Here is a 144179-nt window from a genome sequence, read left to right as displayed (position 1 = left end):
ACCCTTCTGCCTTCTAGAATTGAATGCTTTAAATAATAAAATTTCTTTAATTTAGTAATAAAACAATAAAACATTTTCCATGATACTTAATACAAACAAACTTAATATATCTGGCAGTTGAAAATTAAACTACTTCAATTACTCATATTTCACAAACAATTTTTGTCATTATTACAATATTGAAGTTTTTCACATCCTGATACAGTGTGCCCTTTTAACCCTTAGCACCCTGTTTCTTTTCTGCAGCAGCCTGCCCTTTTTAAAACCTGGCTTAAACAGTAACAATACTATTAAAATAATGGTGCTTACATTTTCAAACATTTAAAAGTAGACTATAGACTGTTAAGAGCACTGTAAAAAGACACCTAAGGTATAAAATATATAAAACATTTAGGAAGTAAGTTTTCAATGGCAAACATGAAATATATGTAAATGAAAATCTTGCTGTTAACTCTTTAAAAATAAAGTACAGTTTGATGTAAGATAAACACCATTCTAGATTTCAATTGTTTTAAAAATACATGTTACTCACAGGGATGATTTCAAATATCACTGGTAAAGATTCACATTATCCTGCAAAACATTTTAACAGTCTTTATAGCTGTGTAACTTCACTAAAGGTATATTTAATCTGTAAGCTACATGTGTAATCATCACCACATTGCAATGCCTAATTGTTTAAGCTTACAGAATGTCAAAATAAAAAATATTTCCTTCTTTTTAATTAAGCAGATCCCGTATTTCATTCATGGAGTCCATGATGGCGTCGGTCATTTTGTGCGCTGACGTCTCCTCGGAGTACTTGTTTGCGCTCACATGGAAAAGGACTGAAAGTAAATAGTAGCGTAACATGTGATAGTTTTTTGTGCTTAAGGTAAAGAAACTGATGAAATACACATACGGCCAAATTTTTAGAACATTGTTTACATTAACAATGTGATTAACTAAATCGATATTAATGTTTAAACTTGATATATAGGATTATGTTAACTCAAAAATATAAAGAACAAGCTGTTTCAAATCACTTTAGAAATACTGCAGATCTCCAGTGGATCCATTAATCTTTCAGTAGCAGTAACAATTGGACAGTTAACAATTTTGTTAACAATGCTGTTAACTTAAACAAAGTTCTCAACAATCAGTCCTACATGTCATATTGGACTTATATTAAATTCTATATACTTGGACTTAAAAAGAAATAAACACTTCAAGCAGTTTCGGTAAAAGCACAAAAATAACTTTCTATGTTTTGTTTAAAATTTCGTTTACTGCGTTAAAAATAAGGAATTTTTGGAATGCTGTATTTCAAAAATAAAATAATCTACTGTACTCACTGAGATCTTCTCCAACAATGATATAGGAGACCCCATAGCCATTTGGATTCACTGCAGCAAAGCCGCCACCTAGACACGACTTCTCCTGCTTCCATATATCCGTGTACTTTGTCGGAGTCTGAGATGTGCTCAATACATCTGGCATGAACATGTACTGAAACACAAAATAACATAAATATATAACACATGAATTTATTTCAATGCCATATTTCATTTTGTATCTATTTAATTTAACGCCAAATTTATTTCTGAAATGAAGTTCAGTATGAGAGTATCAATATAAAGTTATCAATTATAGTCAAAACTCGCTTTGTTGAAGTCATTGATATCTCGGAGATAACAAACATTTGATATAACTGAAATATAAAATGTGTAACTGAAAAAAAAAAAGTTTTACATAACCGGGACATCAAGATTTGACATAGCAATTTTCGACTGTATAATCAGTCATCTGTTATAAAATTAACACCAAATTCTATAGCCGGATGTTACAAACCATAATAATACTCACTAAACGATTTCTTATAGATAAAGCATCATACTTTAGGGCCAAATTAGTATCTTGTACCTTGTTTTTGAACACACTGGGGAGCTCCATCTGAAGTTCTTTACAGCAGGCAAAGAGCCCAAACATGTGACGATCCCACCCGAGCCCTACCACGGCCTCGTTCTTCAGCTTGGTCTGTGCGTTGATGGCCCGTTTCAGTAGCAAGATCTTCTGTTCCCGAGTTGTCCCTTTCATCAGCGACATGGCCTTGCACCAGGCTACTGAAGACTCTGTCACTGGTCGTATTGTTTCAGTACGCCCATCAGCAAACATTCTGCATGAAATATTACATAGTTGATCATGGTTGTTCTCTATATCAAAGGCATATTGTAATCAAGATATACTCTGCTAAATGTTCTGTTAACTTCATGAAATCATTAGATTTTAACAAGTGCACCACGAAGGGAACACCAAATCTGGCAAACTCGCTAATCTGTCGGGGGGTTTCCGTGAAAAAAGCGGCAGAACTAGAAAATATTTACAGTCAGGGTTATGGGCCTTATCATACACGTGCATATTGTTTTTTACAACATGTATTCCACATTTTATTTGAATATCTTGAAAGTTTTTAAATTATGGCCATGGTTCTAGTTTTTGCAAAATGCTGACGACACCAAGCCTATCATATTACTTTGACCTTTTTTATTTGAATAACAGACAAGCTAATAAACAAGAGCTGCCACAGGGACAACCCACTCAATTATTCTGCCGCTTTTAAGTTAAATGATTGCAAAGTTTTGGTTTAATATGCATGGGTCACTGTAAAATTAGATTACATGAAAACCTTTACCAAAATTTCTAAGTTGAATAAAAAACAGCCATAATTTGCATAACAAGTATATGCAAAAAGAGTTATTTACTTGATGTATTAGCATGATGGATGGTTAAGAACCCTTGTATAGTATAAAGTTTCAATGCAATATATGAAGTAATTGATGATATATTGACTTCTGTGAGCTTTATACAAAACCTTAACCAGAATTTATAGGTTTAAAATATATCCAGTAATGAGTTATCTAACCTGGTCATTTAAGTAGGTTTGATGGTTAAGTACCATTGTATAAAGTCTGAATGAAATTTCAAGTAGCTACTAAGATATTAACCTATGTGTACTTACATGTAAAAGTTTAAAAGTAGAATATCTAAGTCAAATGATAAAAGGCCATAATTTGTATTATATATGAGACAGAGTTATCTAACTTCATAAATTAAGTAGGTTATGAACAAAGTTTGAATTCAATACATGATGTTTTTTGCTGAGATATTGAGTGCTAACATGCAAAACTTAACCAGTGTGTGACGCTTACTCATATGCTTGGGTGAGTAGGTATAGGTCTCCATATTTTTTTGAATAGTTGAGCTAAAATTGTGGTTATTAAGAAAACCATAAGAAATCTACCTCGTGGATGCAGACTCATATGTTTTCACACATTTTCCATTCAGCTTAAAGTATGCCAGTTGAATCGCCATCTGAAAGTTAAACAAATATATTTCATTTACCTTAACACAATCACCTTTAATTAATACATGATCATTTATGTTCTATTGTTTCCGGAGTAATGGACAACCTGGTTTCACTATGTATGGAAATAATAACAACACTTGTTTGAATTGAAATAAGGGCATTTATTCTAGAATGCCGGAAGTTTAAAGTTATTTTTCCATATCTGGACAATACATGATCATTTATTTAATACATGGAATGAATTCAAAGTTTTTGCTTTGATTTGAAAAATTAATAAAGATAATTGTAAAGACCATCCATGGAATGTGCAAATAAACTCCTCAGCCATAATAATTGGGGCATTTAAACATTCATAATGTTATATTCATGTGACTTTTTTTTTTGTACAATTGTTCAAATTTACATCTAGAGTTTAACATTTATAATTGCAAGCATTAGCTGTCAACACCAATACTTTGACAATATGCTGACTTTTTCTAAAAGAGGAGCTGAGTTCTGTCACAAACTTTGAGAGTAATACATGTATTTTCTAGATTCAAAGACACATGTCCAGGAGCTTACCTGTATGTATCCATCAGGACTGAGCCTCTTGGTTTTGATGAAGCCTTTGCCATAATCCGCGAACACACTCTTTGACACAAAACCGTTCGCCTGTGATCAAATCATAACAATGTTAAATATGATGAAACCATCTCTGTCAAATTTAACAAGGTGCATCATTGTACACATAAAGCACAATCTAGATATTGGTACTGTTTTTGCATACATATAAATAATGAAAAATAACAACAACAAAACAGAACACAAAGTAATTTGTTTACATGTATCTCTACAGTGAAACATAAACATGCAAACTATTAACAGCATGTATCACATACCAGTTTCTTGAAGTGTTCAAGAGATTCAGTGATTTCATTTTCAACATCGCATAGGTCCCATTCAAGTCTGAAAATATACATAGTCTCTTATTACAGTTCACTCCTAACACTTGGTAGATAAATTTTAATGGGTTGATATAAAACAGTAATAAATTTATGACCAAAGCAAGATTATCCCCACACTTTGGGATTCAGACAAAAAATAATGAAATGAATAGTTGACTATTTCAAACACAAATATGGGATTTTTTACCTCACCATTTTAAGTTTGGGGCCATGGCCTTTCTGAATGGGATAAATGTGTAAATTTGACTAGAATTAAGAATCTAAATTTGCCTTGCAATGAACAACAAGAGCTGTCACAGAGACAGCGCGCTCGACTATTCCGCTGCTTTTCGGTGTATGGATTGAAGATTAGATTAGATTTCAATGCAATACATGATGTGCTGAGATATTTGCATAAATTGAATTGGAAAATATTTGAGGTGGTACGCAAACTTTAACGTAAATTCTAAGTAGAAAAAGGGGCATAATTTTGTCAAAATGCTTGAAAGAGTTACCTCCTCCTGTGTACAGGTTGGGAGCATGATGGTGAACAAGCGTGCTAAGTTTCAAAGCCAGATGTCAATGGACTTTGAAAATATTTAAGGTGGTACGCAAACTTTAAAGTAAATTCTAAGTCGAAAAAGGGGCATAATTTTGTCAAAATGCTTGATAGAGTTAACCCCTCCTGTGTACAGGTTGGGGGCATGATGGTGAACAAGTGTGCAAAGTTTCAAAGCCATTTGTCAATGGACTTTGAAAATATTTGAGGTGGTACGCAAACTTTAACGTAAATTCTAAGTAGAAAAAGAGGCATAATTTTGTCAAAATGCTTGATAGAGTTACCTCCTCCTGTGTACAGGTTGGGGACATGATGGTGAGCAAGTGTGCAAAGTTTCAAAGCCATATGTCAATGGACTTTGAAAATATTTAAGGTGGTAAGCAAACTTTAACATAAGTGGTTACGCCGACGCTCGGGTGACTAGGATAGCTCTCCTTATTCTTCGAATAGTCGAGCTAAAAATGCTTTAAAAAATGGACAAAAACAAATACAATGTGATAAAGTTTGTTTCTTTGTTTCTATGCCAACTCTTCAATACATATATGGTTTGGGTTTATTATTATCATTATTATTATTTTATTTATTTATTTTTTAGAACATAAAATTGAGAACTTTTTTTTTTTACTTTTGGAAAAAAAATGAATCGGGAATAAGGCTGACTTTGGCCCAAAACTGGTTAGAAAGAACATAGTAAGTTTCTTTTGTAAGATTTGACTGTCCCTGAAACTACCATACCAATAATGAGGGGGCAAAAAAACTTTACAAATCTAGTTAAGTTTAAAGGCTATGGGGGCATCTTATTACCAATCATACTGTAAAATCAAATTTTCTAATCAATTATTAATGGGTTTAAAGAGAAATATATTGAAACAGAAAGTTCTGCTGATAATTTTACTTATGCTATGTAAAATTAACAAGTTAAATCTTGAATTCTGTTTCTGAAACTCACTCAGTATTAAGTATGAAATCATGATCTTATTATATTTTGTTGTACGCTCATTGATACAATGATCCAAATCACCCAAGGATGTCTATCTTAACCACTGATTTGTGTGATGAAATTAATAATATATTTTAAGAAGGTATAGACATCTAGTTTCTTTCAGTAATATATATTTATATTCATATCTATACTTCTTTGCTCCAATAGTTCAGATCAATGTTGAAGTTTATTTCTTTGTGCATGTAGTTGTATGTTAACAAAGGATGGTAAACTGTTAGCATGAAATTGAAGATCATTTAAGTCAGATTATTCAACAAACCGTATATAAAACTGTCTGTATCATTATATAAAACTGACGGTATCATGTTACCCAAATGTTCTTTCTTGTGATCACAAAAAAGTCATGCAACTTCCTAAATGTGATTGAAGATCTTTCGAATTTTGGAGAACGGAATGGGCGAAAATCTTGATTTATTTTGATATGAATATAGATTATCTAAATACAACTCTGAAGAATTAAACTGGAAATTACAAAAGTTTCAAAATGGAACTGACAGGTGCAAAATCTTTAACACACTCAGTGCTGAATGCCTCCGATGGTTTAATCCATGACTTTGAATGCTCCTTGTGCCTTGAGGACAATGTTAACACCGAGGCCAAGTTCTTCTGCAAAAACTGCTCTAAAGGCTACTGTGTTACATGTGTTATTCATCATAATAAACTGTTTAAGAAGCATGCAGTGCTTGGTCGCAATGATGTGGACAAGTGGGTGGGGCAAGGAAACGCTCTTGAGACGTGTGACCTTCACCCAACAAAAGTCATCGAAATGGTTTGTGAAGATCACATGGAGCTTTGCTGTAGCATCTGTGTCTCCCTTAACCACAGGTATGTGAATAAATTGAATAAAATATTTCTGTTGTGGATAAAATGTCCACTTACACAACAAAATTTTACCCTAGACAAATGGTTTTCGCATTGAATCAAAACCTTTTGACACCAAAAACAAGAAATATTATTTATACATAATATAAAAGTAAACATGTTATATCAACAATAAAGAAATACAATTTTATAGACATATATTTATATTCATTGCATTGTTTGACTGCATCCAATAGGATGTGCCACAGCATTAGCCTGGTAGAAAACCTGGCCAAGGGCATACATGAGCTGGCTGACTTCAAGCAGCTTCCTGCCAATGTTAGCAAGCTGACATCAAGCCTGAACCAGGTCATACAAGACATGAAGAAAAAACAACAATTACTGAAGACATCTGGGAAGTCCACTCTGAAGGAGATCAAAGCCTTGAGGGATACACTAAACCAGCTGCTAGAAGAGCTCGAAAGGAAGACAGTTGAACAGATGGACAGTGTCCTGGCTGACCTTGATGAGACGATTCAGAAGGACATTGACTCCTGCACAAACATTCATGGGCAACTGAAGGCCTTTCTGGATAATGTCCAGTCACAAGACAAAGGAAGTGAGCCCAGCGTCTATATTGGATACAGAAAATGTCAGGACAAGATGGCAGACGCCAAAAAGCAGCTTCATGAGATGGCCATCAAAGCAGAGATGACTGTGTCCTTCCAGCCTGACAACCATGTTGTAGAAATACTGACGGACATGCTAACACTGGGGAATATCCAGGCAGATACTGCAAAAGACGCTAGAAATCAATCTACTCTGAGTAAAGAGCACTTGGACACTCTGAAAGCTTTTACTGTGAAAACCAAGAAGACATATTCAGTTCAGCAGAAGACAGATGATAAATCCTGTGATATAACTGGTATAACTGAACTACCAGGAGGAGACATTATACTAATAGACTTAAGTAACACTAAAGTTAAGCTGCTGAACAGCCAGTTCCAGGTGATAGGCAGCTGTGAGGTTCCAAAGCCTCCACATGACATATGCCATACCACAGGGAATGAGCTTGCTGTAGCTATAAACTGTAATGAAGTCAAACGACATGCGGTCCAGTTCCTGAGAGTGTTTACAGGCAGCCTGATAATGACCGAAAGGTTTTCAGTTGACCATTGCTGTAACTCCATCAGACACCATGAGGGGCAGCTGTATGTGGGCTCTTACACAGCCCTGTACCTCTACACTGTAGCTGGCCAGCTCATCAAAGTGGTATATGAAGACAAATCAGGATACCTTACAGTGAATCATTTTGCTCTAAGTAAAGATTGCAGGAAGATTTATATTCCAGCCTCCAAACGCAATTCATTGGTCACCATTGACAACACAGGCAACATTCTGGACACTCTTAAGGACCCTGGCATTAACTGGCCACAAAGTGTACATGTGAGTGAGGGAGGTCAAGTGTTTGTGTGTTCATCTGGTTCCCACACCGTGGTGCAGGTTACCCATGACGGCGGGCAGAAACTGGCTACACTGGTCAGACAGGGAGATGGAATAAACTGTCCAAAAACAGCCTGGTACAGCACAAACACTGGCAGACTCATTGTGGGTGGAGAACAAGACAATATTCTGGTGGTAGAACTGCAGTAGTGTGATGATTGTTTTTAGTGTATATATTTTATCTTGCAGACATCTGGTTTTTTTTCTTGTTTCAAAAAATCCAACCCTCCTTGTATTATAATGTATACAGAAATACAATTCCTAACTCCTTGTATTATAACGTTACAATTTGTGTAATTGCAGTCCAAAATATAATAATATAATAGTGATTTTTAACAATGAAAACGTTTGCATATTGGTGTTGTTTGTTTAGATGTCTCTGCAGATGTAGATGGTGACTTTACTTGTTTACTTGCTTGGCTAAAATATCACATAATCTTCAAAACTGAAACTTCATCTTATAAATACATATGCATATAAAGACATTAAGTTCTTAAATTATTATTTACTGTTATTTGATCCCTGATAATGGGTGAGTTTTGAGAAAATTCCTGTTTACCATTTCTCAATTGTACAACATATTATTTTGAAGTAAATGTAAAAAAATGATAGAAATTTCTTTAAAATTGGCAAATTTCTTAAATTTCATTTACAATTTCACAAGAAGAAAGTGTTTTTCAAATTCTGTTTACCACATAGTTTTTTATGAATTTAATCTTAAACAAAAGTGTCTGAGCAAACACTTACATTAGAAGGGGCAAGTTTTTACAACTGTGTATTGTCTATCAAGATTCTCATTTGAAAATCTTACTTAAAGCTGCATTCTCACAGATTGACAGTATTGGCATTTGTTTTATTTTGGTTTCAAAAACAGCTGATTTTTATATCAATGCCTTCCAGCTAGTCATTTAAGTTAAACCACTATAAAACAGCTTGTCATTGTCCGGAAAACTGGCAAAAACTTCATTTTTCTTGAAGCCTTTGTAACGCTTTTAGCCATAAAACGTAATATTGCCTCATTTCAAGACAAACGTAAAAAAGTTGTCAAAACTGTCATCTATGACAGTGCAGCTTTTAGAGTTATGGCAAAGGTAAATATATATGCCATGGCAATGCAGACAGCTCAGACTATTTTCTTTAAAGAAACAGACGACCTGAAATTGTAAACACTGTTCGTGGCTTTTAAATGATGATATATTTTTATGCTTAAATAAAGTAAAATTGCCTGATATATTTGAACTTACTTGGTTGGTGTCTGTAGTTTCTGCACAATGGCCTCCGGGGCTTTGGGGACACTTCCATCTTCATTGTACTGCTCCTTGGCCAAAATGTATTCCCAGATGCGACCTGGCATCTACAAGAGAACACAATACCATGGGATACATTAAACGCAAATGAATCTAGGCAAACTTTGATGTAACACACCAATCGCAAAGTCATACCCAGATACGACCTGGCATCTACAAGAAAACACAATACCATGGGATGATACATTAAACTCAAGTGCAGCTAGGAAAACTTTGATGTAACACACCAATCGTAAAGTCAAAGGTTAACCTATGCAATCATTTTTTCCACCAGTTTTACAATTTCATGCAAAAAATTACCTGATGATATTGTTGTGCATAAACTACGCTCCTGATTAAAAAGTGTAAACAATATAGGTATATTTTAGATTACAAGTCTTGATGTTATTTTGCTTCTGCTTATGGCTGTTGTTACATCAATCTAGGATGAACAATTTGCACCTTAGTTGACAATTAACCTTTAATGTATTATCCGGTACATACATGAATGTGATTGACCTGAAAGCTGAAGCGCTGAAACCATTTCACCGACTGGTTTGGGGCTGCTTTAAGCCTCAGATGGGGTAAAGCATCATATCAAGAAGCAATATTAGCTTTTTCAAAGCTCTTTTTAGGGCTCTTTTGCCTCAAATTTGAGGCAAACTGGGGTGCCAATACTAACAACAAATAAAGCAACAACCAGAGCAAATGGTCAACTTTTTTAATCAGTTCAAAAAAGAAAACCCAGGGCGGAAAGTCCCTGGAGTCATAGGATCTGTGAAAATTCCCAATTATTTTGACAAATCACTTCCCTGTACTTAGCTTAGATACTAACCGTAGCATCACTGCATGCGTGTTCAGCATTCACCCCTATTTTGCCATTGGCGTAGGAAATGTACTGGAGGGCTTTGTCAAAGTATCTGTAAAGTAGAACCCCAAGCGTTTAAGCTGCACTCTCACAGATTTACAGTTTTGACATTTTTTTATTTTTTGTCTTGGGATGAGCCTAATTTTTCATAAATATCTGCAAACCAGTGATAAAAGACAGTTCGCAGTTTTTCATATTTCCGTTCGAGAATTTATGTTTCATGGCTAAAAGCATTACTATAGGTTTAAGAAAAAAGCATAAAACATCAAATTTTGAAATTAAATATGAAAATCTGCAATCTGATTTTTTGTTAGCAGTCTTATATCACTGGTTTCCATGCATTTTCCCAAAATTTGGCTCGTTCCAATAAAAAAAGTTGTCAAATGTTCATTCTGTGAGAGTGCAGCTTTAAAGCCTTATCCACAATCTATACTTATAATGTGCAAATTAATATCATGACTGAGTATTGTATTCCAATGTTCGTTCAATTACATGGCTAACATGTATATCATTTTGACACCTGCTCTCTCTTTGCAGTGTAGGCCTATATTGTAACATAACATCTTTTTTGCTAGTAAAAATCTGGAAGCATAAATTTGCATAACTTTCCATTTCTATATTTATTTTTTATTATGTTTCACAATGCCTATTGCTGTTTCTTAAGCTTTCAGTTTCTATGGATAATGTATCAAAGTATAAAAAGGGTTAGAACATATGTTATGTAACTTGGCAGATAACCATATTTCACATAAAAAGGTAAAAAATCCCACCTGTTTCTATTATGGAACGGTGTCCTTGTTTTTTAAAACAGAAACTTAATACTTAATTAAGATCTGCCAGGTTTTTTAGAAAAAAAAGAATGGTTACAGTTTTTAATGAGTTTGGCTTTTTTTGCTAAGATCTTCCCGTTCTTGAGGAAAATAAAATGCATTATGTTTCAGATTCACAAAGGATATGGGTAATAAACTGAAAACAAGTGCATTGTATGCAAGGGCAGGTATTCAGAAATTGTCTCAGCTGAGCGAAGGAAAACAAAATAACTTCTTTTCAACCACAGTGACGGAACTAGCCATGCTATGAGTACAGTCTGTCAGTATGCACGGGTAACTGTTTTAGAATTTGTCAATGCTGAGTGAAAACAAAATACAAAATAACTTCTTTTCAACCACAGTGACAGAACTAGCCATGCTATGTGTATTATCTGTCAACATTCACAGGTCTACCATGTTTATTTTGAATGTGCACATGTAATGAATTGTATATATGAGTTATGGGCAACTTTTTTGTGGCGTTGTGTGTCTTGTTGCAAGTCTGTATGACATAGGTCTTTGTGCTTTTAAACAAGTTCATAGCTAAGTTTTTGCCTGCTAGGTTGTACTTGTATTTTCTATTGTATTAGTACCTGAGGTCCATTTTAACAGTGGTTGATAATCACACCAAGTCTATGACCATACCTTGTCTATGACCTTGTGAAACAGACCAGCTTTATCTGGGCAAAGTTATATTTGTTAACATTTACAATTTACAGATAATTAATGAGGTTTTGTTTTTTCTTTTAACATTTCATTTCATACAACTAAGTGTTTTATCAAGATTTGAAAAAAATACAGATTTTTGTTTAGATCAGATTACATGCATAGAGGCTCAATATCAATGATAAAAGTGCATATTGTAAACATGATACAAAATTAAAAACTGTCTGATCAGGAAGACACAATTTAGTGCACTGAAACCCTTTAATCTAATATACAACAACAAGTCTGTATAACTTTCCACTTAATATATAGAAAAGTCATGAAAACATTTTACAAAAACATACCTCTGAGTGCAGAATGATAAACGAAGTCAGTTATCTGACAAATATGCAGATATCATATTGAACGAGATTATTTGGCACATATTTATATCATTTATCATGTGTACCTGTTTGTTCCTTGTCCGGTCATGGAGAACATGGCTTCTTCATCCACATCCTAAAACATAAAATATCAGACCCATTTAACAAGAGAACCACTGAAAGATACCCTTGTAGCTTCTGCTTGTCTAGTTTTCCCTCGTGATAAAATCAAGAACTTGGTAAATACAGTTTTTACTGCGGCTTTCATGTAGGATCCTCGGAACCTATCAATGTTTTGTCCTAAACAAAATGTGGCAGACACGCCCGTCTTGGGATTAAAACATACCCAAGAACCATTGTACAATATGGCACATTTTGAAAATTGGAGATATTGAACAGGCAACTGTAAATAAAACAGCAAACCTTGCCAGTCCTGTTTTTAAGACACCAAGTTTGGTGGTAATTGGTTGTATGTTAGCCAAATTTAGAGATCTTTATTTTAAGGAAACCGAGGGTCATATCTCTGGAGTGACTTGGACAACTTGGCTGATAAATGAATCTGACAAAGATATTCTGCCAATAAACGTATTGTCTACATTTGGCAATGATCATATAAAAGATTTTAAAGTTATTGATCTAACAAGGGCGATTTTTTCACGTGACTCGAGCAATATGGCTGGGTAATGATCTTGTCCTAGTTATTATGCCCATACACATTCTGACCAGATTTGGTGATGATTTAACAAAGGCTTCTAAAGTAATTCATCAGACAAAGCAATTTTACTAATTTCTACATCAAAGGTGATAACTCTCAGGTGACTCTTAGAAGGGATATGGCTGGTTAGCAAAGGTGTCCTTAATATTATACCCCCACAGATTCCGACCAAATTTGGTGATGATTGGACAAAGGTTTTTTAAGTTAATCATCGGACAACATATTTGACAACAAACGCTTGTACGCCGAAGGTTACTATAATAAATTCTGTTCCACAAATGCGGGTAAACAAATTTGTACAGGTTACATTGAAAGACTTTTGAAAGAATAATATTAACAGACCAAAATCCCATCCCCCCAAACTTTAACATTAATTTTCAATATGAGGGATTTAGGCCAAAAGCAAGCCTCAGGGGCTTTAATCTCTTTTGAAGCTGATATATATTCACTTCAAGGTACTTCTTACTTTTTTTTATATGCAAATGTCTAGCATAAAATAACTGAACAAATGTATGAAGGTCTAAAATTTAAAGTTCTTGATCCATCCTGAATTTTATCATCCTGCTTTTTAGCCCCAAATCTGAAGCCTTTGTTTGAAAAATATTCAATATTGCATTCAAAATAAAATTGAACTTATTTTCATGAAAAATATTCCAAATTGCTTTAGTAAAAAAAAAGTCAGATGTATGACACCACTATACAAATATAAAAGTGACCCTGACCTTTGGCCTTTCCTCATCTAGGAAGATTATAGTCAGGCTGCTGTCAATCACTTCAAGGCTTTCCCTGTTCACATCCTTAGCCACCAACTTCTCCCGAGCCTGAATAAAACATTGTAAGTCATTAGTGAGAAAACTTTCGTACATTTGATGAAATTATAGAGAAACCCTTTCACACTTCAAGAAATTATTGTGATTTTTTATTCAAATATATGAGCATGTCATAAAATATTTCACCTTTTAAAGTTAACAATGATACCGTTAACAATGTTGTTACCTTTAACAAAGTTAAATCGACCCGATGAATATAGTTTCTAACATGTTATGGGAAGACCAATTACCTTCGCCCAGTAGTCCCTGTTCTGAGCAGTAAACACACCAATTGGACAAGTGTCCTTTGAATCTGAAGAAGAAAAGAAAGTTAGAAGAACAATTTCCTAACTGAACAAGATAACTTCTTTGTTGAATCGTAAGCTGTTTTTCCATACAATATAAATACCTAGGATTGCTGTGAAGGATACTTGTTATAAAAGACTCAATTTTTAAAGTAAATTTTTAAGTGATCAATGAAATACTAGACATCCAAGTATACATTTTCACACAATTTGGACCTAAAATTATAATTATATTTATAGTAACTATTATTGTTTAACTCTTAACAACAAAATACATTTTGTGTTTCTTCCAATCGTATGCTCTTCAAATGATTTAAACCAACCCAGGAGCTTGAACATTGAAGCAACATAAAGCTGTCACATATGTAACAGCGTTACTGTTTGGAAATATAAAAGGAATATTCACAATTTGTGGCATTTTGTGGCTATTTTCAAATTCTTTGACCCTGACCCAATTCACAAAATGTTAAAAAAAAACATTAAGAGCTGGTGGTTAGCATAAAGGTATCCACTTTTTAGCCAAGAGGTTGGATTCTGGTCTTTTTTGCATGGTCACTTCTTATTGGCGTACATGCCATATTTCTTAGAGTCTTCCCAGGGGTTTTTGGTTTTCATATAACGCAGCAAAGTTGAGCGCAATATCTACATTTATGATATATAAATGGGTGAAAGTTGGAAATCTTGAGAATCCTGAAAATTTAGCTGCGGGCCGCCTGGGCCCTGTCGGGTCCAGGGCAAAGCCCTGGTAGGGGCCCAGAGGGGCGAAGCCTGGAAGCTCCTGTTAATTAGTGGTTTTGAGTGCTTGTACAGCACCAAATCCCCAATTTCTCACCATTAGTGTCACAATCGGGTCACGGACACTACGGACCATGGACATTACGGACCAGACACTACGGACCAGATTTAGGGACATTACGGACCAGATTTAGGGACATTACGGACCAGATTTAGAAATTTACGGACCATGATTTATATTGTTTTTAAACATTTGTTTTTTTTAATTATTCACTCATTGGTCTGAAATTTGTTAATAAATACTTGAATATTAGTGCTCAGTATGACAATTATCTTTAATGTAACTGAAAAATCCCATGAAATTCCAATGTTAAACATCAATATATTTTTAATAAAGTATAATGATAATTCGAATAATAATGAATAATAATGAACGTAATATGTGTTTATCTTCTAATTGTAAATGTGAATATTAATGTTTTCATATGTGATCGATGGCTTTCTGAAATAAACTTTGAATAGTCATATTTGTTTGTTTTCCGTTTCATCTGATTTAATTGAAAGTGCGCCGTTACAATGGGTTTTCACACTTTTATGATTGCCAATTTAAGGTTGTCATTGTAATGTTTGTTTCTTTTGTAATATACCGCCGATAATTACGGGTACAATTATAACTAATTAAGGCAACAGAAATTGCCAGTTTTAAAAATCAGTTTGCAAGAATTGCAACAAACACACATCGTTTATTTAATATAAAGCAAGAGTTGAGGTTTACATACTAGGAAACTAACTAGTGAGAAATCTGTCATTTAAAAAAATAAATAAAATTTCTCACTAGCTAGTTGTTATAATGCCAAGGATACGTTGTATATATAAACACTTACTATTGTAAAGAATTTTAAAATTTAGACATCTTTTTAAAAATGTAGGCTCAGCCTAAAATGTTTGTATATGATGTATTTGAAGTGTTTGATTTTAATGCGTATGTGATAGATTCTTAAGATATTATTTAAATATTGAATTTTTAACCAGAGATTTATACATACTGTGTAGGAATATTTATATATATACAGTCCAAAGCACCCACGCTACGATTAAAGACGATATGTTTTAAATGTTATTAAATCTGTAGAAATACTGTAAAACGTAGCGTGCTCGCCGAATGGGTATAACCCGATGGCGAGAGTTAATAAGCTCACCCCCCCCCCCCTTACATCCTCAAAATTTCCTCTGCCATAAAACTGAAAAGATCTATGAGTATGCCTTGCGCTCGTTGTATCCACTGGTCTAGAGGTGTTTATGCAAACCACCGCGCCGTGGAATGCGACATATGTGAACGTTGGCAACATCTACGCTGTGGTACCGGTATATCCATTGCCCAGTATGATGCTGCGAACGTGGATGGGACCGAGTTAGAGTTCACGTGCATCACGTGTAATGATGAAACTCGACCAGAAGAGTCTATGGAAGTCCAGGTATGTTACAGTTTTCTTATGAGATAGGATGATGAACTTGGTAAACATATAACTAACATAGATTTCAAATTTCGACAAATTTTAGTTTCAGAAATGGTTAAAACTGATGAACCAATAGCTTGTGTTTAAAACATTTTAACATTATAGGACGAGACGATCAACCACAGCGACGTCCGACCACCCGACCACATCATGCGACTGCCAATAACAGACAGTGTTCTTGAGGGTAGCCAGATGTCCGCAGCCGCCAGTATCACCCACGTGTTCTTATATGTGCTCGATTTATTTTGGTAAATAAACTGTTTTGGAACATATATCTTCTGTTGCTTTTAACTGATTTAACTGCCGATCTATTCGAACTTCACGCGATTTTTCACAGTTTTATGGAAGATATAACGTCATACTGAGCACTCATATTCAAGTATTTATTAACAAATTAAAAACGAATGAGTGAATAATTAAAAAAAAAATGTGTTTAAATCATGGTCCGTAAGTTTCTAAATCTGGTCCGTAAATTTCTAAATCTGGTCCGTAATGTCCCTAAATCTGGTCCGTAATGTCCCTAAATCTGGTCCGTAGTGTCTGGTCCGTAATGTCCATGGTCCGTAGTGTCCGTAATTCTCACAATCAGATAGCCATGCCCATCTCCATTTGTTAGTTTGTTTACTTTTTAAGTCCTTAGTGTTTTACACTGGGGGTAGAAACTTCATTTTCAATATTTTTTGCAACGATCTTTTATCACAAGAATATTGTTGTTGTTTTTTGAAAGAATCACCTAACCGCCAAAAGACCAGCTATTTTATTGGACTACAGCGTACAGCGAGCCAATCAGAATTGTCATATTATATCGTTATTCACCGCTACCTAGGCGTTTAAAAAGCGTCTGCAATGTCTTGATGATCGCGAACATTCCCGATTGGGAGCAATTGGCTTTCCTGTTCGGAACTTATTGGGGGAAACGGTCGAACCAAGCTAGTCTATTTACGACTGTAGCCGAACGCGCTCCGGGCTATCTTCGTAAAATCCCGTAAGCGCGCACCTTGCAATGACAAATCGTTACTAAAAATAAATCACAAAACAGATCGAGTCACTGGAATTTACTTTCGTTTTGGTTTCAACAATTTAAAAGTCGAAGTCAGGGTTGAGGTAGGCCTATACCCCCCAACCCCCTCCGAAATCTCAACGGATTTACACGATTTGGAAAAGTGATCCCTGAGGACATCGAAAATCCGGAACTTCCGGAGCAGTCCGGAAAACTTTCACCCATGTATATAAGAATAAATACAGTAACACACTCTCCTCCATGGAATTTCGCACTCATAATATCATGGATGCTTTCCACTGTCAACCTTGAGGTAGTTTAAAAAAAACGGGGGATATTGCATGTATGAATTGGATACATCTTTCAATACAAAACAGAGGCGAACATCAATTAAATCATTAAATGCATGTCAGAAGATTACTTCAACAAATGCAAACACATAGGTCTTAATTTTCTTGGTGACATTTTCTTCATCATGTTATGTATATAAGGGCGGAGTCTTAATTAAGCTAGACTTTGTAAGGTTATATACTCCGCCTCAGTTTGCTTGGGCACTTTGAGACATGCATTTTCTATGTTAATTAAATGTTTTATGTTAAATTGTAAAAAGGTAAAAACAGATTAAAGTGTCCCTGGGGATAAAAAAAAATGAAAAAAAAAGACGAAAAAAAGAGAAAACGATAAAAAAGAAAAAAAAAAGAAAAAAGAAGAAAGAAAAAAAAAAGAAAAAAAAAAATAGAAATAAAAAAAAAAATGAAAAAAAGTTTAAAAAATAATATCCCAGGGACTTTCTTTGTTCAAACATTTGCTTACACTTCATCTCTTGCATGTCTCTACATATTTTCTAGAATTGTACTGTGTGATATTATGTTACCATACTTTTAACAACCATAAAAATTATGTTCATTAATTAAGTCACAAATTTATGTATAAGAAAGAAAACCAACATATTCAACAATCAATCATAGCATTTAAAAATGTTTATCACATGTAATTAAGTGTGTCCAAGCAAAGGCACGTGGGCTGGGCTTAGGTCTGGGGGAATTTGTGAAGGGTTTCGGCTCTTGACAACCTCTCCCAGTCCAAATAATCCTCTTCAACTTGTTAAGAGAGGAAAGCCGATACAGTCCCCCGTGTTTTTCCCTCCAGCATTGTCTTCCCCTTCTCTTGGGGAGGTATAAGCTACTCGGTGATTGGTAATCTTTGTTTAATTGCCACTCAGCGGGTACATGTTTTGCCAGGAAATTGTTAGAATTTTACACTTGTGCCTGAAATGTTGTTACGTTTTTTCTTTATACTTTTTTTTAACTTTCATTTTATTAAAGTGTTACAAATCCAGTGATGACTTAAACCAAGACAAACAACTTGTGTTAAGCGTGTGCTCAGTCATTTCTCATGACACCATGTTAATTACTGTCGGGGGGTGGGTGATTGGCTGTATAGACGGGGCTATCAGTTAATACAACTGTGTAGTACAGTCATTCAGGTTGAAAAAGCGGCATTATTTCCCTTGTCATTCGATAATCTTGACATAAACCTTTATTGTGACATGAATGTTATTTTGCAGTATGACCAGTGTAATAGCTAAATCAGGCTGTGCTTGTTAGGCTTATTGGCAGTTAAAATGGTTGTGTTTGAGATTGTCTTTTCAAGTACCTGCCTCTTTGCGATGGTTTGAAGCTTATGGAAGCTTTCTTATTTTGAGTTAAACCTCTTGATATGCTTTCCCATATCACCATATTCCCTATCAAACTTCAGACTTCAGCAGTCTCTCATGCCAGCTCCGTATTTACTGTTTCTTGTCTGGTTACAAAAGACAAGTTGTTAGCTTTTAAATTGTTTTTGCTTTCCAGATATTGCCAATGTATAGGCATTTGTTTGAAGCATCCCTTCAAAATGGTCAAAGAGAACTTTTGAAATGAGTTCAGCTATTTCAGACTTGATGAAATCTTGTCTGATATTTGGTCAGCAATGACTTTTGACTTGCGCCTGCCTCATCAACTACCTACTACTTTCCATATTCAACTGTTATGTGCAGATCCCTTTAGAGAAGAGCATGCTATACCCTGAAGGGGTCCACTGCTCTTTATATACAGTAAATTCTCAATCCACACAGAGCCCGGGCTTTGCTTATTTGCATATTACCAACCAAGTAAACATACATGCTATGAACATACTTCTGTCTATAACGGAAAGTTATACTATGAACGCATATACACCTACAGCGGACAGTAACAGAACTATGAATTCTACCTTCAAGCTTATATGACTTTGTGAGAAATAAACAACTGGCACGTCGAAATGTCATTTTACAAATGAAATAAAGTAATGATTGTCAAATATCAGAAAACATACAAATAACAATAATTATTCACAACATAAACAAAAAATCCATGAAAACATACGGATATGTAATGATTAGGCCTAATAAAATAAATTGTGTGGTTCGGGTAACATGGTCCCCAAGAATAGGTAGGGTAGGTCGGGTTTTTTTTTTTTTTTTTTTGTTTGGTACAGGTTTGTTTGCTTTGTTTTTGTCCTTTTTCAGCAGAATTTCAGTTATATAAGGACATTGCTGAGCATCGCAGCAGTTAGGTGGTGAGTCATTGCTATTTTTTATGTCATTCGTCACACACCTTCCAAAAGCAAAACATATTGATATTTAAATGTGACAATACTGAACTGCTCAGCATCTCAAAAACATTTCTCTGCCATTCTCCAAGAAGTAAACTTAGGAATAATTTATAAACTGTACAAATGGCAACAGACCCAGGTTTCAGTCCCAGTTTAAAAGAAAGTCACATTTTGTCAGGCACCAGCCTATGTCAGAACTCCCAGTATTTTATATTTCCTTTCTAAATAGATACTAGTAGTATGTTTGCCCTGCTGCTATTTTATTTAAACTTTTTTTTTATGATTGCATCTGACAACATTACAAGTGAAAAGGGTCATGCCTTGTCCTGCAGTGGTGGGTGGGGTATATTAAAATTCAATCTTATGTGTGGGAAACCTTATACTCTTATCCAGAGACATTTTGTTCCATTGTATATACCTTACTCTGAAGAGCGAAAAGTCGGAGAATTTCCCGATAAATTTTACGACAGAAATATCGTACAGTTGTTCTTTATACAAATGGGTCCATGGCCCCTTGGCGGATGTTGACATGTCAATCTCGGATACAGATCCCGGCTTGAACAAAAACATTATCTCTACATCTTCGAAACTATTCTTGGGTGTTATGAGCTTAAACTCCCGACGTTCTGGAGTGTGTTTTTTTCGCAAGTTGCACCAAAAAAACAGTAGGGTCGGCGATATTTTCCAGGTAGGGTCGGGTCACCCGAACCACACAATTTATTTTTTTAGGCCTTACATACGTCTATGGGGAACAAAAACCAGCCTTCACATAATAACCAACAATAAACAGTAATTGGACAGTGTATATTCCTAATGACAAACAACAACAAATTTGTAAATAATTATCATTCAAGCTGTACAGCATCACATGTATTTTACATACAACAATATAATCTATAATCATTGTATAATTTGGTATATAATTAGAGCTACAACTAGTGGTTAGCTCTTTCTGAATGATCACTTTGAATTCCCTGACGAAAACAACTGTTTTACTAGAAAAGTGTCATTTATTCCCTGGAGTCCATTTCACAAATTATTTCATTATCATAGCCCACGGGGTGAGACATAAGACCTTGTTTCATCAATATCAATAAGTTGCATTAAGTGACAAACACTTCCTTACCTAACCCTAGAAGTTGTGCCTAGCTCAAAGTAATGCCACCACCCTGCATAAAGTGATCTTGGTATGTACTGCATTGTGTGGAAGGAGCTTTATCTGAGTTTAATTTCACTAAGCTTGATTCTTATGAAAGCTGAAAGTTTATAGAATTATGCTTTTGTGAGTTTCCTGGGGAGAAACCATTTCTGGTGTCCAGCTTAAGACGTCATAAGAAAGTACCTCTGTAGGGATCTTACCCACAACCTCTTTGGTAAAATCCAGACAGCTACCACTAAACCACTTTTAAGTGCCATTATATATTTTCTGATCCTTTGGAATTATTTAGTATGACTGTAATTCATGGAAACACCTATGATACCACTTAAACAGAAGCTAGGGTTGTTAACAATGTTTAATGTATCATTGCTGTCAGTGAGCAGTTTCAATAAATCTGAGATAGCTCTAATATTATGTGCTTTTGTAATATCTCTCTTGCTCAATCTTTGAAAAGGACAAATGAAGATATGCCTGACAGTCTTAATAGACAGACTGTACTGTGCAAAGCGTTACACAGACAGAAAAACAGATGACATCCCTGTGATCTACTCAGACTGAGAGACCGACCAACCGACAGACAGACAGACAGACATAGGGGAGCATCTGACCTTGACAGTTACACCAAAGTTCCAGATCTTGATGCAATAGATTACAATATAGATGTATTTTCATTGGCATGTGACAACAACAATGTGATCTTGGAGTTCCATGAGATTCAAAGTAATGTTATGACATGTATACAGAATTTACTTTGACTTTTATCAATGTTAACCATTGAATTTTTTGGATTTAGTAAAACAAATGAAATAAATAACAAAAACATTAATTCTTGATGTAATATTTAAGATAAAACAACTATAAAACAACTTATTATAATTCATAGTTTATTTTCAAAGCAATATATCATAAAACACAAGTTTGTGCCCCTTCCTCTGTACCAAGCGTTGACCGTTTGTGGGGGAGTGGTCACGCCCTCAATGCGCTACCACTTGGATCCAAAATGGAAAAAGCCTGTTAGACCAATATCTGATTTTGAACTTTGAAGACAGATATCTAAGTTGACGCAATATGTATAAAATACCTAAACTTTCTTATCTACTTAAACAGTATGTCTCATTGAATTGCCATACCGCAGACAAAAAGTATGTCTCATTGACTTGCCATACCGCAGACAAAAACTATGTCTCATTAACTTGCCATACCCCAGACAAAAACTATGTCTCATTAACTTGCCATACGGAGGACAAAAAGTATGTCTTATTGACTCATTAACTTGCCATACGGAGGACAAAAAGTATGTCTCATAAACTTGCCATACCAAGGACAAAAAGTATGTCTCATTAACTTGCCATACCAAGGACAAAAGTATGTCTCATTAACTTGCCATACTGCGGACAAAATGTATGTCTCATAAACTTGCCATACCAGGGACAAAACTATGTCTCTTAAACTTGCCATACAGTGGACAAAATGTATGTCTCATTAACTTGCCATACCAAGGACAAAAAGTATGTCTCATTAACTTGCCATACCAGGGACAAAACTATGTCTCTTAAACTTGCCATACTGCGGACAAAATGTATGTCTCATTAACTTGCCATACCAAGGACAAAATGTATGTCTCATTAACTTGCCATACGAAGGACAAAAAGTATGTCTCATTAACTTGCCATACCAAGGACAAAAAGTATGTCTCATTAACTTGCCATACCAAGGACAAAACTATGTCTCATTAACTTGCCATACTGAGGACAAAATGTTTGTCTCATTGACACCCCATACCAAGGACAAAATGTATGTCTCATAAACTTGCCATACCAAGGACAAAACTAAGTCTCTTAAACTTGCCATACTCGGACAAAAAGTATGTCTCATTAACTTGCCATATCAAGGACAAAAGTATGTCTCATTAACTTGCCATACCAAGGACAAAAAGTATGTCTCATTAACTTGCCATACCAAGGACAAAAGTATGTCTCATTAACTTGCCATACTGAGGACAAAAAGTATGTCTCATAAACTTGCCATACCAGGGACAAAAAGTATGTCTCATTAACTTGCCATACCAAGGACAAATGTATGTCTCATTAACTGGCCATACAGCGGACAAAAAGTATGTCTCATTAACTTGCCATACCAAGGACAAAAAGTATGTCTCATTAACTTGCCATACCAAGGACAAAAGTATGTCTCATTAACTTGCCATACCAAGGACAAAAGTATGTCTCATTAACTTGCCATACTGAGGACAAAAAAGTATGTCTCATTAACTTGCCATATCAGGGACAAAAGGTATGTCTCATTAACTTGCCGTATTGAGGACAAAAAGTTTGTCTCATTAACTTGCCATACTCGGACAAAAAGTATGTCTCATAAACATGCCATACTGGGGACAAAAAGTATATCTCGTTAACATGCCATTCTGAGAACTTTCGAACACTAAGGCTTTTTCCAAAAGCTATTGTTTTCGGACTATTGATGGTTTTTTAAGCAAATAAAAGAAAAGCAAGCCTTTTTTTACCAGTTTGACAATGTTAGATAATGACCAGTTTTCATTGATTTGTTAATACACATTCAGCAAATGTGTTTGATCACATTCAGCAAATGTGTTTGGATTGTATACCGGGATTGTAAACAAGCTGTATAAATATATAGATAGATGGATATATATTTCTTGCATACCGGATGTGTGTTTCCGGTCATGTGACCCGTGCTTGAAAAACCCATCTTACATACCCCATGTAAGATGAGTCACGCGCAACAACGCGCCACATCATATTTCATTTATTGTATGGTTTATGAACAATATAGTATGCCATTTCAATAAAGCGCAATCAAATATATATGTTTGCAAGACTTTTAATTAAAATTGAACATAAATAATCGTTAAAAAACGCTATTTTTAATTATTCCAAATAACTGCGCTCTATGACGTCGGTAAACAACGTCGCACGCGCTTTTTGGTGTAATTGTACAAAAGTTCGTTTTCAACGTCATTTTTTCTACAAATTGATAAATTTAGATATGCAAGAAAATATATCAATCATGTTTTTCCGGTCCGGATCGAAAAATCCGACCCTCGGGCACGCTGCGTGGCCGGTTACTCGGCAAGCCTCGTTACCGGCCTACGCACGTGCCCTCGGGTCGGATTTTTATGCCCCCACAAAGTGGCGGCATATAGGGTTGCCCTTGTCCGTACGTACGTCTGTCTGTATGTACGTACGTCCCGAAGATTGTTTCCGATCTAATTCTTGAAAACCGTTTGTCCAATCCTCACCAAACTTTAAACACATGTTTGTGACCATAATATCTTGATCAAGTTCGATAGTCATGGAAATCGCTTTAGTCATTTAGGAGTTACGGCCCTTTTTTGCCAAAAATACTTCAAAAATATATGTTTCCAATCTAATTCTTGAAAACTGTTTGTCCAATCCTCACCAAACTTTAAACACATGTTTGTGACCATAATATCTTGATCAAGTTCGATAGTCATGGAAATTGCTTTAGTCATTTAGGAGTTACGGCCCTTTTTTGCCAAAAATACTTCAAAAATATATGTTTCCAATCTAATTCTTGAAAAGTATGTGTCCAATGTGGATCCAACAAGTTTTTTCCTGCCTGAATGGCGCCATATAACCTATACAGTCTTGCGATGCCGTAAAACCCAACTCAACTCAACTTATCCTATATGTGCAGATTATCCTGAATAATCATTATGGCTTATTTTCTGTGACAAAAAATCGAAGTGGGAGCATCCGTGTCCTATGGACACATTTCTAGTTTATATACTGTAATCAATAATAATAATTTTTTTTATTAAAATCACAAAATACCCCCCCCCCAAAAAAAAAAAATGTGTATATAATATTGTATATATTTTTTTTTAATTTTGCCAGCAGCGGTGGTGTTACGGTGTATATTAGAAAATACCAAAAAAAAAAAAATATATCAAAAATTACCAAAAAAAGTAATGTTTATTATGTTCACTCATTTGTAATGTTTTTATTTGTTTTCTTTGTTTTATATATTTAAAAAATACCAATAAAAAATAATATAATTAATATTACCAAAAAAAGGATTGTTTATTATGGTCAATTATTTGTATTGTTTGTCTTTGTTGTTCATGTATGATTTTTTTTTTATTGTATGTCTCCAATATTTTATAATACTTAAAAATACCAAAACAATGTCAAATTTGACGATATAATGTTTGCTTCTTTGTATAATATTGTGCTCTGTGATATGTTATTCTACTGTGATATGTTGCCTTAGTGCCAAAATTCTGATATGTGATATGTTATTCTACTGTGATATGTTGCCTTAGTGCAAAAATTCTGATATGTGATATGCTATTCTACTGTGATATGTTGCCTAAGTGCAAAAATTCTGATATGTGATATGCTATTCTACTGTGATATGTTGCCTCAGTGCCAAAATTCTTATCTGTGATATGTTATTCTACTCTGTGATATGTTGCCTTAATGCCAAAATCCTGATCGTGATATGTTGCCTCAGTGTCATAATTCTTCTACATTGTATTAAATGTGTACTGTGGTTATTTGAACTGGATGAATGTATACCATGTATGTGAATAAAATGTGTAAATGTATACCATATCATGTGTGTATTAAATGTGTAGTGTGGTTATGTACATTGTATGAATGTATACCATGTGTGTGTATTAAATGTGTAGTGTGGTTATGTACACTGTGTAAATGTATACCATGTATGTGTATTAAATGTGTAGTGTGGTTATGTACACTGTGTAAATGTATACCATGTGTGTGTATTAAATGTGTAGTGTGGTTATGTACACTGTGTAAATGTATACCATGTGTGTGTATTAAATGTGTAGTGTGGTTATGTACACTGTGTAAATGTATACCATGTATGTGTATTAAATGTGTCATGTGGTTATGTACACTGTGTAAATGTATACCATATGTGTGTATTAAATGTGTCATGTGGTTATGTACATTGTATGAATGTATACCATATATGTTGATTATGTCCCCATGTATTATCTGACTTTCATGTTGTACATACGTTTGCAATAAAGAATAAAATATCTGTTGTTGTTGTTTTATTTTTAGTGTTCCATTACCAAAATAATAACCTCCGTTATTTCAAACGGTTTGATCCAGGAGTTGAATTAAAATACACGAGTATAGCTATGATTTTGCATAAAAAAACATGGGCTCTGTATTATGTAATGAAGTCTTAGTCGTTGACACAGAAGTCCAACTGAGTTGGATCATATCTATAGATTCAAATTTCAACGTTTAATTCGAAAAGTATAAATGTACAATTATTTGAATTCTCAAGAAACACATGGGTGCTTCAAAATTGTAAAAGTATAAGCCATGTCACTTTTGGTGTCGTCTTTATCATAGCCATGATTTCATTGTTGTCATAATCTTGGTGTCGTTGTTGTCATAAGCCTAGTGTCGTTGATGTCATAGACTTTGTGTCATATTTGTTAGACCTGTTCTAAACTTTTAAATGTACAGAAAGAAATTCTCAAAACGTGTTGCCAGAAATTCACATGTTCAATAATTAGGCAATGAAGCAGGGCAGATCTGCACAAACAATATAGTTTGTAGTGGTTGTCAGGTTAGCGCAGTGGTTGGCGCACTCGCTTCTCACCAAGGTGACCTGGGTTCAATACCCGGCCTGGGCGTTTGTGTGTTTGGTTGGTGGTCACCAAGCCGGACATGTGGGTTTTCTCCAGGTACTCCGGTTTTCCCCACTTCACAAGACCACACTCTTGCCAGCATCCACAACGAGAGTGACTTAGTATAAGCTATTCCTGACCTGACAACAATTATTCATTCATTTATTAATTTTTCATCAACCATCATTTACTAATTCATCATAAATCATTTAAAATACATTCATTTTGTTCAATTGACTTGATACTTCACACAGTTGTTCAGGACCATCACACAATGAGGTTACATTACTCCATATTATCTTTAATACAATTTATGGCCCCTGATTGACTTAGGTTAAAGTTTTAGGGCAGGTTAAAGTTTTAGGGCAAGTTGGGATTTTCTCTTAAAACTCCAAAACCATTCATTCAATTGACTTTATACTTCACACAGATGTTCAGAGCCATCACATAATGAGGTTAGATAACTCCATATTATCTTTTATACAAACAGGTTCAAGTTTTAGGCAAGTAAAAGTTAAGGGCAAGTTGGGATTTTAATAAAAACACTTCTATACCTTTCATTTAATGCACTTAATAAAATTCAAGTAAATGTCAAATTCAAATTATGTCCATTAATATTTTTATGCCCCCAAAGGTGGGCATATTAAAATCGCACCGTTTGTCCGTCCTAGTGTCCGGCTCAATAACTTGTGTCCGGGCCGTAACTTTCTCTTGTATGGACAGATTTCAAAATAACTTGCCACATGTGTTCGACATACCAAGACGACATTTCGCCTGCAAGACCCGTGCCCCTACCTCTTACGGTCAGCGTCGAACTTGGTGTTTATTCACAATGGAATGCTGCATATAAGGACACATAGTATAGTTTGTTGTGTCCGTGTTGTAACATTTTCTTGTATGGACATATTTTAGAATAACTTGCCACATGCGTTTGACATACCAAGACGACATGTCGCCTGCAAGACCCGTGTCCCTACCTCTTAAGGTCAAGGTTGAACTTGGTGTTTATTCACAATGGAATGCTTCATATAAGGACACATAGTATAGTTTGTTGTGTCCGGGCTGTAACATTCTCTTGTATGGACATATTTTAGAATAACTTGCCACATGTATTTGACATACCAATACGATGTCGCGTACAAGACCCATGTCCCTACCTCAAAGATGAAAGATACACTTTAGTGTTTATTCACAATGGAATGCTGCATATATTAGGGCATAACAGTGTAGGTTGGCGGGCGGTCGGGCGTAAACAATTTTGCGTTAAAGTTTTCATTTTATGTAATAAAATCAAGAGTTTTTATCCAATGGTAATCAAACTTCATACAATGGTAGAGTTTAATGAAAGGAAGTGCAGTGTACAATAACCATAACTCTATTCTTGCTTATCACTGAGTCATTGCCCCTTGTTATTTTTTTTGTCCAGAGTATAACTTGAAAAGTTCTGGATGGAATTCATTGGAACTTCATACAATGGTCAAGCACAGTGAGAGGAAGTGCAGTGTTCAAGAACCATAACTCTACCTAAACTAATTACTGAGTTATTGCCCTTTTATTTGTTTTTTTTGCTGTCAATTTTTTTTCCAGACATTCACTTGCAAACTACTAGATGGAATTTATTAAAACTTCATTCAATGGTAAAGCACAATGAGAGGAAGTGAAGTGCACAAGAACCATAACTCTATTTCAGCTTATTACATAGTTAGTGCCCTTTGTTACTTTTTCTTGTCCGGAGCATAACTTGAAAACTATACGATGGAATTTAATAAAACTTCATACAGTGATAGATCATAATGAGAGGGAGTGCAGTGTACAGGAACCGCAATTCTATTTCAGCCAATAACAGAGTTACTGCCCTTTGTTTGTTTTTTCTTGTCCGGAGCATAACTTGAAAACTATTGGATGGAATTTAATAAAACTTCATACAATGATAGCTCATAATGAGAGGAAGTGTAATGTACAGGAACCGCAATTCTTTTTCAGCCAATTACAGAGTTAGTGCCCTTTGTTACTTTTTTCTTGTATGGAGCATATTAAACTTGAAAACTATTGGATGGAATTTAATAAAACTTCATACAGTGATAGATCATAATGAGAGGGAGTGCAGTGTACAGGAATTGCAATTCTATTTCAGCTAATTACAGAGATACTGCCTTAGGAGAAAGAATTCCACCGCCATAAAAATTCATTATTTTTAGTCAAATCTTTATGAAACTTGCTCAGAATATTTGTCTACTTGTTGTCTTAAACATTTGTGAATATGGGTCACCTCAGATCAAAAACTAGGTCACTAGTTTTTAATTTCTTTTGACAGGCACATTTTAAGCTCGACTATTCGAAGAATATGGAGAGCTATACTACTCACCCAAGCGTGGGCGTTGGCGTCACACCTTGGTTAAGGTTTTGCATGCAAGCACACATAGGTTTATATCACAGCAACTACTTGAGGTATTGCATTGAGACTTTATACAATGGTACTCAACCATCCAACCTACTTAATCAACCAAGTTAGATAATTTTTTGTTGCATTTAATGCAAAAAATAGGCCTTTATTATTCGACTTAGAAATTCTGGTTAAGGTTTTGCGTGTAAGCACACATAGGTTAATATCTCAGCAACTACTTCAGGTATTGCATTGAGACTAAATACAAGGTACTCAATCATCCAACCTACTTAATTAACCAAGCTAGATAACTCTTGTTTGCATTAAATTCAAATAGCGTCCCCTTGTTTATTCGACATACAACTTGTTAAGGTTTTGCATGTAACCACTTTTAAGTCAACACCTCAGCGAATACATCATGTATGACATTGAAACTTTACACACAGGCTCCCAACCATTTAACCTTCTCTTTTAATCAAGTAAGATAACTCTCTCTTTAATATAATATAATGTTTGCCCCTTTATTATGAGACTTAGAAATTCTGGTTAAGGTCTTGAATATTAGCACACATAGGATAATATCTCAGCAAATACTTGATGTATTGCATTGAGACTTTATTCAGTGATATTCAACCACCCAGCGTAATTGAATGACCAAGTTAGATAACTGTATTTTGCTAATAATGGCCCTTTATTATTAGACTTAAAAAATCTGGTTAAAATTTTGCATGTAACCACATTTATGTTAATATCTCAGCACATCCTGTATTGAATTGAAATCTAATCTAACAGTGATCCATGCATGCTTCGCCAAAACTTTTCAATCCTTACACTGAAAAGCGTCGGAACAGTCCAGTGCACTGTCTCTGTGACAGCTCTTGTTATATTCTTAACCAGTTTTTTTACCAAGGGAAAACAAGTTATTAGAATGACTTGCGTCATTGTTTGGGTGGGCTGGTGGGAGGGCAGCATCAAAGTGACCTTATTTATCGAATAATTTTAGTTAGCTTCGACATAAAGAGACCAAACATGGTAATATAACATCTTTATTGTATTCACTTCTAAGTCAAAGTGGCGTAGTCGAGCGTGCTGTCTTACAACAGCTCTTGTTATTGATAGGGTCCCTGCAAAACATCAGCTGCCCTTTAGTTTTGCCCTGTCAGCCTGTGGGCTGGTTTGACCGGCAAAACATCAGGGTTTCATGAGCTTACTCACTTAATGAAGTTGTTATTATTAATATTATGTCAGATTATAGCCCTTTGTTAACTTTAAAACTCCAATCCAACAATTAACTTGTACGTTCATCACAACTTGAAAAGATTTAAGAAGTAATTTATTCTCATTTGAAGCATCAATATATCACATTTATGTATTATATTCAAGGGAAGGACCATAACTCAAAAAGCATATGTTGCCAAGTTGCATCCCTTGATCTGTTTTTTTCTTCAGCACTATTCAAGAATGAAGTAAATGAAATTTTAAGGATTGATTCTTCACAATCATATATTCAACACAGTTCAAGATTCATACAATGTAAACTCTGTATTAAGTGTTTAAGTAATTAAATTAACTTGTCACCGGAACTTTGAAATTGTGAAAGGAGCTTAAAGCATTAATAATTGTCAATAATGAATTTACACTATTTAAGAACAATAATTCTGTGACTGTTTGTTCTATAATTGCCCCCATTCAAAAACATGTATGTTTAAAAATTAATCAAGGTATGATTTTTTTAAAGGTTACAATGTTGAAGTTTAAAATGTTATCATTTACTTATTTCATCTATTTACACCCGTTTGAAAAACCATAATTTGATTATCAATAGATCAATATTATATCTCCCTATTAAAAATATAATGTTCTAAGCTTTTAAAGTAGTATAGTTTGTGATGTATTTTGGTCTTCTTCACAAAGCACAGCCTGTTGGCAACAGTATTACAAGGCACTTATTGTTTGGTGCATCATTATCATCGTCATCATCATCGTCATCGCCGCCGCTGCCGCCGCCCCAACCACCACCACCATCAATGGCAGCAGCAAAATCAGCAGCAGCAAAATCAGCAGCAAATTCAGCAGCAGCAGCAACAGAATCAGCAGCAAATTCAGCAGCAGCAGCATATTCGGCAGTAGCAAAAACAGCAAAAAAATCACCAGCAGCAGCGAAATCAGCAGTAAAAACCAGCTGCAAAAACAGCAGCATGATACGTAGCAAAAGCAGCAACAGCAGAAAAAAACATCAGCAGCAGCAGAACCAGCAGCACCAACGCGAGCACCACCAGAACCAGCAGCACCTGCACCTTCACTGATAACATAATTGTAAGAAACGTCATCAAGCACCGCCAACTCCAGTATTACCGCCATTTAAAGCCTACGTAACGTCACTATGCAACGCCTCACTCACTCACTCACTCACTCACCTCACCTCACCTCACTCACTTCTCACTTCGCTCGCTCGCTGTGCTCACATCTCAAAGTGAAGAGCTCTCTTGGTCACTATTGCGCAACTATGATTTCATAGCAATACTTTGCGTCGAAGCTATAACTTTTAAAACCATAAATGAAAATTCAAACAAATATGGGATTTTGTATTTAACACGTTTTTTAAATGGTTATCAATCTAACAAGGCGCAATCGGGGCCATTGGTCATATTCCTGTGGCAGCTGTATTTGCATTCCAAATGCACCTCGGGCATGTTCATGTAGTTCATGTTCATCATTTTGCGAAGACAATTCGGATGTATACGTTGCTTTAAAAAAGTTATTGTGGAGTAATATCCTAATCTAGTGTACCAAAAACACGTTTAATACTTCAGAAATGACGCAGAATGATAGTTATGCATTGACATTTTTATGGAACTGACTTAAAGTTATTCAATATCAAGTAAATGTGCAAAATTCTTTTTCTTTTTGGAATCTCAACAATCGCTTGTTTGTGTGTGACTATAACCATTTCCAATATTCTTCCTATATATTCTCTTATTCCAATATCGATCAATCAAGGGCTAAGAAACTATTGATCCACAGACTCAAGTGCGCCAAGCAAACACACCGTATTTAGCAACATTCCAATGGCGTCAATTTTATCTTGTTTGCAGAATATATATTTGAAAATCACTATGCAACTATGCCTTACAACGATATAAAGTGTGTGGTTCGTGATCTCATCTTCACAGTCCTGTTGTGTGGGACACTGTTCGTGTGTCCGTGCGATGGGAATCATGGAGTCAGTGTTATGGAGATAGTGCCCCTGGACTTTTGTTCGTTTTTCAACAACCGAGCACCAAGTCCACAGCCTAATCTCCGAAATTGCACCTGGTTTAAGAAAAACAGCTGCTGTACGCAAGAGGAAATTGACGCCACGTTTGGAACAGTAAAGCCTTTGCCGGGCAGCACGCCGGAGTGCCAGAGGTAAGCAATTGGATTCAGGGTTTTCTGGGGTACAGAACGGTAACATAACACTTAAAATGCAAAGCAGTCCATTATTCGTCTGAGCAGAAAGCGATAGCGATAGATGAATTATTAATAAACGGATAATATCAGTTGCTTCTATCTGTTAACTTGAACGCATAAAAATTAAGTAAGCATATTTCAATAATGACAAATTAATTTAAGGTTGAAATTTGGAGAGTTTAGCCAGATACACTAGTTACTTAAATGTACATAGTCTCTAACAACCTTTATGTTGGTTTATAATTGGGAATAACGAACTGAATTACTGGTTGCATTAGGCCACTTGAAAACTTTTTTTATAAACCTTCTGATTTTTTAAGAACTTTGTTCGAGAATTAGTTCAAGAAACTTTTAAAGCATAACCATAAATATTTGAATGCAGACAACTTTAACTCCAATATGGTTCCCATTTGCAGATCGAAAGGCCGTGACACGGATTCGATCCCTGAAACCGGCGTAATAAGTTGTAGTGAGTGTGCGTGCCGTGCGTTCGTTTTATTCTTATTTAAAATGCGTATGAAATAAAGTTATCTTAAAATATACAACATTGATACTTTTTTTGATGTGCTACATTTGCAGTAACACTAACTTATTGAAATGCTACATTTGCAGTAACACTAACTGATTCAAATGCTACATTTGCAGTAACACTAACTTATTGAAATGCTACATTTGCAGTAACACTAACTGATTTATATGCTACATTTACAGGTACACTAACTGCTTGATGTGCTACATTTGCAGTAACACTAACTGCTTGATTTGCTACATTTGCAGTAACACTAACTGCTTGATGTGCTACATTTACAGGTACACTAACTGCTTGATATGCTACATTTACAGGTACACTAACTGCTTGATGTGCTACATTTACAGGTACACTAACTGCTTGATGTGCTACATTTACAGGTACACTAACTGCTTGATTTGCTACATTTACAGGTACACTAACTGCTTGATGTGCTACATTTACAGGTACACTAACTGCTTGATTTGCTACATTTGCAGCAACACTAACTGCTTGATGTGCTACATTTGCAGTAACACTAACTGCTTGATGTGCTACATTTACAGGTACACTAACTGCTTGATATGCTACATTTGCAGTAACACTAACTGCTTGATATGCTACATTTACAGGTACACTAACTGCTTGATGTGCTACATTTACAGGTACACTAACTGCTTGATGTGCTACATTTACAGGTACACTAACTGCTTGATTTGCTACATTTACAGGTACACTAACTGCTTGATGTGCTACATTTACAGGTACACTAACTGCTTGATTTGCTACATTTGCAGCAACACTAACTGCTTGATGTGCTACATTTGCAGTAACACTAACTGCTTGATGTGCTACATTTACAGGTACACTAACTGCTTGATATGCTACATTTGCAGTAACACTAACTGCTTGATATGCTACATTTGCAGTAACCGTAACTGCTTGATGTGCGACATTTACAGGTACATATAATGAATGATGTTCAACATTTGTAGGTACACAAATTACTTGTTGTGCTACATTTGAAGGCACACAAACTGCTTGATGTGTTACCTTTGAAGGTACACCAATTTCTTGATGTGCTACATTTGCAGGTACACAAACTGCTTGATGTGTAAGATGTGCAGATACACAAACTCCTGAATGTGTTACATTTGAAGGTTCACCAACTCCTTGATGGGTTACATTTGCAGGTACACACAGCGATTGATATGTAAACAAACTGCTTGATGTTCTAATTACTTGATGTTTCACATTTGCAGGTACACAAACTGCTTGATGTATCACATTTGCAGGTACACAAACTGCTTGATGTTTCGCATTTGCAGATACACAAACTGCTTGATGTTCTACATTTGCAGGTACACAAACTGCTTGATGTTCTACATTTGCAGATGCACAAACTGCTTGATATTCTCCATTTGCAGGTACACAAACTGCTTGATGTATCACATTTGCAGGTACACAAACTGCTTGATGTTCTACATTTGCAGGTACTTAAACTGCTTGATGTTTCGCATTTGCGGATACACAAACTGCTTCATGTCCTACATTTGCAGGTACACAAACTACTTGATGTTTTGAATTTGCAGATACACAAACTGCTTGATGTTCTGAATTTGCAGATACACAAACTGCTTGATGTTCTACATTTGCAGGTACACAAACTGCTTGATGTTCTGAATTTGCAGATACACAAACTGCTTGATGTTCCACATTTGCAGGTACACAAACTACTTGATGTTCCACATTTGCAGATACACAAACTGCTTGATGTTCTACATTTGCAGGTACACAAACTGCTTGATGTTCCACATTTGCAGGTACACAAACTACTTGATGTTCTGAATTTGCAGATACACAAACTGCTTGATGTTCTACATTTGCAGGTACACAAACTGCTTGATGTTCTGAATTTGCAGATACACAAACTGCTTGATGTTCTACATTTGCAGGTACACAAACTACTTGATGTTCTGAATTTGCAGATACACAAACTGCTTGATGTTCTGAATTTGCAGATACACAAACTGCTTGATGTTCTACATTTGCAGGTACACAAACTGCTTGATGTTCCACATTTGCAGGTACACAAACTACTTGATGTTCCACATTTGCAGATACACAAACTGCTTGATGTTCTACATTTGCAGGTACACAAACTGCTTGATGTTCTACATTTGCAGGTACACAAACTGCTTGATGTTCCACATTTGCAGATACACAAACTGCTTGATGTTTCACATTTGCAGATACACAAACTGCTTGATGTTCTGAATTTGCAGATACACAAACTGCTTGATGTTCTACATTTGCAGGTACACAAACTACTTGATGTTCCACATTTGCAGATACACAAACTGCTTGATGTTCTACATTTGCAGGTACACAAACTGCTTGATGTTCTACATTTGCAGGTACACAAACTGCTTGATGTTCCACATTTGCAGATACACAAACTGCTTGATGTTCTACATTTGCAGATACACAAACTGCTTGATGTTCTGAATTTGCAGATACACAAACTGCTTGATGTTCTACATTTGCAGGTACACAAACTGCTTGATGTTCTACATTTGCAGGTACACAAACTACTTGATGTTCTGAATTTGCAGATACACAAACTGCTTGATGTTCTACATTTGCAGGTACACAAACTGCTTGATGTTTCACAAATGCAGGTACACAAACTGCTTGATGTTTCACAAATGCAGGTACACAAACTGTTTGCTGTTCTACATTTGCAGGTACACAAACTGCTTGATGTTTCACATTTGCAGGTACACAAACTGTTTGATGTTTTACATTTGCAGGTACTTAAACTGCTTGATGTTTCACATTTGCGGATACACAAACTGCTTGATGTTCTGAATTTGCAGATACACAAACTGCTTGATGTTCTACATTTGCAGGTACACAAACTGCTTGATGTTTCACAAATGCAGGTACACAAACTGCTTGATGTTTCACAAATGCAGGTACACAAACTGTTTGCTGTTCTACATTTGCAGGTACGCAAACTGCTTGATGTTCTGAATTTGCAGATACACAAACTGCTTGATGTTCTACATTTGCAGGTACACAAACTGCTTGATGTTTCACAAATGCAGGTACACAAACTGCTTGATGTTTCACAAATGCAGGTACACAAACTGTTTGCTGTTCTACATTTGCAGGTACGCAAACTGCTTGATGTTCTACATTTGCAGATACACAAATTGCTTGATGTTTCACATTTGCAGATGCACAAACTGCTTGATGTTTCACATTTGCAGATGCACAAACTGCTTGATGTTCTACATTTGAAGGTACACAATATGCTTGATGTTTTACATTTGCAGATAAACAAACTGCCTGATGTTCTACATTTGCAGATACACAAACTGCTTGATGTTCTACTTTTGCAGGTACACAAACTGCTTGATGTTTTACATTTGCAGATACATAAACTGCTTGATGTGCTACTTTTGTTGGAACACAAATTACATGATGTTTAATATTTGATGGTACACAAATTACTTGATGCTTAAAATTTACAGGTACACAAATTACATGATGTTTAACATTTGGTGCACAAATTACATCATGTTTAACATTTGCAGGTGCACAAATTACTTGATGCTTAAAATTTACAGGTACACAAATTACATGATGTTTAACATTTGCAGGTGCACAAATTAGATGAAGTTTAACCTTTTGCAGGTGCACAAATTGCTTGATGAGCTATATTTGCAGGTGAACAAACTTCATGACGTTCTACATTTGCAGGTACATAAAATGAATTATGTTTACATTTGCAGGTACACGAACTACTTGATGTGCTACATTTGCGCGCCGTTCCAGAACAAGTTTTACCGACAGGAGAAGCTGACGGTGTGTGAGGAGTTCTGTAATGCCTGGTATGCCGCCTGCTCCTCTGCTATTCTGAAAGGTAGTTACAAAAATTAACAACTGGCCGACAAATAGTGGCGATTTCAAGTAGTATTTATTAGGTGCCTTTAGTTTTGGTATAAACTATAAGAATTTCAAAGTGGTCTCCGTAAGTATCAATTAAATCTCGTACGTGAATCCAACCAGGGTATCTGTAATGGTATATTCCTTGTTTTAGCCACGTCGACAGTGACGCATTGGCAACTTGCATTTTAGTGCGACTTTTTCTATACTGACACGTATGTCTCATCGAGCGAGGTGCTTCTTATTTCTCTTTATCTACGTCGTTATATAATTAAATGCGCATATATCACGTTTATCATGTGTTTGGACCTTTTACAAGTAAAAATGGTTACATTTCCTTGCAGGCTCGGTTATAGGCAGATTGTACACGAATGGCCGGGAGTTTTGTGAAAAGCGGAACTACCAGTGTGAACCCATGGAGAGCCAAAACTGTTTCACCTTTGACTCCGCCCTTGACAACACGTCCGGTGCGTCTCAAAACCATGTGACTTTCGTTGTGGAGTTTTTATTGGCAGCAGCATTTTTACTGAACTTGAAGCCATGACAGTCGGTTTGATATTACTTCTGAATTATTTTTTTCAGTATTAGGTGGTGTATTTTCCGATTCATTGTTAACTCATGTACATTGTTATACCATAATATATTTGTGGTGATTGTCAAGTCGTGATAATATGATGCATTTGAAACTATGTCATCCAATTTATGTTTACAAAAAAGTGGTTGGAAGAGAAAATACATATAAATATATGTATTCGTTGTAAAAAGTAGATCGACAATTGAACTATTATGAATATTGAACCTATATTTTCGAATAGATGCACAATTAAAGATAAGTTTGAATCATAATCAATAACACTGTGTTCTTTTTATTTCTTTTTCGTTTTGTCTGTTCTACATCTTTTTCGGAATAACCCGTACGAAATGATCAGGCGTCAACCAGCTGGTTGACGGGCGTCAAAGAGGCGTCAACCAACTGGTTTATGCCTCGACGTGTGTAAAACCAACTGGACAAGAGCAGGACACGTCAAATTCTTGCCAAACCAGGCGTCATTTTTCTCAGTAAAGGAGGCGTCATTTACAAACCAAGCGTCAAAAGGAACTGTAACAATTGTTCAGCCTCTAAGTATTGAGGCGTCAATTTCAAACTAAGCGTCAAAAGGAACTTAGGAAAAATTAAAGCCTCCAAGAAACTTAAACAACTATGGAATTATCTTTAATGGTACATTAAAGTTTCATTTTTTTTATAATTTTCCACGGGAATACAGAAAGAAATTGCCACTCAAGGTGACAAAAGTCTAATAATTGTTTCCCAATGTGATAAAATTACAAGGGAATAAAAAATGAAACTGGAAAATCATTGAAAAAATACTGTTCTCTACTGTATATAAGCATTATGCATAAGAATTTCTTTTGAAAATTATTCATTTCAAAGTAACATTCACATTAAAACCACATTCTGCATTTCAAACTCTTTTTAATTTGACTTAAATTGAGAATGATTTTTAATTTCTGCTTAATTTCAGAACTTATCTTTGACAAATTACTATGATGAAGCTTGAATAAATGATCGCATACAAAAAAAAATCATTATTAATATTTATTAATAATATAATATATTTTTTGTTGTAATGTTTCTAAATTTATAGATTTATTTTGTTATGTTAAAAGTAGCAAATAATAAATTCATAGCAATAAACATTTATATTTAGAAGAACAGTAAGCATTATACTGCTTAAAAGTTTAATACTGGTAGTGCTTCCAAATTTCTCCCTCCATGAGTCCAGGTATATAACAGCCTGGGCTTATCAGTCCATTCAAAAGTCAGGCAATAAAGCTTCCTGAAGGGTTTTATCTAAGCCAATCAGCATCAAGTAAACATTCATCTGTGTAGGAAATTCAAATGTATGGAGAATAATCATGTAAACATATGGCGGTTTCTGAAGCTCATATTTTATGTGGATAAACCTTTTTCCTTATCATTTGAAAGGTAAGAACAGTTTCAACATGTATCTTTAATACTATTACACAGTAAAAAGAACATAAATACAAAATGGTTTGTTTTTAAGTATAATGTTTTTGCAATTATTTATCTGGCAGCATTTTATCATTCTGTATATTGCTCCCTGAACCTCTATTAACACAATGTCCCAATGGGATGTTTTGAAACCTGGTGATTGTTACAAATACAATGTGTTTAAGCATATGGATATATGCACGATTTCTATTACATGAAAGTATAAGCTGCATTTAACTTTATATATACTCTTCTTTATACAGTGTTAAGCCTGAGCATGATCTTCACTTATTTATTGATGACCATGTGGGTGTGTATGTGTGTGCCTAATGATCCTATTTAATTACCATAGATGACCAATATTGTGTCTGTGACAAAGATGAGGATCCTGTGACCAACAAGATTTGATGGGAAAGTTGGAAAGCTAAAAAACATGCTAAAAACGGTGGGTTGCTGACTGTTATTTCATTTAGTTTCACCTTTGAAACTTTATTCTTATTATGATTTACAAATATAAATCCATGTAGGCATGAGGTAATTTAAACTATGAATTATCTTCTAACAATTACATCCCTCTTGTAATTATAGCTATAGATCCGGAAATCATCATTTGAATAAATACATTTAAATTTATTTTAACAGATTACGTTCCCAGATAGTGCAGAAAGAATGAAGCAGAATCACCAACAGCAGCAGAACTAAATCGGGCGATAACGGAACAAGGTTCATTCTGTCAAAAACATATTAAACACAGAATATGAACTCTTAAAACAATAAGTGATAGTAAAAATGTGTAAAAAAAAACATTTTCAGCTGTGCCTTTATTAAGAAAATATATTAAACAATGTTTTATTGTCCTGTTTTCCGAACTATAAATTGTTCTTAACTCAAACTGGTTGTGTTCAAGTAATGCCAATTTTTGACGTCTGTTATTTTTTTGACGCCTGGGTTTTTTTGACGCCTGGTTTTTTGACGCTTGTTTTTTTGACGCTTGGTTTATTTGACGCCTGGTTTTTTAAAAACCAGCTGGAATTTAAAACCAGCTCATTTGCATAATGTTCGCATATAGACGCCTCTTTTCCGCTTGGTTGACGCTTGGTTTTAAATTTGACGCTTGGTTATCCATATGAGTGCTAGATTTAAAAAATTTAAAACCAACTGGTTTTAGTCTGATTTTGACGCCTGGTTTCCTGCTCACAACCAGGCGGTTAATTTCGTACAGGAAACTAAACGAACTCGTAAATCAGTTATACAAAGCACAGTCGCATTGCCATTTCGCACTGAAGAGACATCTAAAATATGGCTACGGAAAGTCAGTTCCAATTATTCAAAGAATGTCTGTCATCTCGTTGCTGTTGCGAGCGTAATTTGAAGCCACGAGTTAAATTGACGGGTTGAGTGAAATCAATGCAATCTTCACATGTATGGCTCAGTAGTTGCTTGCAAGTGGTACGTAAAAGAGTACGCCAAATCGCTGATTTCTTTGACATGTGAAGATGCCTGTTGCACTTGATGGTGTTTTGGCAAAGCAGATGCTGCGATCATCTAATGCTGCAAAACTTATAAATACTGTGTTTTGTAAACAAGAGTAATGTATGTTGTTGGTTTGTATTCTTTCTTTTGTAAATCGATAACTCATCCTCAGCTCGCATATATGTATGTATATTGAATTTTGGCAAAATAACTTGCTACCAACACACCTTACAATAATAAAAAATGTACATCTAAAATTATACATGTGACATTTTGTGTCATTTCAGAAATAAATCAAAATGAATCCGTTACAAAAAAACTTACATTTTCTAGATCATAATTCATTCATTATTCATGTGCCATTTTAATTGTAAAATCATGAAAATCACAATAAACGATAAAAGTTATACTTCCTAGATTCACTGCTTTATTGTATGAATAAATAACTCATATAAAAATATAACTGACTACGTATTTACGATTATCACCAGGTATTTACACTGCGTATACACTGCGTACGTACCAAGCGTACATACAGGCGGACTACAAGCTATGACTATTTCACTTTCAGCTGTATTGAACATTACATTTTTTTTCAAAATTCATGATTAAATTAGTTCCATCACATACATGTTTAAGCGGGATAAAAGTCGACCCCTGATTACCGAATACTCAGTTGATATATTTCGTTTGTCGTTTTTCTGTCTTTACTGCTAAATAATATTACGAATAAACTTAGAAAAACGTACGTGCTTGTCGACAGTAAACAGTGTTTGTATACCACTTGATTACTTACGTCATATATACTACGTCGGAAGGCAACATTTTGCTTAAATTGTAGACACTTTTCTTTTTCTCAGTCACTATTTTAAATGAAACAAAGGACAGTCTATGCCGCTTAAATGTTCTATTACCGGAGTTTGATTAGTTTCCTCAGACGCTTCGGCAACTCTGAGAGAGAGAGACGGACAGACCGAGAGAGGGCGAGAGCTCGGATTTCGTTCAGGGTCTGTTCCTGAACTTAAAATAGGAGCTAGTGGTGTAACTTGGGTGTGCATGTTTGGACGCGACTCCCATCCCAACTAAACAATATAATTATGAACTTGGTATTAATGAGTTCATGATCTTGCTTTATATCAACAACAAGCTTGAATGGCATGGTTGTTCTAATTGTGTTGCATCGGTGTTGGAGGGTATTCCTTTCAGGAAACGTCGAGCATGTCGGTGACACTGCTTGTTCATGTGTAGTCGTTATTTTACGAATGCTGGCAACTTGGTTAATGTGGTAATCAGAGCGATGGCACCAGACAGCAACGGTACGTCTTTATGGCATTATATTTGGCGTTTGGACGACTTTCGGTCGATTGTATAATAGTTATGCCTGATGAAGACATGGTGTAGCATGCCTCTTGGTGTTAAGATGTCAACATGTTGTGTATGTTGTTGCTCCGTGGGTGATATGAGAAGAAATAGTGACCGTGGTGAACAATCAATTAGGCATGGCTTGTAGAGTGGAGTACATTGCCTCATATTCTGCTTATGAAGCTCGGGTGTTGTGGGCAGGGTCTCACTTCTTGGAAACTAGTCACTGGGTCTGATTGAAAAATATGAAGTTCACCATTACACCAATTTAAACATCCTCGGCACCCCAGTATGATACGCTGGGATGCCGAGGATGCAGTTTGAAACTCAACTGCATAATTTGTTTGGACAACTGTTGTGCATGCTTTTCTTATGTTAAAAGTGAATAACTTCTGGTTTTGTTCGTGTTTTCCTAGAAGAAATCAAACACGATGTGTAAAGACTGGTACTCTCATTCTGTTTTCACCTGCTGATCCGGATTGGCGCATACCTCCGATGTACATGCACTGTATGAGTATATAGAGGGTGAGTTGGAACCAGCTTTCGATCTATTATTTAAAGAAATACGTGTAAATGGGTTCAGTTTAGTTAGGTAAAAGCAGTATTGAGTTTAATTAAAATAACAATGGGCAATTATAAATATATAAACTAGACAGACGATTGTTCCAGAAATATGATTGTTTCAGAATGAGACGTTATAACTGAATTAAGATATTGTACGGTTAAGTGTTATTTAACGAAAAGTGGGGATTTTCCCAAAATGAGAATAGTGATTTCGTAAATCTTCTTATTTCGATTTTCGTACTTTTCAGAAAATTTCGTCAGGAAGAAAAAGTTAACTAAATACAGTCCTGAAGAAAACGCTCGTAAGTTTTCGGTTACACTGCTGTGATTCTGTATAGTATCTATCCAAATATAAACTTGTTTACCAATTTGTTACTAAAAATAGCAGCTTGTTCAGGAAGGTAAATCCCCTAAAATAGGATTAGTAAAATTCTTAAGTTGATATTTTAAAATGATTCATTTGAACTAGATATTTTCGTTTAATGCTTAACTGTTGGAATAGATTAATAAGACTTTATATACATTAGTAAAAAAGTGTGTTTTGAATATTGAGTTTACCTGGCACTATGGTTATATCACTTTCAGTAAACTGGTAAAGACCAAATTGATTTAAGGAAGTTATATGCAACCTTAAGCTGGCAGTAAATATTTAAAGCTTTCACATTATTATTCTCAGGTTACATGAAGAAAACAATATCGGAATATTAAAGAAATCTAATTGGAAATAGACAGTAGTCCTAGGGTTCCGGCAGTCCTAGGATAATGAATGGAGGAATGGAGCTGGACTTTGAAGGTCAGAAACTCTTTATAAATAGTCTTAATTTTGATAAACTCTGTGTTTTAAATTTGACCATTTCAAGTCTTTGTAATAATGGATGATGATTATCATCTTTTGTAATAGCACCCCTCAAGGATCATTTCAAAAGATTTTATTATTAACACTAAATAACAGGAAATTAAATTACTGATTATGGACATTTTCCATCTGTACCTGTCCATTATGATTATTTGTCAATCAAATTATAATTTGTGCTCAAATCAAGCTTCAGCGTAGAAAAAACACACCTGAAAATGAGCAATTTATCAGCAATATTGAGAGTTCGACATGTCACACCAAAAAGACCACAATTATTAAAGCCGAGAATTAATGATATTTTATGTGACTAAATGGAAAAAAGAGTCAATGGTTAGTTATGTGGCAATAGAAAAAAACATAATACCTCTGACAGTCAGGAACATTATTATATCTTCTTTTTTTGTTATTTCATAGGATTTAAATGAGTTAGTTTGAAATGTGAATTTGTTCTTAAAATAAGCATGCATAATAATCTTATCATATTGATTTTTAGATCAGGGGCAGAAAACTTTTCCTCTGAAATTTCCTTAAAAAATATTCAGTATTTTAAGTTATTGAGGAAAAAACTTTCATTTCCGGATGAAAAGGGGTCCCTGTACAATTATTGGTTCAATAACATTTACTTTTTTCTTCAGAAAATGGCCAACCATACCTGGAGATAGTTGAGCAGCCTCAACAGCGTGGTTTCCGGTTCCGTTATGAATGTGAAGGTCCAAGCCATGGAGGATTGCAAGGAGCCAGCAGTGAGCGGTACAGGAAAACTGTGCCTACTGTCAGGGTATGTAGTATGGCTCTTATTCTTTTTTGTACATGATATATTAGACAAACAAGTTGAAGATTGAAGTAAATATGATGATAAAAAAACAAAACAAATGCCTTTGTGATTATTACCTTTTGTATATATCACTTTATATTTTTGTTTTTTTGAGCTAAACCCTAACATCATGCAGTGTATATACATATATATATCCTGACTTTTTTTATTAATCCTAATTTAGATCAAGAACTACACAGGAGCAGCCAAGATGACAGTTAGCCTGGTAACAGATGAGCCCTCTCCGAAACCCCATGCCCACAAGCTGGTGGGCAAGAACTGTACGAGCGGAGCCTGCACTGTGGAGGTGAAACCAGGAACGGCACAAATAGCGTAAGTGTCAAGTATTTTATCTTCATTTTTAAAGGCTTTTCTGTTTGCTGGAAAAGGTTCTTAATATGCGTTATAGGGCCTATATGTTTGCTGGTTTGATTTATCTATTAACACATGACATAATTGAAAACATTGCTTAAGATGCTGGTCTAGTAGTATATGCAATATGAATATATGTTTGTTATGTTTGCAGTTTCCCAAACCTGTGTATCCAGCATGTGACCCGGCGGAAAGCAGGGGATGTCCTGGAGGAGAGGATCATGGCTGCCATGATTCTTGCTAAGCAGATGGAGGACGGCGATTTCTCATCCACCCCACAACTCTCAGGTAGTGTAGTCAGTGACTTACCAGTCATAAGTGCTTAGTTAAAAACTATTATTTTTATTTTTTCATCATTTTAAAATAAGTTATTGCAAAATCATATTATTTAAGCTAATTTGCAAGATTTTAGGCCGGAATTTAGTCCTGTAGTTACTTTATTTGCCAAGTTGGAATAGTCAGAGAGTATCCACATATATGTGTATGATGCCTGGTCAACTTAGCTTGAATGCATCAGGGTCAGGTATACAATAAGGTCGGCTCAATGTGAAGCAGTAAGCCATTACAGTATGAGGAATTAAAACTTAAACAACAGTTCCAAACATTATTTGAAAATTTGACAAAAAATACATTTTTGGATGATAATTGATGATTTTAAACTGATGAATAAACACAGTTCTTTAGAACTAGTGGTTACCTGTTGATGTTTAAAAAGTGAATCAAATACTATCTTTGGCTTTTGCTCTTGATTTTGTTGTAGACCTTTAATAAATAAAGGTTGAAGGCCAACTGAAAAGTATTTTTTAGGTCAATTTTCAATAATAATGAAACTGTAGCAGCAACACTATATTCATCTTTACTTAATTACCATCATCCTCTGTTTCAGTGAATACCATATAAGGTACCTGTCATGATGTTTTTTTTATTTTTAGTGCAACATTAATTTACATATAATGTGGATTATGGGGTTTTACTTTAAATCCCAAAAAAATCCTCCCATATCATGTGTGAAACTGAATCTTAATGCCAAGCATTTAATTTTACCCACAATGTTACCCATTCTCATATCAAATATCAGTTACACAGGTGCAAAGTAATAACATGTTTGTGGTAAAGTTATAAGTGATGCAGCAAAATAAGACTTAAATTGTGAAATGTTATACATAACATGTATGATACATTATTTTAATCACAACTTCTTATTGCAAAATTGTCTCTCTGTCCTAGTACAGAGCACCGGAAGAGTCATTCATATTTGATGTCGTTTATTTATGTTCATTACAACAACCTTCTAATTTTTTTCCAAGAAGAAACTGAGCAATTAGAGTGTGTTTATTCTGATTCAAAACAAATAATCTTTGAATCTGCTTTGTATAACAAGCAGTTAATGGTTATTTTCCTTAATAAATTGCTCTTAATTTATATTCCTTGTTCAGCATTTGAGCCATAATTTGTGAGTGCTTTTGTTTAAATAACCTTATTAAGAAGGAAAACATTAGCTTGAATAATACGGTGAGTTATGACTCAATGTTTCCTTGTCTGTAGTGTGTATAGCGTCTGTCTCCTTTTAAACCAATTGATGACGACAATCTTAAGATTCAATAACACTTTTAAAAACAACAATAAAACCCTTGTCTTATTGCCTCAGTTTTCAGACAAGTGTGAAGAAAGACAGTAAACCCTTCTGCGCTATTTGTCTATTACAGTAACAAGAAATGTCTAATAAATAATCAGCAGAGAATTTAAGTGTTTAATTCAAATAGGCCAATTAATTTAAGTCTCATTATTTCAATCTGCATGAAGTTTTGGTACTTACATTGGCAATTAAGAAAGAGTTTTGAAGCATATAATTAAGCTATCAAATTTTTGCTTTATTATGCCCCCCTTCGAAGAAGAGGGGTATATTGTTTTGCACATGTCGGTCGGTTGATAGATCGGTCTGTCGGTAGGCCAAAGGTTGTCCGAGTGATAACTCAACCATTCCTGGATGTATGGTCATCAGACTTGACATGAAGGTTGGGCCTGACCAGTAGATGACCCTATTGATTTTAGGGCTCATCGGGTTAAAGGTCAAGGTCACAGTGACCTTTAATGGTAAAATAATTATAAAGCTTGTCCGAGTGATAACTCAACAATGCCTGCACCCATGACCCTCAAACTTCACTTGGAGGTTGGGCCTGACCAGTAGATGACCCCTATTGTTTTTGGGGGTCATCGGGCCAAAGGTCAATGTCACAGTGACCTTGAATGGTAAAAGGTTGTCCGAATGATAACTCAACAATGACTGCACCCATGGCCCCAAAACTTGACTTGGAGGTTGGGCCTGATTAGTAGATGACCCCTATTGATTTTAGTGGTCAAGGTCAAGGTTACAGTGACTTTGAAAGCAAACTTGACAATTCCTGGACCTATGGTCATCAAACTTGACATGAAGGTTGGACCTGTCCAGTAGATTACCCCTCTTGACTTTGGAAGTCTTCTGGCCAAGGTCAAGGTCAAAGTAACCTTTAATGCTAAAAAGTTAACAAATCTTCTCCCAGTGATATCTCAAAAATGCCTGAACCTATAATCATCAAAGTTGGGCCTGACCTTGAGGTGACCCTTATTATGCCCCCCTTCGAAGAAGAGGGATATATTGCTTTACACAGGCAAGTCGGTCGGTCGGTCCGTCGGTAGACCAAAGCTTGTCCGAGTGATAACTGTACAATTCCTGGACGTATGGTCATCAAACTTCACATGAAGGTTGGGCCTGACCAGTAGATGACCCCTATTGATTTTGGGGGTCATCGGGTCAAAGGTCAAGGTCACAGTGACCTTTAATGGTAAAATAATTTTAAAGCTTGTCCGAGTGATAACTCAACAATGCCTGCACCCATGGCCCTCAAACTTGACATGGAGGTTGGGCCTGACCAGTAGATGACCCCTATTGTTTTTGGGGGTCATCAGGCCAAAGGTCAAGGTCACAGTGACCTTGAATGGTAAAAGGTTGTCCGAGTGATAACGTGACAATGCCTGCACCCATGGCCCTCAAACTTGACTTGGAGGTTGGGCCTGACCAGTAGCTGACCCCTATTGTTTTTTGGGCTCAATGGGTCAAAGGTCAAGGTCACAGTGACCTTGAATGGTAAAAGGTTGTTCGAGTGATAACTCAACAATGCCTGCACCCATGGCCCTCAAACTTGACTTGGAGGTTGGGCCTGACCAGTAGATGACCCCTATTGTTTTTGGGGGTCATTGGGCCAAAGGTCAAGGTCACAGTGACCTTGAATGGTAAAAGGTTGTCCGATTGATAACTCAACAATGCCTGCACCCATGGCCCTCAAATTTGACTTGGAGAATTGGCCTGACCAGGAGATGACCCCTATGGTTTTTGGGGGTCATCTGGCCAAAGGTCAAGGTCACAGTGACCTGGAATGATAATAGGTTGTCCGAGTGATAACTTGACAATGCCTGCACCCATGGCCCTCAAACTTGACTTGGAGGTTGGGCCTGGCCAGAAGATGGTCCCTATTGATTTAAGGGGTCATTGGACCAAAGGTCAAGGTCACAGTGACCTGGAATGGTAAAAGGTTATCCGAGTGATTACTTGACAATGGCTGCACCCATGGCCCTCAAACTTGATATGGAGGTTGAGCCTGGCCAGGAGATTGTCCCTATTAATTTTAGGGGTCGTTGGGCCAAAGGTCAAGGTCACAGTGACATTGAATGATAAAAGGTTGTCCAAGTGATAACTCAACAATGCCTGCACCCATGGCCCTCAAACTTGACATGGAGGTTGGGCCTGACCAGTAGATGACCCCTATTGATTTTAGGGGTCAAAGGTCAAGGTCACAGTGACCTTGAAAGCAAACTCGACAATTCTTGGACCTATGGTCATCAAACTTGACATGGAGGTTGGGCCTGACCAGTAGATGACCCGTATTGATTTTAGGGGTCAAGGTCACAGTGACATTGAAAGCAAACTCAACAATTCTTGGACCTATGGTCATCAAACTTGACATGAAGGTTGGGCCTGCCCAGTAGATGACCCTTATCGACTTTGGGGGTCATCAGGCCAAGGTCAATGTCACAGTAACCTTTTAACGCAAAAAAGTTAACAAATCTTCCCCCACTGATATCTCAACAATGCCTGAACCTATGATCATTAAGCTTGACATGGATGTTAAGCCTGACCAGTAGATCACCCTTATTGATTTTAGAATTCATAGAGCCAAAGGTCAAGGTCACAGTGATCTTGAATGGTAAAGGTTGTCCGAGTGATAACTCAACAATGCCTGAACCCATGGCCTTCAAACTTGACTTGGAGTTACATCTGACTTGTAGATGACCCCTTATGATTTAAGGGGTCATCGGGTCAAAGGTCAAGGTCACAGTGACCTTGAACGAAAAAAACTTGTCTTGTGATAACTTGACAATGCCTGCACCCATGGCACTCAAACTTGACATTTAGGTTTCTGGTGACCAGCTGATGACTCTGGATTTTGAGTTCATAGAGTCAAAGGTCATGACGGTCATAACACACTTTATCCTCACACTTTAATAGTCATAATCTTAAAACAGCAACAAATCAGCTGTCATTTCGGTCCATGCATATTTCATTCAATTGTCCATATAATCCTGACAACATGGCGCTCAGGGGGGGCATAATGTTTGACAAACATCTCTTGTTGATTTTAGGAGTCATTGGGTCAAAGGTCAAGTTCACAGTGACCTTGAATGCGAAAATGTTTTTAGTGATAACTTGACAATGCCTGCACCCATGGCCCTCAAACCTGTTTTGGAGTTGTGTCTGACCTGTAGATGACCTCTTATGATTTTAGGGGTCATCAGGTCAAAGGTCAAGGTCACAGTGACCTTGAACGAAAAAAAGCTTGTCTGTGTTATAACTTGTTAATGCCTGCACCCATGGCCCTTAAACTTGACATTTAGATTTTTGGTGACCAGCTGATGACTCCTATGGATTTTGAGGTCATAGAGTCAAAGGTCATGGTCATAAAACACTTTGAATGCTCATAATATTAAAACTGCCTCAACGGCATCCAATGTCAGCGACAAATCAGCCGTCATTTGGTCCATGCATATTTCATTCAATTGTCCATATAATCCTGACAACATGGCGCTCAGGGGGGGCATAATGTTTGACAAACATCTCTTGTTCAAAAAGTTTTAAGCTGTCACCTAAGGTAGAACGCAACTCTGAACTTTTTATGCTATTGATTATCATAGTACTATTCTACTTCATTCTTAAAAAACTATAACAAAGGAAGTTGACAATATTGACAGGTCTTTATAAAGATATTGTTTATCAGTAATGTCACCATTATCAGCTTTGTGTTTCACAATTATTTCTAAATTACTGTCATACACCTAGCAAAGATGGTTGTTACATAAAGCAGTATCCTGAAACAAATGAATAAGGAGATACTTTCTTATTATTGGTTAATTTCTACATTCATAATCGTCTTACAAACTGCATTTTAAGGCTATTTCCAAATGTGCCAAATGTATTGTTAATGTATATGTAAAAAAGCTGTTCAGATTCTTACTTATACTGGGGTGTTCTTAGCGTAAACTTAAAGCCAATAAGGTAGTCAATTTAGCTGCTAATGTGATTTGAAAATGTTGATAAACAAATATATCCAAGTCTGTGTTGGAAATGAATGTTATGATGTGAAAGCAATAAAACAGGCTGTATACATGTCACCTCTACCTTCCTATCTTCCTCCTTTCATATCCCCAAAAACTGTCCTTAAAATGCCCTAGTTTCCTTATTCAGCTATTTTACATTCTTGTATACCAGAGTGAGGGTGCTATGCATACTTTTATTATTGTCAAACCTCTAATGAATGAGAATGTTACATTACTTAAGGGTGTAAAGTTTCATAACATGCAAGCGCTATAATCGAAGTTTCCTCCATTTGACAAAGTAGAAAGAGTAGTGTGTAAGGGTTCATCCTCCAGTGATGCTCAAGGTCTGCAATGTGCCCTTGTAGGGGTTAATAAATATGTCTTTATTTTTGATGTCACTTAGAAGTCTTCAGCCACGCATATAGCGAGTACAAATACCATCATGTATATGTGTGTTTACAGGTGAGGAGTGTACAAATACCATCATGTATATGTGTGTTTACAGGTGAGGAGCGTACAAATACCATCATGTATATGTGTGTTTACAGGTGAGGAGCGTACAAATACCATCATGTATATGTGTGTTTACAGGTGAGGAGCGTACAAATACCATCATGTATATGTGTGTTTACAGGTGAGGAGTGTACAAATACCATCATGTATATGTGTGTTTACAGGTGAGGAGCGTACAAATACCATCATGTATATGTGTGTTTACAGGTGAGGAGTGTACAAATACCATCATGTATATGTGTGTTTACAGGTGAGGAGCGTACAAATACCATCATGTATATGTGTGTTTACAGGTGAGGAGCGTACAAATACCATCATGTATATGTGTGTTTACAGGTGAGGAGCGTACAAATACCATCATGTATATGTGTGTTTACAGGTGAGGAGCGTACAAATACCATCATGTATATGTGTGTTTACAGATGAGGAGCGTACAAATACCATCATGTATATGTGTGTTTACAGGTGAGGAGGGTACAAATACCATCATGTATATGTGTGTTTACAGGTGAGGAGCGTACAAATACCATCATGCATATGTGTGTTTACAGGTGAGGAGCGTGATCAGGCTCGAGCTGAAGCTCAGAACTCGGCAAAGACAATGCAGTTGAACGTCGTGCGGCTGTGTTTCCAGGCGTTTCTGCAGGATGGCCGTGGTGGACTTACCGCCCTTCCCTCAGTTACATCAGACCCAATCTATGATAGCAGTAAGTGGCCATGCATACACAACAATATCTACTTCTCATGGTATTTATTAACCTTAAGTCTTACTATATATGGTGTGTTGTTCTGTCATTGGTTTCTTTATTTAAGTAATTGTAATCTAAGCATGTTTTAGTCTCTTTTATTGGCTTGAGAAAACCATCTTGACCATGTTTGTTACAATTTTAAACTGTTTCACATTGTTTTATCAATTTTTGTACATTTTTCCTCCACCTGTACAGAGGCTCCGGGAGCAAATGCCCTGAAGATTTGCCGGATGGACAAGTATAGTGGCTGCTGTACTGGCAACGATGAGGTCTTCCTCCTCTGTGAAAAAGTACAAAAAGGTATATACATGTATTTACATGTACTTATTATTTATATCCATGCATGTTGATTTGAAACCTTTTTATGTGGTAACTTTAGGCATATAAATTAACAAAAGTCCCGGATTATCCCTTGAAAAAGATCAAGTACCAATGAGTTCTGTGCTATACAGTATGTTATATATATTGAATTCTGTTTTTGATCTATGTTGCATACGTTTAACATTTACATAAAGGTATAAACACATTTTAGATGTGAGTCAGTTCATTGGGTGTAAGATTAGTCTCCCCTTGCTCAATAGCTATTACAGTTAAGAGTCAATCATTTTCTTTATGAGGATGGTCAAATGGCGTTCCTGTGAAGCTCAGATGCGCCATTATTGATGATAATTGGTCCTTTGCATTATCTTTTACCTGGTTTTTTGCATTATTTCTTTCAGTGATACTTAACATTAGACATCAATTTGTTGTAGAATTCTTTGAAGTAAAACGAGGGGAGGTAATTTAGAGATAATAGTGCATAAGATAAGATAGCACCTAACATTAAAAGATCTTTGAGCTCAGAATCTGGCAGTGTTTCTCATAGCCTTCTGGTACTGTAACTACCCATGAACATGTATATAAAATAGAAAGAGATGGTATATAAAAACATTTAATAGAGGTAATATATCAATTATATTTATTAATATCACAGTAATCATCAAAATCTTTCTACCTTATGTTCAAAACTTCAATATTTACACCTCAACTTCCATTCCTTAAATTTACTGCCTTTCGGCAATTGCATTTATCAATCGATGAAAGCAACATCTTTGGATATGTTCGGACCGCAATTCATCACATAACAATATACATGAAAACTATTGATCTTGTTATTGTTTGTATTGTGTCAGAAGGTCCCGTAAAATATAAATCAACATTTAAGAAACTGTTAATTTATTATATTTTAAATGTTTTGTTGACATAAGTGTTTCAATTTTACATTTAAATGTGATTTCAAGTGGTTGATCTTTTCCCACGTTATTGTGACGTCATTTAAAAAAAGTTTCCGGTTACAGTCGGGTCGTTCTTTTTACCGAATGGGTAAGAAAGGATTACTGAAACTTTTTCTTAAATGAAATGAAGTATCTTTTTAACAATTATTGAATGAAATAATGAACTAATGGTGTAAATATAAGTAATGAATTGCGTGGTTGATGTCATTTTCAGGGATATGAACACAATTGGGCTGGTCAGAGTATGCGTGGAGTCGGACTCCACACACATTGACCAGCCCAATTGTGTTCATACCCCGATAATGACATCAACCCCGCAATTCATTCCTTAAATTAGACATATTGATTTTGATTGATAAAGTTATATTTTAAAGCAGGTGAGGAACAACAAGATGGTGCACTAAATTGGGTTGTTTTTATATGTGCACTAAGATAATTATTCTGCTAAAACATTGATATGGTTATTTTCTTTATTTTAAAATAAGATTCTGACATCTGATTAATATATTTCTTAACAATATAACCATAACAAAATAACACCAATACTTCAGTTCCTTTTTAATGTTTTTTTAGCGTGTTTGCATATCAAGCGCAGCATAATGAGATTATGTTGTTAACTCATGTTGTTTTTTTTCAATTGGAATTTGAGGGTGTTGTTTTGCTGTTTTAAAAAAAGGTAGGAATTGTCTACAACAGCTTCATATGACAACTTTAAATGAATGTATAAGCTTTTTACCAGAAAATGAGATTTTTATGAGAAATTCAAAAGATTGTTGTTCTGTCCAAATTTCAACATCATCTATTTCTACCACATGTTTTGGTGATAAAAACCGGATTTTTACAAAGTTTAGTTCAGATTTGTTTGTTATTTTTACATTTTACTAAAAAAACAAAAGTGCATTCAGTCACAAAATATAAGAGCTACCACCAAAACATTTACATACAACCCGGGTCGCCTTTTTCAACCATGTGCTCCTTCTTAGCATTTTACTGTTAAAACAATCATGACACCAAAAAGGCAATGAATTTAATTGATTTCTCTTACAGTTTCTTTAAAAGAAAACCTTAGTGTACATGCTCTCAAAATAATATAACACGCCATTTAAATCAGTTATATGCAGCAGTAACGATAGCAGCATTCCCCATCACCATGGTTATTTTGTAGTCTTGGATAAAGGAGTCAGCAAATAAAAATTATCATGCAAGATTAAACTCTTCAATGTTGTGTCTCTTCTATTTGCAGATGACATAATGGTGCGTTTCGTTGAGCAAGATGTGGGTGGTGGAAATGTTCTGTGGGAGGCGTACGGCCATTTTAGCCCCCTTGACGTCCACAGACAGGTAAACACTAGACTAGTGTAATGGGATAGTAGTAGTAGGTACTAATGTCACTTATTTTTTTGAATCCATTTTTGAAATAACAAATATTTAAGGACTTGAGAATCACTTGACCTCATTCAAATTGAAGGAATATGATGCTTATTCCACAGTCAAACAATGAATTGTGATTTGTCCGCAGTTTTCCTCTGATCTCATGATTCCAGAGACCAAGAAATATATATGAAATATTTTTATATTATTGTTACTGATTAAAAAATAATTGGTTTAACTTTTATTTGTTGTTAGTATTTTGCTTTAAATATGAAGTCAGGAGAACCTTCAGAAGGGTTTCTAAAAAATTGTGTCTGTGGCAGGGTTTTTCACCCTCCTTGATCCTAATTTGGGGTCAAAATTGCACCCTCAATCCTATTGCCATAATGGTTTCAGCCCTTCAGCTGCTGGTACACTCCTAGGTAGCAATTTTGTTGACAGCATACCTGCTGTAGCCATCACCTTTAACTTTCACTAGCAGAAAACCTACTGAAACCACTACTTCAAAACTTGACCCTAGTCTTCTATCAGCAAGAACCAGCTAAAGCCAGAACTGTAAACCTCCACCCTACTGTTCTACCCCTGAAACCAGCTGAAGCCATAATTCTAAGCCTTCACCTTGTTGTTCTACCACTGGAACCTGCTTAGGGCACTATTTTAAATCTCCACCCTAATGTTCTACCTCTGGAACCTGCTAAGGCCATTACTTTAAACCTCCACCCTAATGTTCTACATCTGGAACCTGCTAAGGCCATTACTTTAAACCTCCACCCTAATGTTCTACATCTGGAACCTGCTAAGGCCACTACTTTAAACCTCCACCCTAATGTTCTACCTCTGGAACCTGCTAAGGCCATTACTTTAAACCTTTACTCTAATGTTCTACCCCTGGAACCTGCTGAAGTCATAACTTCAAACCTCCGTCCTAATGTTTTACCCCTGGAACCTGCTTAGGCCATTATTTTAAACCTTTACTCTAATGTTCTATCCCTGGAACCTGCTGGAGTCATTACTTTAAACCTCCACCCGAATGTTTTACCCCTGGAATCTGCTTAGGCCATAATTTTAAACTTTCACTCTAATGTTCTACCCCTGGTACCTGCTGAAGTCATAACTTTAAACCTCCACCCTTATGTTATACCCCTGGAACCTGCTGAAGTCATAACTTTAAACCTCCACCCTAATGTTATACCCCTGAAACCTGCTGAAGTCATAACTTTAAACTTTCACCCTAATGTTCTACCCCTGGAACCTTCTGAAACCATTACTTAGATCGTTGGCATATGCCCTTACATTAAACCTTTGGCCTAATTGTATACCCCAAGAACCATTTCTTTAAACATTTGCCCTAATGTTCCACCCCTGAAACCTGCTGGAGCCATTTCCTCTGCTGAAGTCATTACAATAAACCTTTGGCATAGTGTCCTACCCTATAACCTGCTTAAGTCATTACTTCAAACCTTTGGCCTAATGGTCTTACCCTAGAACCCACTAAGGCCATTACTTTACAGCTTTACACTAATGTTCTACCCCTGTAACCTGCTGAAGCCATTACCATAAACCTTTGGCCTTGTGTCCTATCCTATGACCTGCTCAAGCCCTTACTTTAAAGCTTTGGCCTAATGTGCTACCTCTAGGATCTGCTCAGATCATTATTTAAACATTTACCCTAATGCTCTACCCCTAGAACCTGCTGAAGTCATTATTTAAAACCTTTGGCCTAGTTCCTACCTCAATAACCTGCTGAAGCCATAACTGTAAACCTTGACCCTAATGTTCTACCCCTAGAACCTCCTTAGGCCATTATTTTTAACCTTTTCCTTATTGGTCTACCCCTAGAGCCTGCTAAGGCCATTACTTTAAACCTTTAGCAAAATGTTTCACCCCTAGAACTGGCTGGAGCCATTACTTTAAACCATTGCCCTAATGCCCTACACCTGGAACCTGTTGAAGCCATTACTTTAAACATTTGCTCTAATGCCCCATGAACCTGTTAAGTCCGTAATATTAAATCTTGCCCTAGTGCTCCAACCCAAGAACCTGCTAAGGCCATTACTTTACACCTTTGTCCTAATGTTCAACCCCTAAAACTAATTAAGGCCATGACTTTAAACCTTTTCCTCAGTGTTCTACACTAAGAACCAGCGTCTTTGCCCTAAAGTTCTACCCAAAAATCTACTTTAAACCTTTGCCATACAGACGAATACTTTTTAAGAAATAATGGACAATTGTCCAAGTCGTAAACAGTCTGAAATATAACACATGCAGGGTGTGTTTATCAGCACAATTGTGTGAAACTGTAATCAAAATATGAAAAAAATCTGTATTTTGAACAAAATGACATAAATATATTAAGAGAACCCAGTATAAATTGGTTTTTCCTAGTTACTGAACCAAGGAATTGTCAATCTGTAATTGTTCCCTGGACAAGATAATGCCCACATGTATTTTGAAACCATTGAATGCTTAAGTTGAAACATACATGTATTTTAACAAAAACTCTGTTGTAGTGACCTGTATTTGTTATGTTTAAATGTTATTGTCTAATTTATATATTTATATTATTATATTATTATGTGTATTTTATATAGACCTTGTATCTATGATTTCTGTACCAGAAATTGTCTGATTGGTAAAGATTCTTTTTTAACATGTATTACTTTTAATGGTTATGTTGGCATGTTATGGATGGTAATTAGAAAATATCCAAATGTGTAGAAAACTATATTATTAACAAATGCACTCAGGTCTGTAATACTCTGTGTAAAAGCATTGATTTGGAAAGTGGTTTCCATTTACATTCCCATGAAGGATGTTGTTATTTACATAAGGGGAATGTTCTTCTTGATAACTATTAAAGTATTCATCTTAAATTGGTTGGTATTAAACAAGAGTACTTCTATACAGTACAGTAAATAAAAGGGAATTCCCAATATGCTTCAGGCATGTGTGACTTGTGTTTCAAAGTGTAAGTTATAGTATTATTAAAAAACCAGTAAGATTATAAATCAAGTAGAACACTTGGTTTCCTGAATTGTTTTTCTACCCTCTTTATAGTTTTTTTTTTCACGCTAATTAATCTTTATTGACACAAATTCTGATCTATTCATTTTAGCCTTTGTTTTTAAGAAAATGTTTTAGGAATATATATTTCCATTGTCTGCAAAGCTTTGAAAAGGGTAATATTTTAAATCCTTGATATGGAATAAGGTCGGCCACAAACCGCTGAGTTAAAATGACTTCAGCATTTTTGGGTAGATTGCCAAGTATTGTTTGTCTTCTTGTCATATGATAATACTTGAATAAATGTAGGGTTACAATCATTAAACTGCACTAGTCAGAACCCAAACAAAGTAAAAGGGGAAGTTTAAAAAACCACCATGCGGGTAATCACCCGGCTTGGTAATGGTGGTTGGACAGCTAGATAGAGATAGGTCGTAAACAAGATCACATATTTGTTATAGAAAAAGTGACAGGATCAAAAGGTTAAAGGATTAATTGATTAAACGCTTATGTGGTAAAAAGATATACTTTGCATTAGTTATTTTTTATTTTTTGTATTTTATTTTTATTTTTATAAAGATACGCTGTATGTAACAAGCCGCATGCTTACATAATTCAGATATTTTATATTAACAACAAACTGCAACATTTCAAAAATTATGTACATACTTGTTTGATCATTAAATTGCATTTACTTAAATATCACAAAAAAATAAGATTATAATCTTTTGCAGATTTCTGAAAATTGTTTTCAATTTATGCAGATTTTTAGACAATTGCTTTCAATTTATGCAGATTTTTAGACAATCCCATTATCCTATTTATGGATTAACAAACATTAGTGATAGTCATGATTTTCCAAAATGATAAACACTTAAAATTCTAAGAATAACAAGATTTGAGTACAAGAATCAACTATGAGTACCCAGAAATACTCAGTCTGTTTTGAGTGGTTGGTCAATGTTATCTCTGCTTGGGGATTTTAGGTTATCAGAACAAGTGATAGGAAAAAAGTACCTATCCTTGAGTAAAATAAACATCATATTCTCCAGTTTTCTCCCGACTACAGAAATAGGAAAAAAATGACGGCTCTGATCTCATTTTAAATCATGAAGGCCTGATTCTGTAAATGACAGTTAATTATTTATATGTATTATTTTTTTGGTTCTTTGGGATTGACAAAACTTATTGAAGTTATGGTATAAAGGTTTGCTAACTTCTTTAGATGTTGTGTACACGTTAAGATGTAAGGGCATTGGAACAAATAAAACAATTCACTATAATAATATATATTGTTTTACAAAGCGCTCACTGGTGACACCACTGGTTGCCAAGGCGATGCTTGCATTTCAACTGCTGGCATATCGGCGTTCTTGATTTTATTGGTCGCCGTGTGAACGCACCCATAGTGTGACAGGGGTTTAAGGTTGTTCAGAAATTTTAGCAAATATTGGATTGTCTTAATTCTGTGCATGTTTTCATTATCATTCTTTAGGTGGATGTTTTTTTTCTGTCTCAATTGTTAAAATGATCAAGCATCAGTTTTGGCTGGTGTCGGAGAGAGAGTTTTGTATTAGTTTTGTTATAGTATTCAGCTTAAGTTTCCTACATTGTTTGACTTTGCCTTAGCCCTGATATTTTTAATAAAAGTTGAAAGATTACTCAATATTTTTCGGAACGCTAAACAAGAAACATGAAGGTTCCAGTGGCCATCGCCCCAGACATTTTGATTGACAATTGTTTTCATGTGGATGGTCTTACACATTACATGTATTAACATTTAATCGGTCTCTTGTAATGCAACAGTAATTGGAAATTAAACTCAGATTAAGGGGCATAGATTGCAATACAGAAATTTGTGTGCTGGAAAAGTAAATAAATAACATTGTCACATGTTGCAGAATTGATGAAAGCTTTGAGTGTTAAGAGGCACTTGGTTCTGCAGTGGGTGTGTACAATCATAATTGGCCTAGCTACGCCCCTAGACTATTTTACTTATCTATAATGAACTTTTCTTCTTCAGTTCGCAATTGTGTTCAAGACTCCTGAATACCGGGATTTAAACATCACCAAGGCTGTGAATGTCCTTGTTCAGCTACAGAGGAAATCGGACGGAGAAACTAGTGATCCTAAATCTTTCACTTACTACCCTCGGTCTTATGGTAAGTAGGGGCTCTGGTCAGTGTGTCCTGTTAGGACAGGCTCTGGTCAGTGTGTCCTGTTAGTACAGGCTCTGGTCAAAATGTCATGTGAGTACAAGCTCTGGTCAGAATGTCTTGTAGGTACGGGCTCTGGTCAGAATGTCCCGTTAGTACTGGCTCTTGTCAGTGTGTCCTGTTAGTACGGGCTATGGTCAGAATGTCCTCTTAGTACGGGCTCTGGTCAGAATGTCCTGTTAGTACGGGCTCAGGTTAAAATGTCCTGTCAGTATGGGCTCTGGTCAGAATGTCCTGTTAGTATGGGCTCTGGTCAGTGTGTCCTGTTAGTATGGGCTCTGGTCAGAATGTCCTGTCAGTATGGGCTCTGGTCAGAATGTCCTGTCAGTATGGGCTCTGGTCAGAATGTCCTGTTAGTATGGGCTCTGGTCAGAATGTCCTGTCAGTATGGGCTCTGGTCAGAATGTCCTGTTAGTACGGGCTCTGGTCAGAATGTCCTGTCAGTATGGGCTCTGGTCAGAATGTCCTGTTAGTACGGGCTCTGGTCAGAATGTCCTGTTAGTACGGGCTCTGGTCAGAATGTCCTGTCAGTATGGGCTCTGGTCAGAATGTCCTGTTAGTACGGGCTCTGGTCAGAATGTCCTGTCAGTATGGGCTCTGGTCAGTGTGTCCTGTTAGTATGGGCTCTGGTCAGAATGTCCTGTTAGTATGGGCTCTGGTCAGAATGTCCTGTCAGTATGGGCTCTGGTCAGTGTGTCCTGTTAGTATGGGCTCTGGTCAGAATGTCCTGTCAGTATGGGCTCTGGTCAGTGTGTCCTGTTAGTATGGGCTCTGGTCAGAATGTCCTGTTAGTATGGGCTCTGGTCAGAATGTCCTGTCAGTATGGGCTCTGGTCAGAATGTCCTGTTAGTATGGGCTCTGGTCAGAATGTCCTGTTAGTATGGGCTCTGGTCAGAATGTCCTGTCAGTATGGGCTCTGGTCAGAATGTCCTGTTAGTATGGGCTTTGGTCAGAATGTTCTGTAGGAACAGACCTGGTCAGAATGTCTTGTAAGTACTGACTTTGGTCAGTGTGTCCTGTTAATACGGGCTCTGGTCAGAATGTCCTGTTAGTACGAGCTTTGGTCAGTGTGTTCTGTTAATACGGGCTCTGGTCAGAATGTCCTGTTAGTACGAGCTTTGGTCAGTGTGTTCTGTTAATACGGGCTCTGGTCAGAATGTCCTGCTAGTACAGGCTCTGGTCAGTGTGTCCTGTGAGAACAACATGGCCCAACTCATCTATTTGCACATAGAAAAAAGTGTACAAGCTTATAATTTTATTATCAATGCACTTTTTTGGCTTTCCCCACATGCATATTAAAGGCAACGAAAGTTGGTCTTTTATGTCTTGGTTTCTCATTCTTAAATTGTGCGGCAATGTAATCTATATTTGAAACATTTTTTTATAAAACAATTATTACCATGAATTATCAATAATTGCATTTTAATCATAGACGTTGTTTATTGGGCTCACCTTGGTGTCATTGTAATGAGGCCGTCTTTACCCCAAGTGTTCAATGATGCTTGCAGTCTAAGGAGGAAGTGAAATTGATACTGAAATGGAGAATTATTCTGAATTCATTTAAAATACCCAAATATGTGGTTAAGCAAATGTAAACTTGCAGCCCATTGTAACTTGCTGCAATTGGTGAATAGGTTATTTAAGGTACTTTTTTGCATTATATTTATGAACAAGGTAAGTCGGGAAATAAAAGTTCCCAAAATTTACATATGTAATTATTAGGTATGAAATGTTGACATAAACCAATACTATAGGGTTATAAAAACTCAAGATATAATTTAGAAGAGCAGGCATATTCTTACTGTGATTTTTTTTAATCTGCTGATATCATTAAAATGTTTTTCTAAATTCAGATCCAGAGTTTATAGACCGTAAGCGCCAAAAGATTTTACCCAGATACCCTGGCAGCCCTGGTCGTCGCAGCCCTTATGATTACAACCCTCCGTCAGCTGGCGGAGGCAGCGACAGCAACAGCAGCAATAGCAATGGTGTCAACGGCGTTCAGAATGGGGGATGTAAGTTTGGAGTTTGGTTTCTTGATGGGGTTGAAGCCATTGTGTAGTCTTGTTTACTTTCACTCATAGAAATACATTGAATATAAAAAATGCTACTGTTGTTTGCTAAAAATAGCTTGGTCAATAGAGAAAGGTTTATTTTATGTTTTCTAGCTACATGTATAATGATTTCCTTAATTTTTATATAGTCAGTATTCACCATGTTTAACCATTGTCATTGATTTTAATGTACCATACTATATTCTTTACAGCTATACCCAACTTCAATGATTTGAAGTTTAAAACAGCAGAGTTCAAAAACTTTAATATACCTAGTAAGTATCTACATTAAATTAGTTATAAATACATATAGGAAAATGACCTGCTAAGCCTTTGTCTTACATTCTGTTAATCACTTATGCCATTTCATATGATTATAGACACACTTATATTTTTTTTGGCTCACCAGATAAATTCCTTAGTCTTGAGAGATACACTTTCCATATGCACTGAAAGTTCCTGTCATTCTCTAATTAGGATGATTACTCACTTAGCATTTTAAGAACTTCCTGATGAGCCTCCTTTCCTTTACAGCTGATCGGCGATTTGCTCGAGCCCAACGCAGTCTTGCCCAGTATACACAGCAGTCAAACGTTGCAATGTTCACAAGTCAGACCCCAGACATCCTTACAAACTCCACAGAGTTTGTGTACGAGGAGGTATCCAATATGAGCCCACCCAGCCAGCAAGTGGGGCCAACCACACCCCCTCTTCTATACAGCATGGGACCCCAGACATCTGCCCCAGGATCAGTGTTTTCAGCAGCTACGCCTTCCCCATACAACCAAATGATGTCTGGCTCCCCCCAGTCAATTATGAGTGGGGGTCTCTCCCCCCAACACACAGTGATGCAGGCTTCACCACAGAGTATGCAGGCAATGTCCCCACAGGGAAACCTTGGCTCACCTCTTGGCATGGGTGACACTTCACAAGGTGGAATCCAGTTTGGTGGTCAGATGTTGCAAGCCACTTCAGAATCAATTTTACAGGCATCACAATTTCAATCTGGTATGCATATGACAGCAGTGACAAGCATGCATGGTCAGCCCCAAAACCAACCCTTACAGGTGCCCTCTGACATTGAGACTGACTTGTTAGCTGATCCAGATATGTTATACCAGTTGCAGCAGCAGGCACAAGGCTACAGTGGGAGCCAGTCAGCCAAGCAAATGCAGTATGAGCTCCAACAGCAGTATGGGACTTGTGCCTTCCAGGCCCGGGGAACACAGTATCCTGCTGACACAGACCTCCAGGATGTCATGTCAATCATTGAAGGCTTTGATGAAGTGGACGCTGCTCTTGTCAAGCAGCCAGGAGCATATGTTAGAGCTGAGGAAGTGAAAAGGTGCCAGATTAATTCAAAGGAGGAAATGCTTGTTGGACGAGGGTCTAGGCCAGGAATTGTTGTGAATCCTGCAAAAAAAGCGGAACCAATGATTGGCAACACGGCTAAAGTGTCTCCTGTAGCTAAGGAAGTTCTGGTATCCAAGCCCAAGGAAACCATTGTAACCAAGGTGACAGAGACTGAATCTAAGCCCGAGGTCAAGATATCTGCAGAAAGTAGGCCTGCTGTGAAGGAAATTAAAACATGTGAAGGTAAGATTATCAATATATTCATCAATATGAGAAAGTTTATTTCACATGATTATCAGGTTACATAGTGTGTTTGTGCAGATAACAGCTGGCTAATATATCATTCCATACATGGGGTTGACTTTAAATCCTATCTCACATGCTAATCACGCCTTGAGTTTAAGCCAAAGCCGTTGAAAGGGGAAGTAAGGGGGAATGTAGAGAACTATCACTTCTAGATTGTTTACCAGTAACAATTTACAGTTTGAAGTGTTAAAAGAAGGTAGATAAATTTAATACTTTGGGCAGGATATTTCCTCTTTCTTATGATGCTCCTATCACAGCAACTGTTAATAAACTAGTAGGAATATTAATACTTCCAGGGAACTTCTTTGAACATGAAATTCAAATAGAATAGTGTGGGGAGTTTAGCCTTACAAATTAAACACGATAACAGTAAAATTAAAGAGGAACAACATTCTAGGGGTTTAGCTAGTGGATTAAGGGAGGCTGCTGCAACCTGTCCTTTTTGGACGCACCCTTTTGCCCTCATGGAGAAAAGAATGTGCCCCCTCCTGCCTCAAAAGAATTAAATGCTTAAGATCTTCCAACATTTATTTTATTTTGATTCAAACTGGTGGTATGGTTATGAATTCAAACAAACTTTACATATTTAGTAGTTGAAACCTAATATTATTTCAAATAAACACAATTTCTCAAATTTTCTATGAGATTCATATTGCCTAAATTATTTACTGCCTGATGCAATTTGTCCTTTTGTCTATCAGCACCCAGTCCTTTTTGTGCAGCACCCAGTCTTTTTGTCTATCAGCACCCAGTCCTTTTGTCTATCAGCACCCAGTCATTTTGTCTATCAGCACCCAGTCCTTTTGTCTATCAGCACCCAGTCCTTTTGTCTATCAGCACCCAGTCCTTTTGTCTATCAGCACCCAGTCCTTTTGTCTAACAGCATCCAGTCCTTTTGTCTATCAGCACCCAGTCCTTTTGTCTATCAGCACCCAGTCCTTTTGTCTATCAGCACCCAGTCCTTTTGTCTATCAGCACCCAGTCCTTTTGTCTAACAGCACCCAGTCCTTTTGTCTATCAGCACCCAGTCCTTTTGTCTATCAGCACCCAGTCCTTTTGTCTATCAGCACCCAGTCCTTTTGTCTATCAGCAGACAGCACCCAGTCCTTCTTGTGCAGCACCCAGACCTTTTTCAAACCTGATTTCAACCCTAGAAGTGCAATCCCAAAAAGTGCAATCCCTATACATGTACACAAGTTTGTACATACACATGTTTGTGAAAATGATTAAGTGATTTAGTATATAATTAAAAGAAGTAGATAGACAATAGTATATTGTATTTATCACTGGTTATAAGCCCTTCCTGCCAACAGACTGGTTTATGTTTGTCATCTTTCATTCATGATAAAGCTATTTAAAATCATTACATTCATTTGTAAACAATACCTTTCTTTGAGATAAGTTTTTGTGGTTAAAGTTATTCACGAATGTTAGCACTGCTAGGATAGTTACATGTTAATCACCAGACCACAGGGGAATTTTGTGTGGACAAATTATTGCTTTTGGAACTTGGCCTATATTTTCTCTACAAATATAAAAATGAGGCTTTTGTATTTTTTATCTTACTAATTTCAAATCATTCTGATTTGTAATCGGCTCAACTCTGTTAATTACACAAGACATATACCGGTAGACCTGCTTACAGCAAATACCACGTATGCAAAGGCATACATTTACTCACTATCAAACTGTTTTGTACTTAACACAAAAAAGTTTTACTATGAATAAAAGAAAACATAACTATTAGCTTCATAAGATGTTTGCATAAAAGATAAACTCTGACAAGTTATTAGCTTATCAGCTATATCCATACTGATTTATTTTTTCAACTTGTGAGTTTTATACTAAGGAAGTAAGTAAGATTGGGTGAACATGTGTAAGCTCTGATAATTTGTCAATTCTTATGAACATATCTTGAAATCTGCATGAATTTTTTCATCAAGATATTTTTAGTTTAATATTGAAGGGAAAGGTTTTGTGGGAGACCAAATATTTATGTTTAAGGAAGTAACTTTTGTTTTCTGATTGGCATATGACCAGCAGGGGATATTTGAATTACTAAAGGACATAAATATCTGATTTGATTCAAGGTTGAGGTAATCATTTGATATAATATCTAAAAGTTGAATTCAGTTTGTTCATTTGATATTAGTGGTGATCTTTAAGTCAGGATTTATATATATGAGGCACTTTTTAACTGGTATGTAATATGATATTTCTATTAACACTAAAAAGGTATAGATTTTGTATCAAATACTTCAAAAGTTATTTGAAAGTATCATTTTGAAATTAATAATGAAATTTAATGTCAAGTAAACAAAGTTGCTACTGATTAATGAGTCCTTAGTGTAATAAAAGTTATATTCTATGTAATTATTATATCATGATTAGCATTTTGATAATGAGAATTTTTAGTTCCATTGCTGTGCGATGATTACTTTTCTATGATGATTTTGTGTAAATGTTACAGTGCAAACTGACATGGACCCAATGCTTAAGTTAGCCATGAAGACATCAGAAGCGCTGCAGTACTACGCCGGCTCTGGCGACATCCGTTCCCTTCTCATGGTCCAGCGCTTTCTCATGGCGGTCCAGGACCAGGATGGCGACCTGTAAGTGAATGCGCTCTTCTAGCTAGATTTTGTCCGTCATAAATGTTTAAGATAACAAAATTAAATGAACAAGAATATTACAATCAGCTGGTTATGACACCTCTTTCTGTTGGATGCATTGGTATTTGTTAGGACGATCTGAATCTTCATGTAAGACTGTAAAAATAAAAAGTAGTCATTGAATTTTGAAAAAGTGACCGCATCTGAAATCTTTAAACCTTGGCCATTACTCATAAACCATGCAATGAATTTAAATTAACTTGGTACACATGTTGCTGGCAACAATATCCACTTCTAAAGCAAGGCCCATACCTTGGGCTATAATCAGAAATGATTTATGCCCCTTTTTAACTGTGAGATCACGAAAGAGAAAAGATGAGTGTTGCTGTTAGCTCCACAGTAACGTTTTTAAAAAAAAAATAAAAATGGCCTTTCAGCATTTCATTTCTAATTGTTGAGCTTAAGAATAATACTGCGCTTTGATATGGAGTGAACTATAGCTTTATACATCTACTAGATAATTCTGATAGGGTCTGTATTCACTTGAGTCTGAGTTTTAGACTCGGGCATAGAAAACTAAATACTGTTTCATAATATCTATAATGTAACTACTTTTGACAATAGAGGTGTACTTGTCTGTTAAAGCATACATCAATTTTATTACCATCTTTGCCCTTATAGTTGCCTTTTTACAAATACTGCAATACAAACTTTATGTTTTATATCAATATTATAAGTTTCAATAAAAACATAAGAATTATTTGACAGTATTTCAACTCTATGAAGGCAGAAGGGTGCCCATGCTTTGCTCCAGGAGGGCAGAAGTATGCCACCAAAAATGGGCAGGTAGCAGCAGCTTTTGAATAATCTTCATCTAAAACTCAACATCATTCATGTATTTTGTTTTTCATATTTGTAGTCCGCTGCACACAGCCCTCATCAACGGCAAGTATGAGGTGTTCCAGAACATTCTTGATGTCATGGTTACCCTTCCTGATGCCTATACCCGTATCAATGCCTACAACTTCCACCATCAGGTACACAGGTGTTATCAACTGCATGTTAACTTAAAGCAGGCATCCTCTTTCAATTAAATTTAAGGGAAAAATGACTTCTGCCTGGTCAGAGAGAAAGGAGAAGTGACCTCTGTGTAGGGTGAAGTCAGTGATAATCGATATAAATTATGCCAAAGACACGCATATTTTCATTGGTAAAAGAAGAAAAACAAGGATAAACTGTCGTGTTTAGGCATGGTGATACTGACTTGTATAATCTTATTAATACTGTATGATGATCACCAATAAACGGAAATAATCTGTGGAAAAAAGTTTTTTCATCTCCTTGTTATTCTTACCGTAATGTGTAAATAAAATTTACGCATTTCTGCTATTATTATCTACCTTTCAAGTATAATTACAATTAATAAATATTTTTAACGAAAGTTGAGAAAATTATCATTACATGAATATTCATGTCCACTTTCACATTTGTCCTGATACTGCATTTTACAAGATAACCAAGTCCTGATTCTTTTAATGTAAGCTGGAAAGTATCAAACCTTTCATTTTTAACAACATATTTCTGCATATGCCATCTTTTTTTCCTGCACATTGTCCTGACCATAGTTTTCTGTCTCCACCAGACTCCCTTGCACCTGGCAGTGATAACTGACCAGCCGGCCGCAGTGGACTTGCTGATCCGTGCGGGTGCAGACCCAACCCTTATTGACCGGTCTGGCTACACCCCCGCCCACCTGGCTGTCCTGTACACGCGTACCGACTGCCTCAAGAATCTCCTCAAGTACCTGCGACGGGGCGTCACCAAGGAAGTGCCCTTCCCCGAACTCAACATCAGATGCTTCAATGGTAAGGCATACTAAGTTATCAAAACAAAATTCAAATTTGTTTCAATCATCAGTTGTTTTGCTAACTGATGGCTGTAATTAGTGACGCTTTAGAGAATACTTGCTACCAGCAATACTGGTTTGTAGGAAAGATGGAATAATTCATGAATCAAAATATTGTAGACTTGAAAAACTGTGAAACTAGCACTCGTATGAAATGATTTTACATTTTTGTTTGACATAGAAAGCATATAATTGGAAGTAGGAATAGACAGATTCTGTATAAGATGGAAATCATTTTGAGCATTGAAATGGTTGACTATAACTATAATTTAGTAACTTGAATAAGTTCTATAGAGAAAGCTTGTGAATAGGGTTTTTATATAGACAGACCTTATATAGAAATACTGTATCATAAGGTTTTTATACCCCCACAAACGAAGTTTGAGGGGGTATATAGGAGTGAGCTTGTCGGTCGGTCGGTCTGTCGGTCGGTCTGTCAGTTTTCATGGTTTCCGGACGATAACTCATGAAAGGCTAGACAGATTTGAATTTTTTTTGGTACACAGGTGTAACATCAGAAGATACAGGTCAAGTTCGATATTGGGGCTGGTGGGGCCAAGGTCAAGGTCACTATTACTAAAAATAGAAAAACGGTTTCCGGACGATAACTCATGAAAGGTTTGACAGATTTGAACAGTTTTTGGTACACAGGTGTAACATCAGAAGATACAGGTCAAGTTCGATATTGGGGCTGGTTGGGCCAAGGTCAAGGTCACTGTTACTAAAAATAGAAAAACGGTTTCCGGACGATAACTCTTGAAAGGCTTGACAGATTTGAACAATTTTTGGTACACAGGTGTAACATTAGAAGATACAGGTCAAGTTCGATATTGGGGCTGGTGGGGTCAAGGTCATTGTTACTAAAAATAGAAAAACGGTTTCCGGACGATAACTCTTGAAAGGCTTGACAGATTTGAACAATTTTTGGTACACAGGTGTAACATCAGAAGATACAGGTTAAGTTCGATATTGGGGCTGGTGGGGCCAAGGTCAAGGTCACTGTTACTAAAAATAGAAAAACGGTTTCCGGACGATAACTCATGAAAGGCTAGTTTTTCTTGTCAGCAGTGTAACTTCTAAATTACTCAACAGATTTAAATAAAACAATACATGCATGATAAAAGAAGATGCAGTGTGCAGTAACCTTGGAGTTATGGCCTCTTTTCAAGGGAATGGTTTGCCATTCCTGTGTCCAGGCGGCATTTGGGGGTATTCGTCACTCCTGTGACAGCTCTAGTTTTAAATTTCATTAAATTCATGGTATGGACAGTTGTGCTAAATATAAGCTAAAAGGATTTGCTTAGTAAAAAAAAATATGAATGAACTGATAAATTAACACAAACCACCCTGGTGACAGAGAGAACTGTAGGAATTCATAGGTATTCCCATGAGCATTGTTGGAAGTCAACAATCATTGTAAATACCACATGCATTGGAAACCAACGAATTGTCATGAAATCTGGGGCCTTTTGGTGTAATAGGAGCACTGCTAATTAATCGGTTAACAACTGAACAATGGATGGATTGCAAACTTTACAGCCTTCCCACAGGCAAATTTAAAAGATCAGTTTCACATATATTAATGCATAGCTATTATGACATGGCATGTGCCTGGAATAGGCATGTCAGGAATCCAGCTCTACCTGTGAATGCATGTCGGTACTAACACCAATAAGGCCCTTGGGGAATTAATGGAATAAATAAGAAACATTTTTTAATGTAACATATGACATGTGAATCATGATATATTCATTATGTAGAAAATCAGTTAAATAGTATGTATATGATTGGTTTCAGGCTACACGCCGGCCCACCTGGCAGCACAGTCCGAGAACCTGGAAGCCATGAAACTACTGGTGTACGGACGGGCGGACATCGACCTGCCTGATGGCAAGAGTGGACAAACACCGCTTCATCATGCTGTAGAAAATGACGAGCTCTCCCTGGCAGCATACCTTATTCTGCAGGTGATTGGTGTACATTGTCAGTAGATAAAAATATTATGCAGTTGGTATGTTTCAAAGATTTCTGTTTAATTGGACAATAAGTGATATAGAGAAATTTTATTCAGTGAAACAGTCTGCAAAACTAATAGTTTCATGGTGAAAGACTATCTTTGTTTAATTACCAGGTCATAACACTTAATAAATTCATTTGTCATTTAAGTTAACAATAAATTATATCATAATATTGATATTTTTTATTGAAGGCTGGTGCAAAGGTGAACACGAAGCGTTTCGATGGCAACACAGCCCTTCACATTGCCTGTGGGCGTGGCAATGTTGGAATGGTGGCTCTCCTCATGGCAGGAGGAGCAGATCCAGACATTGAGAATGATGAAGTCATAGAGGTAGTGGAGGGAGTGGAGATGAGGGGTGGGGACAGTGTAGACAGTAGACGGGAAAAGAGGCAGAGAAAAAAGACCAAAGAGGCGAGACGAATCAGTGAAGAAAAGGATGAGGACACTGCAGCTGGAGATGCTACTGTCAGTGTGACAGAGGAACAACAGAAGGTTCCTGAAGAAGGCTTAGATGAGGTGGACGCTATCCGGGTGCCAGTTGATCCTGCAGAGGAAAGGCCACAGGAAGTGGTAGTGTCAGAGGAGTCTGGAGAGAGCTCTGGGGATGATTATGCCACAATGAGGGGACTCGTGCCTGCAGACTTTGCAGACAACAATGAAAAGGTAGGTTTTTAAAAGTTCCTGTGAAAATAATTAATATTGAAATGAATAAGCAATATCTTGAATGTAAAAAGAATTCTTACTGCTACCATAAATCATATTTTGATGATTGGCTGACAGTACTTTGAAGCCATTATTATTATTCAGTTGATATGAAGGCTTGTATGATGTGTTAACCTTGTAATCTTGAGCGTATACAAGGTTGATATAAATTCTTCCTTTCTTGAGCGGCAATCATTCAACCCAATATCCTTTAAAATAATCCCCCATAACAAATATTATTGAAACTAAACAAGGAAAAACTGGCTTCTATTGAATCTGATATTAATCAGGTTACTTGTTGAAATAAAATTGTCATCACAGGGTGTACTTTAGATAGCAAAGGCATTGATTTGCAAACAAAAGTATAACCTTTGTATGGAGCAATGTTTCAAACTTTAATCAATTTAAATTCCCTTAGATAAGAAGGCTTTTGTTTTGGTGGTTTATTAAGGAAGAAGAATTCCTATATAGGGCGTTGTTGAACTGACACCAGCAGTGTTGGCGAGTTTATGAAAACAGGAGTGAGTTTATGGAAACAGGAAGAATGCCTCTTATGATAACATATATTGAAATATGATCACTTGATCGGACATAACACAATAACACCTGAGCTCTTTACTTCAAGTTTTAATATTTATTGCTAGGTTTCACAGAAAATGATAAGGATAATATTATTTTGTGTGAAATAGTAGATATTTTTAAGATATTGTCCAAATAGGAACTATAAAATATTGAAGCAAAATGGCCTGAAAATGAGGCAAAAAAACAACAACATTACAAAACTTATTAAAATTTATCCTTTTTTAACTTTCACATTCAAGATAAATTATGAAAACTGATAGATATATGTTCATTTATATATTAAAACATCAATGGTACCTTTTAAAGTGTCTGATTCTTTTGAGTGTTTGAACATTTCCCTAGAATTGATGTTTACCAGAGACTTGTGCTGTGAAATATTGACTTGATGAAATGGGATTGCTGATTGTTCAGCAAATATTCCGTATTTGATAATTGTGCCATTTATTTTCATCAGTCAATTATTGCTGACAGTCTACTTAGCCTTGGGGATAACAGAATTGTTAATGGATGATAAATAGAGTCTTTAAGTATTTCAAGTATATAAAAGTATTGCATCATTCTTGTACTGGTAACTTTGTATGTTCTGTAATGCTTAACTTTTATTAATGTTTGTACTGGTTAAAAAAATTAAAGCAATATTACAATATTTCTATGTATCTTTATAACAGATCCTGCGCGTTCTGAATGGTGAGCCATATTCAAGTTTGGAGTCGGATGAGGATGGGGAAGGGTTGTTGTCGGGGACGACTGACCGACTGGCATCACTCAGCCTCTCCTCCAGGCACAGCAGTGGCATTGGATCCCTCCACTCTGGAGGTAAGGGGGAATAGTTAATTCATATCTGAAATATTTTTTTGTTGATTTAAACCCTGTCCTATCACACAGCTGTATGTCAACTACCGTATTATCGGGATGGGAGTTGTTCCAGGTATCAGAAATCATTTCATGTAAAACTTGGCTGAGACTATTTCCCCAGAGGTTATCTCAATGAGTCTGTCCATGTTGCACCTGTCACCAATCCCCCACTGTCTAAAGTCCCTTATGGGCCTGCTGCCTGCACCCCTATACAAACCTGATAAGCCTGTGAGTCACAGCACTCATCTAGAAGAGGTTAAAAAAGGTGTATATATTCCTGTTATTTACTTGTGAACACACCTTGTATTCCAGGCTTTTATGTGCACCATATGGCATAGATAACAAGGTTTCTTTATGGCTTGTTCTCATAGACACATAAAAGTGATTTATATCATTGAAAAAGAGAATAACTACAGTTTAATGTGTAAATTATCTTTTATTATGACCACAGCTGATATAATATTGTATTGCAATATATGTAGATGTGTGTTTCTTAAAGCAATGATTAGGAAAGAAATGTCTTACTCCATGAAAAACACACACAAAATAACAGTTTTACGTCAGGTTGATGCATTATTTCAGGAGACCTGTACAGACTTAATTACCCTGATCGTGTGCACCTGTCACAGATACTGGACATCAATCAGGGCTGGGTCCCCCTAGCTGAGAGACTGGGGCTCACCCGCCTCTTCCATGGGCAGATAGGGAGTAGCAGCCCCACTAGACTCCTCTTTGACTCGTATGAGGTGAGTAATAGACATTATAAAAGTAATTCATTCACAGATATTGAATGTTTACTTGAAGGACAAAAAATGTCTGGCATTATTGAAGAGAAATTTTTATCTGATCTATTTTATAAAAAAGTCAAATTAATTTCCTAGTCTTCGTGTCAGCATTCAAAGCTATAACTTGCAAAAAAATAAAATATATATTGACAATAATCTTGGTGAACATGTTTACTTAGACAATATATGCACATGTAAAGAAAGTGCCATAACTCACAGGTGATTGTGGAGTTACACCCCTTTGGCAATTGAGGAAAATGGACCAGCATTGGCGTCTTCTTGCTGTGCTCTGGTTATGATTATCAGAGATGTATTGAAAAACTTGAGATCTTTGTATGGAAGTACATGCATTCGAAGATGGGATTCTCAATTTCTTACATTATTGTAATACATTTGTCCAGGTTCCTATGGAGGACATAATGTATTGTGCAAGAATCATCAGATCTTTTTGCCTTTGTCTTGGTAATTTATGATGATGACTTCTCAGACAGAAATATTTCCTGTTTCCTTTCCATATTTCATAATTCCTGAAAATTTAGGAGAAAGACATAACATTTCGAAGGTATTTGGAATTATCACTCTGACACATATCAGACTGAATGTATTTATCATGATATATTAATGAAGTGTTTCTTCAATTTCAGGCCGGTGGAGGCACAATAGCTCGACTGGTTCAGGCATTGCAGGAAATCAAGCGACCAGACTGTGTCAACATTCTGAAGAAGGCAGTCACAGTTCAACCTGAACAAGGTAACATATGCGGGCTTGTTTCAAGTCAGATGACCGTCATTATAGTGATATGTAGTTGTTCGGCTTTTGTTAAGTAAAGGGTAGTGATAAGTTAAACACAGTGCTTCGTTTCTGCCTCAGTAACACCTCTGTTGGAGAAGTCATCTTTCTGTGGTCTAAAGAATTGTGATAGTTTCATGAAAATAAAAGAAGTAAAAGTAAAGGGACTATTGCAGGATTTTTTTAAAAAATTGTCAAACGATTACAAAATTGATATTGTGTATAATGCATTGAATATTACTTACTGATGCATCACATACCTTGGACACAAGTATCTTTCTCAGTTATTGCATATTTTTCAATGCCAAATTTACTGGGTTTGTCTACCATGGAAATCCTGGTAGATTTAAAAATAGCATTGGTATATGTATCTGTAGTACTATTAAATCATGGAACCTTCACTTGCGCTATTTTTAAATGGATAAAGTCAGCAGAGACAGCGATAAAATATTATTTTAATCGTGTTAAATGATGTATTTATGGCCCTTTACTATCTCGAATTGATAATTCTAGGCTTATTTTGAGGAAATACTTTAAATTGCCGATTTTGGGACCATCTGTTTTCTAGTCCCTTAAAGAATCCCTTAATTTTCTTGTATCAGTTTTGTCCAACATGCACAAAAGTTGAAAAGGGCTACGAGTCTAATATCAGAATTTTGTATATAGATATTACTCTGTGACATTTGGTATAAAAGAACAAAATGAAACTGTGTTATTTCTATTTCAGCGCCTGAGAAGATAGCCGGTAAAGACCCAGTGTATGATTCAGGGGTAGAGGAGAGTCTGAGCAAAGCATCCTCACCTGAACATAGAGGACAGATTGCGTGATAGTGATCAACAGGAACATAGAGTACTGATTGTGTGATAGTGATCAACCAGAACATGAGTACAGACTGCATCATAGTGATCATTCAATTTGTATAATTACACTGTGACTTAAATGGTGGCCTCCAACAAATTAGTGAGCACTTTGATACAGTTGTAAAATGTGCACTTCAGTGGGCCTCGGACATTCACTGTGAGCCTTTATTACATGGTGTGTAGAAATGCTTATAATAGTCTGATCTGTGTTCAGCTATTAGTACTGATTAAGTGATGCTTAGACTTGGGAAAGCTCAACATGATGCTTAGACCTAGGAGAACTCCACATGTTTGAGACGGACTGACTGATGTGAACAATATTGATACATGTTGCATTTTGCAGGTCTGTTTGCATTTGTTACGGTAAAGTATTTGTACACAGAGAGGACTATTCAATGATCTTTCCTGACTTCTGGCAAGTTCTTCAATATTTCATAGAGCTGAAGTGTTGTTTTTTGTGTCATGTATTTGTCATTCAAATTTAATTGTAATCTTTTGATATTATTTGTTTTTGGAACTTTTATAAGATGAGGCATTTGACCTCTAAAACTCCCAAGGTCAAGGCAGAAATTGTGTTGTTGTTGTTGTTGTACAGACAAATTATATTACTTTTACCAACACATAATTCACCATTGATGTGGCTTAAAAATGGGCCAAATAGATTGGATTGAAACTTCATGATTGATGTCCAGGTCATTATGAAAATATCAGCCTCCAAGTTGCTGACGTAGACAATGATCGGGGTAATGATGGCATCTAGAGATTTTTTTGTGATGAGATTTAAATTTCATTGACACATGAGTATGAGGCTTTGTTTAATGGTTCAAAATACATTTATGCCAAGATAGACAAAGGTGAGGAAGGACCCTTCACTTACCTCTGATCCAAAGTAAATCTAGATATACTGTTTGTTATGTTGTGTTTTTAATTAATGTATTATAGTTTTTTCTTATTTTGTACATGCAAATTTCTATTTTTGATTACATTTTTAGAGTTGAATGTTTATCTTTATATATTTATGTTCTTTTGTTAATGAATGAAGTTGTAGCAGTAAACAGTTTCTTTGCAGATTTGTAAATCTCGCTAATATTGTTTTAATCTGAATAAACTTACTTTTAGGCAGCTGAAAATCAAAATGACTGTTTTCCTTTTGATTCAAGAAGTTGTTACGATAATTGAATTTAATGGGATTGAAGATCAAATAGGAAAATTACTCTCATGAAATATTGACTCGTGAATATTATATAAAATAATAGTTTCTGGTACTTAAAACAAGAATGAAGCATTTCATTTTTACTATATGTTTCATGAAGCATCTTTTCTGTTGTATCCTTCATGACTTATGTCATTTTGAATGAAACATTATCTAAGGGTTATGATCTCATTATTTGTAAAATCAGGCATTCTTGCAAGTTATATGTCATAACTAAAATATCTAGAGAGCTATGCGAAACAGTACTTGTATGGTAACATGTATGTGTGGTCTTCCTTTTTTAACACTCTGTCATCCAGGATGGGTACACATAATAGCAGGAGGGACGGGATTTATGCTGGTATCAGGCTCAGTCCAATTTTGATTTTTTTTTAAATAAACCCAGCTACAATGTAGACGTTATGTGTATATAAATGCACATACATATTTTGTTTGTTAAACTCACTTATAATTACCAAAGGTTACTATGGTTTTAAGTTGACTTCCATTGCTTTACTTGCATCCTTGTATTGTATTGATAGATGGCTAGACTCATACAGGTATGTTGATGATAACCAGAAGTTGCCAATTGTCCAGTGTCCGCTCATGTTAAAGATTGTGTCCGCCCATGTTAAAGATTGGTCATTTTCGAGGACAGTTCACATATATATATGTAGTGCCTGGTTTGTGTTGTTGATTACTGTACTCTTTGCACTAACATTGCTTACAATAAATGTTAAATAAGAACTTGTTAACTGAATTACATTACAATGTATGTTCCAAAGAAACTGACACTACACTACCTAACAGTCGATAATTACCAAAAACCAGGAAAGCATTTCAACTTGTTATCTTGTGGGTGTCTTAACAGGTAGACATGTACACAGCAATGTTTCGTGGTACTTTATTTGTCAAGTATAAAATGAATATTAATGTGCTGAACATTTTATTTGTAGCAAATTCACCTCACTTGCGACATTATGGACTTTAAATAAATATTTTGTCGAAGAAGTGATATTTTTATAGCCCGTGTCACGAATTCCCATGGTAACGAATAGAAGTTTTATGTCACGACAGTAAATTCTGACTGGCTTGTTTAGGAATCTGAATGAGTGGTTATGACGGCAAAGAGAACAGAAATGCAAAAAAATAAATTACGGCGTCGTGGAGATGGAAATTGATTTTGGCCTGGTCGTTTTCTTACAAATGAAGGTAATATTTGAGTACATTAGGCATATTTAGTTTCTTTTATTCTTACATATGCTAAAAACGCCAATTGTAAACTGATACTTTTGTGTTTATTACTCCAAATAAGAACGTATAACTTTATGGATATGGACGTGGAATATAAGTATAAACACGGCTTTCGAGCACAAACCCCTGTACAGATTTCCTTGTCTTAAACTAAACTCGACATATGAAGAGATCAGGCATGCACCCCCTTCTTTCAGACCAATCCCATGGTGGGGTAAGCCGGGGTGGGAGGTATGGCGGGGCGGTGTTGAAAACTAAAAGGAGAACCGAAGGGATAAATTACATCCGAAATAGTGGTTGTACAACGATGAATTACATCTAAAACGTTTCCCAACCCAGAAGTGGGAAGACAAAGGGACCAGGCCATGTCAAATAGAACACGGCCAGGCTCTGTACATGTCTCATAAGTTCTGTAGCATTGCTGCAACTAATCATTTCCAAAGACGGCTTGAAGCCTACATGTATGACAAAGAATCTCCGTCGAGACGATCCTACCAATGCAATCTGGGGCCACCGCACATTCGGCGAACCGCTAACATTACTCGTATGCTTGCAAAACCGGCTTTGTGTTTCTCCAATAAATTCAATGCGTAAATAATATGTTTTCTGCTCAGCGCTGTTTCAGCGATTTGTTATTGGAAGACAACAGGAGTCGCTCATTATCATTTCATTTGCGACAATTTTCAGAGTGTCGTCAATGATGTTCCGTGCTTGGGAAAACTGAAGCTGGATTAGCGAGCGAAGCTTCATAAAATCGTCTCAGTTATTTTCTCATTTTGCATTTGAACTGAAATGTGAATTTCTGGTAACCTATGCGATTAAAGAAATTAGCAAACGTAGAGGTGTGACTTATATTTGTTTTTAAAAATATATAATTTAGTAATTTTGAAAAAAAATGTCACTCTTGGACAAAGGTGATAATGCTCCGCCGGAGAACTGCAAGCGTCTTGTAATCCTCGGATCTTCGTAAGTAATGTTTCGATCTTTTATGATCAAGATGTTATAAATTAACAATCTACTACATTTATTTGCTTCTGAATATAATTTGGGGATTAAGCTTTGATCAAATGATTAAAATCTTTCTGTTTCGACACAATTTCATCTGTCATTCTCTTGCCCTTGTTGACGAATTACCAAGTCGTGCCTTCAAGAAAGCTGACGCAATGCCTTCAACACGCTGGACGTCCTACCTTTATTGACTTTAAGAAGGTAGACGTAGTGCCTTTAAGAAGGTAGACGTCGTGTCTTCAAGAAGGTGGACGTCGTGTCTTCATGAAGGTGGACATCGTGTCTTCAAAAAGGTAGACGTCGTGTCTTCAAAAAGGTGGATGTCGTGTCTTTAAGAAGGTGGACGTCGTGTCTTCAAGAAGGTGGATGTCGTGTCTTCAAGAAGGTGGACGTCGTGCCTTCAAGAAGGTGGACGTCGTGTCTTCAAGAAGGTAGACGTCGTGTCTTCGTGAAGGTGGACATCGTGTCTTCAAGAAGGTAGACGTCGTGTCTTCAAGAAGGTGGATGTCGTGTCTTTAAGAAGGTGGACGTCGTGTCTTCAAGAAGGTGGATGTCGTGTCTGCAAGAAGGTGGACGTCGTGCCTTCAAGAAGGTGGACGTCGTGTCTTCAAGAAGGTGGACTTCGTGTCTTTAAGAAGGTGGAAGTCGTGCTTTCAAGAAGGTGGACGTCGTGTCTTCAAGAAGGTTGACGTCGTGCCTTCAAGAAGGTGGACGTCGTGTCTTCAAGAAGAAGGTGGATGTCGTGTCTTCAAGAAGGTTGATGTCGTGTCTTCAAGAAGGTGGACGTGCTTTCAAGAAGATGGAAGTCGTGCCTTAAAAAAGCTGGAAGTCGTGCTTTCAAGAAGATGGAAATCGTGCCTTGAAGAAGGTGGACGCCGTGTCTTCAAGAAGGTGGACGCAATGCATTTAATACGTTGGATGTCATATATTTAAAAAGGCGAACGTATTGCTTTCAAGAAGGTGGACGCCATGCATTCAACATGTTGGACGTCGTGCCTTCAAGAAGGTGAATGTCGTGACTTCAAAAAGGTGGACGTCAGACTTTAAAGAAGCTGGACGCATTGCCTTCAAGAATGTTGACGCCGTGCCTTCAAGAAGCTTGACGTTTTGCCTTCTGGAGACTTGACGTATTGCCTTCAAGAAGGTGGAAGCCGTGCCATCAAGAAGGTGGACGCCATGCTTTCAACACGGTGGATGTAGTGCATTCAGGAAGTTGGTTGTCGTGCCTTCAAGGTGAACATCGTGGCGTCAAAAAGGTGGATGGCTTGCCTTCAAGAATGTGGACGTATTGCCATCAAGAAGGTGGATGTCGTGCCTTCCAGAAGGTGGATATATTACCATCACGAAGGTGGATGTCGTGTCTTCAAGAAGAGGGACATCGTGACATCAAGAAGGTGGATGGCGTGCCTTCAAGAAGGTGGATGGCGTGCCTTCAAGAAAGTGGATGTCGTTTCGTCAAGAAGGCCGATGCTGTTTCTTCAATGAGGCGGATGTCGTGTCCTCAAGGAGGTGGATGTCGTGTCTTCAAGGAAGATGTTGTGCCTTCAAAGATGTGGACGTCGTGCCTCCAAGAAAATGACAGTCGTGTCTTTAAGAAGGTGAATGTCGTGCCTTCAACACGGTGGATGTCGTGCCATCAAGAATATGGACATCATGGCATCAAGAAGGTGGATGTGGAGCGTTTAAGAATGTGGACGTATTGCTATCAAGAAAATAAACATCGTGACATCAAGCAGGTGGATGTCGTGCCTTCAAGAATGTGGACGTCGTGACATCAAGAAGGTCGATGTCGTCCCTTCAAGACGGTGGATGTTGTGTTTTCAAGAAGGTGGAAGTCGTGCCTTCAATAATGTGGACGTCGTGTCTTTAAGAAGGTGAATCTCGTGTCATCAGGAGGGTGGATGTCGTGAATTCAAGCAGGTGGAAGTCGTGCCTTCAAGAAAGTGGACGTATTGCCATCAGGATGGTGGACGTATTGCCATCAAGAAGGTGGACATCGTGGCATAAACAGGGTGGATGTTGTGCCTTCAAGAATTTGCGCGTAATGCTATCCAGAAAGTGGATGTCGTGCCTTCAAAAAGGTAGAAATCTTGCTTTTAAGAACCTTAGGGTATTGCCTTCAAGAAAGTGGAGATCTTACCTTCAAGAATACTGGGGCAATGCCTAGAAAATGTGGACCTCGTGCCATCAAGAGGGTGTACAGATAAGACTTATTACAACTCCCGGACTCGTCTCAAGATAAAAGTGGTCTGTTCAATTACTCGGAGACAATGCAATTCATTGTTGACAAATGTCTGTGTGAGGTTATATTGGGAGTCATTCCCGGTCAACAACATGTTCATGGAAAGATATATCTGATATACAAAGGCATTGTTAATGGGAAATTAATCGACTTTCACCTGAGTACAAAGACAAAGATCCAGGCCGTTGGAGCAGAATTTGACTCCGTCGCCGAGGTCTGAATGATCCTTGTGTATGCAACAACATTTTTGTCCAAACGATCAGCAAACCATTGCGTCAACATGATTTTGTGATTAGTGAATGAATGTATAAATAAAGTTAACTGCCAGAAATGTGTGATAGTATGTCAATTTAACATTTTTACTTGAAATTAAAAATCAAATGTATGGACAGCCAGACCACCTTTCTTTGCGAGCATACAATTGAGCATTCTCATACGATTCTCTAACGGCGTCGTCCAAGACATAAACAAAAGTAAATATTGTGCCCGCGAAAGCCTACACCTCCGGGTAAAGGTAATGTCTTCGAAGAGTAGAGTGTACAAATATATTCGTTCTGTGTTAAACCCAGATAAACAGTTTACGCGTCGCCTTAACCGAAAAATATATCAAAATATTGCTGACCGTTTTCTTAAGTCTGTCCGATTTATATATGTAACATTACAAACCTCAGACGGTAATCTTGCTCTAAGGAAACAAGTAAATGACACAAAGAAGTGGAACAACATTTGTTAAAATGTATACAGTCGGTCATAACCAGGAGCGTGATTCTAGTATTGAAAAGAGTGAAGAATCAGCGAGATTTCACACAGTATTTGCTGAAATATGTTCCTCGGCTTAGTGATGATCTGAGCATATATGACCTACGTTGGCGCCGCACACATGATCCTCGACTTCGTGAAGATCTGAACACATATGACCTATGTTGACGCCACACATACGGTCCTCGACTTAATGAAGATCTGAACACATATGACCTATGTTGACGCCACACATACGGTCCTCGACTTAGTGAAGATCTGAACACATATGACCTATGTTGACGCCACACATACGGTCCTCGACTTAGTGAAGATCTGAACACATATGACCTATGTTGACGCCACACATACGGTCCTCGACTTAATGAAGATCTGAACACATATGACCTACGTTGGCGCCACACATACGGTCCTCGACTTAGTGAAGATCTGAACACATATGACCTATGTTGACGCCACACATACGGTCCTCGACTTAATGAAGATCTGAACACATATGACCTACGTTGGCGCCACACATACGGTCCTCGACTTAGTGAAGATCTGAACACATATGACCTATGTTGACGCCACACATACGGTCCTCGACTTAATGAAGATCTGAGCATATATGACCTACGTTGGCGCCACACATATGATCCTCGACTTAGATTTTCAAGATAATTGTCATTATCACTTTGCTTGTACACGTCTTCAAGTGTGTTTGTTGTTGTTTGAACTTTCAAATAACCGCAAACGGTTAATGGAACATCAGCGACGTACGATCTGGTTTCCTGTTTTTAGGATCGCCGTTCTAGAAACATGACTTTATTGTCTATACCTCTCCTACCGTTTCCGTTTATTAAGCTGGTGGCGTGCTCCTCTCTAATCACATTCTCAATTGCAACTCATTAATGGATTGAAAACGGCTGTTGCAACTGATGGAACGCCAATAGATGAAAAAATGCAACATCATTTGGCTGGCCATTATTAGGACTGGCGATAGAGCCAGATATATGATATGTTCCGTAGTCACGAGGGATATATAAACTGAGAAAACGATGAGCTATTAATGCAGGTATAGCTTTTTCAAACTGAATTTCAAATATGTCTTGTGAAATAACCATCACCAATATGTATGTATGGCGGTAAAGCTGGGAGGTACTTGGTAGTTGGAAGTTGGGGATTCAGATATCCAACTACCTTCCAGTTGGTACATGTAGTTGGTTATTCGAGTACTCAACTAACGGCTAGTTGCAATTTAAGGATTCAAATAATCTACTACATGTACATAGTATACTTAGTAAGCTGTTGATGTTTAGTTTGTCGACCACTTCCAGTTGGTTATTTGCGAATATCTAACTATTTAAGTATGTACAAACCAGTTAGTAGTTGGGGATTCAGACTTGGTCTTGATTTATGGTTGTGATAAACCACACGCCGAATGTGTTTATGCATTCACGAACAAGCCTCTGGACGTTGTTCATTTGATATTCTGGAACATTTTGACACAGAAACATATTATTTTTTGAAGAAGTTTTCTGTAAAATGCAAACGAAATGCCAACACATGTATATACCGAGAGTTCCTTCGTTAAATGTGCTCAACCCTAGTTATTGCACCAACATTTTTTGTAAAAGGTTGTATGTTTCTCTTGAAAAAAAGTGCCTCAACTCTTCCGATGATACAAGCGAAATTTTGAAATCCTTTCTTTTCGCCCTCCCCACCCACTTTGTACGTTGGTAAGCCCTGAACACGATAGGCGGTAGAAGAAACACAATGCTAGGACACGTATAAATCGTGAACATACAAACTGATTATGTTTATGTGTATTAAATGTTTATTTTTTCTAGGATCGGTCGATTGAAAATAAATAGTAATCATTACCAAGCGCCACAGTGCCAGACAATGCTAAAAGCAAGAAGTGCTTTTATGTGACAGAATGATGTCATTAATTTAAGACTTTATGTCGAATTAGGACTTATTGGTACGGAATAAGGTCATTACAAGCCTAATGATGCAAGTATTGCCTGAAGCTTTTCATAAATTTCTTTTGAGGCTTTAAACTGGAGAATCAGGATGAAGCGAATATTGTCATATTCTACTTGACCGCCCGATGATAACTGATTTATATAGTTTAAAAAAAAATAAAAAAAATAAAGAAACACTGTACAGGAATAATTTCTATAAATGTCATTACAGGGCCATCAACTGCGATGTTGTATTTGCACCAAGACAAGTCAATGGCCATGTATTGCTAAAAGAAAATGTATTATTGTAACCATAATTTCAGGAATGTTGGTAAAACGTCGATCGTGTCTCGGTTCTTACACAACAAATTCGAGGAGGCGCACACGCCCACCATTGAAAACTTCCACCGGAAGGTGTACAAAATCCGGAGACAGGCGTATCGCCTAGATATACTCGACACTGCCGGTATCCTGCCCTGCCCAGCCACGAGGCGGCTCTCGTATGCAACAGGTAAGGCCACAGAGATGCTATGACGTCTTAATTGCTGACCAATCGATATGCAACGAACTCATGTGCAAAGTAATGTTCATTTAAGGGAAAATATATTGTATTACAAAAGGATCTTTGCTTTTAACGGACTCCCCTGACTTATGGATACATGTACGTCAATCATTAAATATATTACGATCTTACACTGAAACAAACAATTACCATCTATATAAGAAACACACTGAAAACGTATGTTCACGAATGGTGGCTCTATTTAAGTCCTATATGAACTAACATAGTTAAAATGAGACAGAATGCTATTTTTGGTGCCGTTTTGGTTAAGAATGCGATGTAATGGATTACGATTGCATCTTGAAGAACTGGTCATAAAACTACCGTTATTAAATCATAAAATAAGCAAACTGAACACTGCTGAGTACGTTTACGATTTACACGCTGCTAAGGAATCGATAGATCGAGCGGATACATTGGGTGATACATGGTGATGTTCACGAAGTAACAACATTGTCAAAACTATTTCCAAAGCAGACTTTCAAATGTTGACACAGCATCAACTTGTTTTAAGTGTATCAGTTGTTTGGAAAGAACACGAAATGACAATCTTTCCGTAACGAAATGACAATCTTTCCGTAACGAAATGACAATCTTTCTGTATTATAAAGTAAAGTTTATATTATACATTATGCATAATATTATATCGGTTCTTACTTTGCATGCTCTATGTTTGGAAACAGTAGAATTAAGGAACTTGTACTCGTACACTACTACTTTTTATACCGTTCTTTAAGCGATTTGTCTTTAAGATGTGAGTAGACGATATTTGGAGCTTATAAATAAATTCTAGAAATAAAACACACAGTAGGATATCATTTGTTATTTAAAAATCGCTTAAGATTGTACTTAAAGAGTAATCATTCATTTGATGTATTAATTAATAATTCGACGGGAGGTACGCTCAAAATAGACAAATGTCATGACCAAACGATTGATTTAGTTTCGAAGCAGGAGACATTTCCTACTCCTAGTCTGTTCAAATCACGTTCCTGGAAAGATGGTATACCGGAAATCTGCTGTTCACTGTTGTTTCTTCTTTGACGCCCTAAATATGTATATAAATAGTATGTGATGATTGTGCATAATTGACGGCAATTTTCCGTTCATTTTCAGGGGACCTTTTTATTCTAGTGTACGACATCACGAGCCGCGAATCCTTCCTCGAGTGTCATCAAATATTAGAACAACTGTATGAGAGCAAGCGGCAACAGTTAGGGTCAAATCAAACCCACCTTCCCATTCCCGTGATGCTTGTCGGAAACAAACTTGACGCTGACCACGCGCGGACCGTCCACTCTTCAGAGGGGCGAAGTCTTGCTTCCAGTGACAACCGTTATTTTGACGTTCTAGAAGTGTCCGCCAAACTGAACATTAATATTGTCGATATTTTTGTTCGTCTGTTTCAAATAGCGGAGTTGCCGACGGAAATGTGTCCGCAAGCGCACCGGAAGGTTACCCCCTCATATCCGGAGAAGAGCAGCCGGAAGGGCTGGAACATTCGGCGAAAGGTTAGCGAGGCGTGCGGTGTGGTACAGCCCAACCCCCGCCGTCCCTCTGTCGGCACTGACCTAAAGGCGGAAATGGCCATGCGCAAGGTAAACAGAGGCGACTCTCGGGATACCAAATGTGCCGTACAGTGATGCGGTATTTAGTAGTCAACTAACAATTTGACTGACTATCTTATACATGTATATTGTATACTGTTGTTTCAGTTTTAGAGGTTTCGAAACACTACTTGGACGGTATTTTCACGTGCACAATAATAACTATTCGCCACCTCTCTATCTGGCGTATAGATCCCTATAGCTGGTTGCTTTCAGTAAAACGCAAGTCAAGTTATACATATATGAATATTATTTCTATGGACTACACGGCATATGCTGTAAATCTTACTTTTTCACATATAATTTATCCTATTTTGTTATTGCCATGTACAATAAAAATTCCATGATATTATCACATCTGTTATAACGGCATAAAATACTGCTTCTTTAAATAAAATTGCATGTACACTTTGCACTGCTTACTGTCGCTATATATCTGGAAGTTTAATGGATGAACAATTTTTTATTGATGTCATTACACTGTCTGTATTTTGGGATGGCTGCTTTCGTAAATCTTGAATATAAAGAGAAAGCCATTATTAAAACTCACATTTAAATAAATCTGCAGGCATATTGAATGCGAATCAAAATTGGATGCCAAAGATGTGAGCTTGCCAAAATGAGTATGATTCACTTTGCGCAGAATACGTTAGCGTAGAGAGGGACTTTTGTGATGGTATAACTGTTGAATAAGTTTGACTAGTTGGCAACAACACCTTTTCAGGTCTTTGTCTTTGGGTTGTGAAAATGAAGGGTTTTGTGTATCGAGGATAAATTCAGTCTAAATATGGTAAATTACCAATTGGTTAAGCAAGCAGTAACCATAGCATCATAATTTGGCCAAACATGGGGGAGAAAGAGGTATAAATTTTAGCCCCCAGCTCTCTCCTCAATCCTTACTTTTGATATATGTAATGTATGTCTATTGTTAAACCAAACATGGTCCAAGACCTGTATACACTACTATTATCGTACATAGGTTAAAGATGCACTCTTACTCCCAAATAAGAGTTAACACCATAAATACAATTGTTTTAATGTACCAAAATGGATGAATAAATGTCAAAAACAATGGTTCTTATGAATGATACCGAGTTTACTTTGAAAGAAGGTGCAGAAAACAGGGTATTTCTACCTTATGAGACGATAGAAGATAATATTAATTCGTTTAACATTCATCAAGGCATTCGTTTATTATTTTGCGTTTTTAGCTTTTAAATACACGGTTACAATCTTGTTATCAGTAATTAATATTTTCCATAAATGCATTATTTAGTAGGAAGTTAAAGGTTTATCACTTAAAATTTATGTACGTTTTACATGTGTGTGAATAGATTTTGGATAAGAGTGTCACTTTAAATTACTTATAAGCAGATTGCGTGAATCATTCCCTTGTACACAAACACATTCCTAGAGCTGTTCGAATGAGCTATTGCCAGTATGATCCTTTGGGAAACTGATAGGTGTTTTTGTCTGATTCGTAAGCCAAATAATATATATTTACATAAACTTTCATATTACTTCTTAATATCTGTGACATTAAATTAACATGGAATTGAAGGAAATCGTGGTCAATACATCCGTGACTTGGCACCTGTTTGAAAGTATAAGTGCTTTGGGAAAAACGCGGAATAACGAAACATTATTTAGGAAAATGAAGGCATACATCCGGTTACTGAGATAAGAGGCTGCTAGCGGGTTGCACACGAAATTAACCAAATTCTTTAACTTCGTCTGATACTGAGATAAGAGGCTGCTAGCGGCTTGCACACGAAATTAACCAAATTCTTAAACTTCGTCTGTTACTGAGATAAGAGGCTGCTAGCGGCTTGCACACGAAATTAACCAAATTCTTTAACTTCGTCTGTTACTGAGATAAGAGACTGCTAGGTCCTTGCATGCGAAATTAACCAAATTCTTTAACTTCGTCTGTTACTGAAATAAGAGGCTGCTAGCGGCTTGCACACGAAATTAACCAAATTCTTTAACTTCGTCTGTTACTGAGATAAGAGACTGCTAGGTCCTTGCACACGAAATTAACCAAATTCTTTAACTTCGTCTGTTACTGAAATAAGAGGCTGCTAGCGGCTTGCACACGAAATTAACCAAATTCTTTAACTTCGTATGTTACTGAGATAAGAGGCTGCTAGGTCCTTGCATGCGAAATTAACCAAATTCTTTAACTTCGTCTGTTACTGAGATAAGAGGCTGCTAGCGGCTTGCACACGAAATTAACCAAATTCTTTAACTTCGTCTGTTACTGAAATAAGAGGCTGCTAGCGGCTTGCACACGAAATTAACCAAATTCTTTAACTTCGTCTGTTACTGAGATAAGAGACTGCTAGGTCCTTGCACACGAAATTAACCAAATTCTTTAACTTCGTCTGTTACTGAGATAAGAGGCTGCTAGGTCCTTGCATGCGAAATTAACCAAATTCTTTAACTTCGTCTGTTACTGAAATAAGAGGCTGCTAGCGGCTTGCACACGAAATTAACCAAATTCTTTAACTTCCTCTGTTACTGAGATAAGAGGCTGCTAGCGGCTTGCACACGAAATTAACCAAATTCTTTAACTTCGTCTGTTACTGAGATAAGAGGCTGCTAGGTCCTTGCATGCGAAATTGACCAAATTCTTTAACTTCGTCTGTTACTGAGATAAGAGGCTGCTAGCGGCTTGCACACGAAATTAACCAAATTCTTTAACTTCGTCTGTTACTGAAAAAAGAGGCTGCTAGCGGCTTGCACACGAAATTAACCAAATTCTTTAACTTCGTCTGTTACTGAGATAAGAGACTGCTAGGTCCTTGCACACGAAATTAACCAAATTCTTTAACTTCGTCTGTTACTGAGATAAGAGGCTGCTAGCGGCTTGCACACGAAATTAACCAAATTCTTTAACTTCGTCTGTTACTGAGATAAGAGGCTGCTAGGTCCTTGCATGCGAAATTAACCAAATTCTTAAACTTCCTCTGTTACTGAGATAAGAGGCTGCTAGCGGCTTGCACACGAAATTGACCAAATTTTTTAACTTCGTCTGTTACTGAGATAAGAGGCTGCTAGGTCCTTGCATGCGAAATTAACCAAATTCTTTAACTTCGTCTGTTACTGAGATAAGAGGCTGCTAGCGGCTTGCACACGAAATTAACCAAATTCTTTAACTTCGTCTGTTACTGAGATAAGAGGCTGCTAGCGGCTTGCACACGAAATTAACCAAATTCTTTAACTTCGTCTGTTACTGAGATAAGAGACTGCTAGGTCCTTGCACACGAAATTAACCAAATTCTTTAACTTCGTCTGTTACTGAGATAAGAGGCTGCTAGCGGCTTGCACACGAAATTAACCAAATTCTTTAACTTCGTCTGTTACTGAGATAAGAGGCTGCTAGCGGCTTGCACACGAAATTAACCAAATTCTTTAACTGCGTCTGTTACTGAAATAAGAGGCTGCTAGCGTCTTGCACACGAAATTAACCAAATTCCCTAACTTCGTCTGTTACTTAGATGAGTGCCTGCTAGGTCCTTGCATGCGAAATGAACCAAATTCTTTAACTTCAGCTGTTACTGGGATAAGAGGCTGCTAGTTCCTTGCACGCGAAATTAACCAAATCCTCTAATTTAATCTGTTACTGAGATAAAAGGCTGCTAGTGGCTTGCACGCAAATTCAACCAAATTTGAAGTTTATTTTTTGCCAAAACTTTTATCAAGAGTCATATATACTGCTCAAACAAAATTAGACCTACACTGATGGCAGCGGCAACACAAGGGCGACAGTTCTACCCAAAACCTAATCTGCGATAAGCTTAAATAAGGCAAGAAGCAGGGGGCATACCTATTTCAAGTGGTTTTTTTTTATGCCTTTAAAATATACTCATGGACCAGAAAATGGAAAACAGCAAATCAGAATACAGGCATTTCTTTCTTTATTCAGTATCTGAATTTATAAAAAAGTAAATACAAGCACAACTGATAAACAAATACAAATTATATAATCTACTATTTTGTCTACTAGCAGTAATAAATAATTTTATACTATAAAATTTTCTTTCAAAGATTGTGTTTGTTTTATTTAATAAATGTTTATTGTCAGTATCGTCAGGTCTTTCATTAATAATTTCCAACTAGCTAAATATAGTCTTTCTACTAAGGTACATAATTATTATACATCTAGTAAAAGCGAACATAAAGTACTTTTTACAATCAACTTTTTACAACAATTCATGTTTAAAAAACCTAGGGTACATTTGTACAGGCTTCATTTAAAGATTTAAGGTCATATTCTTAGTAATTTTACAACCTCGGTTGCAAATATGGCATACATGTATTATGCTGAGTTTCCTGAACACACACAGTCCTCTGAATAATATGGAACTTTCATTTACCATCCATCATGTATTGCATTTCAATCACATATATATGTCTGTTTTCCAGACTAAGTAAATGCACACATTCGTTGGCTTGTATCACAGAAATGGGAAATTCCACCCACTCAAACACTTAATAAAATATCCATAAACATTAGCCATGATAAATCAGAAAACAGAATCTATATAACAATCATCTAGTCCTCTTGTCAAAACATCCAAAAACAGTATCATTTTTTTAAAATCATTTTCATATTTATTGAAAAATAAACCACCTTATAACTCTCATCTGGCACTGATAACATTCTGAATAAGAATGTAAAATGCACCAGAAATTATACTGACTCAGAGCTGTGTCTATTTCACCGGGGGGCTAATAAAACATAAAATAGTTAAAAATAAAGCACTTTTATCAGATGTGAACAAAATAAATACTTATTCAATTCTTATTGCCACACAAAACAAAATTCGTATCGAAAGCTTTGTCCCTATGCTCTAAGTTAATCCAGATGAAGACTCGATATCTTCATCTAAGTTATTCAGTAGTATTTTAGTTATATCTCTATGCAGGCATGTACAAACTGGGGCCGCACAGGTCCTTGTCGAAATATTTCCTACAACATCTGTTTATCAGTGCTATTTTGTATTTGTAAACTTGCTTAGCATTCAATGCCCTTTAGCGATTTCATTGAATACACATTGCAAAAAGCCATTATCAGACAGGGGGATTATAATTACATTTACAAGCAATAAAGTTTCAACAAAATTGCATGCATATAAAAAGGTGAAATATTTGTCTACGTCTTCACCAGGTTATGAAAATAAGAGCATTAAGTGCACGAAAAGGGACAATAATATGTGCATTTTATCTGATTAAAGTCTCCATTATCAGATTATATTCTTTACTTATTCCATATATGTTCAGGCTTCTTTTACTGTTAATGGAAGTGTTACCAAAATAGGCAAAATGCTAATTAAACTTTGATATTATTTTAAAATTGATATTTAAAAGTACAGGAAATGGCGTCTTTCACAGATGATTATGCCAACTTTTCAAAGCACAAGGGGACACTCATTCCCAACCCATCCAATCAAAAAATGACAGCAAATTAAATTCACAAGAAAGGAATGCATGTCTGGAGTTGACTGTTATGGTTCTGTCAATAAACGAGAACCTCTGAATCAGTAATAATATCATGATAATGGCATATAAACATGTGGGCTGTATCCAGAAGTCTTTTTGATTTGTAGACTTGACACCAACAGTATATTCTCAATATACTGAATGCTCACATGCATTTCATAATTATATAAAGACTTATGTTGGTCTGACAAATGTGGCATTATTACATACAGACAGAAGGTGTTGGTCTGACGCATGTGGCATTATTACATAAAGACAGAAGGTGTTTGTCTGACACATGTGGCATTATTACATACAGACAGAAGGTGTTGGTCTGACACATGTGGCATTATAACATACAGACAGAAGGTGTTGGTCTGACACATGTGGCATTATAACATTAGACAGAAGGTGTTGGTCTGACACACGTGGCATTATAACATAAAGGCAGAAGATGTTGGTCTGACACACGTGACATTATTACATAAAGACAGGAGATGTTGGTCTGACACACGTGACATTATTACATACAGACAGAAGATGTTGGTCTGACACACGTGACATTATAACATAAAGGCAGAAGATGTTGGTCTGACACACGTGACATTATTACATAAAGACAGAAGATGTTGGTCTGACACACGTGACATTATTACATAAAGACAGAAGATGTTGGTCTGACACACGTGACATTATTACATAAAGACAGAAGATGTTGGTCTGACACATGTGACATTATTACATAAAGACAGGAGATGTTGGTCTGACACACGTGACATTATTATATACAGACAGAAGGTGTTGGTCTGGAAGTCTGTAGATATGTATACTGCGGAAAGAATTTTGGTAACTGATTGGTCCCACATAGAAAATACACACAACCAATATAAGTCTGGTTATAATTGGGATTCTGGTATACAACTCAAATATCATGAAAGCCTCTAAATAATTGTCTTTGGCAGTGGTTGGTCCTCACAAATGTACATGTAAGTTACACTCTTGGCAATCTTACAGTATGTTTGTCTGGTAGACATATGTGCATGGGATATTTGTAATGTTGAAGTAAGTTAGCCTTGCAAACTGACATTTGCCTTATCAACGGGACATTGGCAATACAATACTCTCAGATGGAGCACTCAAACTCCTGGCAATGTTCATGTAAAGGAAGTCAGTTATACATGTACAGGTGAACTATGTAGCAGACATTGTCAGTGTTCCACCATCAGACGGAGCACTCACACTTGTTATGGCACTCTGCATTGTTCATATCTTTACGTATGGTGATGGCCACACAGCTGAGCCAGCTCCGACTGGTCAGCATTTCTCCTACAATCTCCCACGTGTCCCGCACAGGATCGTAACATTCTATTGTGTCATGATACCTGGAATTGATAGCAAATATTGTCAATTAATAGCAATTTATTATTATGGTTTCGAAACCTGGGTTTTAAAAAACTTTTCATTTTTTAACATACTTCAAAGTACTTTGATGTAAGTTGTATTCAATACAATAAATATCTTTGCTTGTTTACCATTGAATTTGCAGTATTCAGATGTTAACACAAATAATTGTTAAGTTCAATGACAGATTTTGTTAAGTTCAATGACAGATTTTGAATGATAAGGTTCAAAACAGGAACAAACTAGAGCTGTCACAGGAGTGACGAATACCCCCAAATGCCGCCTGGACACAGGAATGGCAAACCATTCCTTTGAAAAGAGGCCATAACTCCAAGGTTACTGCACACTGCATCTTCTCTTATCATGCATGTATTGTTTTATTTAAATCTGTTGAGTAATTTAGAAGTTACACTGCTGACAAGAAAAACTAGCTGATGCTCTAGCTGATCTTTTCTGGAATAAGACATTTTACAAGTACATATTTGGGCTTGAATGCATCCTTATCCACCTGGGAATAAATTTTTAAATCTGTCTAGCCTTTCATGAGTTATCGTCCGGAAACCATGAAAACCGACTGACTGACCGACCGACTGACAAGCTCACATTCACGAGTTTTTCAGGAAACCGTTTTTCTTTTTTATTAACAGTGACCTTGACCTTGGCCCAACCAGCCCCAATATCGAACTTGACCTGTATCTTCTGATGTTACACCTGTGTACCAAAAAAATTTCAAATCTGTCAAGCCTTTCATGAGTTATCGTCCGGAAACTGTTTTTCTATTTTTAGTAACAGTGACCTTGACCTTGGCCCCACCAGCCCCAATATCAAACTTGACCTGTATCTTCTGATGTTACACCTGTGTACCAAAATTTTTTCAAATCTGTCTTGCCTTTCATGAGTTATCGTCCGGAAACCATGAAAACCGACAGACCGACCGACCGACCGACCGACAGACAGACCGACCGACAAACCGACCGACCGACCGACAAGCTCACTCCTATATACCCCCTCAAACTTCGTTTGTGGGGGTATAACAAGTTTCACCACCATACAAATAGCAGCAGAGAAGTTTCACGAGCAGACAAATAGCAGCAGATAAGTTTCACAAACAAACAAATTGGTGGAGGTTAGTCTCAAAAACAGACAAAAAAAAGCTGACAATTTTCATCACCAGGCAAATAGCAGCAGACAGGATTAACATCCAGGCAAATCTCAGCAGACAAGTTTCATCATAAGACAAATACAGCAGACAAGTTTCAACACCAGGCAAATAGCAGCAGACAGGTTTAACATCCAGGCAAATCTCAGCAGACAAGTTTCATCATAAGACAAATAACAGCTGACAAGTTTCACTACCAGAAAAATAGCAGCAGACAGGTTTAACATCCAGGCAAATCTCAACAGACAAGTTTCCAGACAAATAGAAGCAGACAGGTTTCATCATCAGACAAATAGAAGAAGAGCAGTTTCACCACCAGACAAATAACAGCAGACTAGTTTCACCACTAGAAAAATAGCAGCAGACAAGTTTCCAGACAAATAGCAGCAGAAAAGTTTCCAGACAAATAGCAGCAGACAAGTTTCCAGACAAATAGCAGTTTCACAAACAGACAAAAGGCAGCTTACAATTTTCATCATCAGGCAAACAGCAGCAGACAGGTTTAACATCCAGGCAAATATCAGCAGACAAGTGTCATCATAAGACAAATAACAGAAGACAAGTTTCACCACTGGACAAATAGCAGCAGACAAGTTTCACTAACAGACAAAAGCAGCAGACAAGTTTCACCACCAGAAAATAGCAACAGACAGGTTTCACCCACAAACAAATAACAGTAGACAAGTTCACTACCAGAAAAAATAGCAGCAGACAAGTTTCACCATCAGAGAAATACATGTAGCAGCAGACAACTTGCACAACCAAACAAATAGCAGCAGATTAGTCTCAGAATCAAACAAATAGCAGCAGACAAATCTCACTACCAGACAAATAGATGCAGACAAGTTTTGCCATCAGAGAAACAGCAGCAGAAAAAATCACAACCAAACAAATAGCAGCAGATATGTTTCACCACCAGAGAAATAACAGCAGACAAGTTTCACAACCAAACAAATAGCAGCAGACAAGTCTCATCACCAGACCAATAGCAGCAGACAAGTTTCATCACCAGAAATATAGTAGTAAACAAGTCTCACCACCAGACAAATAGCAGCAGACAAGTTTCATCACCAGAAAAATAGTAGCAAACAAGTCTCACCACCAGACAAATAGCAGTAGACAAGTTTCACCACAAGACAAAAAGCAGCAGTTAATTTCACTGACAGACAAATAGGGGCAGACAAGTTTCACCAACAGAAATATAGCAGCAGACATGATTCACAAACAGAAATATAGCAGCAGTCAAGTTTCTGCACCAGAAATATTGTAGCAGACAAGTTTAACCACAAGACAAGTTTCAGGAACAGACAAATAGCGGCAGACAAGTTTGACCAACAGACAAATAGCAGCAGACAATTTCACTGACAAACAAATAGCTGCAGACAAGTTCAAAAACAGAAATATAGCAGCAGACAAGTTTCACTAATAGAAATATAGTGGCAGACAAGTTACACCAATAGAAATATAGCAGCAGACTAGTTTCACCAACAAAAATATAGCAGCTGAATTTCATCACCAGACAAATGGCAGCAAACAAGTTCCAAGTTCCATCAGTTTCATCACCGGGTAAATAGCAGTAGACAAGTTTAACCAACAGACAAATAGACAGATCTTTTTGTAATCAAAAACTGATGTCTCCCCCTCTACACATTGTCCTTTTATGGTTAACATTTGCAGCAAGTTTAATTACAATCCTTCAAGCGATTAAGAGATTTAGAGCGGACTTAAAATGTAGTTAAATTTTTTCAAATGACATTTGACTACTATTAAAGTGTGACCTTGACTTTTAAACGAGCTAGTTGTAACATGCATTGTGAACATAGTCTCAATATGATGAAAAAAAATTTGAAGTTATTTTTAAATTCTTCATGCAATTAAGAGATATGGAGCGGACATAGGATGAAGTCATTAGTGATGGTCAATTGGCTGGATTTTATTATCAATTGATTGGACAGACAGACTTACCAATTAATTATTTAGTTTATAATTGTCAGAAAATTAAAAATAATACATTTTGTGTCATTTTATATCTAGTTAGTGGTACAGGTAAATAAAATCACACTTATAACATGGCTTTAATATCCAATAAAATAAAGAAGTGAAATATTATATATTGTATAATATATGTAACTTTGTATCTGCCATGTTCATATATGTCAATTTGTCAATGAAACAATCAAAAACAAAACATTAGGTAAACCTTGTATGATCTGTAAAAAAATTAGCAGCAATCATGGAGAGCATGCTCAGTTCACACGACTTACTGTCAGTCCCTGCACTGAAAACATTCTTTCCATTCTCAGCAATAATGATTAGTACAACTAGTCTTAACTAGAAGTTAAACTACATATTATGATGGAAATCAGAAGGAAATAATACTATCACAAGACACTGTCAAATATTAAATCACTAGATAATAGATATTACAACTATAGCTGAATTATCATTCTTCCTCAATTTCCATGGTAATCGTAAATGACATCATTGATTTGGTCATTATCTACTTGTAAAATTGCTATCTCGGTGTTTATGCTTTTTTCTAGTCAATTAGGGTGATTTCCCTTGTTTATCTACTTATATATTTATCCTCTAAGTCTGACCTTGATCTTAAACTGGGCTGGCTGTATGATGTGCTCTGCACATTCAACGCTTGTGGCAAGTTATTTTAAAATCCTTCAAGTGGTTTAAGAGATATGAAGTGTACAAGATTTTTGATGGACAGACACACAGACAAGTCAAGCTATACAATCGAAAACAATATGTCCCTCTATTATTGGAGGACATAAAAAGCAGCAGACAAGTTTTACCAACAGATATATAGCAGCAGACAATGTTTGTAGCACATTTAATCAGGAATCTTGGATTGCAAAATAACAGTTGTAGAATTTTAAAAACATAAACATTAAGTTAATGTTGGACCAGTCAGAAAACTAGAAGACTGTCCCACCTGTCCCATCCCTCCTCTCCGCCGCACACATAGATTTTCTTATTGACAATGGCGACCCCCGGCCGGTACCGCCTCTCAATCATCGGGGCTCGTTGGCCCCACTCGTTTCTCTCCGGATCGTAACACTCAACCTTGTTTGTGTTCTCTGTGGACGCGTGCCAGCCCCCTGTAACAGTTGTGACGGTATAATCAGTAAAGGACATGTAACACAACCCAAGAACACCAAGATCCTTGCAAAATGAAGTCACAGAGTTTTCATATGGTATATTAATATATTGCTAGCTTCTACTGAAAATGTTTACATCATTTTTTGTTGATATTGTTTTGGTTTATACATGACTATTAATTGGAACAAGAGCTGTCACAGAGACAGCGCGCCCGACTATTTCGCCGCTTTTCAGTGTACTAAGGATTGAAAAGTTTTGGTGAAACATGGATCACTGTAATATTAGATTATATTTCAATGCAACACATGATGTATTTGCTAAGATATTAACATAAATGTGGTTACATGCAAAATTTTAACCAGAAATAAAGGGCCATTATTTGCAAATTACAGTTATCTAACTTAGTTATTCAAGTAGGTTGGGTGGTTGAGTACCATTGTATAAAGTCTCATTGCAATACATGAAGTAGTTGCTGAGATATTAACCGATGTGTGCTTACATGCAAAACATTAACCAGAACTTCAAAGTCAAATAATAAAGGCCCATAATTTGCATTATATTCACAAAGGGTTATCTACCTTCATTAATTTAGTAGGATAGATAGTTGGGAATACATATGTAAAGTTACAATGTAATACATGATGTATTTGCTGAGATATTGACTAAAATGTGGTTACATGCAAAACCTTAACCAGAATTTCTATGTCGAATAATATAGAAAAATTATTTGCATTAAATGCAAACTAGAGTTATCTAACTTGGTTAATTAAGTAAATTGGATGGTTGAGTACCATTGTATAAAGTCTTAATGCAATACAAGTAGGTAGCTGAGATATTAACCTATGTGTGCTTACATGCAAAACCTTAACCAGAATTTCTAAGTCAAATAATAAAGGCCCATTATTTGCATTAAATGCAAACAAGAGTTATCTATCTTGGTTAATTCAGTAGGTTGGATGGTTGAGTATGATTGTATAAAGTCTTAATGCAATATATCGAGTAGCTGCTGAGATATTAACCTATGTGTGCTTACATGCAAAACCTTAACCAGAATTTCTAAGTCTAATAATAAAGGCCCATTATTTGCATTTAATTCAAATAAGTGTTATCTAACTTCATTAATTTAGTAGGTTAAGTAGTTGGGAATACATATGTAAAGTTTCATTGCAATACATGATGTATTTAATGAGATTATGACTTAAAGGTTCTTACATGCAAAACCTTAACCAAGGTGTCACACCGAGGCCGACGCTTGGGTGAGTAGTATATCTCTCCTTATTCTTCGAATAGTCGAGCTAAAAATTTGGCAATGCTTTACAAAGATGAAACGATAAAAAGAGAGTTTTATCCCACAGTGTAAACTTAATTATGTGGATTGGATTTACAAATTATCTAAAATAGTCTTACCTATAACATAGATGAGTCCATCAAGGACACAAGAAGCACTGCCAGAGCGAGGTATCTGCATGTTGGGTCGGTCTATCCACATATCTGTACGGGGGTTATAGCACTGTACCAGGTCTATACCATCACCATCTTCCAACACTGCTCCTCCTGTTATCAAATATGAATATACGTTTGAATAATATTGGAAGCACAAGATGGTCCATCACTTTTAACAAGAAAGTTTTGAGAACCTTGTATATCTTTCATAAAACAGTGAAAGCAGCTAAATTCATTAAGTATTACAACTAAAATGAAGATTTTTATTTTCACATTTTCTTTTCGTTTTCATATTAACATATGAGTACAACACAACGGAGTTCTTTTCTATAATGCTGTTTGTGTAATAGAGTTTATAGCTGCATATAATGCCTTGGAGACCTCAACTGCAATATCAGAACCCTGGAAAATAATTTATTTCTGATATTATTTTTATCCATAATTAATTTCTCTGTAGTTGAAAACCAACCAGTGACATAGAGCATCCCCTTCATGGAGACCACTGCCGGGCTGGTGAGTGCAATCTTCATGGGTGGTATGAACACCCACATGTTTTGTTCCGGGTTGTACTTCTCTACAGAGTCCAGCCGGCTAGACCCATCCCAACCTCCAATAGCATACACGTGACCATCCAGCATCGCAAGACCTTTAGTACATACATTAAACTGTGTGGTCTTTTTGATGTACTCGTATTGCATAACATATATTAAAGTTAATACTAGAGTAACATTAAACAACAATACATTCTTATTTATATTCTATTAATTGTCTATTTGCATTTAAATTACTAACTTCAGTGTTATGTTACCAAAAATCAATGTTCAAAACGATAAATCAACAATTTAACCACCACAGTCTATTTATAATTTTTTTTTTACACTCTGACATTATTGCTATAAACCATCATCATGAATAATTAAAATCAGAGTTTAATTGATTGGATTGCCCTGCAATAACATCCTTTGATATTCTGTTTCCAATTTGTTATCAGATAAATCACTCACACAAGTATGAACAAGTAACAATTTCAAATCATACTTTAATAATTAAATAGCCACCACTGCAGGTATTTCAGCTGGGAGTTACATTGTATTTTAGCCCTGGGGCAGGGTGCACTTGGTTGCAGGAGGGAGGGGTGACCATTTGAGTTCATGATGTTCCAATCATGCTTCATGGTTAACTAGAAGGTTATTTCACAAGCTTATTTAAGTAACATACCAAGTTCGGACCTGGCCATGTTCATGGGGACCATTTCCAGCCAGGAGTCGAGGTTTTGATCAAACCGCCACATGCTGCGACTTGCTGAACCGTCTGGGAATTCCCCACCCGCTAGGTAAATATAGTCTCCTGAAGTGGAAAAGTAAAGAATATCATTTCATTACTTTCAAGATTAAGATGTATGAAGTAAGTCAAAAAGAGAAAGTTATAGAAGAAACTTATAATATGCAAGTTGAGGAGTAAATTATTATCAGAAAAGTAAAAGATAAAAAACAAACCAAGTTACCTAGCTAAAATCTAGGGCATGATTTTAATAAAAAGTCAGGTAATCCTAAAGTCTTGCCATACCTGAAGCAACCATGCCATGTTTACTGATGGCGAATGGCAGACAAGCGAGGGGCGTCCAGCGACACAGACCAGTATCAAACATCTCCACGCTCCGGAGTACAACCTTGTCATCCTCTCCACCAACACAGATTATTACCTCCTTGTAACCTGCACAAGTGCACACAAAATGACAACATTAAACTGTAGTTCATCCACTTGACTTGTTTTATTTCTGATTTGGACTTATACATATCTTACTTAAAACCCAACATGAATAAACAAATATATTGGTCACAATTTGGTGTACACACATACATATAGTAATAAATACAGACACAATAAAATCAAGATAAAAAAGTGCAGCTAGTGTAATGATTATTTTCTATTCATTATATACATAACAAGAGCTGTCACTGAGACAGCACACTCGACTATTCCGCCGCTTTTCATTGTAAGGATTGAAAAGTTTTGGCAAAACATGCATGGATCACTGTTAGATTAGATTTCAATGCAATACATAATGTGCTGAGATATTAACATAAATGTGGTTACATGGTGAATTTTAACCAGAACTTTTAAGTCTAATAAATAATAAAGGGCCATTATTTGCAAAATACAGTTATCTAACTTGGTTATTCAATTACGTTGGGTGGTTGAATACCATTGTATAAAGTCTCAACGCAATACATCAAGTAGCAAGTAACATGCAAGACCTTCACCAGAATTTCTAAGTCTCATAATAAAGGGGAAAAAAATATATAACATGAAAGATAGAGTTCTCTTACTTGATTAAAGAAGAAGGTTAAATGGTTGGGAGCCTGTGTGTAAAGTTTCAACGCAAAACATGATGTATTCGCTGAGGTATTGACTTAAAAGTGGTTACATGCAAAACTTTAACCAGAATTTCGATGTCAAAAAAGGGGCCATTATTTGAATGTAATGCAAACTAGAATTATCTAACTTGATTGGATGTAGGTTGGATGGTTGAGTACCATTGTATCAAGTCTCAATGCAATACCTCAAGTAGTTGCTGAAATATTAACCTATGCGTGCTTGCATGCAAAACTTTAACCAGAATTTCTAAGTCGAATAATAAAGGGCAATTATTTGCATTTAATGCAAACTAGAGTTATCTAACTTGGTTGGATGTAGGTTTGATGGTTGAGTACCATTGTATCAACTCTCAATGCAATACCTCAAGTAGTTGCTGAGATATTAACCTATGTGTGCTTGCACGCAAAACCTTAACCAGAATTTCTAAGTCGAATAAGAAAGGCCTATTTTTTGCATTAAATGCAAACTAGAGTTATCTAACTTGGTTGATTAAGTAGGTTGTATGGTTGAGTACCATTGTATAAAGTCTCAATGCAATACCTCAAGTAGTTGCTGAGATATTAACCTATGTGTGCTTACACGCAAAACCTTAACCAGAATTTCAAAGCGAATAATAAAGGCCTATTTTTGGCATTAAATGCAAACTAGAGTTATTTAACTTTGTTAATCAAGTAGGCTGGATGGTTGAGTTCCATTATATATATTAAGTCTCAATGCAATACCTCAGGTAGTTGCTGAAATATAAACCAATGTGTGCTTGAATGCAAAACCTTAACCAAGGTGTGACGCCAACGCCGACGCTTGGGCGAGTAGTTTAGCTCTCCATATTCTTTGAATAGTCGAGCTAAAAAGGATATAAAATGACAGTTAATTGTAGCTATTCAAAAAAGCATTCATAAAATTGTATGTGAATGACCCTAGTGTTCCAGTCCTGTGCACGGTGATGTTTGATCTTGGAAGTGGGAGTCAGTGAGAAATATCAGATTGAGAATGTCACTGCTTCAAACAATGTAACATCAGTTTCATTTCACTGATAATACTCTATAAATCACTACAAAGTGTTTAACAAAAGCTGGCTTCTGTCAGACGGGAAGTAAATTAAACAAAATCTGACCTTGTACTGAAATAAATATGATTTCAGAATGCCTAGTAAATTGGACTTCGATAATAAAACAAGCTATAAATTAAAACCAGTGGAAACTTCACAATAATTAGTGTACCACTGCAATGTAACTGTGATTAAAACATAATAATTGTACCAATACTTTTTAATTGAGATATATTTATTTCAAAACAACTTAATAATTCCTCTGCCCTACCAAAAGACCGCCTGAGCTGTGTTCGTGGAGACTGGAGCTCAGCATGTCTGTCCCGTAGTAGCTGGAATGTCTTTGCCTCATCCACAAGATACTTACACCTAAATTAACACCAACAGATATTTAAATCAATTTATGCTATTACCCAGGAGAACTCCCTTAAGAAACATAAAAAAGTTACTGGTATGATTCATTCATTCAATACAACCTGAACCTAATATTTTAGTACAAAGATGCCAAAGGTAAAGTTTGACATTGGTTCAACTTACCTGTCTGAAGTGTTGACAATCTCCTGCTTCTCCACCACATCAAATAGGAAGTATGGGCTCATCAGTGGCAATCGAACATTCTCTAACACTTTATCAAAGTCTCCCTTCCTACCCTCACTGTCGTAATCTAACCAACGCACTGCTGACTGAAACACACTCTCTTCATTGTCAACATTTAGATTCTCATCTTTTAAAAATTCAATAAGCTTTTCTTTGTTAAGCTGGAGATACTCCTCTTGTAGACTTACTGACGTAAAATGTTCTAGAATGTAGTCTTTAGATTTTTGCTGTAATTCACAGCATGCATGAGCTTCAGCAAAACAGTGTATACCAATGCAGTTAGTTTCATCCATATTCTGTTCAAGGTATTGACCACAAGCCTCCTTTACTGGTAAAATTTCTAAGAGATTAGATGCTGACAAAAGTGCTTGAACATTTTGTCTGTTTATTAGTATTTCTGATGTGTAACCATAATTTACTAATAACTCCATTACAGATGCCTCTAAGTCATTAATGGTTACTCTATCCTGAGTGCTCTCTGCAAGATTTCCAGTAAACATGGCATGGAAATAAGGACTAAATGAAGCAAGCACTATTTTGTGGCAGTTGAACTCCTGACCTCCAGCAAGCAGCACTATATCACAGAACTGTTGCGAGTTGCGCAGATGGTTGAGGCCTGTCAGGACTTGGGCAGGGTGGGACACTTCTGTAAACTTGTACTCCTCCTCCATCATGGAAGAACCTGGCATACTATTAGTCGAGTCTACGCTGTCCTTCCGCTGCATGAAGTTGGCTAAGTAACTGGCATCAAAATTTGCCGGCAACGCCACATTGTCAGGAGGCCGAGCAGCATCACCAGAGGCCATCTTTCTGTGAACAAATGAAAATAATGAACTTCATATTCACTAAAATGCTTCATAATAGTGATCTTTTGATTTTTGAAAACCCATAAAGCTTTGTTTCATTTGTTTACAGTGGGATCCTTTGGTTTTTGCTAAGGAGAGAGAGCACAGCAAATAAAACAGTACCATCATATAACAATGTATGAATTAAAAAGGGAATGGGCCTTGTTGTATTACACTAAAAAAATAATCATAATAGACTCCTTCATTCTTTCACTTGCCTGATCTATTAATGCATCAATACACAGCAGACAAATTTCCTGGGTTAACCAGTTCTGAGTAAGTTTTTCAGTATTACCCTCTAAATTCAATAGACAGGTCACAAGGTGAGAGAGTTATTGGTAGCATTTTTTTATATCATAAGTCAATGGTAAAACGCAACCACAGTTTGAACCTGCTATCTCAAGCGCATATATGAGACTTTCTGGTCATTCCCAACAGGTTGGATTTGACAGGCCAAGAAAAGTGAACGAAATACACTGGGACATATTTTTTCAAACCTTAGTGGAGCATCTTTGACCCGAAGTATTGACATATTTCACAACTCCAGGTATGGGTTTAAACATTTTGTATGCAGTTAGTCTAAATCACCCGGATACATCCGATCCATCTCAAAACATTGAGAGCATCTAAGTATGAATATAATTGCACAGACACAGAGACAGATCAAATAAACAAGAAATTTAGCTGCCATTCAACTGTTCAAATATTTGTCTGCAGTCTAAGCTGTCGAAATTAGCACAAGTTGCAAGCCCTGCACTGGTAAAATGTCTTCCGGGCTTCCTCAAATTCTGAATTTTATATTTCAGGGCTTGCTAACAAATTTGATGCCAAGCAATAGTATAAGAATTCATGCTTGTTCATCCAGGAGTCTAATTTCAATGACTGCGGTCTTCCTTTCAAAGAAGTACAGTACTGTATTGTACATTTGTTGGTTTCCTACCTACAATAATCAGGGTTCCTTTTTTATTATTTTGACATTTTTTATGTATCCCTGTCTCGATTCTGCCATTGTCAAAAAATCGCCAAATGACTCGTTGACGGCCATTTGGGTGGACTAGTTGGTTTCCAAACAAATTGTTGACTGTAATTATATCAGGTAGCCTGTTGAGTTCTGCGCTTGTCATTGATTTCTACAAAAGTAATGGTTCAAATATTTATCAAGTAAGTATGTAAACCGAAAATATCTTACACCTTATTATTGTCGCTATCAACTGCTCATAACGTAAGTAATTTTAGTTTATTTTCTTGTATTGTTGACATATAATTTTCTTTTATCGAATAGATAAAACGAAACCGGAATTATGCAATTGACAAAACGGCCGAAAAACAATCGGCCAGCACAGTGTGACTGACATTAAACTGTCCGCCTACAAAATAATCAGATCTAGGGAAGTCCACGTTAAAATTGTTTTGGGGTGTCCGGTTAGAGCAGTGGTAAGTGCACTCACCAAGGCGTCCTGCCGATTCGATTCCCGACCTAGGCGCGAGTGTGCTTGTCGGTTTCCTCCAGGTAGTCCAGTTTCCCCTGCCGCATGATGGCAAAACCACACTCTCGCCTTCTCCCCCCCCCCTGCCTCCTTAAATCGTCCAAGTTCACTTTCTATTTCAGTAAAGGATACAAAAAGTAATAAAATACGCCCAAAATGCACGGTTTCGGACAAGAAATTCTTTAAATATTATTGGGGGAGTACCCCATACCCCCCGTCAACACTTTAAATAAATTTCGGTTCTGGGAGAGGGGCGCAAGTCTAAATGTAACGCCACTATATTAAGCCCCCTTTAACATCGAATCATGGATCCGTCCCTGATAATTTGTTTAACAACTGTTGTAAAATAGATAAGTTTAAACTAAAAAGAAAATCAAGCTAATATAGTGGAGGTTTTCGCTTTTATATAAATGTAGGCTAGCCTTTGATATGCCCATTTACCTAGTGATTATTAAACATGTATCCATATTTTCTTTGAAACTTTTACCGTTGTTGAGACCACTTAAACGGCTGTAACGTTTCCAAAATCTTACTGACAGAATACAGCCTCATTTTGACTCGTATTAAGATTAAAATTAGGAAATAGTTCGGAAAAGGGCACCTTTGTTTCGTTTCTTTCATTATAAAATATAATATGATATATATAATAGGTTGCAGTCAAGATATTAGAAGAGAAAATGGTTATTGGTTGCCATCTGCAATTAAACCATCCAGTTAGTGCAGGCGTTACCATGGCGACCGAGGTTCGATTCCCGGCTTGGGCGCATGGTCACCCAGCCGGACAAGTGGGATTTCTCGAGGTTCTCCAGTTTCACCAACAGCACCAGACCGCACGCTCGCGTAAACTTCGTATTCGCACATAGCGTCAGTTAATATATATTACTTTCTTAAAAGGCTTTAACACGCACTTTCTTCCTTCCTTAAAGTCCCATTAAGTTTAATTAATATCAACTTATTGTTTTGTATGTCAATCCAAATGACTTTTCTTAACCCTTTTTTACATGTTTAACCCCCAAAATATGTATTTATCGCCATAACAAAATGCTGCAAAACCGAAAACTTCTTTAAGTATTTTCTCTTTCTATTTAGCGCACAGAACGTCATTACAAAATTTGCATTTCACGTGCATTTCTGTATACCTAAAATTCTATGTTGCTTTATAATGATTTGCAATTATTAACTAAGCCCGGTTATGCGTCTGAAAACACTTATTTTATCATTATTTTACTCTATGATTTCGAAGTTGCAGAAAAAATATAGCAAAAGTATACAATTGTTTTTTTTTAGGGGTATGAACCTACGCCGGTAAAGTCAAGAAAAAATACACTAGTTTAACAACACCTAAAGCACTAGACCACCAGGTCTTTCATAATGCATTAGATATTTTGACAAATTAAACATACATTGATAACATCGCGTGATAATGTCAATCAACCAATTACGCAACAGCAAAGCTTTTTACGCTTACATGAAATTGTCGTCTTCAAAGAAATATTTGAGCAAATATCAGCATTTGCAAATTCGAACATTCTCGTACACCAGAGTGATGGTGCTATGCGTTAGATTTATCATTATCAAACCTCTGGTGAATGAGATTTTTGCCGAAGGATTCCAGCTTTTAGTATCTTAGTTTTAACACTCCTAATGATTTGCTACACTTTATTTCGTCATACATAAAAAAAGTAGATTTTACAAAAAACATGAGCGAGTACCCATCTGCGATTTTTCACTAAACAACATTGATAATTTTTCATTCGCAAAAATATTTTACATCACATTTATTTCACAAAGAGGAACTTTATTTCTTTACGTGAAATTTTATTTGAAAATGTATTTTTCTACTTATTTTTCATTTCGGCAACAGCTCAGGTACCGTTTACAAAGCGCAAAGCTCCGCCCACTTATCTACCTCATTAGCAAAGAGTGAGTCAGTGATCCGACGGTGTTGCGTTGTTAATACGACCACAGAGATCTCACTACGATTCTTCCACACTGCTTGTACGATAATAACGTTCCAACTACGTTCTTAATAAGGCGCTGGCCCTCTTTTTTGGCCAGTAACCGGATACGCTTATATTTTGTGCACGTTCGAAATAAGCATGAGGAGAATGTGCAGCTGCCAGACCTAGGAGATGGAAATCAACGAAGGTTTGGACTACGGCTGACTGCGCCGGATTGGCCACGCTCTCGGCCGTAGAAGCGGCGTCAATGCGTGCTAGCTTCTCACCTGGGCGTCCCGGATTTGATTCCCGATCTTGTTTCACGTGAGATTAGATGTAGATCCGGACAAGTGTGTTTTCTCAAGGTCCTCCGGTCCCCACATCACCAGACCACATTCCAGCGCAACATCGTTCCAACGAGATTGACTTTACATTAGTTAATATAACTTTCTTCACAATCCTTGTTAAATAAATGATAATTAAGATAATGCGATGCATTTCGCAAGAAACCTGAATCAGTTTACCTGTGAAAGTTTTCAAGTAAAATGGTGTAAGTCAGTCTAGAAACGATGTTTTTTTCACTATGCTCTGAAAATATTTGGTGTTTGCATGTTTGTGTGGACCAACGACAATCGAGGATTTTTCAATTTTTCTGTTTAAGTTTTAAGTAGATCGATTCTGAAAAATGCACCAAAAATAGTTTCATGAGGTATATTTTCAGTCAGTTTATTTTTTTACGAAGACATTTGCGTAAAAATAATATGTTTATTTCTGGTTTCGTGCCCGGTGTTATCAAGGGTAGGTAGTTCGGATTTTTTTTTATTATTCTATTAGGTCAATTGTTTTCTTTGTTGAGATTTTTCTGTAACCAAAAATAATAAATTATAAGCTTAAGAACATCATTCGTATTGTTGAAAGACAGAATACTTCATTGTTACCTTTTATTGAAATAAATCAAACAAATAATAAAAATATTTCTCAAAGGCATTGCAAAAGCTTATTGTTGGGACAAAAGAAGGGTAGGTCGAGAGACCGAAAACAAACTTTGTTTGTACGCTTTGTTTGTTAAACTAGTGTCGGTAGTAATATACATGGAGTAAAATAACAAAGGGACATACTTCTGATACCATTTTGATCTGCACATGATGTGAGTTGTCTGCCTCCAACGTGTGCACGCGTAGTTCGCCACACAATGTTTTGGTACCTACGGGCACACAGACGCACGTGCATACGTTCAAGGCCAACACTATATGCCTCCCGCATTGTGTTGGGGAAAAAAAGTTTCGCTGTTCAGAATTTTTTTCGTTTAGGCTCACACTAAGTTGGAAACATAATAAAACTATGATATGAATGAAACTTACAGCCATCAGAGGAGAACAATTTTATAAAAAATTGATATTATAATGAAGCAAAGGATCTATCAAAGAACAATCAATTGATGTGCATCAAATGCTCAAATTTTATGTTAGCGCTCTCTCATATCCGTAGTTTATTTATGAGACTCGGCCTCTAACGCCAGCTCCAGCATTTTACGGTGGTGCAAAGAAAAAGAGCTGTCGACACTTCCGTGGTGGAGCTGTGCCCTATGTTTACATGAACAAACGTGAGTATGATTTATATTTTATTTGATAATTTCATTTAACGGACATATTTCGAAAATCGGAGAATGTGGTACCGTGTAAGAACACTTCTACTGTAGGCTGGTTACTATTTCGTTTCAATATTGTGCAAACTGTGGTGCCAAGAGCTTTTTTCCCGAATCGGACTTGTGCATATTTTGAGATCTGATTGCATATCAAGTACACTTCGGTGCTTACACACCCCGTAGGAACATTCTCACGCATGCAAACAAAACTGTTATGTATAGAACCTATGCCGGAACACAACAAAACTAATAAGAACTTCTTAAATAGGAAAAATGCACATATTTTTCTAGCACACCGGATAAGCATTTCCGGTAAATTCAGCCGTGCTGGAAAACTCCATATGACATCCCCCATGCCAGATGAGTCACGCGCTGTGACGTAATACTTTCAATTTCTTTTATTAAACACTTAATGTAACCATAGTAATGAGATTTCAATAGATGAGTTCCATTAACATTAAATTTACAAAATTATTCCTTTAAGAACAAAACAAAATAACCCTTAAAAGACGTGATAGCGAAGGAACTTATTGACGTATGCAGTGAATACAAATTACTGCGCGTCATGACGTCAGTAAACATCATCGCACGCGCTTTTTGGTGAAATGTACAAAAACGCGCTTTCTTATGTATTTTCTTCACAAAAAATGTAATTAAAGGTATGCTAGAAAAAATATCTATCATGTGTGTCCGTTCCGGATAGAAAAATCCGACCCTCGGCAAGCCTCGTTACCTGGCAACGCAGGTGCCCTCGGGTCGGATTTTTCTATCCGGAACGTGAACACATGACAGATCTTATTAATCATTCATTGAACATTATGCTGGTTATGCATACTACTTGCGGAAACAAAACTCTACGCGCACTACCTTAACACATGATACTTATAGTTCTATGGTAAAACTTAACAGCACCTAGTCGTTTGTTGTCGAAATAGTTTTCAGTGAGGTTAAGGTAGTTCGTGTAGAGTTTTGTTTCCGCAAGTAGTATGCATAACCATATCATATCATATCATACCCATCAGAACAACAAATACAGTATATATAGGCGCCATTTAATACGCACCAGTATAAGGGCGTCATTTCATACCCGCCAGTACCACAAAAATAGTATTAGAGCGCCATTTCATACGCGCCAGATCCACAAATACAGCATTAGAGCGCCATTTTATAAGCGCCAAATCCACAAATACAGCATAACGGCGCCATTTTATACCTGTCAGAACCACAAAAATAGTATTACAGCGCCATTTCATACCCGCCAGAACCACAAAAATAGTATAAGACCGCCATTTCATACGCGCCAGAACTACTTATACAGTATTAGGGCACCATTTCAGCCGCGCCAAAACTACAAGTACAGCATAAGGGCGCCATTTCATACGCGCCAAAACCACAAAAACAGCATAAGGGCAACATTTCATACGCGCCAGAACCACAAATACAGCATTAGGACGCCATATCATACCCATCAGAACAACAAATACAGTATATATGGGCGCAATTTAATACGCACCAGTATATTTCATACCCGCCAGTACCACAAAAATAGTATTAGAGCGCCATTTCATACGCGCAAGATCCACATATACAGCATTAGAGCGCCATTTCATACGCGCCAGATCCACAAATACAGCATTAGAGCGCCATTTTATAAGCGCCAAATCCACAAATACAGCATAACGGCGCCATTTTATACCTGTCAGAACCACAAAAATAGTATTACAGCGCCATTTCATACCCGCCAGAACCACAAAAATAGTATAAGACCGCCATTTCATACGCGCCAGAACTACTTATACAGTATTAGGGCACCATTTCAGCCGCGCCAAAACTACAAGTACAGCATAAGGGCGCCATTTCATACGCGCAAAAACCACAAAAACAGCATAAGGGCAACATTTCATACGCGCCAGAACCACAAATACAGCATTAGGACGCCATATCATACCCATCAGAACAACAAATACAGTATATATGGGCGCAATTTAATACGCACCAGTATATTTCATACCCGCCAGTACCACAAAAATAGTATTAGAGCGCCATTTCATACGCGCAAGATCCACATATACAGCATTAGAGCGCCATTTTATACGCGCCAGATTCACAAATACAGCATAACGGCGCCATTTTATACCTGCCAGAACCACAAAAATAGTATTACAGCGCCATTTCATACCCGCCAGAACCACAAAAATAGTATTACAGCGCCATTTCAAACGCGCCAGAACTACTTATACAGTATTAGGGCGCCATTTCAAACGCACGACAACAACAAAAAACAGGATAGTGCGCCATTTCATACGCACCAAAACCACAAATACAGTAGAAGGGCGCGATTTCATACGCGCCAGAACCACCAAAACCTTATTAGAACGCCATTTCATACGCGCCAGAACCACCAAAAACAAAGAGCGCAATCGAACGGACGCCAAAACCATAAATACAGTTTTGGATGCCATATCATACGCACCAATATAAGGGCGAAATTTCAAATGCGCCAAACCCATAAAAACAGAATCAGCGCGCCATTTCATTCGTGCCAGAACTACATAAACAGCATTAGGACGCCATTTCATACTCGTTAGAGCCACAAATAGAGTATAAGCGCGCCATTTTATATGCGACAGAACCACAAATACAGTATAATTGCGCCTTTCATACGCGCCAGAACCACAAATACAGTATTAGGGCGACATTTCACACGCAACAGAACTACAAATACAGTATTAGGGCGACATTTCACACGCAACAGAACTACAAATACAGTATTAGGGCACCATTTCATACGCACCAGAACTACAAATACAGCATTAGGGCGTCATTTCATACGTGCCAGAACCACAAATACATTATAAGCGCGCCATTTCATAAGCGCCAGAACCACCAATACAGCATTAGGGCGCCATTTTCTACGCACGAGAACCACAAATACAGAATAAAGGCGCCATTTAAAACGCACCAGAACCACAAATACAGTATTAGGGCTCCATTTAATACGCGCCAGAACCACAAATACAACATTAGGGCGCCAATTCATACGCATGAGAACAACAAATACAGTTTAAGGGCGCAATTTCATACGCACCAGAACAACAAAAACAGAATAGGGCGTCATTTCATACACACCAGAAACACAAATATAGTATAAGTACGCCATTTCATACGCACCAGAACAACAAAAACAGTATAGGTCGCCATTTCATACGCACCAAAACCACAAATACAGTATAAGGGCGCGATTTCATACGCGCCAGTACCACAACAACCTTATTAGAGCGCCCTTTCATACGCGCCAGAACCCCCCAAACAGTATAAGGGCCCAATCGAACGGACGCCAAAACCATAAATACAGTTTTGGATGCCATTTCATACGCGCCAGAACTACAAATACAGAATAAGGGCGGCATTTCATACGCACCAGAACTACAAATACAGCATTAGGGCGCCATTCCATACGCGTCAGAACCACAAATACATTATAAGCGCGCCATTTCATAAGCGCCAGAACCACCAATACAGCATTAGGGCGCCATTTTCTACGCACGAGAACCACAAATACAGAATAAAGGCGCCATTTAAAACGCACCAGAACCAGAAATACAGTATTAGGGCACCATTTCATACGCGCCAGAACCACAAATACAACATTAGGGCGCCAATTCATACGCATGAGAACAACAAATACAGTTTAGGGGCGCAATTTCATACGCACCAGAACAACAAAAACAGTATAGGGTGTCATTTCATACACACCAGAAACACAAATATAGTATAAGTGCGCCATTTCATACGCACCAGAACAACAAAAACAGTATAGGTCGCCATTTCATACGCACCAAAACCACAAATACAGTATAAGGGCGCGATTTCATACGCGCCAGTACCACAAAAACCTTATTAGAGCGCCATTTCATACGCGCCAGAACCCCCCAAACAGTATAAGGGCCCAATCGAACGGACGCCAAAACCATAAATACAGTTTTGGATGCCATTTCATACGCGCCAGAACTACAAATACATCATTAGGACGCCATTTCATACGAGCCAGAACTACAAATACAGCATTAGGGCGCCATTTCATACGCATCAGAACTACAAATACAGCTATAGGGCGCCATTTCATACGCGCCAGAACTACAAATACAGCGTTAAAGCGCCATTTCATACGCGCCAGACCTACAAATACAGCGTTAGGGCGCCATTTCATAATAATAACAACTTTATTTAACGAAAGGTTACATACTAAGTGTACAATCATTACAGACATACTACTTATTTCCAGCATGGCCTTCACACAAAAAGTATTACAAAAACACATATACTAAGTTACATATTAAACAAAACATACAATCACACAATCACTATCATACTTTTCTCATGTATTTCAACATAATTATACATGTATTCAACATTTCTTCGACAAACACAACTCAACAAATATGATGATTATAAATTACAATAATTTCATACTGTAAATAATATAGATATATTCAGTAAAACCACATTCAATCAATATATTTTCAATATTTACATATTTGGTTGTATCCATTACAAGTTGCTGCAAGAATGTCATAAACTTACATTATCACAATTCATGTAAACAATGAACTATTTATTATAGTGTGAACTAAATAAAGTGTCAAGATTTTTTCATAAAATTATTCTGCCAATAAGTAGCATTTTAATGCATGTTTTAAAGGCTGGTAGCTTATCTTGACATTTAATGTATGTAGGAAGAGAATTCCAAATTTTCATTGCTTTATAGGCAAAGGTATTTTTGATATAGTTTGTTCTAGGTTTTACAACAAAACGATCCTTGTTTTCTGAAGAACGCAAGCTATAGTGCTCATTTTTGCCAAATGTTAACAATTCTGTGAAGTACGAAGGAGTCAAACATTTCATGCGTTTGGAAACAAGTAATGAAAGATGATAATAGCACCTGTCTTCAAAAGATAGAAACCCTGACTGTTTGAATATGTTTCCACAGTGGCTAGTTCCCGACTTCATCATTAGCTTAATCGCTCTTTTCTGAATATTAGTGATTTTTGTGGTATCTGAGGAATGTGTAAGTCCCCAGACACTACAACAGCATTCCATGTTTGACATGATATATGCATTATAATACAATAATTTCATCTCGTCTGTTAGATATTATGCTATTCTTCTTAGAAGTGCCAATTTTGAATTTAGCTTATTCACTACAGTATTAACATGTGTATGCCATGACAATGTCTGATCAACATGCACCCCGAGGACCTTTTGACATTTCACGTTTTCTACTGACAATCCATCTATTGATAGTTCAAGTTCCAATGCATGTTTTGCCTTATAATTAGTACATAGAATCATACATTTGGTTTTTGATGGATGGATTGACATATTATTTGTCTTACACCAACTGTTCACACTATTAAGACTTTTTTGTAGATCTGATTGAATGCTCAATATACTTGGACCTATTTTGTATAACTTTAAATCATTTGCGTATAAGTCAATACATGAATTAGAAGAAATAAAAGGCATATCATTGATGTATATTAGAAAAAGTAAGGGACCGAGTATTGATCCTTGAGGGACACCCGACATAGTTTTCATTTTCTCAGAATTAATGTTGTTCCCTTTCACAAATTGCATCCTGTTAGTCAGATAGGACCTTAATAATTTCCTAGACCTTTCTGTGAAGTGATAAAGTTTAAGTTTGTGTAAAAGTATTTCATGGTCAACTAAATCAAATGCTTTTCGGAGATCGAGATAAATGGCCCCTACATAATCACCACTGTCTATACCCTTCAACCATGTATCTATAAGATGGGTTAATGCAGTCATGAGTGATTTGGACGGAAACCCGACTGATTTTTGTGTATAATATCAGTTCTTTTAAAAAAACATTTGCAACTGAGACGCAATATGTCGTTCAAATATCTTTGATAAAGTATTGAGAATGGATATAGGGCGATAGTTTCCCGGTTCGTACTTATTTCCTGTTTTGTATATCGGGACAACAGAAGCTTCTTTTAATTTGTCAGGAAATATACCGCTTACTATACTGTTATTAATGATAGAAGCTATTGAAGATGTTATGTAATCGCCACAATAGCGTAAAATGTTTGGTCCTATTCCATCAGGACCAGTGAACTTTGAAATGTCAAGTTTGTCAATGATGTGCTTTACATCGAGGGCTGTAATATTTTCTTAATTAAATTGATGATGTCGCATTTTTTCATCCAGATATTTCTGCAGAGTAGAAAAATGTTCCTTAGCAAATGGTTTTCTCTTAATTATATTAGATATATTGGTGAAGTGAGCATTTAAGGCTTCCAATATTTCCACTGTCCCCTCAATATCTTTTTCATTAATTATAAGTTTATTTGGAATACTTAATTTGTGTGATTTGTTGTTATTTGTAATATCATTCAGGTTTTGCCAAAGAAACTTTGAAGATTAATTATTTTTGATAGCATCGTTATAGAAGGATTTCTTGCTTTTGCGTATCATAGATGAAATTTTGTTTCGTGTTTTTTTGTAATTCTCAAAATCTTTGCGCAAAAAATAATAATCCCGCAAAAAAAATGTTTGTTTTATTTGATCCGAGAACCAAAACGGTTGACTCACATGTTTAATTCTCTTTTGTTTGATTGTCGTATGGTTAGAAAGAGCAGTATGAATTGTATCATATAAAATGTCCAAAGCAAAGTTTGGATCTGCTATTGAATCGATAAGGATCAGATTCGAGTTAACTAAATCTGCTTTAAAAAGATCTCCATCGAAGCTTTTATAACATCGATATGTTATTGAATCGTGACTGTTTTTCACTTGTTTCTTTTTATACGCCCGAAGGGTCGTATTATGTTATGGCCTCCATCGTCTGTCCGTCTGTCTGTCCGTCTGTCCGTCCGTTAGCAATTCCGTGTCCTGGTCATAACTTGGTAACTAATAAAGCGATTTTCAAATAACTTTATACAAATCATCACTACATTAAAAGGATGTGTCGCGCGCAATTTCCAGGTCCATACCTCAAAGACTAGAATCACCATGGGGGTGCGTTAGCAAATCCGTGTCCGGGCCACAACTTGGTCACTAATAAAGTCATTTTCAAATAACTTTATACAAAGCATCATTACATTAAAAGGATGTGTCGCGCGCAATTTCCAGGTCCATACCTCAAACACTAGAATCACCATGGGGGGGACGTTAGCAATTACATGTCCAGGCCATAACTGGGTTACTACTAAAGAAATTTTCAAATAACTTTATACAAATCATCTCTACATTAAAATGATTTGTCAAGCATGCTTTCCAGGTCCGTACCCCAAAGGCTAATTTCACTGGGGGCGTTAGCAATTCCGTTAGCAATTCCGTGTCCAGGCCACAACTTTGTGTTACTACTAATAAAGGAATTTTTAGAAAACGTGTCCTAGCCACAACTTTGTAACCAATAAAGCAATTTTTAGATAACTTTATACAAATTATTGCTACATTAAAAGGATGTGTTGTGAGCACTTTCCAAGTCCTGCTACTTTTAAACTTGTATTCTCAGATTTTCTAAGGAAGTTTCAGATATTCTATTTCGAAATGCGAAGCTTTGGTTACAGTGATCAAGGATTGAAGGTAAAAATTCAAAACATATCCATATAATCTGCTTGCATGTTTGGTGTTGTGTGGTAAAGCTTATGGTAACTCATGCATATATGTAAGGTGCCAATTATATTAATACAACTGGTTTAAAAAAGTATGTACCTTAAGGCATAATTTCATATGATTATGATAAAATCAATCATGATTATTTTTCACAAAATTTCATATGATTACTTTAACATTGAAATGTAGAAAAAAACCCAGTTGTAATTGATATAATGAAGTGACGCCTCCACGTGGTGGCACCGTCAACAGGCATGCTTGGGGTTTGTGTGCATTAATTATTAACCATGTAACCATAGGTTAGCATTTGTGTACCCTCTTTCATCTCTTCCAATCACTGTTATCCATATCTTTCACACCTATATCTCCTTTTGGACTTACAGATGAAAATTACACCCCCAGCATTCCTGGCTAAAGTCACTTCACCATAAAAATGCATAACATATACTAATACTGGTGCTTTCTCTACTTTCAGGTAGTGTGCACATGAAATCATCTGATAGTTATTAACATTTACTTATCTACTCCATATAAAACCCATGACTCACAAAATAACACATTTAATTCAGAAAAGTGTAAATCTAAACACAATGGATTCACAGGAACCAGAATCTCACGTCAAAGCAAGTGATGGAAATGGATCGCAGCCAGACAGAGTTTTTACCACTCCTAGAAAAACACCCAAACCTCTCAAGAATGCTGGTGTGTCTCCAGAGGCTGGGTCCTCAAAAAAGCCAGATAGAGTATTATCTACTCCAAGTATATCACCCAAGAATGCTTCTGGGTCTCTGGAGCCTGAATCACCCAATCAGATGACTCCCATTAAATCAAGAACAACCAATCTTGGTCCAGCGAACTTCTCTAGCCCAGCAAAGTTCTGCTCACCGAAAGAGGATATCGATGCCCTCAGATCTACCATTTGTGAGTTTACTGACCAAATAGACATTCAGCTACGTGCATCTCTGTACTCATTGGCTTCAAATGATGTAGGTGACATGAAAAAGACATTAGAAGGTATGAGAAAAAACCTTAAAACTTTCCTACATCAAACTACGACTCATCTCACTGGTGCTGCACAGAAATCAAATGCTCTGGGTCAGAAGGTTCACTTTCAACAGCAAAAGGCCAATGGTATAGAGCTGGAAAAACAGTATCTTCAGCAGAAGATTGTAAAGCTTGAAAAAATCATCTTCGACCAGTCAACACAAACAGATGATGATGAGTTAATGGATGAACATTTTGATGTGACTCCTGCTAAGAAACAGAAAAACTAATATAGAACCTTTGTTTAAATATGGAATACATGTGTGCATTTATCTAAGACAATTTCAAGTAATTACATGTTTTGTGCTAGTTCCACAAAGACATTTGCATAATGATTGACTGCAAATTTAGTTTATAGTTGTTCATCTCATTTCACTTACATACTTAGATTTTATATCTGAGCCAATATTCATTTTCTTCAATATGTCAGATGTTTATCTTAAAGAATACACTATTTTTTGGATAACTTCTACCTAACCAGTGTCATTGCAGTAACAAACTTGTTCTTGAAGTATAATTAATTGCTTGTTATCAGAAGTTCTTCCACATCAATCAACTTAACTCTGATAAAATTGAAATTGGCTCATCAATGTGCAAGTTGCATGTTTATATGTATGCATAAGATTCTATGCACAATATCTAGTGCTATGTTAGTCATGTACTGCCAGCAAATAGCTGTTGCTTGTGCTTTTGATATTTTCTTTCTTTTTCTGTGTTATTATAAATATATATACAAGTTTTCACTGTTTTTTTTCTTGACATTGAATCATATACTTTTCAATACCAAATATCTTTTTTCAACAATTTCCCATTAATTAGACATAATAATATTTTACAAAGACAGACGGCCTGTTTTTTCTAATGCAGATACTTAATGCAGGTTAATAGTAAAGACTGGTAAAACATTCGGATTATGTCTGAAAATATGACATTGTTTGTTAATAGTCTCATTTGAGATATAAGTATTATATGTAACAAAGGCAGACAGCCTGTTTAATAATGCAGAATGGAAGTCAATATGGAAGACTGGTAATATATTAGGATTATGTCTGAAATAGTATTTTATTAATGTTCAAAGGTAATAATGTTGGTTTCTTTGTTTCGTTTGATAATCTGCATTGTGATTACACGTTGTCAGCTTTTTGGGAAAGGCAAACATTCCCTGTCTTTTCCATATTGATGTTATTTGTATTGAAAAGTTTTGAAATAAATATTTTTCAGACTGATGTTCCATGGTCATCCCTCAATTTCCTCTGAATGCATGTTTTGAGTGATTATTCTATATCACAAGTAAGTTCAATAATAATTGCAGTTGCTTTATTTCAAAATAATATATTATACCTTGATGGTGATAAAAGCTTACAATTTATATAATCTCTCTTGTTTTTCCTGCCAAACTTCCAGTACTGAGTGAGAGGCCATTTCATATTGCTACTGGTTGGCATTCGAACCATTGACCTATTCTGAGTCATGATTTTTGAAGTGCATTATAACACATGTTAAATATCACAGTATTCTGACAGCAATGCCTTAAGTGTTGTGTCTCCTCCATATTTGCTGTCCCTACTGATGGTCTTGATGCAGATGCATCAAAACAAAACTCCAAAATCGAGTTTTGTCATTTAATTCAATCAAATGCTTTCAGGCTTCAAATGATGAATCATGAATAGACGGCAGAAGGAGAGAGAGTGGGAAAGGAAGAAACTGCAGCGTCTAAACAGAAAGCAATCTAGTCAAGCATCAGTAAGTACATCATGTACTTCCTAAAGTACCTCAACAAAGTTCTATGTTTGCTATCACAAAGACAATCACAAAGACAACCACTCTTAGCTTGTCTGGTTAGTGCAGTAGCTGATATATGGTCAGAATTATGTTTCCTTTGGGCACTCCAGTATAAATTAAATAACTCCTGCGTAAATATTTTCAAATTCGAATGGCTCCCCCTCTCCGGCATGCTGTCACTCGGGGCCCTTACCACATGGGGTGTCGGACACGTCTAGTTATTACATTTTGTATTACATAGTAAAAACATAAACATTTTTGCATTAAATTACAATACATAAACTTCCTTTACGGTATTTACCAAAGACTTGATATAAATTCAGCACAACCACTCTTTGTTATACCTGATATATGTAAGGATTTTTTTAAGGATACCAGTACCAGTATAGAACATCCAATTCAACATGGTAATTCTGCTGCCTATCGTTACTCACAACAAGTTCCAGCTGAACAATGTGCTGCAAAAAATGACTTGCGAAAAATTCCAGCTGAACCACTGAACATACCATGATTTGCAAACAGTTTCAGTTGGTCAGTCAGACAACTTTTTAGAAGCATTGCCTGTCCCAGTTGGCTACAAAATACCAAAACTTTCAAATATGCATTTGAAAAATGTGGCAAGAAAAACTGACATTGAAAATAAATAATGGATAACAGAAGGCTATATATGAAGAACTTAATGGCAAAAAAAGGGCTGACGTTACATATAAAGCTGCTGAGAAATGTCGCGAAAAAAATACTCGAAAAAAAATAACGTAAAGAAAGTGAATTTAGAAATGCTGAAAGAAAACGTGAAACTGAAACAAGAAAGACAAAACGTGATGATAGTGTTTATAGAGATTCAGAAAGAAAGCAAGACACTTACAGAAGAAAGACAAAACGTAATGAAAGTGAATTTAAAAATGCTGAAAGGAAACGTGAAACTGACACAAGAAAGACAAAACGTGATGATAGTGCTTATAGAGATTCTGAGAGGAGGCAGGACACTTACAGAAGAAAAGCCAAACGAACAGATAATAATTATAGGTATTCAGAACAAAAACTTGACACAAGTTCAAAGAAGAGAAAGCGTGAGGACAGTGGATATAAAATTTCAGAAAAAAAATCGTGAAACGCCTTCTAAGAAGAGACGACGACAAGATAGTGACTATAGAGAATCTGAAAAACATAATGATTCAGTTGCCAAACAAATAAGGAGAACATACAAACAGTATAAATCTAAAGAAGCAGGGCAATCAAGTCAATACAGACATAGAAAAAAGGAAATGACTGTGCAAGAACGAATAGAACATTTTCATAACCTGGTTAAACAAAGCCCATTTTACATATGTACCAGTTGTCAACAATTGTGCTATAGACACAGTGTCAATGTTTACAAACATAAAACAAGTGTAAAATTTAATATCCCTGAAATAGTTAGTATAGATAAAAAAGTCTGGATATGTACCACCTGTAAATCCTACATAAACAAAAACAAGATACCACCAATGTCTACAATGAACAGCATGGGGTTTCCAGCCCAAGGTTTGCTTAGTGATCTTAATACATTGGAACAAAATCTTTTGGCTGTAAGACTTCCCTTCATGAAAATTCATGAAGCACCGCGAAGACGACAAAAGTTTATACGAGGAAATATGGTTTTGGTTCCAGCAGATGTGCACAATACAGTCTCACAGCTGCCAAGATTTACCTCAAATACGTCTACAATCAGAGCAAAGCTGAAGCGCAAACTGAAGTATAAACATCATGTGTACAGTGTGAACATTCGACCAGAAGTGGTTTGAAACTCTGCACAGTTTCTGGCTAGTAGACCTCTGTACATGAGATCATGTTACATTTAATGCAGACTGGGATATTGAACAAGCTCCTGAGGAAACAGGTACTGCATTAGGCAGCAGTGAGTGTGAACCTAGCACATCTAACATAGATTCAGATAAAGAAACTGGATCTAACAGCACAATTGAAGATCCGGAACCAACAAGTTCAGCACATGCAGACAATTCTGTACCAAGTCCTTCTAATACAGATTTAGATGAGTCTACTCGCTCTGACAACATACCAGACTGTCAAACAACAAACAATCCAAGCATGAATGAAGACGATAAGTGGAGTGAAATTGATGAGAATGAATTAATGTCTGGTATGTGTGACACAATGTTATCATCCAAAGACTTTCTAGAACCAGATGAAAGAGACTTTGTTTATTATTTTGCCCCAGGTGAAGGAGGTGCTCCAGTTAGTGTGTTTTTGGAAAAAGAATCAGAGGAGTTAGCTTTCCCAAGTATTTTTTGTGGAGAGCGCCGTCCAAACAATGATGAAAGGCCTGTTAATGTTACATATGGAGAAATAGTCAAATCAGAGTTACGAAATGTGGACAGAAGAACAGCTTGTTCTATTGAAAATATATTCTTCAAAGCCAAAAAAATTCAAATGAAAATTCTTATTGATCAAACAAACATCCTGATCAGAAAAGTTAAAACTGGACATGAAACTCTTACTGTAAAAGATATAAAGGGTGATGCTGTAAATAACCTCATTTTCCATGATAAAGCTTACAAATCACTGGCTAGTATAAGGGGTTCCCCCACTATACTTTGAAAAAACCAGCAAAGATCTGTTTGCCATGATAAGACAACTTGGGACTGCCAGTTTCTTCATCACCTTGTCAGCTGCTGAAACCAAATGGGCCCATCTTCTGTCAATACTGGGACTTGTTGTAGATAAAAAGGTGTACACAGAAGATAAAATAGCTTCACTTACCTGGGAAGACAAATGCCGCCTTATACAGTCTGACCCTGTGACCTGTGCCAGGCATTTTGACTTTCAAGTAAACAAGTTCCTTCATGAATTCTTACTTACCAGTGCCTCACCTGTCGGTCAAGTGGCTGACTTCTTCTACAGAGTTGAGTACCAAAACAGAGGCTCACCCCATATTCACATGGTTGTATGGTGTAATAATGCTCCACAATATGGCACAGACTCTGAAGCTGATATCTGTGAGTATGTTGACCAGCACATCACTTGCGCCATGCCAGATGAAGACAGTACATCAAAACATCTAGTTGAATTACAAATACAAAGACACAGCCATACATGTCAAATGAAGAAAAATAAAAGGTGTAGATTTGGATTTCCGAGACCCATTCTTGATAAAACTGTCATTCTCGAACCCCTGTCTTCATCAGAATTTACCAAAGAAGAAATAGTGTATAAGGGCGTCGATATAACCGCGCCAGAACCTCAAAAACAATATTAGGGCGTCATTTCATACGAACCAGAACTACAAATACAGTATTAGGGCGCCATTTCACACGCACCAGAACCACTAATACAGCTTTAGGGAGTCATTTCATTAGGCAGGAAAGTAACTGCAGAGATAGCCCTTTTAAAAAGAATCAATAATTTTTTAACGGATCAAATGAGACAATTGTTTTATAAATCGTATATACTTCCTATGTTTGACTATTGTTGTAGCTTTTGGGGAAAAGTAAGCAAACGCATGTGAGACGCATCACCATGCTTCAAAAAAGAGCTGCAAAAATTATTCTCTTTAAGCCTATTAGAACGCCATCGCATGAATTATTTAAAAATATTAGAATGGCTTCAACTTGAATACCGTTGCAGATATCAAACGGCTGTTATGGTATTTAAATCTATTAATTATCTTACACCGGGTTACATAAGAGACATTATTAAGATATCTAGCAACACAAGATATGGATTACGATCTTCCACGCGACAAGACATTGCTCACTTTCGACATAAAACACTATACAAGAAACACTCGTTTGCATGCTACAGTGGGAAAGTTTGGAATTTTTTACTAGAAGAAATATGTAAGTCTAACACGGAAAAGACATTTAAAATCCGCTGCAAGAAGTTCTATTTACATCATCAATCGCAAAATCCGTTGTAAAAATTGTATGCATAATTCCATGCATACCACAGGTATAGTTTATACGTATGTATATGTTGAGTAAGGTGTTAAATAAATGTGTGACTGTCCTACTTACTCAATTAAACAATTTTGATGAGTTTTCTTCTAAACATTTAGGTACAAATTGATGTATTATTAAGCATTGATGTGTTAACTGAATGTATTATATTCATGTTTCTTTATGTTTTCGTATTACATTTCAATACGTACCTTTCTGAAATCCCATTCTTAGCATTTTACATGTCAAAACGATCATTAATTCTAGTTATAGGCCATGATGAAAAAATGTAATAATGCTTTTTAACAATATGTATTTTTGCGGTACGGTTCAAAATGTGTTTTCTCATTTGTGTTTTGAGTATTATTTGCATCACATCTTATTTAGTGTGTGTGTGTGTGTGTGTGTGTGTGTGTGTGTGTGTGTGTGTTCTTTCAGAAGGCCGCATTGTATATAAGACGTGTATTATGTTTTTCATAATGTGATGCCTAGCTATGTCTTAATGTGTTACCTTCTTTAAATAAAGTTATTATTATTATTATTATTATTATTATTATTATTATTATTATTATTATTATTATTATTTAATACGCACCAAAACCACAAATACGGTATTAGGGCGCCATTTCACACGCACCAGAACCACAAATACAGCATAAGGGAGTCGTTTCATACGCACCAGAACCAGAAATACAGTATTAGGGCGCTATTTCACACGCACAAGAACCACAAATACAGCAGTAGGGAGTCATTTAATACGAACCAGAACCTCAAATACAGCATTATGGCGCCATTCCATAATACGCATAAGAAGCACAACGACAGTTATAGAGCGCCATTTCATACGCGCCAAAACTACACGAACTGTTAGTGCTAGAGCGCCAAAACACCATTTTGTGAAGATGTTGTACAAGCCCGAATTTGTCTGGCCATGCAGAAGCTCATCGTTAATGCCCTTTTTGCCTTCCTTAAACAATGATACGTACAGTACAGAAGAGCCATTTCGCCGTACACGTTGGCGAGATCTGTTTCGCGTTTTACACAGAAAGCCGCGAATCTTGTAATACGTAGTTCACTATGGAGGCCATTCGTTGCCAAAAGTCCAGACGTGTATGTGTGTATTTTTGGTTTGTAACATTGACGATTTACCAATTTACATTTTACAACCGCCAACTCATCGGTTGTATGTTTACATTTTACACTGCACATTTTCATTTTTCATTGTACCGATTGGAGTTTTATTCTCGTTGCATCTATTCAACAGACGATTCAGTCGTGTTTGTAAAGTTGTGTATGGTAAACACACGTCATTCTGTGAAAGTCACATGCCGAGTCCTTTGCGGTGTGTAAAAGACAGATTTCAGTTCGTAGTTCTACAAAGTACATCGTATGGTGGTGACTTTTCATTCGCAGTTGAACATGTTTACGAGATGAATTTAATTTAATTTATAGATTGCTCCGCCTTAACCATGTCTTAACTCCTCCTTACGTCTTTCGGAAATTTCCGCTATCACTCGGCTCTATTTAAACCAATTTGGACCATGGACATTGCGAACCTTATTATGGACATTACGAATCATCTATAAAATGACACTATGCACTATGATTTGGAAACAAGATGGATTATAAATTATTTCATGTCGAATAAAATAATATATGATACTACAACAAGTTTTTGTCTATATAATAGTAATTTATACGCACATATGACATGAAATGAAATGTACATGCAAAATAATACTTGACTCAAACACAACAAAATGTAAGTCATTAGCATTATATTATACTTCAAGAATGAAAAGTCCCATTGTCTTATTTTTCTTTTAAAGCTGAACTCTCACAGATTAACCGTGTTGACAACTTTCTTTTTTTGTTTTGGAATAAACCAATTTTTGCGTAAATGTCTGGATACCAGTGGTATAAGACTGCTGACAAAAGATCAGATACAGTTTTTCAGTTTTACGTTCGCAAATTGATGTTTTATGGCTAAACGTGATACTACAGTAACGTTTTAAGAAAAATGAAAAATGTCGGCAGTTTTCCAAACAATTTAGATCTGTTTTATTATGAGTAATCTTATTATTTGTATAGAAAGCATTGCTGCAAAAATTAGCCGAGTCTGAGACAAAAAAGGTTGTCAAAACTGTCAATCTGTGAGAGTGCAGCTTTAATTAAATTACTATAAACACTATTTTAAATTCTACCATTAGAGGACACTTTCTTGCCTTTTTGCAATGTTTAAGATTGCAAGTAATATTAGATAATTTAAAATTTACGAAGAAAAAAATCTAAATTTTCATTAAATTGAAATTATTCACTAATATGCCCCAGAGGTTTATTACCTGGTAGCTGGAACTGTATGGATAAAATACACTAAGATTACAACTTCATATAACTCGTACATTATACTGTAACGAATATTATTTTGTTAGTAATTAATAAAGTATTTTAATGATGAAGTCAATTTATTGCTAATAAACAATTATTACTTGCTGCAACCTTTTATACCCCATCCACACTCCAAACACATTGAAGATCTATCTGTAACCGTCGGTGACTCGAAAGTTAAACAGTCCGTTAATGTAAAAAATTTAGGTGCCATCTTTGATTCAAACATGAACATGGAAGATCACGTCAATTCGGTATGCAGATCATGTTATTTACACCTTAGACAAATAGGCAGAATTCAGAAATATCTGACAATTGATGCATCTAAACAACTTGTGACTTCATTGGTTATCTCGCGCCTAGATTACTGCAATGCACTACTGTATGGAGTTTCTCAAACATAAGTCAACAAACTGCAAATCGTTCAAAATACAGCTGCCCGCATCATCACCAGAACCTTGCGGTACGATCATATCACACCTGTACTTAAAGAACTACATTGGCTTCCAGTGCAATACAGAATTCAGTTTAAAATTTTAACGCATACCTACAAAGCTTTAAATGGAAAATCACCAGAATATTTGAAAGAAATGCTATGTGTTTACAAACCGCGAAGAAATCTGCGATCTCAAAACATAGCACATACTTTAGTGATACCAAAAAGTAAAACTGTAACCTACGGCGACCGACGTTTTGAATATGCAGCTCCGAAACTGTGGAACGACCTACCATCCGGTGTGAGACACTCAAGTTCATTGTGTTCTTTCAAACGTGCACTTAAAACACACTATTTCAAACAGGCGTATGAGTATATGTGTGAAGATGGCTCAGCCATCGTCAATCGACAATTGACATTCGATATTATATAGGATATATTCAATGTCGAGCTGCAATGTCGAGCTGGACGGAATTCTAGCTCGACATTCGATATTATATAGCAGATCTTTAATGTCGAGCTGCAATGTCGAGCTGGACGGAATTATAGCTCGACATTCGATATTATATAGCAAATATTCAATGTCGACCTGCAATGTCGAGCTGGACGGAATTCTAGCTCGACATTCGATATTATATAGGAGATCTTCAATGTCGAGCTGCAATGTCGAGCTGGACGGAATTCTAGCTCGACATTCGATATTATAAAGCAAATATTCAATGTCGAGCTGCAATGACGAGCTGGACGGACTTCTAGCTCGACATTATAAAGCAAATATCCAATGTCGAGCTGCAATGTCGAGCTGGACGGGATTCTAGCTCGACATTCGATATTATATAGCAAATCTTCAATGTCGAGAAGCAATGTCGAGCTGGACGGAATTATAGCTCGTCATTCGATATTATATAGGAAATATTCAATGTCGAGCTGCAATGTCGAGCTGGACGGAATTCTAGCTCGACATTCGATATAATATAGGAAATATTCAATGTCGAGCTGCAATGTCGTGCTGGACGGAATTCTAGCTCGTCATTCGATATTGTAAAGCAAATATTCAATGTCGAGCTGCAATGTCGAGCTGGACGGGATTCTAGCTCGACATTCGATATTATAAAGCAAATATTCAATGTCGAGCTGCAATGTCGAGCTGGACGGGATTCTAGCTCGACATTCGATATTATAAAGCAAATATTCAATGTCGAGCTGCAATGTCGAGCTGGACGGGATTCTAGCTCGACATTCGATATTATATAGCAAATATTCAATGTCGAGCTGCAATGTCGAGCTGGACGGAATTCTAGCCCGACATTCGATATTATATAGGAAATCTTCAATGTCGAGCTGGACGGAATTCTAGCTCGGCATTCGATATTATACAGGAGATCTTCAATGTCCAGCTGCAATAACGAGCTGGACGGAATTCTAGCTCGACATTCGATATTATAAAGCAAATATTCAATGTCGAGCTGCAATGACGAGCTGGACGGAATTCTAGCTCGACATTCGATATTATATAGGAAATATTAAATGTCGAGCTGCAATGTCGAGCTGGACGGAATTCTAGCTCGACATTCGATATTATATAGGAAATATTTAATGTCGTGATGAATTGTCGAGCTGGACGGAATTCTAGCTCGACATTCGATATTATATAGCAAATCTTCAATGTCGACCTGGAACGTCGAGCTAGACGGAATTCTAGCTCGACATTCGATATTATATAGCAGATATTTAATGTCGTCCTGGAACGTTGAGCTGGACGGAATTTTAGCTCGACATTCAATATAATATAGTAAATCTTCAATGCCGAGCTACAATGTCGAGCTGGACGAAATTCTAGCTCGACAATTGATATTATATAGCAAATCTTCAATGTCGAGCTGCAATATCGAGCTGGATAGAATTCTAGCTCGACATTCGATATTATATAGCAAATCTTCAATGTCGACCTGGAACGTCGAGCTGGACGGAATTCTAGCTCGACATTCGATATTATATAGCAGATATTTAATGTCGACCTGGAACGTCGAGCTGGACGAAATTCTAGCTCGACATTCAATACAATATAGCAAATCTTCAATGCCGAGCTACAATGTCGAGCTGGACGGAATTCTAGCTCGACATTCAATATTATATAGGAAATATTTAATGTCGTCATGAAATGTCGAGCTGGACGGAATTCTAGCTCGACATTCGATATTATATAGCAAATCTTCAATGTCGAGCTGCAATGTCGAGCTGGACGGTATTCTAGCTCGACATTCGATATTATATAGCAGATATTCAATGACGACCTGGAATGTCGACCTGGACGGAATTTTAGCTCTACATTCGATATCATATATTGCAAATATTCAATGTCGAGCTGCAATGTCGAACTGGACGGAATTCTAGCTCGACATTCGATATTATAAAGCAAATCTTCAATGTCGAGCTGCAATGTCGAGCTGGACGGAATTCTAGCTTGACAATCGATATTATATAGCAGATATTCACTGTCGTTCTGAATTGTCGACCTGGACGGAATTCTAGCTCGAAATAAGATAGTTTAAAGCAAATCTTCATTGTTTAGCTGCAATGTCGAGCTGGACTGAAACTTTCATGCCGTGGCTTAATTTCGGCCTGGAAGGAATCTAGCACTATTTTACATAAATTGTACCTGTGTTGTAAATGACGTTACAACTTGTTCGTGAATTAATAACATTCGCCTTGCCACGGCAAATTAACAAACAAATTTGAGGTTAGAAGAGTCGGTAGTTTGATCGGCAGTCGCTTAAAACATTATGACTCATCATAACATCATAAACGTTAAAAAAGTTAGAAGACCCACCCCTCTGCCATTGTTAATATCAACTTGCCGAAATACCATATTTTACTGCAACTTTGTGTTTTCAACTGGGCTCAAACTCTGTTCAAGAACGGGTTGTGTTTCGGGACGCATGCAGAACACTCACCAAAACGATTGCCTTGAAATGGACATATAATGCTTGTTTCTACCAAAACATACATTTAACATCATATTCAAACAATTGAAATGTGTTTAATGGAAGTGAATTCGTACAATTAAATTGATTAAGCATTCGTTGAATCTAAGACAAAATTTGAACTAAAATGTCAACACAGCCAATCTGTGAACGTGCAGCTTTAACAAACTTGTTACGATCATAAAGTTACCGGAAATACACGATAAATGAATAACTGCCTGGTCAACTGAATAACATGGACTTGTCTGAGTCATAGAACGGATAAACTTATTATTTTGAAAACAAACTTGATGTACATTATACAGTAACTTTAGCAACCACGAAAATGGTGCCTACAGAGCAATTCAGGTTAAGCAAAATATTTGTCTGCTGAATGAGTAGAAACTACACAAAAAAATCATAACGACTAAAAGTATGTATATTTGATCTATTTCTACTACGATTATGTCGATCTTAACGTACAAACTCGACATTAAAAATTCACCATAATATTGATTGTTAAGCTATGATTCCGTACAGCGGAACATTGCATTGTAATTGCCGAATGCCGATCTAAAATTCAGTGGAGCTCGACGTTACAACTCAACACATAAAAAAACACTATAAGTCATCGGTTGAAGATTCGCTTTATAATATCGAATGTCGAGCTAGAGTTCCGTCCAGCTCGACATTGTAGCTCGACATTGAATATTTGCTATATTATATGGAATGTAGAGCTAGAATTCCGTCCAGCTCGACATTCCAGGTCGACATTGAATATCTGCTATATAATATCGAATGTCGAGCTAGAATTCCGTCCAGCTCGACATTCCAGGTCGACATTGAAATCTGCTATATAATATCAAATGTCGAGCTAGAATTCCGTCCAGCTCGACGTTCCAGGTCGCCATTAAATATCTGCTATATAAAATCGAATGTCGAGCTAGAATTTTGTCCCGCTCGACATTGCAGCTCGACATTGAAGATTTGCTATATAATATCGAATGTCGAGCTAGAATTCACTTCAGCTCGACATTGCGGCTCGACATTGAAGATTTGCTATATAATATCAAATGTCGAGCTAGAATTCAGTCCAGCTCGACAATTCATCACGACATTAAATATTTTCTATATAATATCGAATGTCGAGCTAGAATTCCGTCCAGCTCGACATTGCAGCTCGACATTGAAGATTTGCTATATAATATCGAATGTCGAGCTAGAATTCCGTCCAACTCGACAATTTATCACGACATTAACTATTTCCTATATAATATCGAATGTCGAGCTAGAATTCCGTCCAGCTCGACATTACAGGTCGACATTGAATATTTGCTATATAATATCGAATGTCGAGCTAGAATTCCGTCCAGCTCGACATTGCAGCTCGACATTGAATATTTCCTATATAATATCGAATGTCGACCTAGAATTCCGTCAAGCTCGACATTGCAGGTCGACATTGAATATTTGCTATATAATATCGAATGTCGAGCTAGAATCCCGTCCAGCTCGACAATTCATCACGACATTAAATATTTCCTATATGATATCGAATGTCGAGCTAGAATTCCGTCCAGCTCGACAATTCATCACGACATTGAATATTTCCTATATAATATCGAATGTCGAGCAAGAATTCCGTCCAGCTCGACATTGCAGCTCGACATTAAAGATTTGCTAAATAATATCGAATGTCGAGCTAGAATTCCGTCCAGCTCGACATTGCAGCTCGAAATTGAAGATTTGCTATATAATATCGAATGTCGAGCTAGAATTCCGTCCAGCTCGACATTGCAGCTCGACATTGAAGATTTGCTATTTAATATCGAATGTCGAGCTAGAATTCTGTCCAGCTCGACATTGCAGCTCGACATTGAAGATTTGCTATATTATATCGAATGTCGAGCTAGAATTCCGTCCAGCTCGACAATTCATCACGACATTTAATATTTCCTATATAATATTGAATGTCGAGCTAGAATTCCGTCCAGCTCGACATTGTAGCTCGGCATTGAAGATTTGCTAAATTATATTGAATGTCGAGCTAGAATTCCGTTCAGCTCGACGTTCCAGGTCGACATTAAATATCTGCTATATAATATCGAATGTCGAACTAGAATTCCGTCCAGCTCGACGTTCCAGGTCGACATTGAAGATTTGCTATATAATATCGAATGTCGAGCTAGAATTCGGTCCAGCTCGACGTTCCATGTCGACATTGAATATTTCCTATATAATATCGAATGTCGAGCTAGAATTCCGCCCAGCTCGACATTGCAGCTAGACATTGAAGATTTGCTATATAATATCTAATGTCGAGCTAGAATTCCGTCCAGCTCGACATTACAGGTCGACATTGAAGATTTGCTATATAATATCGAATGTCGATTGTCGATTGCCGATGACTGAGCCAACTTCACACACATCGTATGAGTAGCATTTTTACCAGGAATGATCTGTGACAGTGATTCACGAAGACTGTGTGACCATTATGTGATTTTAAACATAATTTTACAACCTGTTTTATTTCTACCATGATCTTTTAGTACAGTTACATATCCTATGTAAACTGTTTTAGACTATTGATACAATATATAAATGCAATTAAGATGTCAGGCGTAAATTATATTAATATCATACGGGGTAAATTTACCTATGGTATTTCATGTCATAAAAGCATAACAATTGATTGTGGGGTATTTATTTTACTCTTGCAGGCTTTACAGTAAACAAGGAAAGAAGGAAAATTGTTATTGATACACTTTTGTATTCTGCTTAACAAGCCCATACAGTATTTGTATGAGTTTCTATCCGGAAGTATCACTTTTAAAATTTATCCAGTGTTTTCTTACGATGTCTTCTTGTTCTAGTACCTAACAACTCCAAAACAACATCTTTCCCAGGTCGAATAAGTATTTAGAAAGGCAAATCGTATTTACACATCCACTGAGTGCCTCAACCCTCATAAGGGGGCAATTTCAAAGTGTCTATTGCATACACAACATGTCCCAACAGCCCTCTGTATCACTATTGTGATTACAGTTAAGGAAAAATACATCCATTCGTCCATATTTTGGCTACGATGCATCTACCCAAATCTGCCATACAGCCACCATAGACTAACTGTTCTCAAACCCATCGTGTGTAAAAAAAAACACCTTTGCCAGTGTAAAGAAATATAGTTTCGCAAGCAAATTTAGTGCCCAGTTAATCCAAATTCTGCAGCCAAAAAGGTTTAGGTAGTGTCAAACAAACAGTAAAGTCCATCCCTTGTCAAGTAAACACCAAGGCAGTATTCCAATCGGCCTTTTTAACAACAAAAAGCTTCTATACAAATCCGGCCAGCGTCTGACAATTCATTTAGTGGTGACAGTAAATCATTTGATAAACTAGCATGAACAAACCTCTATTCTTAAGGCAGCTCAGTTCTCTATCGTTTTAATGTTGACTACAATAAAATACATTCAGAGCCAAACAAACGCATACGTACCTCCAAGGTGTAAAATTCGCAATATTTTGGCAACAATGAAGCAGATTCAGAGCAAACCAACTTGTGTATTTTAATGAGGCCTTTTCAGTGTCAAAAGACTACATGTGGCAACCATAAGCCCAATTTGGAGCAAAAAACATGCTCTGATTAAGCAAACTATGCATCGAAGAGATCACTTGATGGCAGCCGTACAGCGATTATAGAGACAAAACAAAAATGTATACAGCTTCGATTTAGCTACTCGGTGCCAAGCAGACCACAATTTAACAACTGTGATGCCCATTTAATTAGAGTCAAACGATGCCTGTACATCTCTAATTAAGCCTTATATGTGAAAAAAACATAGTTTAGGAACCTTAAGCCCATTCCGAGCTACATATGTTCATTTCCAATAAAGCCTACTCATTTCTAAGGGCGGCACATTTGGACTTTTATTAAGCATAATCAGTGCCAAATTTATCGTTTGGCAACCATTAAGCCCATTCAGAGCCCAACACACCCATATTGCAGCTTTATTGAGACTAATGAATGTGAAATAGACTATATCTTGGTAAAGAACATACAGACCATTCAGAGCAAAACAAACACATAAGCATGTTCAGTGTCAGATAGACACTTTTTAGCAGCCATTAGTTCATTTAATGCAAATTTCGAGAGCCCCTAACTGGTCTATGTCTGCCAACAGCAAGTTTCATACACCAAACTATTCGCAAAGGTCTGTAGTTTCTGGAATGGGTAATCATTTTGTTTAATGCCGATGCGAAGCTGAGAAATCCAAGATGGCGTCCAAGATGGCCGCCAAAACACAAACATTTAGTGAGTATTCATATTTGCCTATTTCCATTACTACATTTGAGTTTTCAATGACAATTTTCAACTGATATGTTAGTAGGTATATAACGAATGCGAAATACGTGTTTTTTATTACTGTCTTTGTCATTTTTTGTTTATTTATTTGGCTAAAATATGCTAAATTATGCGCAAAATAGGGATTGGGGTTAGCAGTTTTATGTGCAGAAAGAGGATAAACAAACATATGTATTTCTCAGTTTAAATGGAAGTACAGAGTATGGACATTCATGTATGTGGCATTTTAATTAAAATTATTGTCCTGTTGCATTAAGGTATATGATGTGGGTGAAGTAATTAAAACGAGTTTCAGCGGTACCTCATACTGCGCTTTTTCTACTATATATCTACTATTTTTAATTAGCTTTTAAGTATTCTCACACTTCATAGTTATACTTGACACATATTAAAACATTTAAATACACTCTTTAATGATTCATAATTTGTTTACCAAGGTGGCAACTACATTTTGAAGAATACTGGGGGGTAAGTTTGCATAATTTCATGAGAGGTCAGACCCATCATTTCAAAAAAAGATTAAATATAATTCATAAAACTGTGTTGCTTCTTTAATTTATTTCTTTTTACAGAAGGCGCATGCTACATTTACCTTTGACTGCGAGATTATCAGAAAACTACTTGCTGGTGATTACAATATATCTGAGCAGTTATCCCCCCCCCCCCTTGATATAATTAAGCCATGGAAAAATCTACTGTAAGGTTGTAAGTCAGTGTTCACATTTGTTGCTATTGATATTATTGGAGACAAGTAATTTTTATGGTATGTATCATTTCATAGAATTGATAAAGTATGTTTCTTTATTGTTTGCTACACATTCAATATCTTTAAGAGACAGTTTGAGTACAGTTTGGAGTGTCACTTGAGTATGAAACAGAAATAAGCGATTTTAAAATGTACAATATGAATTCAAATAATACGAATTTAAGCAAATAAAAAAATAGGAAAGTAGTAAGGGTGAAAAACTAGGTATATTTGTTTCTTTTGTCATACACCCCATGACCTTTTTTTTTAAGAAACTTGAATAGTAATCGGATACTCACTAGTAGCCGGATATACGAGTTATACTTCTTGACGAAGTATTTTCTATATAAAACTCGTTAAAATATATATCCGATATGTTCGAAAGATGGCGTCAAGCTATATCTATGTAAAATAAGATAGAATGAATATAATTTTCAGGGAATCCATCTAGAAGCTTTTTTGTGAACAGCTTAGCCACATTGATGAGCCAAACACTTATGAAGAAATCGACCACACTTTACGCACAGAATAAAACTGATTCATATTCATATTACATATGGAGGTATACAGCTCATGCATTATGTACATTTGTATAAACTCAAATACAGTTTAGTAATTCATCAGTACATTAGTAACTTGTAGAATACCAATATTATAACAAAATTCATACATGTTGAGAGAAAAAAGATGTTTTCATATATATATATAGAAAATTTGATGTACTCAATATTATGTAAAAAATCATATACTGTTGCCTGTTGGACAACTTCATAAATTTCAACTCATTTTGCAAAGAGATCGTAATGTTTGTTATAAAGAAGCTAAAACACTCTTACTCAAACTCCCTGAGCAGCATCCGTACATGTATAAGAGAACATGTTGCATATCATTCTCAATCTAAACATATTTACTTTCAGAATCATCGGCTGGAATAATGCTGCATATCATTCTCAATCTAAACATATTTACTTTCAGAATCATCGGCTGGAATAATGCTGGGTTTTGAATATTGCCAACAAGGAGAATATTGGAACACATTTAAAAACAAGATCTTGCAGCGATAACTTTGACTGGAAAGAACATTGTTTTATTTGTGGATGTAAATGTGACCCTAACTGTAAATCGTCATCACAAGGTTATTCGCGAAGTTGGTCATATGTTGAAAGTTCTATTTCTATAGACCATAATTCCATATCTCACAACTGTTAAAAACTACTCTACAGATCAATGATAAAACAATTATCGATCGGTTAAGTGCTGTTGCAAATGGTGATTTACGTTTTCAAATCATTTGGAAGGAGAGAATAGCATATACTAGTCGCTTTTATTTTTAATAATGTTTTTCTTTATTTGTTCCCAGTTTTAGTGCAATGATGCTTTTTATTATGAAACTCTATGATCACACAGTTTAAAACCTTTTAAGGCAGACTGTGTGTGAAGCTTTTGGTTTCTAACAATGACTGCATCGTATCTTTGAAAAGTATTTGCATTAGGTGCTCTGAATTGTTTCCCTCCGTCTGCAGATAGAGTTGGGATCTCTAATCATTGAAGTACTTGGGGTTTACCTTTTCGTTTTTTATTATTATTTGTTTTATTGATAAGTTTCCTCAAGTTAATGCATACTTTGATAAGATTTATCTTTTGCGTTTTATCTTTATTAAGAATTGTTGGGATAAGAGTGAGGTTTGTGCACATAAACTGGTTTAAACCCCCAGTAAATTTACATTTTACTGACCGTTCCAAGGCGGTACCTAACAATTCTTGATAAACATACCAAATATTTATATTTATATATATATATATATATATATATATATATATATATATATATATATATATATATATAGTATTTATGCACTGTGCTGTTTGTAGAGTTGTGTGCTGCTCTCTGTTTCTTGTTTGTGAATTTGTGTTCTATGTCTTTGGCGTTGCCCATTGCCACTAAACCGGGTTTATGTTTAAACTTTTTGCTACTGAGCATGTTTCTGTAGGTTTTTGCATATATATTGTAGCAGTTGAAGCCCGCTATCACAGGATAAAAGGCTGTCTTGCGACGTACTACACTTGCACGCACTGATGGCCGTACTCCACCCAAAACTGTATTCAATGAATCTGACAAATATGGTGAAATATATAAAAAGGCAACAGAGAGGCTAAAAGAAGAGTACCAGCACTCGATTGTAGTCCAAAATAAATTGTATTACTTGTCTACGTTAAGAGAACGTTTCATCCAAGTAGCAACAGATGAGGGGTGTACAACTGCACATAGTTATAAAAGTGCTTATTTGAAGAAGCTGCTTGGGGCTATATGGCCTGAGATAGCATTTGTCCACCAGCATTGCAAATCCGATTTAGTGTGTTCGTCTAATAAAACGATAGGTGAGGCCATTAGAGAAGCGAAACAGTTCGAACAAATCATTCAACATGACAACGAATGCTCTTATGAGAACACCACAGAATCAGAATCACAGACAGACGAAATTATTTTGCATAAAGCGATTGGAATTATACGAAGAAGAGTAATGGACTATAATTCTACAGTCGATATGGATTATCATTCTGAATACTATTCACCTGATGAAATGAACATGTCTGCCCAAGCAGATTTTTGCAAGCCTTTGGTTTATAAAGGTGTATGTTGGCTATCAGACAGGAAATGTTTCAATGCCGCATCGGAAACCACAAACAGAAAATGTATAACACCCGCTTGTGACATTACTACTCTAGTTACGTCAACCCCATCACCGAAGCATCTTGGGCTAGGAGTTCATCTCTACCACGAATTCAACAGCCGCCACTTTATTGAAGACATGTCAGCCCTTGGGCTGCTCATCAAGCAATTGCCGCACAGAAAGTTACACCATCTGGAGGAATTGTACCGGATAATATTGCTTCCAAACAGAGAGGGGATAAAATTGTGGTCGCAGTGGCAGATAATTTGGACCATAATGAGAGGACGGTTGATGGGAAAAGGACTACTCATGCAATGACCAGTATTCTAGTGTCCAGTACAAGTGTTGAAAACAGAATAAGTCAACGATTAGGAAAATCATCCAGAAGGACATTCGACAAAAAGTGCCTACCAGGTGGTAGTTTATGCTGCCTCACTGCTTACAAGAAACCGAGTCAAAGACCAACTCCCGTTTTCGAAAGCTCTGTCACACTAGACGAAGTAAATCCAGTAGAGCCCAATGCTGTAAAAAGTGCGAGACTGAAGAAGTTGCTATACACATTTGGACGGACATCCGTCTTTTGTGATGACTTAACTGAAGATAAAAAAGTTCCACACTGGAGTGTGTTTTTTTCGCAAAGTCAATTGGGCAAGACAATCAAACGATCTCTACTATCGCCTACAACCCAATCATCATGGCCAAACCAACATATTACAGCACTGTGTACACAACACTTCTTCGGGCCAAAGAGGTTATGCATGAGTAAGGACAGAGTCATATCCCTGTAATTTTTGACATGGGACTGCTGTCAAAAGCTTGTGAAATTGGATGGCGTCAAGACATTTCTCTGGAAGGTGGTATTCCCGTCGAAGGCGGGATGCACCTTCTCATGTCTATTCTAGCTGGAATCGGCTACTTGTACGGGGAAGCAGGTCTGAAGCATCTTTTTACCGATGCTGGAACATATGCCCAAGCTACAGCAGCCAACATCATGACTGGGAAAGATTTCGACCGGGCATTGACAGCCTCTAAGTTGATTGACGAAGTGTTATACAGCCGTCTGCTCATTAACTTTGAAAGCTGGTGTATAAACAACAACAAACATCTACATCATGACGTTACATCGGTCTTGTCAACACTCAGATGTATGAATGATGATTCTTATCCAGAGCCTGAAATAGAAAGTTTCTGCGAAGCTATTGCGACTCATGTGGTGCCTCTGCTCCACGAATTCAGAGAGGAGGGTCGGAAAGTATCCCCAACGGGTATTGGACAATTATTTATCAAGAGTATCAACACCCATTAAACTTATCCTGGCTTCTACAAGGTCTCCAAGTTGGACAGTATATCAACATGCCAAATTACAGCTTATTCCTTTACTGTTTGCCTCCAATCCTACAATTTATGCTTAGTATATGGCAATTCAAATTCTGACTATGAACAGGCTACCGACGGAAGTCGAAGAGGGATTTCTTGCAGGTCTTTACACAACCAAACAGGCACCCGGGAAGTTTAAAAATGTCTGGTTAGACTACAAGCTCGAGGTAACTCAAAATAAAGCTCTTAAGGGGTCCGGTGGAATCATCGGACTGACACTAAGAGAAAATGCCGCTGCACGTTGGTTTCTGGGACGACCTCTAGCATCCCGATATTCCACGGTATTTCATGAAACCATAGACAGCCGAAACGTCAAGGACAACACCAAACACCATAGTGACACGAAAGCAAAACGAGACAACTATGACAAAACTGTAACAAAAATGGCTAACCTTTTTGACAACAATGTCATCGACCCTTTCGATCTAACCAACGCGCCTGAAAAGCTTGTTAATTTTGCGACAGGTGTTCATGCTACAGAGGAAGTTCAGCAATCGATGACAACATGTTTAGAAAGAGGACATCAGATGTTCGGAACATTTGTGTCTGAAAGGCTAATTGCAAAAAGTGACGGCTCAGATCCACCTGAGAAAAACGTGTTTGCTCCAATGCAAAGAAGTAATGTAAAAACCATGTCAGACATGAAGCAGAAAAAACAAAGAAACAAAAGGCAGAAATCATTAATGGGGCAGCAATGTTTCAAAGATTATTGGCAATAAATGCATACAAGAAGGTGCCGTCTGAACGTACCATTGAGTATGTTCAGTGATGGAAGAAATATTATCAAAACAAAGAAGTCAGACTTCATGACCAAGTTGGAGGAACTGTTGCCAAACACACGAGAAATGACAGACAACCCAGAAGTAGTCATATTTGATGGTATGGCTATTGTACAGACATTACCTATGAACAGTGAGCAACGGACATTCACTGACATGGCAGCTAAGTTTCAACAATATACCCTCAGCAAAGCCCGTGAAATATCACCCAATGTGACGAAAATCCATATAATTTTCGATAAATATAGCATAAATGGCTTGAAAACGGAAACACGAAAATACAGAGGTGATTGTAGCCAAAGTGGTTGTAGAAATGTTGATGTCCGGGGTGAGCTTAAAGTACCGAAGGACAAGAAAATGTTTTTGAGTAACGGGCAGAATAAGGAGAGACTGATCCAGTTTTACAGTGGATACATGGCCGAACATGCATGTACTAAATTAAAAGCCCAGGAAGTCCTCTTGATCAATGGTGGTAAAAGCACACCATGCGTTATTATGGAAGGGTATTTAAGTAAAAAATCAATTCATATAAATGAATTATTCTTGTATGTAAATTACATTAATATTATGGTAAATTTATATTCTATCATTACTGCTAACATGCGCATTCATACTATTGTTACGCACATTTAGAGATGTTACTACATCTTAGTTACAAATAGCTGCCATATATGATATTCATATAAATGTATTATTCTTGTATGTAAATTACATTGATATTATGGTATATCTTTGTTCTATCATTACTGCTTACATGTGCATTCATACAAATGTTACGCACATTTAGAGATTTTACTACTTCTTAATTCCAAATTGCTGCCATATATTAGAAACTTGTTAATTTTAGATTTTATCTACAGACTGACAAATGTCTGCTGACTACTGCCTAATAACTGCTTGCGTGAATCTGAACGAATAGTTTATTTATAATTCAAATTAATAAGTTAAGGTTATGCTAAGCGAAAACATCCAGTACTATAACACAGCCAGCAAGCAGTAGACAACAAGCATTTGTATAAATCCGTGACGAAGCTAAATTCATATAAAGCTGGGGACCATTATCTTCGGTTGTTTCCGTGATTCGCAAGGTGCGCACCGGTGTTACCTGAAAAAAATACCACGGCAAATTCCTACCGCGAGGAGCGTGTTCCCTCTGGTCGGCCCAGTTGTCTATCCTAAATTATGATCGGACCTGCTTGAGGCCATCAGAATTATTAATGTCGTTCATCTTTGTCGTGATATTTTTTTTACTTTTATGTTATAAAAGGAAAGGCAATATTACTATATTATAGTATATTCCATACATTTTTAGGAGTCTATCATGAACTATTTTAATGCAACGTTTATAAATACGTTGAAACTGTTGTCTATCACAGATTATTTAGCTTGACGAAATAGGCTATTGAGCAAACAGATTTTAGGCTTAAAAGTATCACGTTTATGAAACTGTTGTCCGCATCTCAATAATATGTACCTTTTAATACGAAGTTGTTAGTGTCTATCAAAGAAATATTTTAATTGATATTTATGTATGTCATACAAAAATAACCCTATCATATACCATTTCTTTTATGGACATTTGAAGGTACATATTAACAAAATCAATTGATATATTTTATTTTTTGCATCAAATATGTTCTTTGATAATATAAAGAAAAGTACATTGATCAAACAAGTGTAAGTGAGAAAGAAATAGAATTGGCTTCAATTGCCAATCAATAATTTCTGCTCACAGTCTGCAGTCTATCACAGATCAATGAGCAATTGCAATGACCAACAGTTAACACAAACGCTTCCGTGGGAGGGGGGATGGCACACCCGGCACATGCCCCATCACTAAAGTCTTCAAAGTTTGCATTCTATCTCAAAGGAGTGGAAATTAATAAACTACACCTTTCAAATGCCATCATGTGCAGGCGATGTGAACTCATAAAAACAACAAATTCAAACAGCGCAACCTCCTTTAATTATGTCCTCTTGATGTTTCTTCATCCGTATATAAACAACAGTTTCCACGTCTTCCAACAATTTCCAATACTGGTGAAAATGTATCCATCATCCGTGTGATATTTGTTGAAAACAAGAAAAGCATACATGCCATAAAACTGAGAAAAAAGTTATTTTCTCCAGTCTTGTAGCAGAACGCAATCCTTGAACATGTGCAAGATATGCCATGAAGTCAATATCACCACTACTTGAAGGCCACCGATGTGTTATGTTCACTTGTATGTCTTTCTGATGTCTTCACAAATTGCTTACGTCTAGCGGACCCTTGGGGGGAGGGGTACGCCCCTTAGGTATGTCCTCTCTTGGGGAGCGGAGTACGCCCCTTAGGTATGCCCTTTCTTGGGGAGCGGAGTACGCCCCTTAGGTATGCCCTTTCTTGGGGAGCGGAGTACGCCCCTTAGGTATGCCCTCTCTAACGTCTATTCCTGAACTCTCCCCTGCTTTTAAGATAAACTTTCATAACCAGTATCACTTATTACCTTATTATTATAATAAAATTCATTAAACTTATCTTGAAGCCATATGATGGCAGATAAACAATGGTTAAAGTTAAATGAACAGTAATGTTCATTTCTATTTTTTTTATTGATAAGATTAATCCCAGTATGAAAGATTCATTTTATATTAGAAAATAAATAAAATATATATGTTTAGGAAAGACAATTAAGAAAACCATGTTTTATGATAGACAATATTTTTTTATGTAAATGATAAATAAGAAAAAATATTCTTATTGTCGATCATGAAATATATATTTCTTATTGTCTATCATGAAAAATATTTCTTACTGTCTATCAAGAATTGTTTTTATTATTGCCTATCATGAAATATCTTTCTAACTGTCTATCATAAATATTATCATATTTTATGATAGACAATAAGAATTTTTTTTTTAATATTTCTTATTGTCTATCATGAAAAATATTTCTTATGGTCTATCGTGAATTATTTTTATTATTGTCTATCATGAAATATTTTTCTGTCTATCATAAATTTTAATACATATGTTTAAATTAAATATTTCTTATTGTCTATCATGATTTTTTTTCTTACTGTCTATCAGGAATTATTTTCATTATTATCTATCATGAAATATTTTTCTTACTGTCTATCATAAATTTTAATAAATATATTTTATGATAGACAATACGAAAACAAATTATACATAATTACAGTAAAGCAAAAACCATGATTGACTGTAAGAAACTTACTACTTGTGTTTTCATGTAATTATAGGACAAATAAGAAAAATATAAATAATTCTTATTGTCTATCATAAATTTAAAAAACAACATATTTTACGATAGATAATAAGAAAAAATCTGGATAAACAGATAAGGCCTGTAAATATGAAAATTTGTTCATGCTCAAGTCAATCGTATGATCAAACTTCAAAAGATTAAAACAGTAAAATGCTTAATGTTTTACTGATTTTCAATATTCCAACTCATTTTAGCTCAAGTTAGGCTCTTCCCATGTTTAATTTAGACAAGAGACATAGTGGTCCTACATCGCTCAACTTATTAAAGGGTTACAAAAGAACCATTGCAAATAATCTTTGTGAAATAGCCACCTCAGGACCGCTAAGACACACAAGGACATGCAAAGACACCTCAACTTTAAGGGAAAGCTACTTTAAAGCACTGTACTAGGTATTAAGCAGTTAAGAACTAAAAAAAATATCACATAAAATCATTTTTACCGGTTAAAATCGTTTTTGTTTGTAATAATTACAAAAATGTAGAAAGGGCTCAAAGTCTCAACCAAATGTTCCCCTTTGTCTTTACTGGTTTAGAATGTCTATTTCTATGTTATTAACCTTGCCGGATCAAGTAGAAATTGATCTTATTAACCCTTATTAACCCTACCCTGGCCCTAAATCCTAGTGGTTATTTAGGTTTGTCGTCAACCAATTAACTGTTAGTGTTTCTTATGAAACAGTACCTCTCATGGCACTCATAATATGCATGGACTATTTAACACTATTAAAACACGTTATTTAGATTTTGACGGACTAAAACATTATAATTGATGTCTTTCAGTACATATTTTAAAGCTTTGAAATAGATTACCCACTACTGTTAGTGTCTTTGTGTCCTAGCTTGTGTGTCTTGGCGGTATTTACCAATAATAGTTGAGCTAAATTTTGCCCCCTCCATTTGTGATTTCTTGGTTAGATATTTAATTATTTTTCCAGTAATGCATATATACCTGGTGATGATTGAACCCGTGACACTAGAAATCCTGCTCTCTACCGCTAACTGAGCTAGCTGGGGACCTCAGAGTAAACAGTGGCTCAGTTAGTAACGGCATGAATTTACATAATTTCAAAGACTTCTCTGCCCCTAAACCAGCCCTTTTTACGATTTTTGATATTTCATGTTGCTGGTGTAGGGTCAGAGGAATTTCTATAGTGAAAATGTGGGACTCTCCTCCCCCTCGCAGGAGAGGAACTTTAAACCACTATATCTTTGTAAAACATCATTTAATAAACATTTTAACACTATGCATCTGTTATCTAGATATTATTGAACCTATCTGAACAGAAAAAAATGTTTTGTACACCTCAGATATGTTGTGGTAAAGGTTACAGCAAATATGTATGGCATAAGTACATTTATACATGAGGCATTTGATTTGTCAGATAACTCTGAATTGGATTGCCTCTAACTAAGACCTAATGGTTTAAAAAACAAAAGTTAAAGTTCAGATAGGTTAATAAATATATTGATAATATATTTGTAACATTGAAATATTAATCCAATGCATGGTTACAGAGATATATTGATTTAAGTTCCTCTCCTGCGAGGGGGAGCAATGTCCCACATTTTCACTATAGAAATTCCTCTGACCCTACACCAGCCACATAAAATATCAAAAATCGTAAAAAGAGCTGGTTTAGGGGCAGAGTAGGCTCAGATTAGGTAAGGGGGGCCAGTCTTGCAAGTTAGACGTGGGTTCAAATCATTGTCCTACACTAGGTATATCTCCATTAAAGTACAATTTACGTCTAAACAGAACTTTATACCGATCGGTTAGTGCAAAACTAAAATTGATTATAAGATTTGCACTGACCAGACAATGTCGATTTCCCTTGAACACTGTAGAACGATTTTGCTTCTTCAGATTTTTAAATTTATATAGAAACTGTGAGATAAATAGTCATTGTTCCAGTTTGCGATGAGTCATTTAACGTGTACAACCCAATTTGTAAAACATTAAAACTTTCGCACAAGTTACAAGTAAAACATTAAAACTTTCTCACAAGTTGCAAGTCCAATGTATCCGGATTGACGTATCCGAATTGCATGCTTGCGGTCGACAAATATAAACTTCTATTTGGACAAATATATACTTCTATTTGGACAAATATATACTCCTGATTAAGACGTAGGAATGTTGCGGCTTGTTTAATGTATCCCGGAACAACGGGTTTTCGACCGCCTAAGGATTATTTACAGTTTAATCATAAATAAGTGATAATAAAAAATAAATGTTTGTGTGTACCATTTAAAGCAATCATTCATCTTTCAAAAAACAAAAAAATAAAATCTGTTTCAATCGTCTGTTGTTTACATTTTGGATCCAAAATGGCGGCTGTCACATGTTGTATTTGACCTAGATACAACATGCTTTCGACCATGACCTTTAACTATACTTCGCAACAAAGTTTGTGCACAATATTTTTTTATTTTAATTTATATAACATGTTTAGACTGTTTAATGTATTTTATTTTAAGAAAAAGTAATTAAATATTTACATATTTGCCATACAGACACTTTTTAGTTACTTATCACCACAAGAGAGGCAAAGGAATGCATAATCCCTTCTAATGGCTTTCACATGGGTACAAAATGATAAATTCACCCATCATGAAGCCTGTTATCACTGGTCCAACTCTGAATGAGCCTCTTATGACCTGCCTAGGCTGCAATATGTATAAGTTTATGGTAACTGAGCGCCCAAATGCTATTCAATATAGTAACCTGTAGATAAATTTCATTAATTTTAGAATAAGCAACATACCATATTTTGATGCGCTTTTAATGTTGTGCACTATACTAAGAAAACGATAGGGCATAGGTTTTAGGCTTTGGTAGATATGTAAGATCTGGCAAACCAAAACAACACGATTTTAAAGAAGTATTTTACATATGAAATCATTTTAAACGAAGGGTCTAATTTGGCATTAATTGAAAATGACAAATTGGTGTTGTTTCAAGTATAATTGAAGTTTTTTTAACACTTCCATTCCCATTCTTTTTCAAATGAAGTTTTCTGACAGTTCTACTGTTATGGTTAACAATTGGAGCTTATTTTTACCGGAAGTGACGCAAAATAGAAGTGTTTTACACATTTTCAGGAGGCGGTCGAAAATAGGTTGTGGTCGAAAATAGGTTGTTCCGGGATAATTTTTCAATGTACAATGTATGTTTATTGATATTTACCTCATACGACGTGTATATAATATGTGTTGTTTTGTTATCGTCGTTGTTCATCGTATTATCTGGGGCTGTAGGAATCGGGTAATGTTTATCCATGCACCGTCTCGTCACGGAAAATCCCGAAGTTATGAAGATGCTTGACAGAGTGACCTCCCGTTTATAGCAATTAGCGCTAGAATTTTGTTTTTTTATTACTGGTTCCCTTCCATATCTCGAATAACACAATGCACAATGCTTTGTGCGTTATGAGTGCTTATATTGCAAAAATCAGAACATTGAATTTGTGTATTTCTAATTGATATAAGGTAGAAGTGCAATTTTAACATTAGAATCTACATGTTGAAGGAAAGTTTGATTATGCTGCATGCAGAAGTAATGAAGCAACACAATGAACTCGCTCAATTACATGCACGAATAAGACGGTTATTATTTACACGCAATAGCATGCATAAACATCTTGGTAATAATAATAGAATGTCGATTTAC

The 144179-nt window shown here is 36.4% G+C and overlaps 6 protein-coding genes across 7 annotated transcripts; 4 read left to right on the top strand and 2 right to left on the bottom strand.

Annotated features, from left to right (window-relative positions):
* Positions 1-720: 720 nt before the first annotated feature.
* LOC128216433 (carnitine O-palmitoyltransferase 1, liver isoform-like) lies at positions 721-14826 on the bottom strand. The gene is made up of 13 exons (XM_052923002.1): positions 14788-14826; positions 14468-14489; positions 13902-13963; positions 13564-13662; positions 12213-12262; positions 10257-10341; positions 9380-9489; positions 4225-4291; positions 3908-3997; positions 3281-3351; positions 1903-2155; positions 1335-1488; positions 721-827 (listed from the first exon to the last, which is right to left on the bottom strand). Exons 1-13 carry the CDS (start codon positions 14824-14826, stop codon positions 721-723), a joined length of 1209 nt encoding a protein of 402 aa, XP_052778962.1.
* On the top strand, positions 6107-8620 carry LOC128219907 (uncharacterized). The gene is made up of 2 exons (XM_052928071.1): positions 6107-6656; positions 6890-8620. The coding sequence occupies exons 1-2, from the start codon at positions 6316-6318 to the stop codon at positions 8283-8285; spliced, it is 1737 nt and encodes a 578-aa protein (XP_052784031.1). The 5' UTR covers positions 6107-6315; the 3' UTR covers positions 8286-8620.
* Positions 14827-32121: 17295 nt separating the features above from the next.
* On the top strand, positions 32122-37843 carry LOC128225176 (uncharacterized). Its single transcript, XM_052935232.1, has 3 exons — positions 32122-32465; positions 36816-36946; positions 37314-37843. The coding sequence occupies exons 1-3, from the start codon at positions 32182-32184 to the stop codon at positions 37511-37513; spliced, it is 615 nt and encodes a 204-aa protein (XP_052791192.1). The 5' UTR covers positions 32122-32181; the 3' UTR covers positions 37514-37843.
* Positions 37844-42545: 4702 nt separating this feature from the next.
* LOC128203874 (nuclear factor NF-kappa-B p100 subunit-like) lies at positions 42546-75942 on the top strand. The gene is made up of 21 exons (XM_052905354.1): positions 42546-42684; positions 43059-43175; positions 43874-44016; positions 44237-44385; positions 44579-44712; positions 51117-51272; positions 51510-51614; positions 53832-53929; positions 58986-59124; positions 61032-61193; positions 61445-61507; positions 61767-62828; positions 65362-65503; positions 66423-66540; positions 67146-67368; positions 69207-69376; positions 69619-70092; positions 71382-71529; positions 72151-72314; positions 72998-73103; positions 73870-75942. The coding sequence occupies exons 2-21, from the start codon at positions 43145-43147 to the stop codon at positions 73968-73970; spliced, it is 3888 nt and encodes a 1295-aa protein (XP_052761314.1). The 5' UTR covers positions 42546-42684; positions 43059-43144; the 3' UTR covers positions 73971-75942.
* Positions 75943-77106: 1164 nt separating this feature from the next.
* LOC128225179 (GTP-binding protein Rhes-like) lies at positions 77107-85586 on the top strand. Its single transcript, XM_052935235.1, has 3 exons — positions 77107-77415; positions 82731-82918; positions 84086-85586. Exons 1-3 carry the CDS (start codon positions 77345-77347, stop codon positions 84610-84612), a joined length of 786 nt encoding a protein of 261 aa, XP_052791195.1. The 5' UTR covers positions 77107-77344; the 3' UTR covers positions 84613-85586.
* A 5359-nt stretch (positions 85587-90945) lies between these two features.
* LOC128211675 (kelch-like protein 3) lies at positions 90946-103323 on the bottom strand. Of its 2 annotated transcripts, none has more exons than XM_052916685.1 (9): positions 103243-103323; positions 101142-102013; positions 100876-100973; positions 98744-98890; positions 98396-98524; positions 97647-97823; positions 97142-97288; positions 95568-95733; positions 90946-91442 (listed from the first exon to the last, which is right to left on the bottom strand). In XM_052916685.1, the coding sequence occupies exons 2-9, from the start codon at positions 102005-102007 to the stop codon at positions 91283-91285; spliced, it is 1890 nt and encodes a 629-aa protein (XP_052772645.1). In that variant the 5' UTR covers positions 102008-102013; positions 103243-103323; the 3' UTR covers positions 90946-91282. The 2 variants fall into 2 exon arrangements, with proteins under 2 accessions (XP_052772645.1, XP_052772655.1); XM_052916695.1 differs by having other exon boundaries at positions 101142-102011; positions 103236-103313.
* Positions 103324-144179: the final 40856 nt, after the last annotated feature.

This window comes from Mya arenaria, chromosome 2 (genome assembly GCF_026914265.1).
Source record: "Mya arenaria isolate MELC-2E11 chromosome 2, ASM2691426v1".
NCBI lineage: Eukaryota > Metazoa > Mollusca > Bivalvia > Myida > Myidae > Mya > Mya arenaria.
The sequence above is the reverse complement of the archived record's forward strand: the minus strand, read 5'-3'. Positions and strand labels throughout refer to the sequence as shown.

Coding starts and splice junctions, on each gene's coding strand:
- LOC128216433 (XM_052923002.1), bottom strand. CDS start 14,826: ATGGTCCGTAGTGTCCGTGACCCGATTGTGACACTAATG. Junction 13,663..13,901: donor ACAGGGACTACTGGGCGAAG/GTAATTGGTCTT, acceptor TGTTTTATTCAG/GCTCGGGAGAAGTTGGTGGC. Junction 3,352..3,907: donor GTCCTGATGGATACATACAG/GTAAGCTCCTGG, acceptor TTTAACTTTCAG/ATGGCGATTCAACTGGCATA.
- LOC128225176 (XM_052935232.1), top strand. CDS start 32,182: ATGCCTTACAACGATATAAAGTGTGTGGTTCGTGATCTCATCTTCACA. Junction 32,466..36,815: donor AGCACGCCGGAGTGCCAGAG/GTAAGCAATTGG, acceptor TTACATTTGCAG/GTACACGAACTACTTGATGT. Junction 36,947..37,313: donor CTCCTCTGCTATTCTGAAAG/GTAGTTACAAAA, acceptor ATTTCCTTGCAG/GCTCGGTTATAGGCAGATTG.
- LOC128225179 (XM_052935235.1), top strand. CDS start 77,345: ATGTCACTCTTGGACAAAGGTGATAATGCTCCGCCGGAGAACTGCAAG. Junction 77,416..82,730: donor CTTGTAATCCTCGGATCTTC/GTAAGTAATGTT, acceptor CCATAATTTCAG/GAATGTTGGTAAAACGTCGA. Junction 82,919..84,085: donor GCGGCTCTCGTATGCAACAG/GTAAGGCCACAG, acceptor GTTCATTTTCAG/GGGACCTTTTTATTCTAGTG.
- LOC128203874 (XM_052905354.1), top strand. CDS start 43,145: ATGAATGGAGGAATGGAGCTGGACTTTGAAG. Junction 44,017..44,236: donor AAACTGTGCCTACTGTCAGG/GTATGTAGTATG, acceptor ATCCTAATTTAG/ATCAAGAACTACACAGGAGC. Junction 62,829..65,361: donor GGAAATTAAAACATGTGAAG/GTAAGATTATCA, acceptor TAAATGTTACAG/TGCAAACTGACATGGACCCA.
- LOC128211675 (XM_052916685.1), bottom strand. CDS start 102,007: ATGGCCTCTGGTGATGCTGCTCGGCCTCCTGACAATGTGGCGTTGCCG. Junction 97,824..98,395: donor CATGGCCAGGTCCGAACTTG/GTATGTTACTTA, acceptor TATGTACTAAAG/GTCTTGCGATGCTGGATGGT. Junction 95,734..97,141: donor TGGACTCATCTATGTTATAG/GTAAGACTATTT, acceptor CAACTGTTACAG/GGGGCTGGCACGCGTCCACA.
- LOC128219907 (XM_052928071.1), top strand. CDS start 6,316: ATGGAACTGACAGGTGCAAAATCTTTAACACACTCAGTGCTGAATGCC. Junction 6,657..6,889: donor TGTGTCTCCCTTAACCACAG/GTATGTGAATAA, acceptor TGCATCCAATAG/GATGTGCCACAGCATTAGCC.